Below are 106,004 nucleotides of genomic sequence, written 5' to 3'. Positions count from 1 at the left end.
CACTTAGTGATAATTCTCAACATATCTAATTTTGTATAACGTTTTTCATATATTCCTGGTTATCTTTCCTCCAAAACATTTCCATAATTTGCCCATTTAATTTGGCATGCTCTAATTAAGCGATGTATGTATTAAGGTTTTCGTGGTTGCAAGGGCATCAAGGCACCTCCGTCCAATTTTGAATCATTCTAGATTTTTGCGGCGAATCCATTTTTTCCCTATCCAACCACATACTCAACACTTGAGACTAAAGGGGCGGGAGCTCTAAGGAGCAGCACTTAGCTGCGTATTTTACAGTTCATTGCATTGTTATATAATTTAACAGGCAAACACCTTGCTTGAGTGCACACACTCAAAGGCATTCGCACACACTCGCATTCCATTTCCTCCCTGTTAAGAGGGGACTTCTGTTCGAGGGAAGGAGAGGATGGCCAAAGCCGGGCAACAATGTTGCCAAGTTTATTTGTGCTAAAAAGAGTTTCTCCGACTTAAACCCTCCGTCCTTCAAAAATACACCCACCCACACACCCACACCCACATGGGGGTGCTTATGAAATGGCTTTGGCTGGGGATGGGATTGGGCTGCACCAGGGGAGTGTGCAAAAAATTGCTACAAAAGATGCCATTAAAAAATCTTTGTGCTGCCACAAATAAATCCGGCACAAATACATTTTTACTCATACACATACAAAGCACTTTTACACTCAGAAGAAACAAAAGTTGTATAAGAATGTACTCTTTTAAAACTATTTTACTTATTGGGTTCACTTCACTTGAAAGTGAATTTATTTATTGGTTATTAACTTTAGATGAAAACGCAATATTTGTATTTGGTCAGTTTTGTTAAAAATATAATTAAAGGAAATTCCATTGTTCATTTTCTCAGTGCTCGCCCACAACAACGAGCTTCACATCCATCTAGAAACTAAGTCGCAGTTGGGGCATCATCAAAAGTTGCTAAGCCAGGGATCCGTGGTGGTGCGGCAAGGAGGTCGAGCATTTCTCATTTCAGTTGGCTTAACGCATTTTACACTCTTGCAATTGTTTAGCCGCGTTCTAGCCACCGACAAGCCACTCAGTGTCCTCATCCCACCCGCCGTTCCTCGTCCACTCTGAAGTCCCCACTCTGAAGTCCCCACTCCCAGTCCACATGTCACTGCATACTCTAGGGCGGTCCCATTTAAATGTCACTTTAGTCACTTTGTGGGCTCAGTGTGCATGGCGAACTTCAGGCCCAGTCCCAATCCCAATCCCAATCCCATCCCAATCCTAATCCGAATCGGAATCTCGCACATTAACACATTTTCGTGTGGCGCCACTGTCTGCGTGGGCCTCATAAAACGCACTCTCTAAAACTATTTTAGCAGGGCGTGTCGGGCAGTAAATTTAGCTACTGGCAACCCCATCCGCCACTTAGTAGAACCCCGAAATAGTCCTAAGCCCTGCTCTCAGATCGTAAAAAACTGCGGAAAATCCGCTTTAAAAACGTCGAAACGTGTGCGGGGAAATCGCGAGAATTTACATAAAAAGTGTGTGTGTGGAAAACAAAGCCCTAAACTTATGTTGCCATTCTCACGCCTTTAGGCCGGGTCCATACGCCAATGAATTGGCTGAAAGTACTTACTGTGCAAAACTCCACAAAAACTGACAGACAGTTCAATTTTGCGCACGCTATTGTTGCAACTGCTGCTGTTGCAACATCTTTTGCTGTTGCTGCTGGACTGCGATGCTTTTTTGCTGCCAGTTATGCTGGTTTTTAACGCAGGATCTTATTGGATACAGGTTTTTATGTAGCTGAAAGAATTTTTATATACTCTGACAGACTTTGAAAGTTTAAGAAATGACCTCCATATTTTCTACAACCTTCTAGTTGAAAAATTCTTTAATAATTTGTACTTAATAGCAAAACTACACTTTAAATTCTGGGAATAAACCTACATACTTTTCAGTGTACTGCAGCTTTTATCGCATGCGATATTTTCTACACCATTCTCGCTAATAATTGGCTGTCATCATGAGAACAATGCCGTTGCATATCTTTAGGCTCCCGCTCGATGTCGAAATAAGCGAGCCAGCGGATTTGTGAAACTTTCGTTGCCCCTCACACAGAAATGGATGTGTCATTTTGACAACCAAATTAGCATACTCGGAAACGCTTGAAAAACAAAAGGAGCGGGAGGAGAATTCGCTGAGCTTCTGGAGGAGACAGGCCCATTTTCCTGCAGGCGATCGCAGCAGTTCGCCGGTTGCAAATGGGATAGTAGCATCATCATCATTATCGGCATCGTGATGATTCCCGCTGGGAGTGTGCTTGGACCAAACATTTTCATTCCGAATGCATCTCCGCCGGGAATTTGCATTGCAAAGTTGCAACATTTGTTGCTGCCGCTGCCCGAACGGCGATCGTAACATAAAGTACGCCATCGAAATAGGAGGCGAATAGAATAGGAAAGGAGGTCCGGCGTGGATCGGGAGCCTAGACCGCATCCGAGCCCAAATCTCAGGCCCAATCTGCAATGGCATCTTGATCATGTCATTTGTTCCGCGCTGTGGCAGTTGCCGCAATCTCCTGTTGGCTATAAATTGAAATAATTGATGAGCACATGCGCTGATTTCAATCAGCTAATTGACGTTTTATGATGGACACGTTTCTGTTCGATAGACAAATAAATGTCGAAGGTTGCCAAAATAGCGCTAAGCGGCTGCACTTGAAGGAATTGGGTAGTAGGTATTAAATTGTATTTAAAGTCAAGTATTGGAAGTTTTGTATTGAAGAAACATTATCGTTGAACTGAACTCAGGTTTTAACTTATTGAAGTTAAGTTTGGCTTAAGTTAAGCTTCCATTAAGTTTACAAATAGTGTTGGTCGATTTCTAAATTCGTATTCCAGTGTACTGGGTGAAGACCAGGGTGCACCACCACCCCAAATTGATATGTTGTTTATCATATCGAAGGCGTTCTTCGTCATATTCTGTATCATCTTCAATTGGATTTCATTCGGATCGAGTTGGATCGGTGGATGGCCGGTGCCCTTCTATAAAGCTGGATGCCACATATCGGATGTTGGTTGTGCCCACTTTGGGCATATCAATTGACTGCTTAGGCGGCTGTCAGATGCCTTAACGGACAGTCTACAACGTAGTGTGGCATGTTGCCGCTGATAGATGTTCGTGATTTCGTAGAAAACGAAAGGCTGGGGTGCGACCGCTCGCCCCGGGTACGTTTATTTTAGAGCTAATTAATGGGAAATACAAGGAGTCGTTCTGGTCGTTGCAGCTTAATTTGTCGCGGCTGAGACTTCTCGAATGGCAAATCCAGTTCCATGTTGCATGCACATGCTCCTAGTGGGCAGCTCGAGATTGACGTGTCATCCACGTTGCAGCAGTGGTTGTTGCTGTTCTGGTTGTTGCATTGCGTTTGTCTGTTGCCTGGTCAAGTGGACAACGCTGCCGCCGCTGCTAGGGTGCCGGACTTTGAAGTTGGTCTCGAAAAGTCCACTGAAACATTGGTGGCAGTGCATTCCTTCAATCTTTTAAAGAAAGATGTCTCTAGACTTTGAGAGCACTGACTAATATTGTGTAGTAAATTTCCTAAAGATGGTGCAAAACAAATGATTGGGGTATTTAGGGTGCTGCTCCTTCTTCCTTTTCTTCATAGCTATGCAACTTACATGTAGCCTTCTTCTTGGAATTCTGAATGTTGCATCTTAAATACCATTTACACAGAGTTCTCTAGCCGAAAAAAAGGTATGAATTGTATTTATTCTATTAATGAATTTGAAAAGTTATGTATGTATGTATATGTACGTAGAAAATATTTAACCTATATTTCGGTTTATTCATATTATGGAAATCGAATTTAGGAAACTTTGGGTTTCAGTGTTCTTCAGAGTGTGGCAAGTTGAGAAGTCCATTTGCATATGCGCCTTGCTTGATTTGCTGCGCAAGCTGCTGCCGCAATCGAATGAAAGTTTTCCGATGGCGGCAGACTAAATCGCACCGGCCAACGCCTCTTAGTTTTCACTAAAGTGCCTCGCTGGAGCTGTCGATTAGATTGGGCAGCGGCATTTAGCTAATTACCGCACTTGTGGAAAAGTTGTCCCCAGGCCAGGTGATGCGGGTCAGGCGGGTGAGTGGAGGCGAAACCGCTTCGGAGATGACAGGTGGTCAGCTTGGACCTTCATTTGCGGATGACTTTCGTTTGCTTAATATTTATTAGAATTGGTGACCATTAGGTATATTTATTTTTATTGTTATGACCGCACTTGCAAGTGTTTTCACCAGGGTGTTTCCGTGCAGACTGGTCTAGCCGTGAAAAGCTGTTATGAAATTTGCTGCTTGTGGGTAATTTAATAAAGTAGAATATTTTACAATGCCACCACAAATTACAGATAGGCTAGCATGTGAAAAAGATATATTTTCCCTAAAGGAAAATACAAGCAAATACAACAGTCTTGTTTAATTTAAAACGCCTAAAGTAAATAATAGTAATAGTATATATAAGAATAGCTCAATTTATTAATGCCAAATCCATTCTATATGTATGTGAAGGGGAGACTTAAAGAGAGTGAAGAGAGACTTACTGAACTTGATAAAAGGCCTAACTGACTTCGCTTACTTGAAATAAATATTCAGGAGCAAACAAATTCTGTAAATATATTTCCCGATCTTAAATTGGATGATGGAGGCAAGGATTGAATTGAACACTAGTAGGTTGCATAATTGTTTGTCTTTCCTATTCCATTCCCTTTTAGAAAATCAAACACGATGACAGCAAGGAACATGAAACCAGGATAGAAAAGAGCTTCCACTCATTTGACTCCCGCACCATCTCGATCGAAGTCCTAAACCAAACCCCGTTCCGAATACAGCGTACTGCCCCCGGAAATCCATCAATTGTTTGCCTCATGGGAGGACACGCACAGGCTAAACGAATCCCCTGGGGATACATCTTCGATACTATGCAAATGCCGAGGGTTCTGTTTTAGTTATGTGCAAATTTATTGTTTATAAAAAGCACAGCAGTGGGAACAAAGGCAGGAGAAGAGCGATTGCTGCCATTGTTTTTGCTTCTTGTGTATTTATTTATTTATTTTTTGGTGGTGCTTGGGGAGGTTTTGCTGGTCGGGCGCTCTGCGATCTGCTCTATCGCCAACTGGTTTTGGTTACTCGCACGCACACAGCCAGCAGGAAAGCCCAAGCCCAAGCCCAAGCCCAAGTCCAAGCCAAAGCCCAAGCTCAAGAAAGCCAAGATGCAGCAGCGATCACATAATTCGTGTTGCTGCCTCATCATTCTTATGGTTTTCCAAGCCGCGTCGAGGATGGAGCTCCAAGAAACGGGGCTGCCCGCTCCTCCGCCGGAGCAAGACGTTCTGCCAAGTTTATTTTTATCAGCGGCGGCAGCAGCAGCATTTTGCTGCTGTTGCATGATGGGTCCACAGAGAGAAATTTCAAAATCCACTATTTACATTTCAAGGGTTGTGCTTTGGCAGCGAGTCTTTCATTCCAAGCCTCTTTAATTGCTTGTGGTTCACTGGAACAGTAATAGTTTCCCGTAGATACCTGTGCATTTTGTAGAATAGGTATAGGTTACTAAAATAAAGAAGTACCGACATTTCGAGACTTTACTCATTGTATTCAATATTTATACCCATTACTTATAGATTCCTTGAAAGGTATATAACAGGAAAAAGGAAGCGTTTCTCGTTCACACTCCCAATAGCTGAGTAACAAGTATCTGATAGTCGGGGAACTCGACTTTAGCGTAAGGATCAATACCTGGATAGATAAGGATCGATCTGGCCCTGTCCCTTTGTCCGTCCGTCTGTCTGTCTGTCCGTAAGAACGTCGGGAACTCGGTAGCTATAAAAGCTAGAAGATTGAGACTAAGCATAGAGATTCCAGAGACATAGCGCAAGTTTGTTAACCCATGTTGCCACGCCCGCTCTAAGCCCAGAATCCGCCCAAAGCTGCCACGCCCACAATTTAGAAAAATGATTTGGTATTTTTTCATTTAATTCTTTTTTTCCCCCCATTTCTATCAATATGCCAGAAAGTGTGAACATTTCTTGTTCGCACTTTTACAAGCTGAGTAACGGCTATCTGATATTCGGGGAACTCGACTATAGCGTTTTCTCTTGTTTTATATTGTAATGCTATGAAAATTACTTCTTTTACTAACGTTATATATGGAATATTATATTTATTATGTTATACACATTTAAGTTTAAGATGTAAGTGGCGGAAAGCCATCTCTCTAGGCACTGAAATCCGTTCTAACAGTAATCGGTATCCAGTAGCTGTTATGATATATAATATAATATAACATATAATAACATAATATATATAATATATTTTGTAGATTTCGTCCTTAGTTTCTTATTATTTCTAAAGTAGGTAATATTCAGTAACGTAAAACACAAGTGCCATTAAATGGGGTTCGCCAACTATCACTGATGAGGTTAGAAGTGCAGGTGAGTTGTGCGCTTCTGTCCCGGCCCATTTTCGCTCAGTGTACCTCCCGCTCAAGCCCTTTTCCGATCCCCGGCAGTCGTGTGTATCTGCAGAGGCAAGAGCCGCTGCCACTGAGCCTTACGGCCCGGCATCTCACGATCTTTAACATGTTTTGTCTCGATCAGTGAAATCATTCAATCAGAACGGTCAGCACCGCTCCTCTGTCGTTGCCAGGAGACAGGACACACTCACACGCAGCTCACTTCTGCACTAGTGGTTGTGACTTATATAAGGTTAAGCCGAATCTGGTTTTGTGCATTTAAGGCAGCCCGTTCCCCCAGCCGCCGATTGAAAGTGTTATGAGCGAAGCGTTTTTGTGCTTTGTAATGCTGCCATCGGCTGCTCGATTCCTGGCCTTATATCTATATCGTATTTATGCAAGATCAGCGGACCATCGGGCCAAAGGAGCCCATCAGTCAAAACAGCAGCGGCCACAATAACCCACGGAAGCTGCCAATTTATGACACCCGAGGAGGAGTCTTCTCCGGGCCGACTTCTCTGGCTTGTTTTCGGGAGGAGTCCGCCAACTCGGGTCCATAAAGCATGTTTTTAAAATTCCATTAAAATTTATTAGCATTTCACACAAAACGTGCATAAATAACCGCGGCGAATTTCGGGACTTTGCTAAATCAGCAGGAGAACCGGGAAAGGTCCCCGTTACAGGTCTTCGATGGTACAAAAAATTGGCTATCGTTTTGGGGTCTTTGAGCCCGCTTCTGAGCGCGCTGAGAATTCGATTGGATGTTGGCCTTCCGAGTTATCTGAATTTCGTAAGTTTGTGTGTATGTGATGCCGTTAATTGGAATATGGGATGAGGGGTGGGGGTGGGTGGTGGTAACTCCAAGCCCGATAAACAATTCATGCGCAATGCTGTTTGTTTTCCCCGCTGATTTTTGTTTATGGACGCATTATCTAAACAAATACGAAAATAACTCATTAAATGCAAAGGCCATAAAACCTGAACATTTTGGTTCGTGTTCGTAAACGAGAAATTAGAGTTAATGCAATCCTGATCTCAGGGCGGCCCCATCCCCAGCCCCATCGCCAACTCCCCCCGCCCCCTTGGCATACAGCATTGGGTCCAAGCATGCATGTAAATAATTTGACAGCAGCGTAAACCCCAAGGCGGCCACTCGAGGCGAGAGGTGGACCGAGCAACAACAAGTGCACAGGGCGAGAGCAACAAAGCCCCAAGTGCACCGGAGAGTCGGAGAACCAGAGAGAGGGAGCGCGCTGGAGAACGATATCTGGCGGGAACGGGACTGAATGGGGAATAATACAGTGTTCCCATAGGGGGAGATCTTCTGAAGCTGTTCCCAGTATTACCAGGTGCTCGGGTTAAGAACCTAATCCACCTAAAGGTTCATTTCTTTCTTCCTTTATTCACCATCCACTTACAGTGGGCACTTACACTATGATCTGCGGCTTGATCCGTGCTAAAATTTGCCAAAACCTATAGTCATCGAATAAATAAACAACGGTAAGTTGATTAATAAGGAGTAGATTCATTTATTTATTCTCTGTCTATGAATCAATTGTAATTTAATGGTTGTCGACACTTTTATACACTAATATTAAAAAAAATATTAACCTAATCTAACAGACTAACATAAATGGAATGAATTTGTATACGGTAAACGCACCCTATAGCGTTGCATTAGAGTTCGATCAAACACCTTCAATGAGGTTGGCAAGGGTATTCAAAGGCTCGATCTGCCGAGGGACCCTTTCGTTTTTAATGCTTTTCTTTGCCGCTGCTTGTAATGCAAAGCGCATCAGGCGCTGTCGCAGTCGACGTCGTTCTTGGCGTGGCTTTGTCTCGATTCCTGACCAACTCGCGGCTATAAATGACAAGTGGCTGGGCCATTTCACTTTTAGTCTCGAGGTGTCGACGAAGGCGCGATGAACCATTGGCTAAGCAGTGAGCACCCGAACTGAAGATCCCTAAAGCCCAACAGAAAACTAATCCCATTCAATTCTCTTAGTCATATTTCTTGGGGTGTGGATCTCCGCACCTGGAGGCCTGGGAAACACGATCAAGGAGCGGAATCTCTTCGCCACCGAACTCTTCCAAACCCTGGCCACAGATCGCCAGAATGAAAACGTGATCATCTCGCCGGTTTCCATTCAGCTGGCCCTCGGGTTGGCTTACTACGGAGCTGAAGGCAGGACCGCCGCGGAACTGCAGAAGACCCTCCACGCCTCCGCCAAGGAGAGCAAGGATGGTCTGGCCGAGAGCTACCACAACCTGCTGCACTCCTATATCAAATCCAAGACCGTGTTGGAAATCGCCAACAAGGTGTACACCCGGGAAAATCTCACAGTATCGAGTCACTTTCGTGAGGTGGCCCAGAAGTACTTCGACTCCGAGGTGGAACCCCTGGACTTCAGTCGCGAAACAGAGGCCGTGGAGCGGATCAACCGCTGGGTTAAGCAGCAGACGCAGAACAAGATCGAACGGGTGGTGGACAGCCTGGAGCCGGATACCAATGTGGCCCTGGTCAACGCCATCTACTTCAAGGCTCGCTGGGCACGACCCTTCAACGACGAGGACACCCGGAATCGAGAGTTCTGGCTGAGCGATAGCCAGTCCATCCAGGTGCCCACCATGTTCGCCGACAACTGGTACTACTACGCCGACTACCCGGAACTCGACGCCAAGGCCATCGAGCTGTTCTTCGAGAACATCAACCTGACCATGTGGTTCATCCTGCCCAACCAACGATCCGGACTGCAGGCTCTAGAGCAGAAGCTCAAGGGCGTCGACTTCAACCTGCTCGAAGATCTCTGGCAGTGGCAGAGTGTCTCCGTCTACCTGCCCAAGTTCAAATTCGAGTTCGACACGGACCTCCGACCCACGCTGCATAAGGTGAGGAGGGGTCCACATAATGATATTCCAGGGAGAGATAAGATCTAAGCGGTAGGGAGATAGGGTTATAAACTATTCGCTGGTCTGTCGGGTATTCTTTTGGGCTTGAAACCATTTATATGAGCGTAGTTTTCAGACCGTTTACTATTGGTATCTAATTAAGGGGGATTTTTTCGAAACTTCTCTTTTCAGATGGGAATCAGTGCCATGTTCTCGGATGCAGCCGACTTCAGTAACATATTCCAGGACTCCCCCATCGGCACTCGGATCACAAAGGTGCAGCACAAGACCTTCATCGATGTAAACGAGATCGGTTGTGAGGCGGCAGGAGCTAGCTGTAAGTCTTATTGTTTTCCGAAATTTCGAGTAGACGCCACTTATTTTTCGGGTCTTCTAGATGCTGCCGGGGTGCCCATGTCCCTGCCCCTGGACCCCAAGACTTTCGTGGCCGATCATCCATTTGCGTTCATCATTCGCGACAAGCACGCTGTCTATTTCACCGGACACATTGTCAAGTTTTAATCAGCATATTGTCACACATTTCAGTTAGATTAACCTCTTCAAATGTAATCATTGCATCAATAAATAAATGTGTAGAGCCTCCGTCAAATTTAAAAGTCCATGGACTCGCATTTGAATCCCCGAACTGGCTGGCACTTGCCCTCGTTTACCACCAGGAACACTGAAAAAAACTCGAGTTAAAGGGTGTCTTTTAACCATTCGGTTATAGTTCTCACGGTGTTTGTGGTGCTGTTGGCGTCCACAATTGAAGACCAGCATGGAGCAGTACTCTATGTCCAAGTAGCACCCATTAATGAAAGCGCAGACCAACTTGCCTCGGAATTCGTCCTGACAGGCGACACAATGGGACATAAGTTCCACTGCTGGGGCTGTAACTCCTGGCAATTCGGGTAGAGAAGCTAATGCCACGACCAAGAACGCTGCCAAAAGGTTCTTCATTTTGCTATCGACCGATTTGAAACGCTATGGAAGTGGGAATGAGTACACACTTTTGAAATATCTCTCCTATTTACAGGCGAACCGAATGCATTATTCGGTGTAAAAATCCAATTATGGGTGTATTCTCCTGAATCAGATATGCAAGTCACAGAAAACCTGTTAAGTACAGGGAGATATCTTATAATATAAACTGCAGCTTGGTGGTCTGTCAGCGATCAAGCCAAAAATAAACACTGCAGTAAGGTACACATAAAACCGAAAGTCGTCGAAGACAATTGCAATATTTAACTCGAAAACGACAAACAGAACGTGCGACCCCAAAATTAGCCAGCAAGAGCCGGAGAAAATACCCGAATATAATTAACGACAACTGGATGCACTGCAGCCCCTTACCTTTTATTTTGGTTTCTAGCTTATAATGGGGGCTTGACACTTAAAACATATTCAGATTCAAATTCTCTTTTAAACAAATCCCTATTTAAGCAATCTCTAAAAGACTCTGTAAATGCTCTAAATGATAACTCTAAAGTATATATAATCTTGATGAAAACAGGATACATATAACAACATATTTGAAAGGAGCCTGCACGAGCTGGCATGATTACTGCTGGGAATGCCGGGATCTAGGATTAGCTAAATGAACTGTCAGTTTCGGGCGGCGAAACTAGTTTCCACTGCTCTCGAGTTGGATTTGGAAGGGGCAGCACTTGTGGCATTTGCCTAAAGGCGCATGCACCGTGCACAATCCACCATGCACATGCACATGCACCTGCTGCAATTTTTCCCTCCTGGGATGGGGGATGGGCTCTTTAGAATTCCGCTCACAATGCGCAGAAACAAAGAAACTTGTCGGGGCACCCGAGCATTCTAACAAAGGGAAGAGCAGTCGCGAAGTTTTGGGAGGGAGCGCTGCCGCCGCCACTACAATTGCAGAATGATATCGGCCCCATCTGTGCCCACTATTTCTGAGATAACCGGTATTCAACAAGAGAGAGCCCCCAAAGAGCGAGAGAGCGGGAATGCGGTAGAAACGAGAGCGCAGGCTGGAGTTCGGCGTTTTTGGAGTTCGTCTTTGGGGCCGATCGACAATGCCTTTAGTCTGCTGCGCGCCTCGCACGAACAGCGAACTCGCGGATGTGCGCGTGCGCGAACGGAACGAAACGGTCGAAGCCAACCGAAACGGAAAGCAACGAGCAACGTCAGGGAACCTACGAAAACGGAACGGATCAACGACGGCCCCCGCGTTTTTGCGCTTATCTAGTGCCGGGAATCGGTGAACGGGAGTCGGGAGTCCAGAAATCGGGCAGCTGTCGCGTGCAGTGGCCACGAATAAAAGGAGTTTGCGGAAAATAATGAAATGGCCGCCGTCGGTGGCTGCAGTGCGGCTGTGTTTTTCTTGAGCGGCCGGGAAATGTGCATCAATTATTTTAAATGGCCAGCCGCCACCCCCTCACCCACACCCTGCGCAGTCTTCCCCACCCCGAGCACATGCATAAATACAATTAGGCCGCAAGATCGGGCCTGAGCCATTTGGTGGAGCCAAAGTTAATTCGGTGCGCGAACCAGTTTATCGACAGGCACTCCGCGATTTTTTTCACGAACGCGCCAACAAATTTATATTAAATACGCCTAAGCTCGAATTGTTGTCAGCTGGCTCAGCTTTTGTTGATTTATGTGCGCGATTAAAGGAAACAACGCACAGCAGTCGGGCGAGAATAAGATAATAAATATAAGCAATGCCGAAAGGCAACTCCCCCGCCCCCCAGTGTCTCCAGTGTCTCCAGTGAACTACCTCTGCATGCCAATCAAGCGACAGAGAAACAGAAAAGACATCAGTCCATAGACCGCCAGTCATAAGAGCTCCGGATACACCCTCCGCTCGGCAAACATGGATACCCCAAATCAAATGCCCGTTGAGCTAGAAAGGTGAGTGCCAATGCTCAATCCAGTTTCATACAAGATGTTAACTCTTGCGAGTGAGACAAATCTTTTGTTCAGAATGTATTTGCGTGTAGTTATTTGGAATTTATAACAAAATGATCAGCAGAGTAATCTAATCAGAGACTGGATATGCACTTTTGTTTAGACAAAGGCATAGTTCGCAATGTGCCCGATAATGGCGATTGAGTCCTTGTACTTGATGGCAAACACGAACGGATGATCTGCCTCGAACTTCTTTGAGCGCGAGAAGAGTCCCTTTAGCACTGCATTTCGGGGGAAAGGTAGTCGCTTTACTGGGATCTGCATAGTGCATTTAGGTGTCTACTTACATCCAGTTTCCAGGGGTTGCTCCAGGCCAGCTTCCGAGACCTCCACATTGGCCTTGTGCTCCGCAGCGTTGATGAAATGGCTAACAAACATGCGGTACATGTTGCCAAAGTCTCCATCCCTCGAGAACATTGTGTGGACACCCAGCTAGTTGACGAAAGTTGTTAAAGTGTTAGTTTAAGACGGTGTTGCAGAGGCTGTGCAGAAATGCAATCACTATTTTATTATCTTAAGCTAAACTATTCAAATTTTGTAATCACCTGCTCAAATTCAATCAAATCGATTCCTACTCACCTTCTTGAATGGGCCCTCCAAACCCAAGCCATAAGTGACGCTAAACTTGGGCAGCAAGACCTCAACTTTTTGCTGGCTCATCGCTCCGATCTCGGCCAGCAGATTCTTACCGGACAGCGACTGCTGCAGGGATCTCAGCCCATCCTTGCGATTGGGCAGGAGCAGCAGCATCGAGAAGTCTGGGTTCTGGTAGGGCAGCTCCACCACCTTAGCGTCCAGGGAGTTAGCCTCGGCGTAGTTGAAGTTCTGCAGCGTCCACATGGTGTCCACCTTCACGGACTGCCCGCTTCCAGTGCGAAAGGACCGTTTCTCGGTCTTGTCCAGCCGGAAGGCCTTTTGCCACGCGGCGGCGTAGGAAACCCCGTTCACGATCACTCCCTCGGTGCGATCATTCAGCAGCTCGGGGCGGAGGATGTCAGTGATCTTGCCGTTGGTCTTGGTGGCCACCGCCCGGTTGATGCCGTCCGCCGTGCGCTTGTTGTATGGCGGGTGGAAGTCCAGCTTGTCGATGTTCGAGTCGAACTGGCGCCGGGCCACGTCCCGGAAGGAGCCCTTGAATTCCAGGTTCTCGTTGATGTAGATGTTATTGGCCAGCCGGAAATTGTTGTCGCGGGTCAGGGCCTGCTGGTAACTACCACTGCGCTGGCTCACCGCATCCGCATCCCCTGGACCTAAGCGCAGTCCCTGCTGCAATTCCGATGCCGTCTGACCCTTCGCCCCCACGAAGACCAGCGCCATGGAGCTCTGTATGGTCGCCGGCGAGATGACCACATTTTCGTTCAGGTGATCGGCGCCCACGGCGTTGTAGAGATCGGCAGCCAGCAAATTGCGATCGGCAGCCACATCGTAACCTACGGTCTTGGACTGCGACACTGTCGCGAGGAGAACTAAAAGAATCGATGCGAAACATGGCATTAGTCGCAATTTGCTCGATGGCTCCGCCCCGCCAGCTGGGACACACTTAGAGAAAACAAATTTAACTAGACAATTTATGACATTCTTCTTCACTTATTTTTCGCGTGAAATGATTCACTTTTGATTGGATTTGCACGAAGTCTTTAAAAACTAACAGGATATTTGTTTAGAAATATATATCGCTTTTGCACTAGCTGTAGAAAATCGTGATAAAGTCAAGCTCCCAATTTGACTTTATCTCCAAAATAAAAACTGTGGCTAACAAGTATTGCTTCATATCAAAGTCGAATATCAATTGAATATAAAAGTAAATTATTGTTTAAGCTTACACCAAAATTACTGTGCACAAACCAAATCGCTTAATTGGGGCTTACGTAATAGGCAGCTGATGATGACAGCCATGGTCGTCACATAAATTGTAAATGGGCGTCTCCAGCTCCGCTTGATTCGCACTTGAGCTCGTCGCAATGTGAACTGAAATCTCGGCGATCGCCGAGCGCCTTTAGAGGTTGATCCAAGTCGGAGTAAAGCGCGAAACTCAACTCTCGGGTCCCAAAAACAAATACCGATCAAGTCTGTTTACAAATCATTTTTCACCTTTGGCTGGCCCCGGGTGATTCTGTTTATTTCGCGGAGATTTTAGTGCGGCTGATAAGGCGATAACCTGGCTTGGGCTAGCATTGGAATTAAGAATTATATATGTCTAGAGAGACTCAGATGTCGACGATGTGGCCGGACAGCAGCAGGGCTTTGTCATTGCCGATGGCGTAAAAGAATGGGTGATTGATGACCAGGGGCAGGGCTCGTCGGAACAGATCCCCGAAGGCTAGAAGAACAGCTGGTTACGAAGCTTCTTGGGCAGAGATTGGCGTGATCACTTACAGAAAAAGTCTTCGGCGTTGCCGCCTTCCTCCTGCAGCTCCAGGAGGCCACTCTGCACCACGGCTCCCAAGGGTGGAGCCGAACTGGCCAGGATGGAGCTAAAAACCTCGCTCAGCTGGACCTCCGATGTGAATAGTTTCCCCAGTCCCAACTGCAAGAGAGCAAGCAAAGAGAAATCATAACAGTTGTTAACCCACCTCCTCGAGCACCCGCTTCAGGTCGGACTGGACAAGCACTCTGAGCTTGGGCAGGGTGAGGGCCACCTTGCGCTCCTCAAGCTGGGACCTTAGCTGGTGGAGATCGGACTGCGCAAGCTTCCGCTCCAGTTGCGCCAAGCCATCCACCCGATTCGGGAACACAATGAGCATTCTCAGGTCTGCAGTGGCGAAGGGCACCTCTATGAGCTGGGCGTCCAGAGCGGGCACTTCAGCGTACCTGTAGCGGTGCTGTGCAAACATGGCATCCACTAGCCGCGCGTGTTTTCCGCCGGAAAAGAAGTTTATGCTCTGCGTCTCGGTAGGATCGAAGGCCCAAGACCAAGGTGCTCGGAAGGTAACTCCCGAGACGTGTAAAAAGGGCGTGTTGTGCTCGGCCAACGACTCGAGTTGGGGGGCACTGACGAGCTCTCCCAGGCTGAAGTTGCTGCGGCTAAGGAAGGCGTAGTTGAATCCGCGTAGACTTCCAGACATCTGGCCGATCGGGGAGGGTCGCGGAGTGGGGCGGGTAGAGGTATAGCCGGCGGGGGGGGGGGGGGGGGGGGGGGGGGGGGGGGGGGGGGGGGGGGGGGGGGGGGGGGGGGGGGGGGGGAGACACTAACTTGCGATCTGGCCGAGGGCTCTCCGTCGACTGGGAACGGTAAAGCTATAGCCAGGCCCAGTAGCAGGGCGGAAAGTAGTCGCCAGTGGATCATGTTTTGGGAAATGCCGAGCTTCGACTAATGCTAATGTTAATGATCCAGTGGCTTACACACAACTAGGCTACGCGCTCATTCATGAAAATTCTAATTATATTGAGACATTGAGGTCATTGATTGGAGAGGTCCAGCCAAAGTCAGAACTCGGCATTGAAGGTCTTTAGAGATACGGTACGATTCGAGAGGCGGAGAGCTCCAAAATTCTCAGAGAGATTCACTGGGAGAGGCAACAAAAGATTCTTTCCAGTTTTCGTTTCGCGCTTGAGCAAATTTCATGTTCGGATGCTAACTCACTCTCAATTCCACACTGCAACACAAAAGATGCAAACCGTTTACTCCTTATATGTTCTTTAATAATAATGACAATAACAAAATATATTTATTCAAGGAAAATATGTATAGTTTACTTTGCCAAATTGCATGTGTTTATTGTTGCAATTTAGCAAGTTTGAATAGAAGAGATGGCCTTGAAATATATGATGTACTTTACACAGAGATGTTACTCAGCGTGAACAGATAGTGTATCTTACAGAAATATACATTCGTTTTGATATGGGCTAACACAGTAAAGGCTATCTGGAGTTTGTTTCTTTTTGCGATATGAAACTATTACACCTACCAATTTTTCACAGAACTGCAAATATAAAGTGTAGTTTGGTTGAGTGTACACAACCTTGAGTGAGAGACATTAATTATGAACAGCTTTCAGCGGGTATTTCAATTACTCATCCCGCAGTCTTAAAATTCTCAGCCTCGTTGCTCCCCGAAATGGTTTCCCCTGCACTCTTTCCTTGGCGATCTGAAGTCAGATCTAGTGCGCATGAGGAAGTCTCCCTCATTTTGAAAAATGATTGAGAAATCCGCCTTTGATTTACGGCCGTGGATGCGAGCAAAGGAGGAAAGGAGGACGGCTGCGGCTCCCAAACGGGTTTGCCAACTTACAGAAGCGGGCAAAAACCATTCGCTGGAAATCCAGAATAGCGAGCAGCCCCGGCAAACAACTGGGAAAATGCACAAGCTGCTGCTACTGCTGCTCCGGATCGCCGTGTGAGTGGGAATGGCATTGGTCTTATCAGCGCGACGAGGTTATCGAAGTTCAGTTTTCATAAATACAGCGTTATACTTTATTATACTTTTTCACAAATGCAGCGGGCAAGGCTCAACTCGGAAATGGAATTCTAATTCCTGTACATGTCCGAATATGGTTCATTTTTGACGCTCATGGGTGTGGGATGCTCCACGTGACCTATGAACAGCACTGAGGTGGGTGTGCGGATGGCGAATACGAATGGCCGGTTGGCGACGAATTCCGTGGGCTTTGGAGGCAGCGAAAGTGGTACAAACTTGGCATCTGGGAAAGAGATTGGGACATAATTAATCACAAGATTTAGAGGTTCATGGTTTTCATATCTTACATGAAGCTGCCGAGGCCTCTGTGCCCGCCTCGCCCACATTGATATAGGCCTTCTGCAAGATCTTGCTCACGCGCACCGGCTGATCCAGCAACTTGGTCACCTGCGAGTTGGGCGTGAACATCTGGTGGACTCCCAGATCCTTTAGGGGCTGGGTCATGTCCTGCTCGAACTCGAACTGGAACTTGGGCAGGCGCACAGCGACCGACTGGCGGCGCAGGCGGTGGGCGACTCGGTTGAGATCGAATTCCGGCCGGGACAGCTGCTGCACCATTTGGGCCAGTCCGTTGGTCTGATTGGGCAGCAGGATCAGCATGCTGGTAGCGCTGTCCTTGTAGGCCAGCTCCAAGGCGGTGGCGCCCAGCTCGGGCAGCTCGGCCAGGCCGTACACATCGTCGTTGTACATCATGGCCACCTTGGAAGTTCTGCCGTTGGAGTGGTGGAAGTCGTAGGGTAAAGTGTCCATGGTGGCAAATTCGTGCTCCCAGCGACCCTGGAAGTATACTGCGTTCACGAGAAGCGCCTGCGTCTGTGGGTCAGTGTCGCCTGGCGTAACCAGTTCACGGATCTTATTCCGCGTCTTGTCCATCACCCAGGCGTTGATCTTGGCCGCCGTATCCTTGCCGTTCTGCATGTCGACGGCCTCCGTGTCAGCGCTGAAATAGAACTTTGCGTAGGAATCGTAGCTGTGGTTGACGCCACCCAGCTCCTGGTTGTAGTAGACCTTCGTTGCCATGGTCAGATCGGTGCCCTCCAAGTGCATCTTGTACTTAATCACGCGCTCGAAGTCCTGGGCAACGGACATGGCATTCTTGCTAAACTCCCCTGCCTTCTGCAGTTCCCGGAACGTTTTTCCGGCCGAGGCCCCGTAGATCAGGGCCAGCAGGGCGTGGACGGAGAACGGCGAATACACTACGTTTTGCTGGCTCTGCGACTTGATGATCTGCTGAAAGAGCTCGGCGCTGAAGCGGTCCATGTAACTGTAGACGGGCGGCGGACGAGCGGGCGCCGCATTGGCTGGCTCAGGTTTGGTGAGGTCCACCGACACCACATCGCTTATGGGATGCTGATTGTTCTGTGTCCTCAGGTTGGTGGCCTCCGGTCTGGAGCTACGTTGCTGTTGCTGCTGTTGTTGTTGCCGTGGCCAGGTATTATACTCCTGGGCAAAGGTCTGAGCAGCCAGAAGGTGGCCGGTCAGCAGGAGAAGGATCGCTGTTGAAATATCAAAAAATTATAGCCTCTTATGGGAGATTCTTGGGTGGCTATTCCACGACTCACTGGCTTTGCTCGCCATATTTCTTATCTGTAATCTCTTGCGGAATGAATTTCCCTTCTGAATGAATTTATTTTATTTATTCTTCCGATCCGTCGATCAGCTCGATTTCAGCTGTGCTACAAAACTGATCGTTGCGAAACCGATCTCCAGCAGCAGAGCAGATCCGAACTATATGGCGATTGGAAGAGAGAACCGGTCTAGAACCATATCTGCTATGCTACGGAGAAGCGTTCGATTATCAAATCGAATCGAGTTCTGTGCAACTGACTCTCCTGCGCAGGGAAGCCTCTCTTTTCAAATGGGAAAAGCCCGGTCACGATTACAATTACAATTACAATTACACAAAGGAAAACACAAAACATGCAATATGAACGTAGTATATGGCGAAGCCTCTTTTCTTTCCGATTCGCGAGGGTTGCCGTTCTAGCTGCCATTCCATAGCTAAGGATGTGACTCACCGCTGGGGGTTCGGTGAAAGAAACCAGTTTAGTTTTCAGTTTATTTATAAATGCACTATCTCGGGCGGTGCATCTACTCATAACCCCTGAATTTCCTGCTGACTTTTCTATGATGCCGTCCATTAAGTAACTTTTCCATTTTACATAAGCAACCCATAAAGACGGCGAGAACTAATTAAGTATTCCCCGGTGGCCGGAGAGAGCCTCCGATCCCCCGGATAAGACCCCACAGCCTCGGATTCCCTGCATGCCTAATTATGTAAAGCCGCACACGAAATGCATTTCATATCAGCACTTTTCCCCATCCCCACGCGATTCTTCCAATCTGGTTTACGGTGACCCAATTGCAGGCGGCCGAATGTGTAAACATAATTTACTCCAATTAGAGTGCGGTGCCACGCCCCTCCTCCACCGCCGCCCGTCCACCCGTCCGCCCGCTGGAAACTGGGGCACGACGGAGTGCATCGCTGATATGAATGCGAGTACGAGTACCGGGCAAGAATGCAATCGATAAGTGGAGGAGTGTTTGGGGAGCAGTTCGGTTAATTGCGCTGCACCAGGTGGGCTCAGCTCGACTCATTCCGCTTCCATTCAGCTCTCCCGCCTGTGTTTGTTCCGGCTGATATGACATCTAGTGTTTTGCCCGATTAAACCAAGCCTGGCCTCCGACTTATCGCGGGGGTTACGGAGGTGTCTGCACCCTCCACTCCAAATAGATCTAGCCGTGTAAATGACAGTAGTTTCCGAGCACCGGTGCACCCAGCTGCATTTAGGGGAATTTCCTAGAACCACTTAAGGTTGTCATCGGGAAAGCTTTATCAACTTAAACAATAACAAAAACCACACTGGAATCAGAGACGATGCCTGAATAAATTATATTAAGTAATAAATGTATGTGCTATTCACAATTTAGAACTAAACTTTTTACTAATTATATAAAAATATATTGGATGTGTTTTTGCATTGGATTTGATACTATGATTACTTATACGCCCCAGATTAAGCAAAGTTCTATAGATTAGGCATTCACATTATATATTTTAAACTTTTTATTTGCACTGGTTTTAAACTAAAGGGTATGTTTAACTTATGCTTTCGAAATCCACATATGTGCTTATTATGGCTTATCCATATTCCTAATATAACTAACCAATTCTTAGACTTGATCAAGAATATATATACTTTATATGTTCGGAAACGCTGCCTTCTGCATCTTACATACTTTTCAACGAATCTAGTTTACTCTTTTAATCTACGAGTAACGGGTATAAAAACGAATTATTTTATCTGAATGTATGATGTGATGTGATGTGATCTTCATAAAAGCAACTTATTGCTCGTGTTTCCAAAACTATTCCACCCAATTTGCTTCAATTACCTGACCAATTACCCAGACACCTCCGCACCGTAGCTGGTGACAGAAACCGCATGGAAATATTGCAAGTTGTCACCGGGGCGATGCCTCAATTAGAGGCAACATGTTGCTGGTGCAACACGACCGCAGGAACAGCTCGCCGCCGACTTTTGCAGCGAGTCGTTAATTGGAAAGCAACCGGAGAGTCAGGTGGCCATCCGCGGGAGTTGGGATGCCAGGGAATGCAGTGCAGTGCGGAGGTGGTAAATAAGGAGCGATTGCTGTCCGTGGGCGGCTTACACCAAAATCGCATTAAGTTGCGCGTTGGCAGCACGATTTGTCTGATTTGCATATAATGCATATACTGCATATAATATTATAGCGAATAAATCATAATCCGCCGCTTGGCTATCAAAACATTTACACATGCAATTTGCATCCGAGTTGCTCTGCATCTGACAGCATGTGGCTAACGAGCTGAGCGAAAGGCTAAGAATCGGCATCCGGGGCAGCATCAATTAAAGCGACATTAAGGAAACTTGTAGTTTCCATGTGGCCTAATCATAGTCGGCATTCTTTTTTCTGGCATCGTCTTTCCCTTCCTTTTCCAGCACAGCTCATGCATTTAGCAGCGTTTATAGAAATTGCCAGCCCACAAACTCCCCCTTTCCTTGTTTATAGCTGCGATGCACTCAAAGAAACTCTGGCGGTCCCGCATAGGACTTATTAACCCATCTGCATTTTTAAAAGATGTTTGTATGTAAATTACTTCTCCGAAAAATGTCTTAAAATGTATCTTGTTTTTTGAGCCAACTGGTTTCAGACTTACTCGTCCCAAAAAATGTAGTACATCTAAAGAACTCTGTCCTTCCATAAAGCCATATCTCTAATTTTCTCTGTACCTCTGAAGAATGGACATCCGTGGCTGAAGTTTAGGGGCGGGGTAATCGCAGTTTAAATTTGTACTTCGTGATACAATCATTCTGAATGTCAGAGAGCCCAGTGCCGGTTCTCCTGCCTGCCTCTCCACTCTCCACTCGTATGTTAGGCGCCATAATGGGCTAACACACACACACACACCGCAGGACTAGGCAGCCCACACACCAACGCACACTTACACCCACACTATGGCAGAAAGTTGAGGTCAGCAGCCGGCAGTTGGTTGCGGCCATTGTTCGATCTCCTTCTGTGGGTTGGGCCTGCACTCTGTGTGTTCTCTATTGATCTGAATTTGCTGCTTGCGAATTTGTGGCTCTTTTTCGGTGGATTTTGTGACCGCTTATCGCTGGCATTCCGCTGGCTCTGGAATTGGCATTAGCATTCGATTCCGCCTATTTGCAGGCCAATTGCTGTAATTTCCTAGTATATTTATGCCCGACTAATGAGACGAAATCTTTGGCTCCCCGATCTTAGCTGGCGGCGCATGGTCCGCTGTTAAAGTTGTAATCAGTTAATGCTTAATTGGGGTCGCACCACGCCCCTTCTTGTTGGCCTTGCAATGGGAATAGAATGGGGATTGGGGAACCAGAAACACAGATCTGCCATAAGAACCGCTAAGCTAACTGCTAGTACCAGCCAACCACTATGGCATTTTGTTTAATTCGATGTTTTTACTACTTGACTTGCCAATACATCAGAGGCAGCGGGTAAGTCCCAGAAGCGGGCTGAGGAAAACGAGCGGAACCCTTTCATTAGAGGAAAACTAAAGCGAACATCGCCAACGAGACAATAATGATGAATTGCGGTATTATCGCACTGTTATACGCCGAGGAGAGGGCCCAGAACCACATAGGAAACGGGAAACTGGAGCACTTGCGCACGAAGAAGGCCAGGCCAATAAAGCCAGAAAGCCAGAATGTCAGGGAATCGGAGAATCCGACCGAGCCTGGCCCATACCCAAAGCAAATATGTAATTGGCCGGGCCGCCAGACACGAAGGTGCGCTGGTATCACGTACTCCTCGGCATCGCAGAGTCAAGCTCAAAATGCATCGACACGATGATTTATTTGCATTGCAAAGCCCAAGAACATAACACGGCGCGAAAAAGGGCACAGCTTGGGCTTGAATAGCCCTAGATTCCGCATATAATTATACAAAACAAGAGAGAACGCTATAGTTCCCCGACTATCTGATACCCGTTACTCAGCTAGTGGAAGTGCTAAGGTGAAATTTCCAACAATGACTGTGTTTGTGCGGTTTGTGGGCGTTAGAGTGGGTGTGGCAACATGGGTCAACAAACTTGCGCTGCGTCTATGTCTCTGGAGTCTACATGTTGAATCTCAACTTTCTAGCTTTTATAGTTCCTGAGATCTCGACGTTCATACGGACGGACAGACGGACTTGGTATGATCGAATCGGCTATTGATCCTGATCGTAAACTCTTCCTTCTGCCTGTTACATACTTTTCAACGAATCTAAATTACTCTACGAGTAACGGGTCTAATCACAATTTGTTTAGGGAAGGAACATAGCAGACATATGGAACAATTTATTAAAATAGTATAGATAAACTAATGGCCTACTAAAAATCAGATGGAATTTTTGTTGAAATAAGACCTAGGCATATCGGCAAATTGTTTAAAAACTACTATTCGCTCGTTTCAAAATATTCTAGGAAATTGTTTTTGAATTGAATCTGCCTAAATGCCAAACTTCTATAACTTTTTCTCAGTGTTGGCGGAGAGTAGGAAATCCAACACGTAGGCCCGGCCAATTTTCCGAACAACTTAATTGAATTGGGCTTTGGGGTGGTGCCGGCTTCCAACGCTTCGAATACACAATTCCAGCTCGTTCCTCGCCGTTCGGCGTTCTCATTTGCATTTCGCATTCTGCACGCACAGCCAGCCGTCCAATAGATCGACCTTAGATGAATAAAGAACTCCTACTTAACTCTTGGAATATTCAGACACACCCAGGAGGAGGCTTCACCTTTAGCATTTCGCCAGGGACCCCAGATATTCATTCCCGACTCGCAATTAAAGTTAAACTTGTGGAGTCCACCGAGTGCACCGAATGCAACGCCCAGTGCCAAAGCCTCGCTGGCGGATCCACCCAAGACAATTGCATTTGACATTTAAGCAGCTGGCAAGCCAGCGGAAAAACCAATTTCAAAGCGTCGGGAACCTGAGCCTTGAGACTTGAGACTTGAGTCTCAGCCGATTCGTTTTTGTTTCGGTTCGCTTGCTGCCATAATCCAGCCAAGACTCGATCGCTCTCCACCACTGGAGCCGCACCTTTGTCGGCCTGTCAAACTGGAAAACTGGCCAAGAGCAATCGCCCAGCCGTTTTGACAATTTACCACCAGCTCAGTCTTGGAATAAAACTCGCCTTCGAAGTTGAAGCCCAAGCCTAAGTCGGATTCCGATTCTGATTCGTATTCGTATTCGTATTCGCATTCGGACGTCTGACCATTTGTATAATTGGCATCTCTAATTTTTTGCTGGAATCTCCTGCCAGTGACTTATTATGGAGCTGCTAGATAGCCGCAAGTTGGTAGCTGCTGGCTGGAAAATTCGCGATCGGCGAGCGGTTCTTGCGGCGTGAGTAATCGGAAAGCGGAGCGCGTTGCATAAGTATCGAAAGGCGCAAGCGGGGCATGGGAAATGGGAAAAATAGGAAAAACTGTACGCAATAATGAAACTGGTTTGTGGTTTTGGGCCGCTCTAAGAATTACACGCACACAGACGTCCAGTCGTAATACCTACTATAGCGATCAGCGTGAGCCAGTGTTGCCATAATGCCTGTCATAAATTCTCCAAATTACCCAACATGTTGCACTTCGTGGCCGCAGCCAATGTCGAGGGGATCTTGGCCAAGAGCTGGCTGGACTGATTGCAAATTGTGTGACAGCGGGGTCCGCTCCACGCAAATTGAATTTATGTACTTGCCCTCCGTCCGCAGTTGGCCACATTGTTTGGCTAATTATTTGAATAAGCTGGGCTTTTGTCTCAGTGCATTCGTCAGTGTAAGCAACGCTCCCTTCTGTGCTCCGACGTCAACGTGACAATCGAAATTGATTTCATAACATGATCTTCAATTGACGGCAATTCGAGGCCCAGACTTGTTGCGGTCAGTGCACTCAGCTCAAATCATCTGGAATCTGTATAGGAATGAGCATCGGTATCCGGATGGGGGAATCTTCACGGAAGAATCTCAAATCGAGCTAGTTCCGCATTTCGCCGCTTGTGGCAATCAAAACTTTGATTTCTGGCGGGTTTTCATGTTATGCTTATGTGATATGGTTCATTAATATCACATAATTAATTCCTTATGGCCATTCCTCATTGTCGTTAATCGAAATACGAGTTTATGCTTCAAACTCAGAAGTAGAAGAAAAAATATGAGAGAACGTTACAGTCGATTTACTCGACTATCAGATACCTGTTACTCAACTAGAGGGAGTACCAGGCAGAAATTTTAACATGGCATATCGAAGTTGGTTGAAAAAATATACTTAGGCCGTTATAGTGCCAACGTTTTCTAGATCTTGACGTTTATACGGATGGGCTAGTGATCACTCACATTATAAATCACACATACACACATACATTAAATCTAGTATATCCTTTTACTCTACGAGTAACCGGTATTACAAATTATATTCTATGATGTGCTCAACGGGAACGAATATTCTCCATAAGATAAGACAGATAAATATATTAAATATATTATATTAATAAAAAGCCGTAAGTAGAAAAAATCATTAAAAGACTATACATATATTTATGAAGAACAATTTGAAAAAACTTTTTTTGAAGTTTTTTCATCCCATAATGCCAATGAAAATGGGTCTAGGATCCAGTTATTTAAAATTTCAATCTGTTCTCAGAACGGTAACTGTATAAGTTCTCGGGTTACTCAGTTGGTTTCACACCAAATTTCCAAGAGCTTTATCAACATATATTAATAATGTCATAGTAATTCCCGATAAACACAGCATAAGTATAAGAGATTCCCTTGATTTAAGACACTGATTTTGCGGGAAACTTGTGATAATTGATCAGAGTATATTTTCAAGGAAAATCATTCCAATGCTTCCCGCTTTTCACTGTTCTAAAGAATGCTATCGGACTTCAGACTGTGGCAAGAGAACAAGGCTAATTGTCGAATGTCAAAGTTCATGGTCTGTTGATCTATTACCTATGGTGAGTGCATGTGCGAGTTCCAGAGTTCCTACGTTTTTATTGGGTGTGCTTTACTTGCGCAGAGCGAGACGAACACGTTGTAAATGGTTTCTAAACTCAACTTTATGGCCAACATTTTGTAAACTTTATTTCCCTTTGACCACTCGGAAGACATTTGAAGTTTTCGACAAAGTTTTCGGTGGCGTTCAGGTTGTTGCTAATGTTGTTTGGGTTTTTGTTGCTGGTAGGTAGCTCAAGTTCCTCACTTTGAGTTGTTGTCAAGGCCCACGCGCCTTCAAAATCGGCTGAAGGTCTCTTTGCACTCTGTTACCGTTTCTCGGTCTTTAGCCATCACTCGATTAAAAGTATGTGTATGTAGAGATAAAAGTATATCCCCTGGATTTATCCATCTGAATTCGTGCTTATTACGCACATTTGCGTAACAGATTCAGTTGCGCGATATGGAGAGTCTCGAGTGCGGGGCGAACTCATCGAGAGATAGCAAAATTAAACAACGAGGCGATGGCGATGGAGATGAAGACTGTTTTCGATGAAGACTGTTTTCGACTGTTTTCGACTGTTTTCCTTACCCAAGCCGTTTGGTTGTACTTGGCAGCATTACACAGCAATACAAGTTTTCAAGTGCCCACAGAAAAAGAAACACGAACTCCATAACTCTGAAAGCGAGATGTTTTCTGTTTCGTATTTGATTGGATGTTGGCGCGTGATGAGTTAGCAGAAGTTTTGGGCAGGGCCTGGAAACCAGTTTCTCTTCCTCCAGCGGTGAATAATTTTTTCCAATTTGAAAATTAACTGTGTTTGGATTAATACTCGATTATTCCAGCACTGCATGTGTCCGTCTACGAGTATTGTAGAAGTTCGTCCGTCGGTTGCTCTCCTCCAATGTGTCAAATGGGGTCGAAAGTGGTGATGCAGGGTCCAGAATGGCTGCAGCACATTGCAGGAGATTTTGTGTAATTTATGAGCACTTTTATCAACTAATTGGCCTAATTACGCCGCAGTTTGCTCTGGGGACGGCATTAATAGCAGCCGGGTCGTCCGCAGAAGCTGGCAATTCACACTTCCGCGATTGGCTCACAGTTTGCTGATGATGCTGTGCCGGGCCAACTTGCACCAGCAGCCACATCAACGGCAAACAACAAAGGCAGGCGGCTTCGACAGTCGACAGTTTGAGATTCAAGAGTCTCCATCGCAAGCTGCAAGTCGCTGGTTGCAAGTTGGCAGTTGCAAGTCGCCTGGCTCAAGAATCGAGTGCAGCGAATGGCACCCAAAGTCAGCTTGGCCTGCAGTGTGTCTGCTGCCAACATCGTGACTAATTACATGCGACATAAAATAAAAGAAACGGCCCAAAGTTCGCTGGGCGCTGGCGGGGGCTTGGGGATCTAAGCATCCAGGTCGTATACGTAATTGAAGAAAAAGTATCTGGAAATTGGCAAACAACAGCGGCTGCAACCGCAGTAGAAGGAGCAGTAATTGGCTGGAAAGGCAGCAGTTGAAGTTGCCGTGGCATCCACATCGGTGGCACTGTACGGAGTACAGTAACTTGACAATTCAATAAAGCCTGGCCTCTGCTGACAAGTCTAATAATCAGCTTTGTGCCGCCATCGTTGTATAATTTGAGCAATGTCAAAACACAAGGCCGCTAATTGAAAGTCGCCTTCCGTTCTTTTTTTGGAGGTTCGTTAAATCTGCATCTGCTATGTGGTTGGAAAACGATTTATATACGAGTATTATAAGAGCTGGCCACGGAATATAGCAACTGCTCCTCGGGTTCTGGTTTCTAGTTTCTGGTTTCTGGACTAGATTCTGGACGTTGTGCTCCGACTCGAACGCCCACAGCATGCCATCGCCATCTGCTGAAGTTGCATTTTCAGTTGCCACACGAAAATAGCGCAAAGTAGTGCATCAATAAACAATAACAATGCTTCGCTGATGCTGCTGCTGCGGCTGCGGCTGCTGCTGTGTTGCAAGGAAAACAGGAAAGCCGAGCAGAAGTAGATCTGGTGGCTGGCCACATGTGCGGATGTTGCAACTTCAGCCGCTGGCGAGCAGCAGCCTGTCAATAAAAACAGAAAACAGATAGGCCGTGAGGAAAATGGATGAAAACCGAAAAGCATGCTGAAAGCAAAGTGCGGCGGTGGAAGAAGCATGTGCAAGCTGCAAGTTGCATTGGCCCGCGGTTAAGTGAAAGAAATCGCTGCTATAGCGGAAATATTAGCGTTTACCGCCCGATCATCAAAGGGGTGGGTGCGGGCTGGAAATCTCAAAGAAAAGCCCCTTGGCCCGAAAAAGACAATGTGTTTATTATGGAAGTTGGCCGCGAGCATATCTGGCCATGGATACGGCACGGATAGATTGGCAGGGGTGCGGAATAATGGCGTTGATATCATGCAGAATATGGAAAGTACTTTCAAATAGAGCGAAGTTGACGTAGATGGATAATTTATTTATTAAACTTGATTTTCTCGTTTCCCGCTCTCGAATCTTTAACAAGATCACCAATGCATTGGTATTTCGTGGGTCGCTCAGTCCCTACTCCTTCTGCTTAAGTTCCAAACCTCATTCTGTGCCTCGGGGCGATCCGGAACTCCAGTGCCTCAAGTGTTCTCGATTACATGTCACCCCAAACAGGGCAAATCAATGCTGTCCTGGGTCTAATCCAATTGTCGCTGAAAGGGCCGAAAGCAAACGATATTTGGAACACAGGGAAGCAACTTCAAATGCCTTGACATCGCATCAACGCAACAGCAACAAGAAAGCAGAGTCAAACCGATTGTGTTAAATCAAATGAAGCATAATTTCGACTCAATTTGTGTGTGTGTGTGTGTGTGTGTGTAGGACTGCAGGCGGTTTCCCCAGTTAACTCATCCAGTCCCAGTGGATCACTTAGCCTGTCATTCCATCACCGGGTCCATCAACATCCGCAATTTCAGAGGGTAGCTCTAGTCCGCCGACTTTGATGGGGCGGACAGGATGGATAGGACGGGCGATTGCCTCGGGTTCATCATATTTCTATTAATGACTTGCATATTTATGAACCCAAATCCGGAACTTGTACTCTCCATCCCTTTCTCCCTTTCTCCCATTCCCTAGCCAGGAACCAAACCCATTCCGAATGGCCTGTGGGCTGTGTTCCGAAGTCGAAATAAGTGCAAATAAGCTGATTTTAATAATAAACAAACACGAGCACAAACACAAATAGGCATCAAATGTACTCCTAATCTATTTGAGTTTTGGTCTTGGCCGCCGGCGATGACTGAGTCTATATGGATACTCGCCGAAGCATATATATGTATTCTTAGTACACCGCCTCAAGAATAGAACGTTTAACTGGAACTTACACATGGCTTCCCATTTCGAAATGCTCGCTTTCATTTGTGTTCGCAGCTACTTTGATGTGGTTCCCTGGCCACGGATTTCGTCAACATGTGGCTCCGGCCAACCGGCCGTGGAAGTCTTTAAATAAACAACAACATGACTAGGTCTAGGAAGTTGCCAAACAATATGCTCCACATTTGCATATGCTCGTCCGCACTTTCAAGTGCTGCCTTTTTTTGGCAACGGGAGTAACGACCCAAGATCAGCTTACTCTGCCCCACTTGGGTGGGGGACCACAGACCAAAAAAGTGGAGTAGTTACCGCCAACTGCTTGGAGCTTGAAGCTCTGTCTCTGTTCGGTTTTAATACCGCTTCTGTGTGGGCCCATCAACTCCACAGGTTCCCACCACTTCAGACTGGGCCCAATGTGAGGAAGACACAACAATGGCCATATCAAAGTCACTGTGACAACTAATAGCGCTCCGTAATGAAGTGTTAAGAAATATCAGACAACCCACTAATGAAAAAAACCCAACTAAACAGTTTCGCCCAGACTAGAAACCATAAAGCGACTGACTACATGTAACATAGAAGTCGAAATTGTAATTGAGCTGGTTCCTATGGCCCTGATTTCGGGCCTAGCTCGGTTGGCCTTTTTGATAAAGATGGGAAACAAGAGCGGTATTGTCGTTTCAGATATTGAACTTCAAGATGGGTTGGCTCTGTGCACTTTTAGGAATTGTTTACGAACCGTTGTCAAAATGTGTCAAAGTGTTTAATACTTTATTTCCAAAAACCATACTTGCTCGAAAAAATATTTACATTAATGTAATTAACAGAGATAATTCACAATTTCGTTGCTGTCCACCAGTGGATAGGGACATATATGAAGGAAAATACATGTTTAAAATTAATTTATTTTTCCCCCACATCCGATCGATTACTAGTGCAGCGATCGAAAAATCTAAATTGCAATGCCGCAAAGCCCGGCCAAACTTGGTTAGCCACCCCGAAAATAGTCACAGACCGCAGTCGGTAGAACGTAGACGTAGACCTGTCTAGCAAATGGAATTAGGAAATCTTTTCGCCAAATCCAACAAATCATGTTAAAGCCGACCCAGAGGACCGTGGGTGAGTGTGTCTAGTTGGGGAGAACGCCGGCGGGCAGAATGTTTACACCGCTCTCGGTTTGGCTGTTTTTAAAACTGTGCGGTCTGTCTGAAGTGGAGGTGGGTGGAATAGGGCGGTGGTGCAGCAAGGGTTGCGTGGGCGTATTGCGACATTATCGAGGGTGGAAAGACCCAGCGAAGACCGCCAGGCGGACAGGGCATAAAGTTTATATAATTATTTTTATGCCGACTCTCATAACTGAAGTGGAACGTGTGTAGGTACACGGAGAAAAATTCCTAAGTCACTCTCCGTTTTTCCGAGTACTTACTTAAACTTGAAATCTTATAATGTGTCACGGTTGCAACATTCCTAGTTCTATTATAAAAACCAAATGGGAATATGGTGGTAGTTGAAAATGATGGTCTACGAAATGTAATGCTTTGTTGAGCAGATTATCAGAAAACCATATGTTGTATATATGGTAGAGATGATTTATGGCTTACGTCATAAAGCAGATAATTTTCCCGGTGTGTCCTTGTCTCCAGGGGATGTGTCAGCCCATTTCTCTTGACTAAACTTTTCGACTTGCTAACTATGTGAGTTATGCAATGAATAAAATTAAATTACGCAAATGTGATTGGCTGTGATGTTGCTGATGCGAGAGCTGCTCCCAGCAACATGTTGCTAATGACAGCCAGGACTCACGTCTCGCCACCCCGGCAGATGCATTTTAATTAAAATCATGAAGGAGGGCTCGCTTTAATCTAAAGTCCTGTATCCAGAACGGAAATTGTGTGCGGCTGTTGAAGTGTCGGTTGTTATTGCCACCGCCATCCACGATCCACCCACTCCGTAGGCGGGTGTCCTTGTATGTTTGTTGTCCTGTCTGCAGGGTTGATTTGGCAAACGACGCAATTTGTTGTTGTTTGCGACATGGCAGCATGGTGGGTCAGTCTGTGGGTGTTGGGATGTTTGCACATTAAATACCGTAGCGCAGCCCAGCGAGCTTTCACTTTTCCTGCGCTGGCAGGGAAAGAAATGTTTAAACAAATATAATGTCGTTGGCAATGAAAGGTACGCAAAGAACCCCATGCTCTTGCACAGTTATACTGTTATACTTAGCGGGTGAATAATCTTGGGTGAATAATCTATATTATTCTAAGAAAAAAAAGTGGATAAATGGTGTCTTAAGGAACAATAGGGATTACCATATTTAAAAGAATACAAATTTACACAATAAAGCGATTAAAGCACTCCTACATTTCTTCGTATATTATCTTGATTGTGTTATTAATTGGCTAATAAATCCAATCGGGTTATTTTTCATTTTATTCAAAACCAAACACTCATACAGTCTCCGCTACATATGAGCAAGGAAAACAGCATCTACGCCTTCCGGTTACTTGTGACATTATAATTTTTCCCAGTGCATATTTGTGCATTTGTTCCCTGGGGCCTCGTAGGCGTTGCCAAGTTGATTGTTTTGGCCTGCATTTTGCGTGGGAGACAGCCTAGAAAGTACAGTTGCTTCCGGTCAACTCTTTCGAATGGTTAATGGTGGCGAAACCTCTTCTTCTCCAACTGAACGGGAAGGATGTCTGTTTGTCCTGTTTGGAGAATGGGCGGCATATGAAATCATAAAATTTAACGATCGCCAAAGTGTCTGGCTGGTTCTGCCAACGGGGGTGGCTTTAGGGTGACCTAATACCACCCAACCACCACCCCTACCACCCAAATCGCTCAGCTGTTCGGCACGTGTTCAAATTACCGTAAAGACGCTTAGGGGTGAATACGCCAGTGCAGCTACAAGTCCAGCAACAACAGCCGACAGCCAAACGACATTCAAATTGAGTGAGTGAATTAAAAAACCTGGCAATCAGCAGAGGTCCTGGCAAGAGCGAGAGAGTCTGAGAATTCAACTTGGGAGAGCCGCTGTTCCTCTCAGCGAAGTGCGTTTGCAGCAAAATATGAGCATAAGTTCGAGCGCTCGCTTCCTTCCGTCCTTTGTTCCTTTTGCCGATGTTTGTGGGGTTTGTTCCCCTCGCTTCGATTCGGCTCGAGTTTCCTTTCCCTGTGCCTGTGTGTGTGAGCGGCAAGAGCACTGTGCGGGAGCGTGCGTGAGAGGTCACGGGGATCGTGGCTGCCAGACATTTACGGTTATAGGTTGTAACTGAGCACAGTGGTTCGAGTCCAGTAGCAAGTAGAAGGATATTAAATAAGGATATTAAAAATAAATAAAAAACAAATGTTGCAATTATAAAAATGTAAATATTTATTTGGATGTTATACGGAGAATCCATGCTAGTATAAAGATCCTTTAATGATCACTGATTAAATTCAGACGCATAAGTCCCACCTTTCAAAAAAGCATTAAACAGATAATTTCCGCAGGAGTTATTAGTCAACGCAGCATCTAATAATTATTTAATGCACATATGTACCTACCAGCTCCTTTTGCCAATCCATCGGTGCATTATTTGTTCTCCTCTCTCGCGATGGCTGGCCCCACAGTTCGAAAACGTTTTTTGAACTTTAAGCTCTCTCTAGAGCACTTTTTCCCGGCCTCACACGGCCTCAACCCCCTTTTACACACCTCGCTACATAATTTCAACAATATGCGAGCATTGAACGTGCACAACCCCCCCCCACCACTTGCACCACCACAATCTAGGAAAACGAAATCAGACATAAAAACATTACATTGCAAACCCTTATTTTGCTCACACACTAAAAAGAGGAGGAAAGCGGGCGATTTGAAGGCGAAACAGCCGAAACTGAAACTGAAACTGAAGCGGAGAAATCGCAGGATACAAGACGCGGGGTGCACGCGGGGCGAGTTCTCTGGCATCGACAAGGGATGCAAAAGCGAGTGCCAGATATTAACCCTCTGGTGGATGTATGTGTGCGAGTGTGCGGCAGAGGTGTGTGTGTCAGTGGCGCAGTATTGGTGAGCCTTTGTGCGCTGTGTTTGGGTTTTCGCCGTGCTTGTCAATCCCGTCGTGCCAAAACAAACGCAACGAACATTTTCGCCGATTAGAAGCAAGAACCATCCGTGAGTGCAACGCGAGCGGACGGATCCGCCGACTCCTCGTGTATTCCGACTTATCCCGCTGCTGATAAGTCGCCGCGATTGCAACAATTAGCTATAATTATTCATTAACTGGAATCGAAGTCCAGTAGATATCGCGAATTCGCGGAATCTGTGTCAGCGAGATAGAATACCACTCGAGTTTTCCTCAATATCTTTCGCCGGTTGTCTTTGTTATTGTTCGCCGGCGCTTCTTCCTTTTTTTTGTTTGGGGGGAATAGTTATTGTGTTTGTACTCGTGTGTGAGAGTCTGCCATTGTGTGAGTGCGTATCTGTGTCTGTGAGTCAGCGCAAATGGCAATGCGCATCTTTGTTTACCCACAAAATCCAAGGCTCTCATAGCGGAGAAGTGTCAGTGAAAGCGCCGCCAAAATCTAAGTCTAGTGCTTTTCTTCTGCCTTTCCGGCCGAAACAATGAACGACTCGCCCGATAATTTGCATGCCGATTGCGATAGTCGAGTCAGCAACAACAATGGCAGCAGCAACACCAACGATGGTCCCAATAACGACGGCGACTCCGACGAGGAGGTCATCGAGGGCATGGCGCTGCTGGAGGGCAACTACCAAGTGCTGCGCCAGTGGGTGCCGCCCGCCCCCCACTATTGGGATGCGCCCCCTAAGGCCATTATCAAGTCCGCCGAAGTCAGGTAAACATGCGAATGAGTCCAAGCAGGGACATGCTGCATGCTGCTTGCTGCTTGCTGCAGGCCACATGCATCACTGCGGCAGCAACATCGCGACACCAGCAACATGCTTATGCAATTAGGAGTGCAATTGCCAACGCTACATTTGGCGACTGCCTTCAATAAGTTTAATTAAGTGCTTCTGGTTTGATTTGACAGCGCATTCCATTTGCTGGTCACAAATTGCACGGCAATTAACTCGAATCAACTCTTTGCGAGTCTCAGACTTCGAGTTTGAGTCTGCACTGAGAAAACAACTGCGATGAACTTGGTCTTGAATCCAATACATGAGGGGTGGTCATACTTTGCATTTAGTTCTATTTTCTGCTCAAGGAACAAAAAGACTTCGTTAAATATTTACTTCAGAGATGTAATATAAAAGGTCATCTTTTCGTTTTCTCCAGCAGAGCGAATATATCGATTCATCCTTGGACACTAAAATATGTCCAATCAATATATATGCATATTTATTTTATTGTGATATTCTATTTGGAACTCAATAGACTTTTTCGCACTGGCATCAATCCTAAAACTTCGATTGCACCAGCGGACCTCTCTAGCGGTCCAAGGCAGCGGCAGCTGCAGCACTTGCCGCCACAGCACTATCCAATAAAAGTGCAGTTATTTGTAACGCACTTTTTATGGCCACACATGCGATGCGAACCCTCACGATTGGAACAATTTGGACCGGGCGGGGCGGTTCGAACCGCCCGAACAAGTCCCGTGCCCGGCCTATGGAAATCTCAATGGATTTGGCCTCGGCGCTTGACACATAATTTTTGCGTCTTAGACACTGCAATTCATTCAATAAAAATTTGATTTTTATGGGCGTCATCAAGTGTGGCGGCGAGCAGTATTTGCATGTTGAGCAAAAACTAACCGAATGCATATAAATGTGATTTAGTACTTTGAATACCCTACTTGTTTATATGTCAGCGAGAGTATTAGCTTCTTGAATCAAATCTATTTTTTGCTCTTAACGGAGTCTTTAGGCGATGAAAATATCATTTAACAGATTAAAAATCGAAACTAAATATGTATTTTGTTAAACATTTCATGTACGCGCAAATTTTAATTCCTTCATGTGGAAAGCCAAAATGTCTGTTCGTAGTCAAGATCCACTTTACATTTTAGAGTAATCTGTAAGCACCACGATAAGTTGCTTCAAGATTGGTCTAAACTTCTTTTTTTTTATATTATTGGAGGATCTATGTCTGATTAAGCTAAAACAATAATACTGCGAAATATCTATAATAGAGATATAACCCGCTGGATTTTAATGTTGGATAGTGGCAATTTCTATTCGAATACAATAAGCTTTTAAAAAGTTTATGTTAGGCTAGGTCATTTTTTCTTTAAACCAAAGTATGGCAGCCACCTTGCCGACTTAAAAATAATTTATGTATATACTCTTAATAATAAATTATAATAGATGGGTGTCCAAAAAATCTATTTATTTGATTTCCAACGGATTCCTTGAACTTGCTTGCATGAAACTTTTTGTCTGGACTTCTTTGTGTGCCGCTTGATCTCTGTCCGTCCGTATGTCTGACTGTTCGTCTGTCTGTCTGTCCGTATGTCCGTCTGTCCGTCTGTCTTCACTCAACGAGCGCCACAGTTGGCGTCTGGGTCTTGAGTTGCTGCTGTTGTCTCACTGTCAACACCAAGAGGTATGCAACATGCGGCAGCGCGGAAGGAGGAGCAGTGGGATCGTGGGGGCAAGAGTGCCTCCGTCGCAGTCGTTGACAACTGCAGCATGAGTCTGCGGAATTAAGTTGCTGTTGCAGCACGCTGTTTACTGTTGGCTGCCTGTTGCTGGCTGGTAAATAATAAATGCGTTACTCGGGAGAATGCGAGATGGGAAATCAAAATGCAAACGCTGCGAGATTTTTTGCTGGATATACTTGAAGCGGCAATAACAATGTCCCCCGTTTCGGCATGGCTTCGTTTTGTTTTTCTCTGCCGGGCCGTTAAGTGCAAATGCTGCAGTAGAAGCAGCAGCACGGCATTGTTGCAAGTACGAGTATCTTTTGCACGTTCTCAATATGCATTTCTGAATTACAATATGTTGATTGCATTTCACCGGCACGTAGACAGAACACATGCACTCCACGGCTTCCAGCCGCCATAATAATGATGAGTATCGAAATTGCCAACAATGCAGTACATTTCCGTAGCTCCGGCCCCCACCGACTCCCTCTTCGACTATCAGTCCCTACTTGGCTTCCTTTTCTGCGGTCTGGTCGCTTTTGTTCTTGCCAGGATCCCTCCCTTAACGGTTCGGGCCAAATTACTTTATACTTCTGAACGGTTCGTTGCCAGGGTAATTGATATAGCTTTGCTTCGCACTGCTGTTTCGCCCCTTTGTTAAGCGGAAAGTTTGTTCTTGGTATGAAAAGCCACCAGTCGAGAAACTTCATTTCACTTCTTCTTCCCGAAGTCGGGGTAAATCGGGTAAATCCCTGAATACAACAAGCCACCCCCGACCCCAAAGAGCCGCTTCCGACCTACTGCCAAACCGCAGATGACATAATTAATGAGCCTTTGAACCGTCCATAAATGCGGAATAGTTCACATTCAGTTATTGTTAACGATGCTCATGACCTGTGTATAAATCAATTTAATATTTCTCGTCTTCCCGTTTCAGGTAAGTTTATATACGACAGCCAGGCGACTCCTTTCTCTTCGTTGGCCGTGCCAGTCACAATGGCAACATCAACATCAACAACAACTTCCAGAAACTTTTTGAATTGTGTGAAGGCGGCACGTCAATGTCATTGGGACTTAGGGTAAAAGGCGAAGGAAATTCAAATTGGAGCCCCAGGGAGCCGAGCCAACAGCTTGAACGAAAATTACGACGACTTGTCACACGAGCTAGGTTTTTGTATTAGCTTTTTGGAATTTTTTGATGGGGATTGTTAGCAAATTAACACAACAGGCAGGCTCATAAATTGCAATTTACTTGGAAAAAACTATAACTTAAACTTCAACTGTTTCAAATCAGGATGAACTAAGCGTGTTCTGCCAAAAAAGGAGTTTTATTTACATATATGTCACCTTTACACAGCTATATCATACATTAAGCCAAGCATTAAGCATCGAGTTCAAACATATCCAAAAATGAGGCCCACGCAGCACTCCGTCATAAACTCAGTGGGCAAGAAGATTGGGAGCCTATCGATCAACGGTTCGCACTCCAACAAACAGAACTTCATGGACATGGATCTAGAGGAACAGCAGCCTGAGGAAATGTACTTGGCCACACAGACCGTGGAGGACATTCTTAATGAGGTCCTGTGCATGCAAAACTTCCAGCAAAAACAGTCAGACAGCATCCTAGATCAGTTCTGCCAGTCGGAGAAGTCCAGGGACCTGAAGCTGGACGACGATTTGGACATGGACCCGAGACTGCGCAACTGGAACCGCGTGCTGGAAGAGCGAAGGCGACTGCAGGATCGGATCGCGCGGCAGACAGGAAAGCGGGCCGAGGACGTGCTCTTTAACCGCTCGGCAACCATCGACGAGGCCAACAAGCGGATGATCCTGCGCGTCCTTGACACCGCAGACCGGTCGCGACCTCTTGCTCGCCTCAAGGATAACGTTACCTTGAGCTCGCTGAAGCCGCGCTGTGATCCCCATCTCTGCCGCGAGATTAAGGCGCTGTACGCCGTGAAGCCGCAGTTGCAGGAGGTGGAGTTCGTTGGCCTACCGCAGGTCACCCAAAAGGAGCTGGCTGCCACCCGCCTGCCACCTAACGAGATCGAGAGCCAGTGGCAGCGCTCCCAGGTCTTGAGCGGACGACTTGAGGACAAGAAGCACTCCATTCGACAGGTGCTTGACTTTGCACCCGACCTAAAGGGACTGCAGGTCACGCCGGCATTGGTGGGCTCGTCCACCAAGACTCTGCAAATCATCAAAGTCGACGAAACTTCCTTGTCTATTATCTCCGGGAACTCCACTCCGGAAGAGGAGGAGGATTCGGAGTCTGATCTGCTGTCCATAGAAGGGGAGGAGAGCGATAGCTATCGGGAGCCGGCACTCGAGGAAATAACAAAGGGAATTGTCGAGAGTCTGGACATGGATGACGCCAAGGACATACACGGTCTGATGATCAACGGCGTGCTCATTAGTTACCGCAATCCTGTCGGCGCCATAAGCAAAAGCATCAGTATGCTTCTCCAATGTGAACCATATGAGCGCGTGGTGAAGATGCTTTTGGACATTCAGGTAAACTGGGGTCAAACTGAGGTCCGTTCTTCGAGACCGCTAGCTTCATTAGCTGGTCATCTTGTACCCTTCTGCGGGGGCTTTGGTAAATAATAGTGCAAGGACATACTCGCTAACATAATGACTTCCTGCAGAATCTGAGTCCGAAGCTGGTGCATGTCTTTTGGCTTAGCAAGAACCGCTTGCGCTCTGACCGGCTGCCCTTGAACTCCGAGCTGGTATTCGACCGCAGCGAGTTCATCCTGGAGCCGCAGGGTCGCCGCCTCATCCGGGTGATGTTTCAGCCGAAAAAGGTGGGCCTGTACACGCAGCGATGGCACGTGAACTTCCAAAAGTCGCCCTTCTGTGGTACCCGTCGGTTAGACGTCGTTCTCCAGGGTCAGTGCACCATGCCCGCTCCGTTCCAGAGACGCCTCGAGGGTCACAGACAGGTGCCCTTAGATAAGCAGCAACAATTGCAGGCCCAGGGCCTTCTCCAAATGCAGGCCAGCTTGGCTCCCATTATCGAGAACCCGCGACCATTGTGTCCCTACCAAAGACCCCTTGACGAACGCGAGGTCTTCAATGCCCAGAACTTCTCTTATCGATGCCAGCGATACGAGGATCTGGAGGCGCTTAAGGACTTATATCAACTGGCCAAGAAGCCACGCGATAGACCTTGGGATTGGAGTATCGAGACCCTGCGTCACTATATTGGCAAGCAGGAGAGTCGTCTTCTGCGCGAGAATCTCCACAACCAACTGATTGCTTTGCTCCAGCCGATGAAGTGCAACAGGTGTTCATCTTATCCCTTCCTGGAGCACAACACAGAGCGGGATAGATCTCGCTTCATCTATGTGCGCGGCACTATCAGCAGCACCATCGACGAATGGGAAGCAATGGTTTTTGGCCTGGATGAACAGTTCTTCAAGCTGGAGCTCCTTCGCTATCTAGGCGAGAATTCTTCTATTCCGATCGCCGCAGAACTAACCCAGAAGAACCGCCAGCAGGGTCCAGATGAAAACGATGAAATTCAGATCGTAGAGAAAGTTTCGAAGAGAGTCAAGGCCAGCAAGTACCTCAAGGACTCCCTCTACATGCACACTTACAGTCTGCTATGTGATGCTGTCGAGGTCATAGTCTCCGTAATCGAGAGCACCGCTGATTAGCAATCATACCACTGATAATACCGATATACCCTTTCCAAGTTTTGGTCATCTATTTTTTTAAGTGGCAACACCCAATTAAAATTAAAAAAAAAAACATTTATTTCATTTTTTTTGCAATAATATACCTCGAACAAAGATATCATATTCATTGGTTTCATTGCTGGTTATCTTAGCTAGGTACCACCAGAAAAAATTGACTTACATATTATTTCGATTTAACGATTTTTAAAATGTTAATCTACTCCCCAACGCACTTGATTTTGATTAAAGCGAGTAGGAATATGATTATATAGCTAGCTTGGAATTAAGTCTTTTACATTCGATTCAGGGCACTATATATCGTATGTCAATATATATTTTATTACTGTTCAAGTTAACTCGAACCCAAACTCTAACCCGCTCACAAAATGGAGAATATAGTAGAGAAAAAGCGGCAGACGGTAAAATCTCCTCTGGCCCTTGAGTGCCAAACGTTCAACTTGACGGATTCCACGCTTACCCCCAAAACCAACGAGTCTGAAAACTTTTCGAAATTTACACTGGCCAACATGGTGTCGCTACCGTCCTCCTTGACCGAACCCACGACCCGTTCGAATGCGCAGGCGCAGCTGAATGCCGCCTCGCCCATGGGCAACTACACGGAGCGAATGGTGGAGGACATTCTGACCGAGATTTTCAAGGAGCGACGGGGGGACTATCCAGAGACCTCATCCTCCTGCCACGCGGCTGATATGGCGTGGTCATTTCATGAGCGGGAACCGCACGTGGACAAACGCCTGCGCTACTGGAAGGAGGTGCTTCACCAGCGCAAGAAGGTGCAACAGCGCGTCCAGCGGGAAACGGGCAAGCTAGCCAGTGAGGTGCTCTTCAACCGCCGCTCCACGCTGGACAACCGGGACGGGCAGACGGTAAAGCAAGTGCTCGACTACGCGGACCGCATGAAGTGCGAGCGTCTGATGAGCGCGCCAATTTCCAAGCTGGGAGACCAAGTGGATCCCTGCACATGCCAAGTGATTCCCGGCCTGGAGGCCACGACACCGAAAGCAGAAAGGGTGGGCTACAAGGATGTAGAGGTCATTGGCTTGCCTGAGGTCTGCAAAAGGGAGCTCTTGGGCAATGAGGCCTTGGATCAGATCCCACCACCTGGCTGGCTGCAATCGGAGTTCCTGGACAAACGGCTGGAGCAACGCTTTTCAGACATCCAAAACGTTGTGGAGTTCTTTCCCGATGTGGACGCCCTGCAGGTGGAGGGCACTGCTATCAGCAAGCTCAAGCGATCACCAAAGCCGCTCCTAGTGGATGTGGATTCCATGCACACGGTGACCAAAAGTGACAGCTCGCCAATCTGCTCCGAGGAGTGCATCTGCGAGTCGTGTGGCGAAACGGAGGAGAAATCGTCAGGAGCCCAACCTCCCATTCCGGATGTGGGATTACGGGTTAATGGTGTGAATTACATTCCGTGCGAGGAAGATGGTGGCGGATTTAAGGACTGCTATGAAATCGTTGCCCGGTTCACATGCGATCCGTTTCGGCGTCGCTTTAAGCGCGTTCTACAGCTGACCAACATTGGCAAACAGTCGCTCTCCTTCTCCTGGAAACAGAGCACTTACTACTACAACAGGGGATCCCTGTTGCTGGCCCAGGACAACGAGTTTCACTTCGATCTAGAGGGCTTCAGGCTTTCGCACGGGGAGACTCGAAGTGTAGCGGTGCTCTACCAGCCACGAAAAGTGGCGATGGCGGTGGAGTTGTGGCTGCTTCAGGTGGAGCCGCGCATCTTTTGCGGTCGCCAGGAGTCCTTACTGCTCCGCCTTTACGGACGTTGTACTCCGCCAGCGGACTACATGGCCAAACTACTCGAGTGCCAGTGCGTCTGCATCTGCAAGTCGGATGCAGTGGCAATTGATAAACTGACCACCCATTTGGGGGCCCTAGCTCCCATGGTGGTGCCTCCTCCGACTTGCTGCCCTTATGAGCGCCCTCTGGACGATCGGGAGGCGTTTAACGCCCTAAATCCAGGCTATAGTTGTGCCCGCTTTGATGACCTGGAGATGCTTCGTGCGTTCCATCAGCGGTTAAAGAAGCCGCGGGAACCGCTCTGGGACCTGCGCCTATCAACGATCAAGGACTACATAATGCGGATTAGGACATTGGTGGAGCGAGAGTCGATATTTTCCGAATTTAACAAACTTCTCGCTCCTTTGCTGGGCGGCGTATCCTCATTGAATGCCAAGACTACCAAGCAGGATGAGCAAAAACAGCGGTCGAGGTTCATATATGTGCGCGGTGTAATCTGCAATGGAATCGCAGAGTGGGAGGACCTCATGTTCAACGTAGAAGACTCATTTTTCAAGCCAGAGCTACAGCGGTACTACCAAAGCTTGTTGGGAGAGTCCGAAGAAGGCGATGAGGAAAAATACGAAGAAGAACCAGAGCAGCCGAAGCCAATGACGCCCATCGACATGGAGAAACTAATGGAAATTTTGGGCGAAACGGAGTTGGACGAGAATAAGATCCGGACGGCGGTGATCCGCAAATTGTATCGGTCAAAATATTTCCGGGACGCGCTTTACATCCAAACTTACTCACATCTGTGCAACATGTCAGAGGACATTGTGTCCGTCATAGAGAGTACAGAAATAGTACCTACCTAGGGACTACTATAAGCCTCACGCTGTTTTAAGATAATAATTTGCACAAATCATTAGTTATCACATTACATGATGTATGTAGGAAAGGTCTATTCACTTTTAGAGAAAATCAAGAATAGCAGATGCGTGTGCGAGTAGTAGGATTTAGACCAAAGTATATTCTTGATTAGATTCACTTGACAAGTCGATCGTGTCCGCGTCGACCTAATCCAATTCTGATTCCGACAGATTTTTATTATAAGCCTACTTGCCATTTATTTTTCTTCCAACATTATTTGCAAAACCGTACGCTACAATTTAACTGATTTTGTTTTGCTTATCGATATCCAACTACATGACAAACTTTTAAATAAGTATCGCGTATCGATTAGTCGAGACCTACCATTTTTCTTTTTCGGCAAAAAGTATGTCCTGACTTCCAGCCAGTAAAGCCTTTTACAATTAGGGTTTTAGGAATGACATCTGTACGATACGTGTTCCCAACATCTCGATAATCATACGGCTATGGGTCCTTTCGATTATTGATTCCGATCGATAACTGATATGCTTCATGGGGACGCTTCCTTCTGAGTGTTCTTAAACTGTTCTAGTGAGCAGGCTCTAGAACTTTAAGTCAAAACATCCACGTAAATGTTTACAATTTACACCTTAAAATCGAATTAAATTATAAATGCGTTCAAGCCAGAAAAATGTGCTGACCGAGGTGGACACATCCGAGGGTATGATTCACCCAGATGGCTTAGCCAATGACCTTATAAAAGGGATTTTCAAAAATTATTCTGAACGAGGTCTTCATGATGAGTCATCCTTCAGTGTGTCTTCCGGTTCTTTACCGAATTGCAAGAGTAAAATTGATAGTCGTCTAGATTACTGGAAGAACATGCTCATTCAACGACGGACCTTACAAAAGAGACTACGCAGCCAATTGGGCAGGACTCCGGAGCATATGATCCTAAATCACCAGGGAAAAATAGTGAGACGTTCGATAGGGGGCTGCTTGGAGACCGTAGGACTACCCAGCTATTCAGCTGCTGAAATGTTGGGGTGTGAAGAGCTAATAAAGGAGGATGTGGATATTATGCCAGAGTCACCACCACAAATCCGTAGTTTGGAGGTGGTGGGCAAGAAATGCAAGGAGTGTCAGAAGGTTCAGGGTCATTGCCTAAAAGTGTCCAATCGGGAGGGCTGTGCAGAGGCTTCTTTAGGCGCAAGTGGCGCAGGCGAGGTGACCCAATCTACAGTGACGATCCAGCAAGCGGTTAGCGGACCAGGCGTTCGCATTAATGGAATCAACTTCTGGCCACATAATCCAGAGTTCTCGCCCACTATTGACCGAACCTTTGCTAGCCAACCTTTTCAACGATACCTGCGCCCCATTATACGCATCGAAAACATTGGACACCGAGAGCTGAGCATACATTGGAAGAAGGTTAATTTCTTCTCGAACAACAATACTCTTATGGAAGCCGAACTTGATGACTTCGTTTTTGATGTGGCCCCATTTGTGCTTCTTCCGGGCGAGGTTCGAGATGTTACGGTTCTCTATCAGCCGCGCCACGTGGCCATTGTAAAACAGCGCTGGCTGCTACTGACGAGTCCACGCATCTTCTTCTGTCGTCCTTCTGGTTTCACATTAAACTTGAACGGTCGCTGTACTCCGCCCAAAGAATACTTGGATCGCCTGAAAATGGAGAAGCTTCAGGTGATGTCCTATGAGGCGCGGGTGCATCTCCAGCAGCGGACATTGACCCTCTGTCCATATGAACGGGACCTGGAGGAGCGCGAGGTATTCAACTGCCGCAACAGAAGTTTCCAGTGCCTAACTCACGAAGATTTTGGGCGCCTCATGGCGTTCTACAAACGGGTGAGGCCTAGAAATTTATGTCTTTCTTCCTGGGACTACAGTGTGCACTCGCTAATCCACCTGGTATGTAATGGTCGCGATATACGGCAGCGCATTGCACACTTTTCGGAACTGACCAACTTGCTAGACGGCTTGCGAAGAACATCTACAATGCCACTGAATAGAGCGGACGCAGTTAATAGGCTGTGGGAACGCAATCACTCAAAACTGATTTATGTACGTGGAATACTAGGTAGTGTATTGGAAGAATGGGAACAAAAGGTGCATCTCCTTAGTGTGAGGGTCGCCAACCAAGATACTAGTACCAGCTTGCAGGTGGCCAATAACATTCCACGTTCCAAGTTATTTATGGACTCAATCTGTATCCAGTTGTACGGATTGATTTGCAGCGCGGTCGAGGATATCGCGTCGGTGATCGAAAGCACAGCTCAGATTTAGTGGTTTCCGAGCAGACTAACACATCAAAGCACCCAAACATATCACACTTGAAAACACAAAATAAAAAATAATAAAAATGAATAAGGGAAACGAAATTGGGCTAGTGCCTGGCTCTAGGCACGTCTCGTGGTTGCAGTCCTTCATCAGGGAGGAACCCGATTCCCAGAGGAACGAGGTGGAAATAAAGTCTGACTCCACATCACTTAAATTCCGTAAGCACAACCAGCTAAAAGAGGTTTCCGAACGGGATGGCAAGCAAGTAGTGGAGGAGATTATCCAGGACATCTTCGACAAGAAGCGGGGTACCATCACACAATCTGAATCGGACTTTTCGCTGCAAGAGGATATGCGAGAATCCCTGAGCATGGACCCTCGCCTGAAGCTGTGGTATCACACGCTCGAGAACCGTGCAGCCGTGCAGGCGAAGATCCAGAGGAAGCTCGGCCGCCGTCCCGACGAAATGCTGATCAACGTCGGCAGCACTGTAGCTCCCAGGGATCGAGGTAACGTGGAGCGGCTTCTCGACCTTGCCGGCCGCATGAATCCCACCAGCTTGTTCCAAAAGAAACCTGCCATTCTTCCCGCCTTGATTACCAGCCAATGCCAACTTCTACCCGAACTGCAGGAGACGCTTTCGCGTGCCGAGCAGTCCGGTCGGGCGGAGCTGGAGATCATCGGCTTAACCCGTGCTACCAAGCAGGAGATTCTGGGCAGGGCGTACCAACGTCCCGAGATGCCCACACCGTGGCAGAAGTCGCGCATGCTGGAGAATCGAATCGAGAGCAAGAGCAGCGACATCAAGCGCGTCATCTCGTTCTTCCCGAATCTGGACAGACTGGAGGTGGTGGGTGGCTCCGTGCAGCAGGAGTTTACCAACGGAGAAATTAGTCGGGTCGAACGGGTGTCTTGCGACTCTATTTTTAGCGTGAGCAGCACTTCTCAGATAATGGCCGACGAGGAGCAAAAAGATGAGGGACCTCACAGGGCAGAACCCGACCAAGCAAAAAATCAGGAATCTGTGGTTTCTCGTGCAGCCGTTAAGATCAACGGTATGCTCTTCGTCAACTCAGGAAAGCGCATCTTTTTACCGGAGATCGCGAACGTTTTTTTCGAGTGCCACCCGTACCAGAACGTGGTCAAGGAGGTGGCTCGCGTGGAGAACGTCGGTGGTCAGGTGCTCACCTGCCAGTGGGCCACTGTTGACTGCAAGCGTGCCCCCAAAATCACTGCCCAGTGCCAGACCTTCCTAATGTCGCAGGCCAGCTTCACCGTTTTGCCAGGAGAGGTGCACGTATGCCGAGCGCTTTTCCGACCACGTGGATGCTACCTGCTGAAGCAGCGATATGAGCTCCGCATTTTTCCCAACGTAATCGGTTCTGTGCGCGGTATTTTCTTGGTTCGGTTGACGGGACGCTGTATCCCAGCTCCGGAGTACACAGTCAAGCTTCGGCGGCACCAGGAACTGCTTACGGAAAAGTCCAAGAAGAAAATGGCAAATGACCTAAGCAAGTACCAGGCGTCAATAGTGCCCCTCTTGCATCCGCCCGAAGTAATGTGTCCTTATGAGCGAGTGTTGGATGAAAGGGAGGTGTTTAATGTAGAAAATCCTGGATACAAGTGCGAGCGGTTTGATGACCTTGAGACATTGAGATCCCTATACGAAGCTCTTAAGAAACCGAGGGAGCCCGCTTGGGATCTGCGACTGGAGACGGTTCGTAAGGTAATCCTGCGGTTCCCGGACTCCAATAAACGTAAGTTGTATTTCGAAAAACTAGTCAAAGTTCAAGAGGAACTAAAGCTGTGTAGAGGCAGTGATTTACATACGCACTTCAGTCAGCATAACGAGAGGATTCGTTCCAATTACATCTATGTGAAGGGGTGTATAGGCAATGGCATCCAGGAGTGGGAGGAGATGATGGCATCGATGGAACTGAGTGCCTTCAGGTTGGAGATTAGTCACTTTCGGTTAAAAGAAGAAAAAGGGAAGACACTTTTAGATGGGGACGGTTATAACGGCAAAGGATCGGATGAAAAGCCATGGATGCAGCAGCTGCGTAAGGGAAACCCCTATCAGTATCTCCTGAAAAAATTGCGATCGCGGAAATCATACAGGGATAGCCTATACGTTCAGACATACTCGCACCTTTGTGACATGGCCGAAAACGTGGTTTCCGTCATCGAGAGCACTAAGAACGCTTAAAGTAGCTCTACAAAACTGCTTTTTGCAGTTTGGTTACAATTTTAACGTCCAAATTGAATATGGTTCAGAAATAGTAGGAAGTTGCCAAAAGTCTCGCAAAGAAATAAAGAAAAACACCCAAGGGATGGTCTATTGGTTTGGAAATCTATTAGCAGTGCCGGGTTGGAAACTATTTCCCTGCCTGGGGACACACCTGTGCCCCCAATGTGGCGCCAACTTTTCCCATTACGATGGCCCTTTATGGGCCAACAAAATTGTCCATTTCACGGAAGGAATGTGGGGCCCACACCCCGCAACCTCCATAATGCTTAATGGCGCGCAAATGTTGGCCGGAAAAGTTTTGGGAGCTAGCTTCGATTTCAGCTAGTTTGCATTGATTTGATGACACTTTGGGGCTCATTCGATTCCACTAATAAACGAGCCACGTCCAGCCCCTATACTCTCGCCCTTCCTTAACAGAGTTGGCGTGTCAAAAAGTTGTCTGCGCCTTGGGGGCTGCTCTTTTGACGTTGCCTTTCGAAACGGTGTCTGATGAAATGTGGCAACGAACGAGGCCGTTATGCTTGCAATTATCCAAATTGATTTTTTGATAGCGTCAATGCTATCCCAACTATAATCCCCATTCTTACACCCAGCTTGTAGAACATATTTATTTGGGTCCTCATTAGACTTAGCGATTGCCTGCGATTTCCATTATCGTTTCAGGTAAGTCAAGCGCTGAAACCTATATAAGTATACGCATTGCTGTGTCTTTGATGCTCGGCCCCTCGGGAGCTTCACACGCCGTCGATCCACAATTCAAATTGCCATTAATCATGCATCATTGGGGCATCCCAGGCTGTGCAGCAAAAAGCGGCAGGCAGAAACGCATTGTTTCCGTTCACACTCAACTTATAATTTGCCTGCGCTGAGATGCCACTAATGTGCGGCCTAATGATCTCCAGTCGGCAAGCAATGATGGTGACCAACTAACATGGTCAGCTGACAATCAACCTTGAACTCGTCAGATGGCCAACACGGTTGACACCGCACTTATTGTCACTTAAAGTCCAGATTGCAAGATGGCTGGGAAATATTTTTGCTTTTATAAAAACCTACTTCTACTTACATGTTGCTTTCTAATTGTAAGGACCCTTTTAGTATTTTTTCGTATATAACAAAAGTATATAACAGGTAGAAGGAAGATTGATAGACTGAGCATGCAGATTCTAGAGATATAGTCGCAGCGCAAAGTTTATTGGCCGTGGCGTGGCAACGCCCACTCCAACGCTGACAAGCCGCCCAAATCTGCCATGCCTACAGTTTGAAAAAATGAAGTGCAGTTTTTGCATTTTCTTATGTGTCTTTTAAATATCTATCGGTATGCCGATTCGCACTCCCACTAGCTGAGTAACGGGTATCTCGTAGTCGAGAAACACGACTAAACCGTTCATTCTTGTTATTTTTAAATTTTGGAATTCAGTTGAATATATATTTCTTCGAGTAGTATATAGTAGTCAGCAGCATTGCACACTCTCCAGGTGCAGTTCATCACTACGTGGATTGCAGTGACCACAGTGATAAGTATGGGCAGTCTTTTTTAACCTAAATAAAATTTTATTATGATTTGTAGTTATTAATACCATTACTTAAAAAGATATTTATCGATGAATCAACTTATTTTTGTTTTGAACAGCGCCACCATAATATTACGGTTTTATTTATAACTTTTACATTTTTACACCTAAAGAAGTATATTACGCAATTCTCTTTCTATGAACAAGTGGCATTCTATGTAAAAACATTATTAGAAAGTTGTTTAATTTGTTAGCTAGGATTCTACAGAGATTCCTCCACGCAAATCTACATACATGTAAATGATTCTGGAAATGCTTAGGAACGAAGCATACTTTTGGGATGGTAGCATGAGCAATGGTGCTTCAAACATGTTTGGTGTTGCAGATACGGGTAGAGTTGCAGCTTTCACATACATTCTTTATATAAATTTCGACTATTTAAGAGACGAAATCTGCAACCAATTACTACTAGTTATTGTACTTTACTTAACTACACGTGGTAGGCATCGTATTTTGGCAGTTCGTTAAAAGAACAATTTAGCAATTTGTGTACACCCTATCGAACACGATCCACAGCCAGGGATCAAACCACACAGAAATCCACAGGTTCCGCAGGTTCGATCAGTCTGAAAGCGTCGTCAGTTGCGAGCGGTTTACACTTGGCGACAGGTGCGGCTATTCGTCGAGTAATCCGCCTGATCGATCGATCGCGCGGTCTTCTGCGATGTCGATTTCGGTCCACGTTATCTTGCGCCAGATCTGTCATTTACCGTTTTTAGCCCGATCGGTGCAAAGTGCACAAAAACCAACATCGAATAGCTCCTAATTGAATTTGCAACAATCGATAATTTTGACGTGAAGTGCAATCCATAATTCAGTGTGATCCCTATCAGGGCAGGCTATATCCATCGGGCAGAGTGGTCCTTTGTCGGGCCAAGTGAGTTTGTGCAACCAACTATTCGCAAAACGCTCAATTCCGCTAAAAGCACGGGATAACCCAAACGGGCAAGTGAGGTGTGATTTAAGCCATGTTTTCGGCTTCGTACAAAACGGATACCAGCGGATACTCCTTCCCCTGATACAAACTCTTTCGTATTCAGATACAGATACAGCCAACAATAAAATTACATTAAAAATCAAATAAAAATTCGATACCGATTGAAATGCGAGGCACAGACTTCGAGCCGACTGCCCTAGCTCAATATTTTTATGGGATTATCGAAGGTCGAGAACCTATTAGCCAAGGTGTGTTGCTGGTACTTAGCAAACGAAAGACTTGAGCAACGAACTTTGGACATACCCAGCTCACCGGAATAATAGCTTTCATAAGCGTATGCACATTACACGTCAACTAAAGTACTCAGCGTGATTTATTTAGATGCGTTAAGTTTAAATCGCCATTCGCAGCGCACTTTCACCAACTTGATGCAGCCCCGCGGAATGAAGTCATAACCAAATAGGCTTACGACCTGCTCCAGTACATAAAACACGACTTGTCTAGCCATAAAAACACTTGCCAAAGCCCGAAAATAATTTGATTACCGCGCACTGCTCTTGGCTTTCTCCGCCCCGTGATCCAATTAGTTTTCGGTGGGCCATAGTGCAGGTATAGCTGAGGACCTGGGGATCCGAAGCAGCTGCCACCCACAGAAGTGTAATGAAACAGGCTTACATGGCGGCAATGTGTCAACAATGGCTTGTTAGCAATTGCTTTTTTGCCAAGTGTGTGTGTGGGCTTCGAACAGGGGCTTGCAGCTGAAAACACCTTATTGACAAGAGACATTTGACTCGAACTGCACGTGTGTGTGGGCCGGGGTTGAAATTTATCTCCGATTTCTAATTGCCTGACATGCCAATTTAAATTTAATGCTCACCGATAGTGGTTCTGCGGCGCATTCCTGCGCGGTTTATAGCCCGGCCAGGGTGGCCATAAAACACCACCCGAACATTGCAATTCGCTCTGTTTTTGTATGGCCCGGCCAACTTAATCAATTTTCGCACTACGGCTGGCTTCGATTCCGGGCTTTATTGAGAAATTCTTCATAATTATGTAGCGTCGGCCGGCGGCGGTTCGAAATAAAACTGTGGTTTATGGCCGAGTTGCGGCAACTAGTTGGCTCAATTATGGCTCTGCTGCATCAACTTTCTCCCTCACTTTGGGCCAACTGCCACGGCTGCTTAACCCCAATCGACGCCTCTAACTGACTAACTAACTGGCGTGTTAATTTGCTGGTTAGTTTACTCCGCACGCAGCCATCTAGCCACAATTGCCGGAGCATGAATTCAAGATGCCCTGGCTATCGGAATCTTAGATACAAAGCAGCAAAAGAATCCCGCCTCGGAATAGATTGGCCACTTTACAGTTATCGTCTTGGTTTTGTTAGCATAACAAAGGGCCGAGTGGGTCAACAACCTAACCTTCGTTATGTCAATCTCGTCTGTGTTCCACTGTTTGCATATTACACATGTCTCACGTCCATTTAAAGACGCAATTTACGAACCATTTCCCAGCTATTCATCATTGGCAAGCGAATTTCGGTCCGTAAATTAATTAGGCCGCGTTATGAGCTTTTAAGGCGGGAAGTCATTAATAAATATTAATTCCGTCGATGGACGTATGCAAACGCCAATTCGAACTGTCATCCTGTCAGTTCGCGTTAGTTTCCCAACCATCATCCAGGCAGATAAGAACGGGTTCCCCAGAAAATGGAGCAACGTTAGCTGGTCCGCTCGTTTCCTCTCACCCAAAGCTATTTGATTGTATTTGACATTTAACACGAGTGTGCTGCAGATTAGACTTGCCACTGCCTACCGCCCACAAGGTTTTCGTTTTGGAGGCGTGTCGGCTCGATTTTCATTTCACTTTGTTGTCCGCGACTGGAGCCTCGTAGAGTCGAACGATTTTCAGGCTGGCAGCGATCGAGTTTTATGCGAGCGCAATAAAAATTCGAGAAGGAATTCCATTTCTGCTCAGAGCAATCAATTTCGTTGGGGACAAAGGCCTTTAGCACCCGACTCCACCGATAAGCCAGGCGTGAGATTATTATCCGAACCTCTGAAATATGAGGCCCAGACAATGGCTCATTAGATCGCTTGGCTTTCGCCCAAACTAGTTTGGCTGGCAGGCCTAAACGTTGTAATTATTACGGCATGGCCCAGCCGTAACTTTTAGAGGCTGAAATTATAGTTCGGCCGTAAATTGACAAACAAGTTAATCCATTAGCGAGTAAGACATCTCGCCTGACTGCCAAACAGAACCGGAAAGAACCCAACTCCGCAGACCGCTATTAGGTGCATATATCTTATTGTTTATATTGTCTGCCTGGCGGGATTCGTATGGTAATTTCGGAAAATGTGCCAGCTGCATAGGCCCAACAGACTGCATAATAAATTATGAAATTTAACAGTTGCAGCCGCGCTGAATGAGTTGTCACGTCTGCGGCTTTCTAAACCACTTAGGTAAGCAGTTATAAGTCCATAGATATGTCAGATTCTGTGGTGCTGAATGGGGTTCTTGATAACTTGATAACACTATTTCAACCCGTTCAATAAAGACTTCTCGGGAAAATGCGGCACAAGTGGGCGCAACACAAAACACAAAAGGTTGAGTGCTGCGGTGAACGGCTTTGCTTCGAGTTGGGAAAGTAAACCAAGACAAAGCAATTGACTTTTTAACCTGCATTTCTGTATATTACACTCCGAGAAAAATCTACATAAATAGTCATAAAATTAATTGCGCCTGTCTGCCATTTTCCACGCAGTTTCCCAGCCGCCGGCTATGAAAACCTGAACCCCGGCAAATGTCCGGCAATAAAAGGCACCATAAAGCTACCATACTTGAGTTTATGCCGTATGCAAGGGGAAACCGTCCTGGTCAACTGGGTAATTCCTAGTGGGGATTGATGACAGAGCCGCCAGCCACTCAAACTAAAGCAGAGTCGAATGGAGAATTGCAGATTACAGCAATGCATTGCCAACTTCTGTATTTGCCTCGGCTGAGGTGTGTGCAAACGCGCATACGCCCCGTTGGCCTAGTGCGATTTCAAGCAGCCGCTGCCAATAGGTCAGGCATTATCAGATATTAACGCCGGCAATTTGGCATCGGATAAATTACGCGACAAGCATCGATGGCGTCACTTACACATGTCGAACAACCGCCATCAATAAATACTAACGGTGCCTCGCGGCATCAACTCCACATCGACATCCAAAGTGCGCCACTTTATCTGGCATATGGCATCTTGGATCTGGGATCTACAGCTTTCCATCTTCTGCCTTGGACCAACCGCCGGAAGTCTTTGTTTGGGCATTCGGTGGCCGCCCGGCTCCAGTTTTTCTTATGATTATTGTGTGATCGCGTTTTAATCGCATCGGGGAAGAGCTCTTTGTGGCACATGTGAATCATGCTCAAGTGCCGCTTTTCCCATTTCCCATTCGAAGACCGGTTTTCCCCACTTACCCACTCATTGGGCTCTAATCACACCCGCTGTCTAACTGCAAATCTGGCCGGGATCGCGTGCTGCGGCCCCGACTTTGTTGCGGTTGGAAATCATCTTCAATTTCTGTGCTAGCCGGAAGCCTGTTGCTCCATTCGGGCGGTATGATTGCGATTCTTTTTGTTTATAATTCAATTATAGTTCTCCTTCGTTCAGAGCCTCGAATTCTTCCGCGCAAATGTCGGGTCTTCTGGGTGGAATGTGTGCCTACGCTGCTTGTGATGCATGCAGAGAAAACGCTATAATTTCTCTATTTGGATATAATAAATTAAAAAACTGATCTATGTATTTATGGCACTTTAACATTAACTCTCGGAACCCTGGCCACTTAATAATTTAGAAAAAGTTAGAACATTCATCCTTTTTACATTTTTTCGTTTGGGTAAAGACGAATCAAAGAACATTCTGCAAATAAACAAGGAGAACATTTAAAAGTCCTATAATAAAATAAAATCGAATATCATAATATGAATGCTTATAAATTAAAGTGTTGATTAAAGCATTATATGTTTCGAAATATAGTCAAAATATTAAATTGAGCTTCACTCGAATTCATCTTGAAAATGAGCACACAATAGCAGTTTTCATTTGTCGGTAGTTTAGCATTGAAAATGGTTCCGTTGTCCGTTTAACATTAAAGTTGAGTTGTCAATAGCGAACTGCCGTCGTTCCGTTTTTAAGCTGTGGGCTTGTACTGTGCTCTTTGACCTCAAACTCTTTGGTAATCTGATAAATATTGCCTCCGCTCTTGATTGGCAGCTTTTCCTTGGCATTGATCTCATAAATATGAGCCGAGGCCCCGCTTTTTGTCGACTCCATTAAGGGGTCTGCGAGCACTAAGCTAAAAACAGCTTAATGCACTGTGGGATGCCTAGATACTCGCAGCTAGAGATAGAGATGCACAGATACAGATGGAAAAACACACTCAGGATACATGTGGTACGAGGATGACGGTAAGCTGCAATTGCCGCCAAGGCATTTGGCTACCACTCAAGCAGCTGCGGCAGTCACTGCTGATGGTGATGATGATGAAGATGAAGTTATTATTATCTGACAAGGGCATCGCCGCCTTGGAAACTGCAGTGGCTCGCACTTAGCGGAGCTGTTTTCCACGTTTTCCACCGATACCTGCCGCCTCTACGTGTCTGCTGTCTTTATTAGAGGCGTAACCAATCGTCTCGATGCCTGATGGCCGATGCCTTATGGCTTATTCCTGATGGTCCGTCCAATGGTCCAACGGCCATCACCGTCTTCGCTTTTAGCCATTAGCAGTGGTAAGCGCGTTCGCTTCGCTATTTGCCTTACATCCAATCACTATTAAGGGCTCAGGCTGCCAATTCGCAGTGTCTACACAAATTTGATTAAGTTTCCTTCTGGGCAGGCGGCTTCCGTGTGCGGTTTGGGGAAAGTGTTATGTTAGTGCCAAAGCGGTTTTCGTCTTGTTCAAAAGTAAATTATAGGCAATCGATCGAGACTGTGGGCTAGGTAATTGCCTAGCCTCCAATTTCCAGTCGAGAAAGTTGAGTTTTCCTCGGGCAAGTTATCTGTATCTGAATTAAATAAAGTGTTATTAAACGGAAATATACAACTTTTTAGGACAATGCGCCTATAAATGATTTTTTTATAAAGCGATATAGATTAACTAATTCCTAATCAATGCAGTGACAGCACAAAATATTTTAAAGAATTTTTGGCCGCACAACCATTACAAAAGCGAATGCCACATAAATACTTCTAGAGATCACATTTAACGAAAGAGTACAAAATTCTGAAAATTCGCCGCACAAACACCAAATTTAAACAAAAACAGTGTACAGAAAACTACAATCATGTAATTAAAATTCCACTTGAAACTAAATTTACGACTAAGCTTTAAAACAAAAGCAACCAAAAAAGCTGCTACAAGAAAAGAATGACATTGCCGACAAGAAAAGACAACGAGAACTGAAAAATAATTACGGCTCAGAACAATAATAATAAGCAACATGAGCAGCCTGTCAACCAGAGGAGGAGCAGGAGGCTCCAGCGGAGGATCGGGGGAAGCAGATGATGCCGCAGCTCCTGCTGTTGGACAGGCAACAGTAACGGCCACTGGCAACATGGAGCCGGCGATGGTGCCACGTACCGCCAATTTGCTGGCATGCAAACAATGGTGGCGCGTCTGCTTCTTGTACGGGGACCAGCAGAAATATTATCGACAGCTCTATAGCAAGGCGGCGGCCCAGCGGCTGGCGGACGCTAATCAGGAGCCCGACAATGCCCGCGATCGGGAGTACGACACCGTGGACTGCGATCTTATCGCCGGGCAATTAGATGCCGGCGAGGAAGCGGACGATGGCATCGATCTAGGCGATCACTTGGCGACCCCGAAGGGAGGAGCGCTACCCGCGGGCCGTCCACTCTTCCCGCTCTCCTCCTCGCCGCGGCGCAGCAAGAAGCTCCTGAGATCCTTGCGAGCCCATGTGCGCGAGAAGAAGATGCCGAAGAACGACACTACGACGGCTAACGAGTCCAGCGAGGTGACCCAGCGGAATGCCAGGGTGACCGTACTCGACGACCCCTTTCTATTTGGCATCGACGCCGATCACCTGGGCGATCTCGTGGTGCGGGGCAAGCGGTACAGTCAACTGGACCTCACGGCGGACATGGCCAAGTCCTATGCGGAGCAGGAGGCCACGGCCCAGGTCCTGGAGATCATCGAGCAGGAGGAGGAGTCTTCGGAGCAGGAAGCTCCCAAGCCCGCCTTACCGCCCAAGCAAAAGCAGCAGCGTCCTGTGCCTCCATTGCCACCACCACCAGTGAACCGGGTCACCCAGGACCAAGGACCGCAACCTGCAGCACCACAAGTGCCCCTGCAACCCCTGACCGCCGGAGATCTTCAGTTTCTTAACTTGAGCCTGCGGCAGAGGAGTTTACCGCGCAGCATGAAGCCGTTTAAGGATGCCCACGATATCAGTTTCACTTTCAACGAACTGGACACGAGCGCCGCACCGGAAGTGGCCACAGGAGCCGCCCAGCAGGATTCAAATGAGTGAGTAGCTATTTCCAGCCAGTCCATTTGTCAGATGCAATTTGGCCGCCCTTGGCAGCCGCCTTTTCTCCATGCTGCTGACAATTTAAATGCATAAGTTTTGTTGCCGTGATTGATTACCAGAAGCCCCAAGTTCAGGACGAGCTGCGACAGCAACTTGTTGTGCAAGACGTTGCCGACGCAGGAGTCAATGAACACAGATTGCGTGTTCTGCGACCAAGACAAACCGCAAAATGCACGCAACAAGCTATAGGCAGCGAAATCAGCTACTCCGGCAACTTGTTTTTGTCTTGACAGCCTGCAACCAAAACTGCGGGACAGTGGGGACATGCCTTAAAAAAATCAATTGAGAGAAAGAACTCTAAAAAGATTTCGCGAAGATACGTTAATTTTAGAAATGAGATCATCCTTGGCATTTATTATAATATCAATTTCAAAACCTTATTGGTGTTCGCAAAGTATTTTCTCATATAACTATAATAACCTTATTGAACATATTGCGTTTCACCAGAAAATCTCAATCAGACCTTAAAATTCTGTTCGTTCACACTGCCTTGGGAAATGAAAACATGAATTATGAATCCTCAGTCTTCGAGTTTTATGCCACCTTAAGTCTGTTTCTGCAAAATAAGACATGCTGGTATTGCTCTTTTATTATTACAAAATTCTTCAAAATAATTCTTCCCGCTGAAAATGTATTTTCCTTTTTGAAATTACTCACAAACTACCGATGTTTTATAGCTTATCTCGCCAATAGATATATGGATATATAATGGCTAGTAGTCAGAACAAGTTTTTAAGCCACTTTGCCCCAGTGTGTCTTGATCGCAAGTCTGCTTTCGTTGCGCTGAGTTGCACTCTGCTGCGGAGGACCGCTTGCTCGTACGCATCACTCACTGCGGCGAAGGGGCTCTGGGTCTCTACTTACGCGGGCATACTCGGGTTACGCATACGACGCAGTGCCTCTGGGCCGGCGGCACAAACGACAACTGCCAAAGTGTGATTTACCAGGGGCCTTTGTGCGCCCCTCGCGGGTCCAGATCTTTCGGCAGATCGGTTGCAGCGGCTTGTATAGTGTGCATAGAGAAATACGCTGGAAGCGGTGGAATAAGCGAGGAGCTAGCGCAATTTCAGAGCTCTGCTCTGGCGAGCTCCGCTTTCATGTCATGACTTTGCATAATGCCATGCAAATATCGGGCCCTAAGCCTAAGTTATTGTGTTTTGCAGATGGCAGGCACGCAGCTTATGAAATATGGTCGCGATTGTTTTACCTCAGCCGCATGACATTTCCTCCTTTTCATTCTGCCAGGGAATGGGTATCTTACCGGTGGTGGGTTGGAAAAACAATATTGGCATATATTTCCATGGACATTTAGGGCTCTGATTTAGTATGCAGCCTTTCGTAGCAAACAAAAGACTTAGGCAACGAACTTGTCCGACTTGGGAAACTGAGTTGGGGAAGAGGCACAACTCAATTAGTTGCTGGCCAAGCTCATCATGGCACTGCTGATGGCGATGACGACGATCAACTTTGGCAACCACAAATTATAGAGCAAAGCCGTGCTAGGGAGCTGCATTGCCAAACGGCCTGCTAACAGGAACCGCCAGCTATTCCAAGCGATTCAAAGCGATTCCAGCAAGAAGGCAATCAAAGCATAATTAATAATAATAACAGACGCCGTTTTGATGTGCCTCTGACACGGCTTCAACTCGATCTGTCTGCAATCCGGTAGCCACACGCGATTCTTCATTCTCGGTCCTCGGTTCTTGAATCTTGAATCTCGATTCTCGCCCAGAAGCTCAGAAGCCCAGCGGCTGCTATCGATGAGAGTCCCACCGCATTCGCATTAATTCCCAGATCTATGCAAAACTGCGGATTTCGAATCTGGTTTCGCCTGGCCTTTTAACTGCTTGGGCCACAGAGCGCTTAATGAAGATATTAAAAAATTGCACTGCAATAATTTCCACGAATGTCTTCTGGTTTGTTCACATTCTTCGCTGGCAATTAACTTGTGTTCAGCTCGTGTCTAAGCATTCAATTCAATCTTGGCTGCCATCGAGTGCCGCATAAATCTCGAGAGCTTAACCGGGATCGGGATCTTCGTCACGGCCCGCGTCTTCCATTCGCGGGATAGAGGCGGAATAGAGCGGGAACACATTACGACTTGTTTGGCAGTCGAAATAAGGAAAACGATCGGATGCGTTCGAAGAAATTCTCAAAATATGGTTTTACAGCCATCATTTCTTGAGCATACGTGGCCATACTTATTACTTAGACCGCAAGCACAGGAAGCAGAAGATTTAATGGATCTAGGGATGCCAAAATGTGTTGCATCGGAGTTGAGTTTTGTTTTAGTTGTCTATATAGACTGAATTTTCATTCGGCATTACATTTGACATGATGTTACGGAATAACTTTTAAATATAAGAGCTTCCTACTAAACATTTTCTGAGAATTCTCGATAAATTTTTATTGTCTAATTTATTTACCAATCCATATGCTTGTGCATTTAGCTTCGCATCTGCGGCTTTGCCACACGGGCACCTCCACAATAGCAAGCCTCGTAGCCCATCCATATTGATTTTGGTTTTAATTAACAAAGCCATTAGGGGCACTCGCCCGCGAGTTGCAAATGCCTCCGCCCCTGACAAATGCCGATGCATTTGGGGGCGTGTCCGGGGAGCTGGCTGTGCAGATGCAACTTAATTGCAACAGCAAAGTGCAGCCAGAGCGACGCTGATGGCGGCGGCGGCTTGCATGACTTGGCCCAGACAATTGGCCAACTGGCTCTGTGGCTCTGTGGCTCTGACGCTGTGAGCCGCTTAGCTCCGCTTTCAGCCGGCGCCACGAAGTGCGAGACTACAGCGACAACAGCGCGAAACAGCCTTTGTGATTTATTCATGCACGGCGATAAAATATGATTTTGTTTTCGTTTTCGTCATTTTTGCTCGAAGTCTTTTCACTCGACTTGCTGGTAATGTGAAAATAAACCAAGGCCATTAAGCGTCTCCGCTCATGTTGGCCATGCTAATTGCCCAAAGTGGCGGGCGGTCGATGGGCGGGGGTCGTTGCTCAGGCCATGTTTATACGCATTTATGGCCAGCAGAACTGCGTCGCATATTAATTGTGTCTGAGGAATGGCACTCCCCGTTCCCCTGTTCCGTGCCTTTGGCCAGGCGGTTCTTAAACCTCTTAAGCCGCTGTCACAATGACAGAAATTGAATTCGGTTTTCGTTGGCCCATGATTTGTCTGCGCCCACATCAAAGCGATTTAGATCAGTACGTTGTTATACATATTGTTTGGTATTGTAAGTTTGCTATTGGCTTGAGGTACGTCAAAGCAAGTGTGTTGGGTTGAAGGGATTTTCTGGATTTGTTTAGCCGAAAGTAGACACTTGACTGACAGATCAAGACAAACACGGGCGAATTCCTCGGCCACAGAGTCGCTGGAATTCCCCTCCCACTGGCGACTAATTAATAAAACATTTAACTCACACAGATACGCAATGCATAAAAGGCGGCAGCGAAAGCGGCAGTCGCATCGCAATAGAGTGCAGTGGAGAGGCAATCGCGTAATTTTTATTGACAGATTTACTTTTTGCATTTAAATTGCCTGCATGCCACAGTACATGCAACAGTGCAGCCACTTGCAATCAACTACCTGCAACCTGCAACTTGCAACTGGAAACTTTCAGCAGAGTGGCAAGATTCCGCCTGCATTAACACTCTTTGCATTCCTGCCTCGTTAGCTCTTGAACTTGCCTCCGAGCAGGTTTCTAGCGATCCAGAAACCGCGATAAGGGGGCGAATTATCATTGTTCGGGAGAAGGGGCTCTGAAGGCGGAAACATAACAATTTAGCCGCACTTATATGCTAATCTGCCCCTGCATCGCCCCAAGTCGAAAGGCAGATGACAAATCGACGGAGTTGCCAGTCAAAGGCCTTTTTGCGGCTATTATGGCCACAGATTGCAGCTAGCAACTCGCTATGTGCTGCATCATTTCACTGTCAGGGCATCTCATAAAACGCAATTAGCAGCTAATTATTTTTGCCATGTTGCTGTTGCCAGGTTGTCAACGAGCCTCTGAGAACAGTTAGTGCAAAAGTGCATTTACCGTTCTAGGTTTTTGTCAAACAACGATCCAAATCAAGAGATAAATCTGCGACCTCAAGTCGGTGCACATAATACCCTACGTATAATACTTTTCATAACATACTATAAACGCTTCTATTTATATAGTTCTTTAAAGAAGTATTAAAAATGCCATTAAAAACTCAAATTACGCGATTAAAGATATATAAATGGTTAGAAGGGTGTAGTATTTTAATGAATCTTCCAAAATCCCACCATAAAACACACGGTCCGATTAGATCACTATGCCTATACATAACTCATTCTAATAAAGCAATTACAGCTTCCAAAGCCGCAGATACCAGGATTGATTTACTCCTGCCGAAAGCAATCTTTGACTTGCCTGCCTTTTAGAGTCAGAACCAATTCTCCATGGGATTGGTTGGTTCTGGCCGAAACGCAGGCACTCCGCAAACTTGGTTTCGGCCTGGCCAACTTACACTCTGCGTAGGCAGACGAACACAATTTCTTTGCTGCTGGTTTTGTTAATGGCCAAGAAATTAGATTCCAATTTTAGTTGGCCATAAATCAAAATAAGCCAACATGTACAGCGGGAGCGGCAGGAGCAACTTCTGCGGCAACTATGCAGTTTGCTTTATTACGGTTAATTTGTGAACAGTTTTGTTGCGAGGCAAGCCACATAAATCAAATCAGATTTGGCTGGAGCGGCTCTATGTCGACATGTTTTAGCATCCGAATGTGTCATTAATAATTATGCTTTAAATGCAGTTTGGCTTTAAATGCATGGTCCGTGGATAAGCACTTATCCACACTCTGCACGGATCACACGTTTTCCGTCCATCTATCGAGTGGAAGTCTCACTTAGCTGACCTTCAGGCTATTCGGCAAGTTCCGCTAGATAAAAAACCTCTAGTAGATGTGCCAACACTCGATGCGTGATTTCCTTCACTCGCCGTGTATGCATAGCGCAGAATAAAAATCAATCAATGCCAATTTGTTTACCAAATCATCATAAAAAGCCAGTCCAAGTCCCAGATGAAACTACTCAGCCTAACGGACGCATCGTCCGGAGAAGAACGAAATGTAATTATGGTCAAAAACAAAATTGAGCATAATCACTCCAGCAATAAAGGCAGCATTAATGTATAAAAATCGAAGCATCAAAAAAGTCATAGAAAAAACCCAGAGACGAGACGACAAGGAACAAAAAGCATGGGGCAAGAAGAAAGAAGAAACACAGCCAAAGACACGGCTTCAATTAAAAAGGCAGATGGAGAAGGGGATCCAATGGGGCAGGGGCACAGGCAGGGACAGGAAAACAAGTTCATAGACCAAAGACAACGACCGCAGAAGCAGCCGAGTCTCCGGATGAATGCCGTGGGCCCCGACTTGGAACACACACAGCCACGAATATACATATGGTTATATGGTGGGTTTTCGGATGGGGGAAAGGGATCGGGAGCAGGGTATCTGGAGTAGGGGATTTGAAGGCACTACCTGGTGGGCGCATGAGAACAACACGCGCGTTTTCCACCAGCGTATGCCTTGATGTATTAGCCACAAAGTTCGCAATTAATTGGCGGTTGCTCGAATAAAAATAATACCTTGAATCAATTACCGTGAAAACAAATTGGAGCTTCTCCCATCACCGCCTTTAGCTCACCGAATTTGCATTGATGATGCAATTTCTCTAACATCCATTATGAAGGCGAGGTTCTGGCACGAAAACCTGATCGTGGCGTTGCTGGTGCTAGCATGTTCCAGCGAAAAGAGGCTTCGCGGTGTCTATGGCTCCCAGAGAAGATAGTCGAGATGGTCGGGATGGTCGGAGTGGTCGCAATGGAATGGGGTACCTCAATGCTGGGCGCTTGGCACACAAATTGCTGGCATAGCTGATGCCATGGCTGTTTGCAGCTGTGAAAATTTGCACGCTCTGGAAACCATTTTCCTGCCCGTTAGCAGGGGAACAGAAAGTCGAGCGGCTAAAATGTAGCAGCAGCATACTTGCCGCCTGCGATGATGAGTCGCCCGATCTTTAATTGGTTTAGTACGGCCGGGAGATAAGCAATCGCAGTTCACGCCATTATGCAACTTTCTAAATGCTCAAATTGAAACAGCGAGTTAGCAGGCATGCGCCAAGGTACAGTCCCAGTTCGCAGAGCCTCTAATTAGTCACCGTACCACTTGGCGTATGCGTAATAAACGCACCTGGGAGTGGACCACACACGGGTGGGAAGAGGGAAGGGGGATGCGGTAAGTGGGATGCGGTAAGTGGGATGCGCATCGCCAGACCGGCATTCTTAATCAACTTCCAGGCGGGGCGAGAACAAAACCGCTTGCCGGCTGCCAAAGTCAATAAAAATGTCAACACGGCAAATGTCATGTTGACAAGGCAGACAGAACAAAACGTGCTGATTCTGCGGCTGGAGCAGTGCAAAAATGCCAAGTGGTTCTGCGTTCCCGGTTCTGGGTTCTGGGTTCTGTATTCTGCGGAATATGGACATTCTCACCCGTATAACCTTTACGAGCTTTTCCACCGCTCCTTTCTCTTGCCCACCCATTTTTATGGACAGTTCAAAAATCGTTTATGACAATCGCTGCGAACACGGAACGGCGAAGCTTTTTAATAAAGTTTCGTCGCTGTTGTTGCTGCTCTGTCAGGGATAGTAAAACAATAAAAGGATACAGGGGATAACAGGTCGATGGCGAGTAGGGGGGGCATTCCTGCCACACAATTGCTGTCCATCTGAGAGACGTCGTAAAACTAAAAGCAAACAAGTCTTAATGGAGCGACACCTGTCCCCGACCTCACTAGAGGCCATACATGGCGACCTTACACGGGAATATAATATTTCAGGGTGCCGTATATAAGAGAAATAGGTAGGAATACAAGGAACTATACAGTTTTATTCGAAGGAGTTTATAACCGAGTATTTAACCTAGAACAACGAACTAAAACCCTCCCACTCAACTTAAGGTTCACATATTGCTATGAGAGCTTTTTTCTCCGTGTAAAAATAAGCTGAACCAAAAGTTTCGCATCGGACTCCATGGTGTAACTTTCGCTGCAGATACATAAATACTAGCAGGTATACAGTGTATATCTGAACGATTATTCTTCCACCGCTCTTCCGACATTAACCCAAATCACACAAATGACTTCAGAAAACCGCACACAAAGTGCCAAAGTGATTTGGGGCCAACCTTTTGGGCATTGTGCTCGTAGATTGGGGGTCGCAGATCCCAGCTCTTGGCCATCTGCTAAACTGTCTTTAGCTGCGCATTGAGTCGTCGCTCATCGCTCAAGTTCCGCGGCAATTTGTCAACACGACCGCCGCGTAATGATCATTCATTTGGATGCCAGATAAGCGCGGACTGGCTAAATATAGGCACTTGCCGCAGATCTCTGCGGCTGGGCAGAATCAGCGAAATCAGCAGAATCGAGGGAGCAGCTGCAGCAGGCCCCGCAAACCCTCAATGGGCCAACTCCGGCTGTGAACTAGTTTTCCAGAGTGCCTAGACGGGGCAAACCAGTTCTCTGGGTCAACGACTGCCAAAGTAATTGAGTCGAAGCCCGGATCCCGAGCCCGAGCCCGAGCCCGAGCCCTCCATTGTCGATCAATGCAAATAGCGGCAACAGCTGCTTACAGCGGCTAACCTGAAAGTGGCGGGCTTATTTCTGCAGCGCTCCCTGCTCTTGCTGCAACATAGGCTGCTCCTGTTGCTCCTGTTGGCCGGCTACAATGTTGCGCAACATTCGCTGCACGCAAGTGCACTTTCCATTTTGTTCTCCCGCCTTAATGACTTTATGGACCGTGTGCCCAATTGAAACTTGCCACAATCGCTTGCCAATTTCGCGCAATTCGCTGCAGTCAACAGGGAATTTGTATTTGTGCTGCTGCAGCGGGACATAAAAAAGAGGGTCTAGAAGAAATGCAGGGCGCACAATAAATTCGCCAGACCCACAGGCTCCCAGGCGAATTTATAGAGTTTGGACACAGTTTCACCTGGCTGGTTGGTGTGTTGGTGGGTCGGCGGTCTTACTGGGTGGTTGATTGTTGGAACCCCAAGGCGGGAACTAGTAATTTGCTTTGAAAGCGGCTGATTTGACGGCGGGCAAAACTATGCAAACGGGGTTTCCAGCTGCGACACGTTGCACGTGCATGCCAGGGGATTTGGATACGGTTTTAGTTTTGGTCACCCGACTCACTCCCATCCAAATAAAACATCCAATACAGTTCCACAACGCATTCTCGCGTTTGCATCTTTAAAATTCGAATGGCAAACTGTTTTTTCGGACTATATTCCCCATTGAGTCGCAATCTGCGCAATTAATTTGCCTGCAAACCGCAGAAACCGCTTGGCACACAGCTCTCGCCCATCCATTGACACGTCTGTGGGTCCCAGTCGAAGTGCCAGCTCAAATCCCACTCCTTTACCGCTGGTGAACTAGAAATGGAATTGGAAATGTTAAATCGGGATGTGGCTGGCGAAAAGAAAGAATTCACTGGCTAAAACAACAAAAGGGCGGACAGCATTGTTTTGATAAAACGCCCGCATGAACTCGCATTTCCAGTTCGCTTCAGTTCAGTTCAGCCCGGGCCACGCCCCTTCTACGCCCACGCCCACGCCTCACTCAGATATATCTATTCGCATATGTGGATGAGGGTTCGTGTGTGCAGTTACAATGCACAGTTATCCTTTGATATGGCACACAGCAAACTGCCATGAAATGGTGCGTGTTCATTTCCCGATGTCAAAGGACCGATGCCAGTGCACTACGGAAAATAGAGGGCTTTAATTGAATTAAAGGTTTAAGAGAATTCCATTTAACCCCCGTGGAAAATATTTTGTAAAGTTATAGACTTTATCTCGAATCTGGGCAAAAGCAGATTATATATTTATGTGTGTTTTCCAAAGAAACAAGCGTATCTTTAGAGAGTAACGTAAGGAATAGCTTTCACCGTCGACAATATGATGCAAATATGTATATATAATATATATATACACTGATATATAACATTGAATGAATGAATTGGTTAAAGTTTAACGTATAAAACTTACTCTACATGTAATATAAACATTTAAAGGAGTATCGTTAAAACCGGATCCAAAAAAATTGCATCATTGATCAGCATTTGCAGTCCAATTTACTCACTATTAAAGCATGTGGTCTTTAAATGATATCCTTATATGTGTCATATATTTTAATGTAATATTATATAGCAAAAATATTTGTATTTTATTTTTTATATTGGTTTTCAACCACCCACATAATACAGAAATCTTTGGCTGCAGAAGTCACGATCGTCTGGTTTTCAGCAACATCGCTGAGATCGCAGAGGCCGCAGCAAACGGGTTGCAGGGCATTAAAGCCGGTCTAGGATAACAATGTCTGAAAATGGGAAAATGACAACGACGACAGGGCTGCGGGCCCAACAACAACAACGACAACAAAAACAAGATAACAGAAATAACAACAAAATAGCAACAAAAGCATCGCAGAGCTGTCGATTTGTTTGTGCAAATGCTGTGATGCGAATATTTTCCATTCTGACGTTTGGAAAAACAGCTCCAAACTTCCTCCCCCACTACCACTTTTGACGCCGTCGAAATAAAAAACGCATGAAAAACTAACTAAAATTGACAGCTTGTTCGACGGAAAATAGGAAGTGAAAAACCGCATAAATCCAACGAATTACAAAAGGAATACAATGAATACGATTTCCATGCGGTTTTATATTACATTAACAATATGATTCGGCTTTGCGGCGAGGGATTACCACATTCTATTTTTTCCACCTATTTTAGCTTTTCAGCTGGCGGCCTTTAACCCTGCACCATCCGGCCAGCGGGAAAGATTTTAATTAAATGTTTAAACTTTAATTAAATCCTGATTAGTCAAGCCTGGTCGCTAAGTCACGTCCTCCACTTTTCCTTTTGCAGGCCCATCAGCCGCACTCCGCTTACGCAGATCTCCTATCTGCAGAAGATCCCCACGCTGCCGCGCCACTTCTCGCCCAGTGGGCAGGGCCTGGCCACGTCCACCGCCCTCGGCAGCGGCGGCATGGGTCTCCCCAGCAGCTCCTCCGCCAGCGCCCTCTACGCAGCCCAAACGGCAGCCGGAATCCTGCCCACCTCCCCGCTCCCCTTGCAGCGCCACCAGCAGTTCTTGCCGCCGCATCACCAACAGCACCCGGGAGTGGGAATGGGATTGGGCATGGGACCGGGACCGGGACCAGGGTCGGGGGCTTCAGCAGGACCGCCCCTTGGCCCCCAGTACTCGGCAGCCTGCTCCACCAATCCCAAGTATTCAAATGCCCAGCTGCCGCCACCGGCGCACCACCACCACCAGCTCTCGCCGGCTCTATCCACACCCTCGCCACCCTCGCTGCTCCACCATCCCGCCGGAGGCACTTCATCCGCCTTGGCCCAGGTTCCCTTCCTGGGCGGACCGCACATGGACATGCAGCGGCAGTCGCACTCGGACGACGACAGTGGCTGCGCTCTGGAGGAGTACACCTGGGTGCCACCTGGACTGCGGCCTGATCAGGTGAGAGCCTTAAACAATCCCAGTCTCAATATTTGGCTCCTAGATATGTAAAAGCCAATTAAACTACAAATCCTCCTATTTTTGTTTACCATGTGGTCAGATCTTATAGTGTCAAGTTTGCCAAATTATTATACATTTGTATGCGTGTTACTCGTAGAATCAAAGGGTATACTAGAGTCGATGAAAAGTGTGTAACTGGTAAAAAAAAGCTTTTCCATCGCTAGATGGTATTCATCCAATTCGAACAGCCATGTCCGTCTGGCTATCTGTCAGTCCGTCTGTCTGTATAACTTTAAAATTGACTATTTACGTAGTTAGACTAATGGAATTATTTGAATTGCTTTGAACCTAACTTAAATTCCATTCAAGTGTGTATATAATTGGAAGACATTTCTCTGGTGCCCCTGATTAAGTTTCTCAAATGTAGAGGTCAGATCTTAGTGGTGCCCCACTTTTAAGCAGGCTGTGAACATGCCCAGCAACTGGTCGTACCTAAAACTACATATCTTCGCCTCCAAGACATGCTCTGATATCGACTTCGAGCCTTGGACGTCTGCATGGTGCAGATTGCAGTGGGGAGGCGAAGTACCAAGGGCAGACCCAGGATGGCAGCGAGATTTGTGGGCTGGCGATAAGCGGGATACTTGAGTTATTGTGCGTTATTTTGTCACTCAGAGCGAGCTGTAAATAAATGCACGCGACGGAGCCATAAATCAGCGACTGGTGGCAAGGACGGTCTCGCCAGTTGAAAGATGAAGCAGCGGAGTGGCCAGTGGAGCGGCCAAAGGCGATTGGGACCGGCTCTGCTGGAGCGCGTCAATTAGGCGAGATTCTAGTTTCCCGGCTGTTCGTTTGTCCATCCGGCTGTGGACTTAGATAGCGCTAATGAGTGCCCGCTCCGAAGAGGATGAGGACTCCCCCGCCGGCCAGCAGCCATTCCTCAATTCAAATTTGACTTTAATGGCCAATTCAATTGTGGCTGGAAGCGGCAGGGCCGTGCTTTTTTCAATTATTTGCCAGGCGCCGCAAAACGAAACGAACTCGTAAATTATTCGCGTAAAATATGCGACAATGCCAAATAAATCTTTCACAATCTGCCCGGCAGAAGCGCCCAGTTTCCAACTCCGACCTCTGAATCGAAATTTTTTCGGGGCCTCTTCGTATTGCGTTCAACTCTTTGACTTCCGTTAAAGCCATTTCATAGCCATTCCATGCCATCCGATCCCATCCCGACGGGCCTATCAGATGTCTAGCAATGCATTTCTTCGTTTTGCTTCGCTTTTCGCTGGGTGACTTTACAAACAGAATTGAAAATTTATTTACAGCCATGTGGCAGCAATTTACGTTGATGCGGCATAAGCCATGTGTCAGTCAGCCGCCGCTCTAGCTGGCATTTTCCATTTCCATGTCCCGCTTCTCGCTGTCCGCATGCAGCTTCCCGCTTCTCGCTTCCCGCCGATGAAAGAACGCTTGGCGAGCGTGGCCAATAAAGTAAGCTTAGCACGTTGTGCACCTTTCAACCTGGCTCTCAAGGAGGCTCAGATGGAGGAGCAGGAACCGAGAAATCAGCGTAATAAAATCAAAAATCCCAGCCCGCAGTGGCGGCTCTTAACCCTTTGTGCCCGCGCCTCCTTAACTGTAATCTCGGCCATTCCGCAAGGTACTTACCACTCGCTTCCATCTCCTCTGTTCTCCCGCAGGTTCGCTTGTACTTCTCGCAGATACCCGACGACAAAGTGCCATACGTCAACAGTCCGGGGGAACAGTATCGTGTGCGACAATTGCTCCATCAACTTCCGCCGCATGATAACGAGGTGAGTACGGGGAGGGGTCGCTCCCGTCAAAATCCCAATCCCATTCCCATTCTCATTCTCATTCCCAATCCTGAACCTGACCCCAAGCCCAAACCAAAGCGCAAGCCCCTCGGGATCGTGGGCCCGTCAATTTTGCGGGATTTATCCCAACTGGAGGAGCTGGCATCGCATGGCAGCACCGCTTATCGAGATTGAAACCAACTCGAATTACGGGCTATGACATTTCAAAGTCAAATTGCGCTACGATTTTCCCACACACCTCCTTTCCAATCTACAGATGTATGCATGTGTATGTCCCTTCCGACCATTTCCCGTTTTGTAACCTTTAATTAATCGGGGAAACAAGTGCAGACTCAGTCTGAGTTTGGTATTTAGAGCAGGCGCTGACCACAAGGCATTGCTGAGCAAACTGGCGGATATCAGTTACTTGCGTTGGGAATAGTGTTGGTAGAGGTACAAATTGCCGTACCTAACAATATACAAGACCTGCATGTGAGAGTTTAAAGTTCATATATGAAGTTCGATTTTGCATATATATATTTGGATCAGCTTCAAAGATGTTTCCAGTTGATACTCCGCTAAAATAGTAGGTACGATATGTACAACTACCGCGGTACACCACTGTTTCGAGGATTGGGGTCTGATATCTGGAGGATGGCTAACGATGACCAGAACACTCATTGAAGGCCGACTCGAAATAAGAAAAAAGAGGACCAAACCGAAAAATAAGTGGGGGCAGCCGAAAAAATTTGCATACAACACACAAACGAGACGCTGACCGTAGACCACAGACCGTTCTGGGGAGTTGGGCATAGCTATGGCCAGAGCCACAGCCAGATCCAAATGGAGATGGAGATGCCGATGGAGTGGCAGCAGGAGGCTGACGGTGAAGCGTTGATGGGCAGCCTGGGCTACTGACTACCGTTTGCCTTTTGCGGTTTGCTCCGCGTTTCTCCGGGCATCGGTCATCTGGCGGGCTTTGGGATTTGTGGGATGCGGGATGTGGGATGAGGAATGTGGGCCTGTCTGCCGCCGAGACAAACAATCTCGCCAGCTCCCTGTCCGCGCTTCTTGGAAAGATCACTTCAGGCTGGGGTTCAGCTTGGTTCAGCCCACCGTTCCTCGGTTCTCTGCTGTCGAGTCCCACTTGAACATATGATTTCCCTGTCTTTTCCCAGCAGTCGGAGGTGGAGTAGGCCCGGGTGAAAAGCGGGCGATGGAAAGCCACAGTTTTCAGTTACTCGCTGTCATTTCAGGTTCGTTACTGTCACTCACTGACGGATGAGGAGCGCAAGGAGCTGCGGCTCTTCTCCACGCAGCGCAAACGCGATGCCCTGGGCCGCGGCAACGTGCGGCAGCTGATGAGCGCCCGACCCTGCGACGGCGTAAGTACTCCGATACTCCTCTGCGGAAACCCACTGTTGTCGAGGAGCATTCCCCGCATATCTAACTCACCGATCCTTGCAGTGCGATGACCTAATCTCCACGGGTGACATCGCCGTGTTCGCCACGAGACTGGGTCCCAATGCCAGCTGGCATCCGGCGTGCTTCGCCTGCTCCGTTTGCCGCGAGCTCCTCGTGGACCTCATCTACTTCCACCGGGATGGTCGCATGTACTGCGGACGCCACCACGCCGAGACCCTGAAGCCCCGCTGCTCGGCCTGCGATGAGGTGAGTGCTCCCTGCTAGGGATTAGCATTGCTTAAAACTATACTTTTGTCCCTAAGAATAATATTTTGGCTATTTAAGTTAAGCCCTCCGTAGCTAAAAAGGTGTTTATCTCTAATCCGCAGATTATCCTGGCAGACGAGTGCACGGAGGCGGAGGGCAGGGCGTGGCACATGAACCACTTTGCCTGCCACGAGTGCGACAAGCAGCTGGGCGGGCAGCGATACATCATGCGGGAGGGCAAGCCGTACTGTCTGCACTGCTTCGACGCCATGTTCGCCGAGTACTGCGACTACTGCGGGGAGGCCATTGGGGTGGACCAGGGCCAGATGAGCCACGACGGGCAGCACTGGCACGCAACAGACGAGTGCTTCTCCTGCAACACGTGCCGCTGCTCGCTGCTGGGTCGCGCCTTTCTGCCGCGACGAGGGGCTATCTACTGCTCCATTGCCTGCAGCAAGGGGGAACCGCCCACGCCGTCGGACAGCTCTGGCACCGGCATGTACACTACGCCCACTCCACCCACACAGCGAGTGCGCCCCCATCCGCAAGCGCCTCTGCCAGCGCGCATCCCTAGCAGCCACGCCTCCAGCTCGCCGCCCATGTCGCCGCAACAGCAGCAGCAGCACCAGGCGACCTTCAATCAAGCGATGTACCAGATGCAGAGCCAGCAGCTGGAGGCGGCGGGGGGACTGGTGGACCAGAGCAAGAGCTACGCCGCATCGGACTCGGATGCGGGGGTGGTGAAGGACTTGGAACATGGCGGACACATGGGCGGAGGAGATCTGACGGATTTTTCGGGGGGTCGCGCCTCCAGCACCTCGCAGAATCTATCGCCTCTGAACTCACCCGGCGACTTCCAAACCCACTTTCTGCCAAAGCCCATGGAACTGCAGCGCGACGGAGTGTACAACTTCAACGAGATGTCCTCGAACCTGGACGCAGCCTGGCCGGCGAAGCCCACAAACAGCTACCATATGCAGAGACAGCTTCTGGAGAACCCACACACTGCCAGCATGCCGGAACTGGCGGGAAAACTGGTGGCGCCTCCTGCGCACATGCAGCAGATGTCCCAGCTACACGCCGTGTCCTCTCAGCAGTTCCAGCAGTTTCAGCATCACGAGTACGCGGACATCCTGCATCCGCCGCCTCCACCGCCGGGCGAGGTTCCCGATCTGCCCACTCCCAACTTAAGCGTGGCCTCCACCGCCCTGCCACCCGAACTGATGGGCTCACCCACCCACTCGGCTGGCGACAGGTCGCTGAACACTCCCCTGTCCACGCAGTCGGCCTCCCACGCGCCCCCACATCCGGTATCCATACTAAGCGGTGCCTCCTCCTCCTCGCCGATGAGCGGGGAGCCGGCCAAGAAAAAGGGCGTGCGCTTTGAGGGAATTCCGGACACCCTGCCCCGATCGCGCAGCTACTCGGGTAACGGAGCGGCAACGAGTGGCGGCGGCGAGAGGGAGCGGGATCGGGATCGGGACAAGGACAAGGAGGGAGGAGGTCGCCATGGTCACGGCCACTCCTCCCGAAGGCGAAGACGTCGCAAGTCCTCCACCAGCTCATCGCACCATCGCAGCGGCAGCGGCCATCGGTCACACTCGACCACTCGAGCGGACACCTATGCGCCTGCGGAGCCCCTCTCCTCGTCCTACCAAAGTCCACCATCGGTGCTGCAAGCTGCCAACTTGGTCCACGAGTTGCCCAAGGGACAGCAGAGGGAACGGGAACGGGAGCGGGAGCGGGAACGCGAGGAGTCCGAGGAGTCGGACGTGTGCTCCACCTGCTCCTCGAGCTCCTCCAGCTCGGAGGACTACATGATGATGTACCAGCTGCCGCAGAGGCGCCATTACGGCGGCGTGCGCGTGAGCTATGTGCCAAACGATGCACTGGCCTACGATCGGAAGAGGAAGCCCAGTGAACTAGGCGGCGACAAGGACAAGAACTGCATCATCTCGTGATGCCGCCCGCCGGTAGGGTTCCAATCAGAGCCCAGGTTCGAGTACAGATGCAGATGCAAATCGAGATCTTATTAATGTGGCGCCACGGGCAACTCTATCTCGTGGCTAACGAAGTGGCCCAGAACGCTCGCGGGGATCATAAATTCCTCGGAAGGGAGGCAATTGCCTCTCCACAAAGCAAAATAAAGTTCAACTTGACATTAAGGCGCCTAGTTAAGATACACTCACAAACTTACATATGCAACTCCGGAGGAGGAGACCCTAGAATAAGAGCCAACACTGTTCCAAATACACATCCCTAGTTAAGCTAATTGAAGATTGAACTATATATATTTTTATGATTACCGGTAGCGTAGCGAAGATACATTGCAGATAACCCTATTTATACATTTTATTTATATTTATCTATATACATATATCGCATTCTAGGCTTCCCATATACACTGAGTATATGGGTATAGATATATAAGTGTAACGCGGCGGGTCCCTCAAAACCCTGATGTTGACGATTGGGCTAATGAAACTCCACAATAACTTAGACTAAGCGGAATCACTCACTGTATGACATTCACGAGAATAAAGTTCAAAAGGAGTAACTGTTAAGGTGTTTTGGAGAATAAAGAAGCAGCTCCATCAGTTAAACGTTTTGTAGTTATAGGATGAATTCAATTCCAAATTCATTTTGGCAGACTATTTTTGAGTAATTCAATTAATATGAATTCATTAAACGTGCATCTCGATATACATGGCTCCCTTAAATCGGCTACTGAAATATATTTGGAAATATATAGTTGCAACTTTGTGCCATTTCCTGCATTAGCTGGGCTATTTGCGGGTGCAATAGCTTCTCTGGCGTATGTGCGGCATAATTATGCATCAGATAATGAATACAAATTACGCGCATGTCGAGCATTTGCATGCTGGCCATCCACCAGCGGCAGCAACATGGAAATTTAAATCGAAAATAAGGCAGGCAGGCCGAACTGCGCCGCCTGCTAATAAGTTGATAGCAAGTTATGGCGCATCGCTCCTCGGGATCGAATCGGGTCGGATCGTTTCAGATGGGACTGGGCGCAGGGCCAGGTACTCCAGTTGGCAACCCGTCGAATAAGAGCAATCACATGCATGCAACGCTTGCCACAGGGCGTAATTAGCAAATAATGCCGGCCACTCCGATGGGGCACATTACATGAGGTGGACAAGGAGCCGCGAAGGCGAGTGTAACCCATGTTCCTGCTTACATTGTTAGAGTCAACAACTTGCGGCCCAGCCTTCTGTTTGCATACATTCCGCTGGCTGCCATGCACTGAGAACAATATGTAGAGCTCGGTAGCTGGATGAGAAAGATTATTCTTCTACGGAATAAAATTGTGTTGTAGTTTTATACACCTATTAAGCTAAACGGATTAGTAGAGTTGCTGATATACCGAGGTGCCAATTTAATAAACATCGGAAATTAAAAAAAAAATTAAAACGAGAGAGAACGCTACGGACAGACGGACGGACGGACAGAAGGACATGTCCAGATCGACTCGGCTACTGATCCTGATCAAGAATATATATACTTTATATGGTCGGAAACGCTTCCTTCTGCCTGTTACAAACTTTTCAACTAATCTAGTATACCCTTTTACTCTACAGGCAAAAAGTTTTTTAGCAGATCGATAGAAATTTACAATACTAATAAGAAAATGAAAAAATATCAAAACCTTTTTCAAAAGTGTGGGCGTGGCAGCTTTAGGCGGTTTGTGGGCGTTAGAGTGGGCGTGGCAACATGAATCGACAAACTTGCGCTGCGTCTATGTCTCTGGAGTCTGTATGCTTATTCTCAACTTTCTAGCTTTTATAGTTCCTGAGATCTCGACGTTCATACGGACGGACAGACAGACGGACAGACAGACGGACGGACAGACGGACATGGCAAGATCGACTCGGCTATTGATCCTGATCAAGAATATATATCTTTATATGGTCGGAAACGCTTCCTTTTGCCTTTTACATACTTTTCAACGAATCTAGTATACCCTTTTACTCTACGAGTAACGGGTATAATTACAATATATGCAGTGCACAGTCTTTTTACTAATACTATTTGGTTTATATCTGAAGTCTCATATTTTTGGAATGAATAACCTTTTCCTTTATTTTCGCTGCAATGAATAATATTTTCGGCCAAAGAAGGAAAATAAACTGAGCACCGAAATCAGTCAAAGGGCCCTAAGTCGCATAAATAAAGTTATATTTTCACTGTGTGCGACTGCTAGTCGGCCAAATCATTGACAGCTGTGTAATTTGTGGCAATGCCCCTTCCATGTCCAGTTTGTCACCAGGCCCGCCTAATGGCCACTTAATAACGCCCACTCCAGGGCAGTTTGCATCCTCCTCCGTCCTCCATCCGCCCCTTGAATGCCACCTGCATGCTGCTGCGATGGAAAAGGCCGATAAGCCACCGAAATAGTCTGCGTCTGGCATTGATAAGCCAAATGACTTTGGCGTTAACGCACAGACGTACGGAAAATACCTCACTCCGAGTGGAGATCTCCAGCGACACTGGACAGCAGCCAAACGGCAAGGACTCTCTGGGCACGCAACTTTTGCAATTGTAATTCCGCAAAGTTTCTCCTGCTCCAGAGAAGAGGTGGAGCAAGTGCATTTGCCAGATAGATTTTTGTTGTTAGATGCCATTTTTCGTTATAATCCAGCGACGGGCAGCAGACAAAGGACGAACTCTCACTGTTCTCCCAGCTTTCACTCGATGCGTGCGCCTTTGTGTTTTATTGCATGTCATTTCCGCTGCCGTTTCCTCCGGCCTGGCATACTTCTGATGATTGGTCTGCTCCTGTCTGGCGGGCATCCTGCCACCGCCACTGCCCCCGGCAAATGCAGTGCAGCCATTATGTTTATCCTGCCACACATACTGCCATCTACCAGGCACACTACACAATCCCATTCCCATTCCCAACCCCCCGGTCAGATGTACACTTGTACATCAGATATGGCTGAATTTATATTCGCATTTCCGACGCTCATTTTTATCATGAACGAAAACTGGGGTCCACACACTCCGCCAGCAAATTGTAAATGTGCAGCTGCCGCACTTATGCCCCTGCCCAGGATTCGTTGGAGTGGAGCATCCGGGTGGACAAATAACCGAGAGTTGAGTGGGGCGACTTTTATTGGGGCCGTGACTACATGGGACAATCTGCTCGTGGCATTTTGTTGCGCTTTTCAGACGAGGTTTCCCGAATTTTCAACTGCGGTTTTCATTGCCAGCTTTAATGGCATTCAATGGGAGCAAGAATCTGAGAAGCCCACGAGCTAAACCGAATTTCGAAAGAGTTCGAGATATAAAGGTTTTTGAGATTGGTCATTTAAGAAAGTTTTGTTTATGCGAATTAACAGTTCAAACTAGAGAAGTGCGTAACATAATAGTTATGATTGTAAGTTCCACGTATCGTAGAAGGAGACATTTGTTGATTTCTCAGCTCTTCCTACTACTGTAATGTAGAGTACACATATTATTTCTTTATTACCAATATATCACTACTCACTTAGCTTTTACGTTTTAAACAGACAAACGTTCTCAAAGCTTAACAAGATAGAACGCTATAGTCGGGTTACCCGACTTTCTGATACCCGTTACTCAGCTGGTGAAGGTGCGAAGAGAAATTACAACACTGACCGTTTTTGGCGGTTTGTGGGCGTTAGAGTGGGCGTGGCAAAAAGATTTTTGGTATATAGGGTTAAATTTACAAGACTAACAAAAATGTGAAAAAATGTCACATTTTTCAAAAGTATGGGCGTGGCAGGTTTGGGCGGCTTGTGGGCGTTAGAGGGGGTGTGGCAACATGAATCGACAAACTTGCGCTGCGTCTATGTCTCTGGAGTCTGTATGCTTATTCTCAACATTCTAGCTTTTATAGTTCCTGAGATCTCGACGTTCATACGGACGGACAGACAGACGGACGGACAGACGGGTATGGTCAGATCGACTCGGCTATTGATCCTGATCAAGAATATATATACTTTATATACTCGGAATCGCTTCCTTCTGCCTGTTACATACTTTTCAATGAATCTAGTATACCCTTTTACTCTACGAGTAACAGGTATAAAAACACCCTAATAAACATTTTGAAATAAATTCGATTAGTTTAAAACGTAGTTTCCAGTTAAATTTATGGTGTCTGACACCATACAGAAATACTTTACTTGTAACCAACGTCAGTTTCGCACAATTCGATTATGAAAATGTTATTAACTTCTGCAGAACGTATTGAAAAAAAAAAGTAATTTATGTGCCCAGAGTCGGAGCTTATTATTGCAGCAGAACTCCAATCCCCCAACGGACCACCACTCACTATCGACTGGAACGGACTAATGGCGCAGCTTTCAGCAATTGTTTACTGGCCCATTAATTAATACAAATATAAATTGGCAATATGAGTGCGTGCTGCTCACACTCGGACCAAACAGCACTGGCAGCAAAAACAATGAATCAAGTGTAGACCCGGATCCGGTCCGCTGAAGTGCGTCCGGAGAGCGGGGGTTTGGTCGGGCCTGGCGCATAAATAACCACGAAATGGCCGGCAAAAACAGAAACAAAAAAATATGTATCACACATATATACATATATTACTATGCCCTTCGCCTAGAACGTTTAATTAATTTTTAGCGTGTTTCGCAGCCCCCAAAACCAGGCAGCAAAAAAGAAACAATTATTAATATTCGCCAGGCCCAAAGTCCCCGCCCCTCCAGCCACTGCCCGCTCCCAATCCTCCGGTCACGTCCACACTCCCCATTCGGCAGCAATAAAGGGATACATCATCATAACTAATAATAATCATGTGCGGACACAGTGGCTCCCTGGACTTAAAGAGATAGCGGAAGTCGTCCTGCGAAAGTGGGACTAACTGCGCTCGGCTCGAATTAAATTAAGCGTTATTGATGGTGGGACACATGTCCTGGTCGAGCTCTCCGAGCAACTGTATCCGTCTGGTATATATCGCACCGCAGTTCCTGCAGCTAGCGAGTCCAACAAGTCAGCCATAAAGAGACAGCCGAGTCTGCACAGTGGGGCAAATTCATTAATTGTTGAAAAAATGTAAAAAAATGTGACTGATCCTCAAACCTCAAACCATTATAGAGGTTTGTGTGTAAAATGCAATTCATTTAACCAGATGCAAATGCAATTCCGATAAGTCAGAAGAGACAAATATATAAGAATACTATGTTACTTACATACCTCCTTACTTACCACTGTAAAAGCACTGCCGTGTGTGGAATGTCAATCTGACTTGCCCCGACTGACTATCATTAGCCGAACTGACTTGGTCTTTGTCTAATGTGCAAATCTAATTAATGCTGCACTGGGCGGAAAATTTGAACCCCATGTGTGACTCGATGGCCGTGAATCGGGCGGAGGTGGTTGGTAACTAGCCAGTGTCTCCGCAATATATGCCACAAATAATCATAAAACTAATGTTGCAGACGTTCCAGCTCTCCTCCCTCCGCTTCCCGGGAACTGGCCGAAAACCAGACCGGGGTCTGTTTGTTACTTTGTAACGCATTTATTGTGGTTATATTTTCCTTCTCCGACTGGCAGGAGTTTATTTGGTCTTGGTCTGGCCACAGAATTTGTATCTGTTTCGCTTTCGGTCGTGGCTTTTGCTTGGCTTCGCCTGGGTTAGCCCCATAATTCATAATGAATTTATGATCGGCGGGGCTGCAATGTGTTTATTGGCCAAGCATGAGGTGATTTGTAAAATGATGATCAACTTTAAATTAAACAGTTGGGGCATTTCTACAAAGGAAGTGATCAAATTGAGCTCCTTACACACAACAGTTAGGCTTAAAGCTTTCGTAGTCATGATACGAATTTCCTTACATCACTGACATATGCTCTCACTATTCATATCGAAAGTTTCGAAGGCCTTGCCATAGAAAAAAGACAAGGGGAGTTTGCGGAGTGGAACTTTTAATTAAGCCGGGACTTTCGCTTCCGTTTCGCTGCCTCTGCGCCTAAGTAGCTCGGCACAACAATCTAAATAATTAAAATATGCAAATGCCGCCTAATCCTGACCAGTGACACGTACGCAGACACAACAGTCCGGAACGAAACGACGGAGGCGAACGACCAAAATGGCATAGTACCCGTTCCTCTGAAGCGGAGCGATTTGGGGAATGGACACGAGGACATTCAGACAACCAGCGATTTACTTAAATTATTCATGGCAATGCAGTTCGACTCGGGGGATACGGATGGTCTCAGCCCCACTGTAGCAGGTAGTAAATTAAGTAAATGACTCCGCCGAATTGTCGGCGTAAAGTTTGAACAACACTTTGCAGCAATAAAAGGCCCTCCACGCTCAGATGTATGCTACAATTTTTTCCAAGCTAGGAAACCCCCAAGCCATCCAGGTTTCCATTCGGCGTTTGGTCTGGCGGCAGCTGATCCGCTCGCTAAAATATTCAATTATCGAAGTGGTGCATAGGCCGCCATCGTTTTGCCTAATTGTAAAAGTTTTATGAGCAGCACTTTTAAAGCCGGGAATTTTATTCGTGTTTTACAACTTTTTGGGCGGTGCTGTTGCCCGCGCGGAATGTTTGTTTCCGTTTGTTGTTGGAAGAGGGAAAACATAATTTTTAATTTCGTTGCCCGCAGCGTTTTTATTGGTTTTTAATTTCGCTGCTGCAGACATGGTCCGCTGCTTGTCCTTTTCCAGTGAATGTAAACAGCGTCCTTAGAAGTTGCCACCGAAAGGGACGCCAGGAAACGGGCTCCTCTGCTCCGATCCCGCCGATTCCCCGGATCCTGATGCTCCTGCGGCCCATCGGGCGGCTGTCATAAAGCGTTAGCGTTGCTTTGTGTGCAGCGTCGTCAACGATATCATCATCATTTTCATCATCGGCTGGATGGTGGGATGGTGGGATGGCAGGATGCAGGCTGGAGGCTGGAAACCTTCCCGCTGCGTGCAAATATGCTTTGTCTATAGCATTCGTTTACATTTTTTTGCTCCTTTTTCTCCGTTTTCCTTTGACTGTTGTTGTTACTTTTTCATTACTTTGGCTTAAAATTGATATGAAACTTTTTGCCCACTTTCGACGGGGAGAAGGAGTCCTGGCCATCAATACGCTTCGTTTCGTGTTTATTTTGCCACACACATGCAAACCCCAGGGTCCTTCTGTCTGTCTGTTTTTGCTTGTGCGATTGCGGACAGTTGTTGGGTCTTCGTCCTTGCTTTCATGGGTTTTTAATTACGACAAGAATAACAATATCATGTGGTCCATGCTAGCCGAATCGACCAGGTTCTAAAGTTTCTCGACGTCTCATTCTTCCGCTTTAACACACCGAAATTAATCCGGGTTGAGACTGGATGAATATATTCCAAATTTAAAGTGGAAATATACATATATCTTCGACATAAATAAAATCAAATCTCCTGGGCTGGGGAGCATAATTCGATTGCTAGGCCGCTTATCTGTAAACTTTATTATCGCATTCAGCACAGCCGGTAGTCCCCAGACATTCCTTCCGCTTTGACTCATTGTCGGCATAGCTAAAATATCGCTTAAATATTTGATGTATCATGCATATGCCATGAGGCCCCTGCCCATCCGACGAGTAATGCAAAGCCCCTGAAAAAACAACCACTGAGCTCTACAAAACGAAGAAAAATGCAAAGTAAACATTGCGCATACGCCGTGATGGCCCCCAGGCAGCGCAGCAACACTTCTGCCAGTTTCAGGTGGCGTGGCAAAGCGCTAAACGCTGTTTGCCATTCGGATATCGAAAGTTATAAAGCATGAAATCAGTGCCAGCCACCGCCATGCGATGATGATAACGAGGGTCTGGGATTTGGGGCTTTCCAGGGGGCGTCGGAGCGAAGGTAGAACTTGGCGGCATATTTAAATGTGGCTGCAGGGCAGACAAAAGGGCAGGGGTGATGGGGTTGCTGGGGTAGCTGGAGTAGCTGGAGTAGCTGGGGCTGAGCTCCGTGTTTGCATTTCGCTTACAGGCACTGGCAGACAGTCAAAAATGTGGAAAATGTCTCCGCAGTTTCCCCGCTGCTCGGTCGGGTGGAATTTTCGGCAACAGGAATTTCCCATTTGCAGTGATAATCAAAGGGCCGATCAAGTTCCAGGCCTACGGCAGCCACTCGAAGATGAACTTAAAGTTTGCGACGAGTTGGGCCGCAAACAAATGGAGTTTTCTCCCCAGTCGTCTGCCATTCTGGACCGCAGGCTCTGGCTCTTAATTTTCCGCTTGTGGTTTTTTATTTTTTGTAATTTTCTACTTTGTGGCCGCGGGAAAAGGGAAGCGCACGAGATGCACGGAGATAGTTGCTCGCCTGTGTAATTATCCGCTTATGCTTCCCTTTTACCGTCATTACTGTTGCCTTTGTGGCCATATAAAGTTGTCGCTGTTTTGACGTTTTCCAGAAAAGCTGCTTAGGCAACTCCAACTTCCAACCTGGGCAAGCGGAAGTTGCCCAGCAGCGGAAGTAATTGGCAGTGGCAATTTGGTCGTGTAATTAGCAAAACTGTAATGACCTCTTTCTGGGCCAGCCTCGGAAGTGCAATCGAAATGTGGTCGACGTGCGGCGAGAGCATCTCCAGGCCAAGCGAAGTTGGCAATCTGTTTGGCTTGCACTTCAATTACTTGTTCCAATGCCGCAATTACCATTCGTTTGGCCAAACATAATGTGTCCTTGTCATCGCTGGCTGCTCCTGTGGCGTCTGTGGCTCCTCCTCGTCCTGCTCCTCCAGCTGCAGCTGCAGTGCTGGCCGGGAGTCCTGGAAGATACTTGCCGTAGACCTTGTTGTTTGCACCTTTGCTTTGGCAATTTACACATGGCAATGGCAATAATAAATCAAAAGTGAAAATGCAAATATTTTCCAGGCACCAGGCGGCAGACGGTCACCAGCAGCCAGACAAACATCCTGCAGGAAGCTAGACAATGTGGTTGTCCATTGACTTGCAGGAGGAGGAGTGGGTAGGATAAGGACTAAGGACGTGGGACGGGGCTCTAGAGATTTATAGCAGGTGCCGTTGTAGTTGTTGCAGTTGTTGTAGTTGCTGCAGTGGGGGAGTTCGACACAGTGGCATCAATAAATAATTGGAAAATGAATGCTTTGCTTATAAGAGATTTCGCAAATGACCCGACAGACAATGGATGGAATATTTGATGGGACAGCCAGGGGGTTGGCTGCGCATAAGTGATGGTTAGACCAACAACACTCGACGGATGTGCATCCAATTCACTTTAACTGGCCCAACGCCCAACTTCCGGCACTTAAAGTTAGCTCCCGCCTATCTCTCAGGAGGTATTCCGAATTCAGTTCCCTTAATCGACCGCAAAACACCCAACAAAGTCCCACCATCAACTGTCACCGAATGCCACAATTAAAATGGAAATTAACAGGGAAAGCACACTGTCAATACGACTGTCACCTCTGACAGCCAGTTGACAATTGCAAATGAGCACGAGCCACACAGCCCGTAGAGTTCCATGGTATCCGGATTGGCATACACATGTACATCGAGACACGCCAACGAAGCCACTTGTAGGGTTCCGAAATAAACTCATTATAGCAATTTATGCAAAACGCTGCCACCGCAATTGAAAATCCATTTAAAATTGAAAATGCCGCCGAAAAATTCGGCCACCCAACCCGGTAAAACCGCTCCACCCCCAATTCCGGCCGTTTGACATGTTGCGGTTGCCACCAGCTCACTTCTCCCACCGAGTCTCGTGTTGTGTTTGTTGAGCTGCCTTCATTGATGCATATGAATTCAATTATAAAACAGCGTAACCTTTGAATGGGGGGCGCATGAGCGTCGAAGGGGGCGTGGCAGGCGACCGCGAACGCGAACTGTTGTCCAATGAAACAGTTTTTTGCCAAAGCAAGAGCGAAACTTGTTAATTTTATGCGGCAGACAATGAGGACTCGGAGGATACGATACGCCAGGGTATCTCTCCTTCATTCGTAGTGGCGCATTTACATTTCCGGCGGCATTTGCATATTGCCTGAATAAAAATCAAAAGACCTGCTGGCAGCGTCAGCCAAGGAACTATAGGTGCTGTACACAGAAAGAAAAAGCCACCTGGAAGAATGGAAGTATTTTACTGTATACAGCTTGATTAAGTATTAACCTAGAGACCTTTTTATGTAATTTGGTTAAGAGATGTATATATTATGTACGTGTTCCACGCCTATCAAATCTTTTTATATTAATTATTTAATTGAAGGTCTTTGTTGGCTTTAATGTAATGTAATGTAATCAGTGCTCTGACGAAATACATAAGTACACAACATCACTAAAATATACTAACTGTCCGTATAAGTTTATGCGATGAATTAAAGCCATTAAAACTTGTCTGCATATGGGGAAATAGAAAGATTTTCGTTATACTTTTTCCAGTGTAGGAAGAAAAAGTGGAAGCCCAGAGGAAGTTCACATTTTTGATGTCCAGTGGGCGGGGCGCGTAGGCGTTCACCTGCCACCAAATGGCGGGCAGCAGGCAACACAAATAACGGGGCAGAACACAAAGTACAACACAAAAGGCGTTCGGCTGGGCAAGTCAACTGGTCCGCACTTGACACCTCATAATAAAATTAAGTATACGCCACTCGAGCCGTGCGATAGGAGCAGCCCAGGAGCTTCTCTTCCCGTGCTCCGTGCTCCAGTGTGATTTATGCGCTCGGCAGGACATCCAGCGGAAAACACAGCGTGCAGTCGTCCTTCTTTGAAGTTTATTTGCGCATTTCAAGAGCGCCTGCCACCGCTCATTTCAATTTTCCAGGCGCGCCTTCGTCCTTCGTCCTTGTTGTACTCCTGCTTAGTTGTCCCATGATATTGTTGTTTATGCTGCTGTTCCTCCTGCCGCTGGCAATTGTTTAACTAGTTGGTGTCAGTTATAATGAATTTTAAATTAAGTTGTTATTGCTGTCGGGCCTGTATTAAACGATCCTGCTCGCAGGAGCAGTAGCAGCAGTTTATTTGCATAATAAAGGACATGACTAATGTTAATTAAATTGCAGCAGACAACGACTAGTTTTTGGGCATTTTAATTAAAAGCGCAGGGGACGACCCCTAGATATTCAAATTCGATGGGCCAGCCTGAAAGTATGCAGGGAAAATTGAGCAATGAAAAATGCATAGGGCTAAAGCACGAACTAATCTCACTCAATCAATTTCAACGCTAATTGCCTGGAAGACAAAATATTTACTTATTCATATCGCTGTGGAACTCGTTCTTGCCCAAATTCGAAGCCACCATCGCCACACAGTGGAATGCTTTGATATTTGTGAACCATACTTTTGGGCATCCCGAGCAAACAGAATGAGTAGAGCCTTGGACCTACTCCACATTTATTTGACTTGATTCTAAGCTCAACATTTTGCTGCAATCTACAATCTGTTTTGTGTAACAATCTAAGAAGCCAACTATTTGCATGCCAGGATCCAGGAGCCAGGCGCCATGAGCCATGAGCCAGGACTCCAGAACTCCGTGCCAGCAGTCCGATTAAATCCTTTCAAACGACAAGCATATGCAAATGCCAAGCAAGCAGCCAGGACCACAGCCAGCAACAACTTTTTGCATTAACCGGATTGCTGGGAGAGTGAAAAGGGAAAAGCAGAAGGAGTATGGTAGGGGATTCCCCACTTTTTTCGGTCTTTCAGCTCATTTCCCGGTGACGCCACGCAGCATGGTGAAGTAGGAGTAGGACGCATTCAACAGACTCTGGAACATGGCCAAAGTCATGGGGTAAACGTTGCCGACTCTTATCTGCAAGATGAAATGGAGCGCACCGCACCCGGAATGGAAATGGCTTATAGTCTCGCAATGACTCCGCAAATGAAAAGCACCCGCCCACCTCCAACGGGTGTTGTGTTTGCATCAAGAAGATCAGGAGGGTTTTGCGAAAGCGAGTTCCGGCTTCATACCACGGCACATTGTAAACGGCCTCCGCCACCCGGTTGTTCTGCATAGATATAAGGAAGTCATGAAAAGCCTAAAAATTGAATGGAATTGGAATTGGAATTGGATCACCTCGAGGCATATTTCATTGGCGCGATTGTAGTAGGTGTAGAGAACGTAAAGCATGGTCAGGATGTACATCACTATCGAGGTCACCTGAGTGGGTGAGGTTATCTGGAAGTAGAGGTATTTTCAGAAAGATTCAAGTCTTAGACCTAGGAGTGCCAGAGAAGATCACCATCACAAAGTTTTGGTTTTGTATTTTTTGGGACTTCTGTGACACCCGAACTCAAAATCGGTATTCTACAATATTCAGGCAGAAGAGCAGTGAGCAGATTATCGAGCCAAAAATAATTGCTTCCACCGCCACAATGTTGGCTACCAGTTTGTTGAGCTGCCACACATAGCTGAAATGGAAATGAGCAGCTTAGAGATCCCCTCGACCACCGACCACTCCTCTTGAAGCTCACCTCATCACCTGAGTGTGGTACGCAATGCAGGAGGCTAGCCTTTGGAGGCGCTCCTCCTCCGGCTGCTCCCCTCCGCCAATCTGGGCCAGCCTGTGTACCAGGATATGCAGCATGGCCTTTCCGAAGATGGCCAGGCCGGCGAAGAGGCTGACGAAAGGCATGTACATCATGGACAGTAGCAGGGGCGTGGGCAGCTGGGCCAAGTAGATGACCTCGTATACGGGCGAGCTGGTCATGCTAACTCCTGGTAGTGCAACGCCGAAGGGATGAGCTTGAAAGGGAAAAACAGAAAATGCATATTTGTTGATAAGAGCTTAATAGATGTAATAAAGCGTTTTTATACCCGTTACTCGTAGAGTAAAAGGGTATACTAGATTCGTTGAAAAGTATGTAACAGGCAGAAGAAGCGTTTCCGACCATATAAAGTATATATATCTTGATGGCCATGTCCGTCTGTCCGTCCGTCTGTCTGTCCGTCTGTCCGTATGAACGTCGAGATCTCAGGAACTACAAAAGCTAGAAAGTTTAGATTAAGCATACAGACTCCAGGGACATAGACGCAGCGCAAGTTGGTCGATTCATGTTGCCACGCCCACTCTAACGCCCACAAACCGCCAAAAACTGTCACGCCCACACTTTTGAAAAAGGTTTTGATATTTTTTCATTTTTGTATTAGTCTTGTAAATTTATATCGATTTGCCAAAAAAACTTTTTGCCACGCCCACTCTAACGCCCACAAACCGCCAAAAACTGTCACGCCCACACTTTTGAAAAAGGTTTTGATATTTTTTCATTTTTGTATCAGTCTTGTAAGTTTCTATCGATTTGCCAAACAACTTTTTGCCACGCCCACTATAACGCCTACAAGCCTCCAGAAACTGTCAGTGTTAAAGACTCTCCTTCGCACTTCCACTAGCTGAGTAACGGGTATCAGATAGTCGGGGAACTCGACTATAGCGTTCTCTCTTGTTGAACCTAGGAAGTATAAGAATGCAGTCACTTTCATATTGTGCAGTAACTTTTCGGTATTTTGAAGCTTGGAAATGTATAAATATTGTAAATATCACTTATTTGTTTAGCAGCCCTAGCCTTTTTTACCCATTTGCCTTATTCATTAGGTAGACGGTTGATTCAAACCCGTTTTACGAGTGTACTAACCTCGCTCCTCCCTGAAAAGCGGCGAGACCAGAGCCCCGACAATGTCCAGGAAGGAGGCACTCAAATTAAGGATGGCCAGATTTCGAGCCTCTCGTTCCGCCCCTCGGAGGATGCCACGCCCCCACTCGTCGGTGGAGTCGAGAATCGAGTGGAACAGTGTGGACAATTGGCCGAGGAAATCCTCGAACTGACCACGCTTGATTATGACCAGCCATGTGCGCATCAGGGCGTTGAAGATAGCCGAGAAGAAGAACATGTTCAGAATAAAGGCGGGCAGGTCGCCCCACATCCGCAGCAGGTAGACGAACTGCATCAGATTCATCGCAGTCACCGGCAGCACGAAGGCGAACTTGCGCCAGCTGGAGCCCGGAGTGGGGTACAGCACGGCCAAGTGCCGCCACATCCGCACGTTGATGCCCACCAGCCCAATATCCTCGATTGACATTGCTGCGCACTTTCTATAAACTGCTACCCGGCAGATCCACTCCCCAACTGTGCCGCAAAGTGCTGAGCAAATGTCTTTTATCCTGCGCCAATTGTCGCCATGGAGGAGGGCAATCAGCGGGCTAGCAATTCACACTACAAACGGAAATGGGAGTGCGAATTAAAATGAAAGTGGAAGTGGAAAATAGGCATTGGGATTGAGATTGGGAACTGAGGCCATTTGGCATTTGTCATCGCGCGGCCTATAATTTAGCTAATTGGCTAATGATGAGTGTAATGTAATTGAAGTGCGATTGCGATTGCGATTGCCAATCCCATAGGGCACAAAGCTGGGCTGATGGAAATTCAGTCGAAGAGATTTGCATTTATAATTTCATTAATGTCTTCAATCGGGTTATCTAATATTCGAAGGCAAATTAAATCGTTTTTATTGGAAATTATATTACGCCACAATACATGTGCTTAACTGTCAATAATGTTGGATTTACAATTTGACAACATATAGGAAGAAGCGTTATATTTAACACTTCTTAACACCACAGTTTATAGATCATTAAAGAAATCATAACAAAAACAAGAGAGAACGCTATAGTCGAGTTCCCCGACTATCTGATACCCGTTACTCAGATGGTGAAAGTGCACAGGACACACAACACTCACAGTTTTTGCGGTTTGTGGACGTTAAAGTGGCAAAAAGTTTTTTGGCAAATCGATAGAATTTTACAAGACTAATACAAAAATGAAAAAATATTAAAACATTTTTCAAAAGTGTGGGCGTGGCAGCTTCTGGCGGTTTGTGGGCGTTAGGGTGGGCGTGGCAAAAAATTTTTTTGGCAAATCGATATAAATTTACAAGACTAATACAAAAATGAAAAAATATCAAAACCTTTTTCAAAAGTGTGGGCGTGGCAGTTTTAGGCGGTTTGTGGGCGTTAGAGTGGGCGTGGCAACATGAATCGACAAACTTGCGCTGCTTCTATGTCTCTGCAGGAGTCTGCATGCTGAATCTCAACTTTGTAGCTTTTGTAGTTCCTGAGATCTCGACGTTCATACGGACGGACAGACGGACAGACGGACAGACGGACGGACAGACGGACATGGCCAGATCGACTCGGCTATTGATCCTGATCAAGAATATATATACTTTATATGGTCGGAAACGCTTCCTTCTGCCTGTTACATACTTTTCAACGAATCTAGTATACCCTTTTACTCTACGAGTAACGGGTATAATAAGGAATCTCTTTGAAAAATAGGTTTCATATTTTACGACTTAAAAGTCTCTGTAGATGGTACACTAAACTAATATAATCTTAATTTAGAATAAATAGATTTAAAAAATCTAAAAAAGAAACCTGAGGAATACTATGTATACATGAACCAATTAGTATATACAAATGGGTCTGAAAGCAACTGTTATTTAGATTGTATTACCTACACTTTCAAAAGGGCTTAAGTGAAAACTTTAATTTCATTCTAAATATAGCATGTTTACAACATTAGATCATCATAGACCAGTCTGTGCTCCGGTGGCACTTAATGCTACTAAGTGCACCTGTTGCAAGTTGGTTTTCTTCACTCCGATCTTGTGGTATGAGAAAACAATATGTTAAGCATTTAAATATTGCTGGTATTGAATTGCATTTAAATTTATATTAAAGTTATAAAAGTGATTTTTGGCTTGCTTATAGAGTAAGCAACTTAGAGTAATGAAATCTGGAATGTAATAGATTTGAATATGCATTGTATGCTGTACATATATGAGTTCTAATTTCTCTGGCGAATACTTAATACGTGATTTTACAAGTAAAGGTATACCTAAATAACGACGGCATGCGTTTGTTTAACTAATGAACTCAACTATACAATGATGCACAAGCATATTTACTCTAGTATATCTACGAAACTGATGATCATGGTTGTGTTCTTGGTTTAACGTATATAATTATGGTGGCGTCATAGATATTCTTTAAAGAAGTTGGGAAAAGTTCTCAGCGAATAAAAAAATATTGCTCCCAAAAACCAATGAGTCATCCGAGAGTTCCCTTTAAACTAAAGCAGTCACTGAGCGAATGTGTAAATCCCCATTGAATTTGACCATCGATTTCGCAACGCTCCTCTGAGCCCCGTTCCAGAAATCCCCGTCCAAAAACGGGGACTCCACGCTCCGCAGCACAGACAGTCAAAAAGCCAACGAGCCGCTAACGTTTTCGGTCAGACACTCTGTGAAAATCGGGAGGGGCTGGACAGGCTGGGGAGTCTGGAGCGATGGCCAGCATGACTTATTAAACAATAAAACCGGATTATCCGCAAACAACTGAGCAAACACGCCGAAGCCAAATATTTTGGCCGGTCGCTTATCAAGCGAACGAGGACAACAGAAAGTCCGGGACACAGGAACAGGATCTGAACAGGAACCAGTCCAGTTCAGACACAAAAAAAAACAATATAAAAATCAACAAGCGACCGACTGGCATAACATAATTCAGCAACAATGCTGGCTCAGCAAATAATGCAAAGGAATTAAAATGGGGCAAGGGCCGACAAGCCACCAAGCCACGATGCCACCAAGCCAAAAAGGAGTCCGATGCCAATGCCAATGCCAAGCCCATAAAGGCACACATTATGGCCACTTAACCGCGCGTTATGCCGCAAAAGGCAAAAGGACAAAGCCGAGCGGCAAAGAAGGTTGGCCACTGGCGGCGTATGCGCAATATTTTGTGCAAACATGCTCCACAGAGAATCTACGGAGCGGAGGATGCGAGAGGCAAGGCAGTCGGAGGACAAATATGCAATGTCAGTTACAGCTGCCCCATTCGGTTGCTCATACGCAGCGTTGCACATAAATCAAATGGTTCGCAAAAGCCTTTTGTGCACTTCCCGCACTGAAAGAAACCGGTCTTTTTCACTTAGTTCAGCTGAACCAAGCCTATTTCAAAGGAAAATAAGCACATTATAACATAAACTATAATGAGTTTAGATAGTTGCTTTGACATCGATCTCATAGTATCATCGAACATTCAAGAATATATAATTCGTTTATCGAATTTCCTGTTGCTGGAATACATATAACTATTTCAGATAACTCCTTTCTTAGTGCACTGCTTTGGTGATTAGCTAGAAAGCAGCCGTTTCCGAAGCACAATTTATTGTAAATTAAAATGCTAAACAGGGCAAAAGAGGACATTTAATTATCACATACTGGTGAGGATCTCAGTCGAGCCTTGGCATAGTCCGAAATCGGCCATTACCCACACGCAGAGTAAGGCAATGTAAGGGAGCCAGAGTGGCTGCTAACCCCGTAAACCACACGATGACATTAATTACGGACCCGACAAAGGACTGGCGACGGCAAACCCAGTGGCCACAGCATAGAAGGCGATCGAGGTGGAAGGGTGGTGGAAGGGTGCTTCGGATGCCTGACTGGCGGTATAAAATTAATATCGAGTAATTAACAGGGGCGAGGGCTGGGACTTATGTATTTGGGAGTCCGAAACCCCGATACACTCGATTGGGTGAGTGTGTCAATATTGACTTTGCCACATTCCCAGCCCCAGTGCCATTGCCACTTGGCCCGCTTAAGTGTCTCCTTGCAATTAGCCAGCTCACTACGCTGATTCGGGATTTGGCCTTTAAAGTGGGGAATTGCTTTCGGCCTAAGAAGTCCGCTTCTTTATTGTTTCGAGGGCTTCTCTTTCACAACTTCTCCTCGGGCAGCAGCTGGTTTAGGCCCAGACCTTGGCCTGCTTACACAATCATGCCAAATGCGGCTTAGTTTTTGTTAACGATTCGCAAACATGTGGCCCCAACCCCAAGCCAAACCCCAACCCACCCCTACGGCCAGCACAAAGGCGGAATTCACTTTGATGGCATCTGGGCATGCGAGTTCTCTTTGGGCAAAGTCGTCACTTATTGACTGACTTGTGTGGGATGTACGCGGTCCATATAAAATGGATGAGTAAGCCGGCGTAGGAAACGATATTCGTTTCTTTGCGGATAATAAAGCATCCCAAGGAATGTGCATAAAGATGTGTACTTGGGGATCTCTGGGGGAATTTAGTGCGTGATAACGGATTCGGATGACGATTCACACAACGCCACAGGCCAGTGAGAACTGCTGCGATCGGGTGAATTACACAGTCGTTTTAATAAAGCTATTGAGGTCAAACAATCACCAGCTGTACATATATGAGCTCTAATTTCTCTGGCGAATACTTAATACGTGATTTTACAAGTAAAGGTATACCTAAATAACGACGGCATGTGTTTGTTTAACTAATGAACTCAACTATACAATGATGCACAAGCATATTTACTCTAGTATATCTACGAAACCATTACAGCGGATTAATAATTAGAAATCATTCAGCCCACTGTGCACCACACAGTTCTCTCGAGTCTATATTTAATCATTAAAAAAAGTCTTCCGGTGATTTCATACCATGGCTTGATTAGACGTGAGCACATTTTTCACTATTTCACTTTTTATCTTTGCGCTCTTCTGAAGGTCAACGCAAATGTTTAATGGCAATGGGCTACAAATAAATGTATATGTTACATTTTTAGATAAATCTGTTTTGGCTTTTAAATAAGAAACAACTGCTTACATAGCAGAATTATATAATTGGAACTATCGAAGGAAATTTTAATGTTCAAAAAACAATATAAAATTCCTATCAATTTGAATATATGTATGTATTATAAAATTTCATTGCAGGACTTCTGAAAAGAGTATATACTAGGTGTTGGAATTAATACGTAGCGTTTTTACGAAAGATGGCGCTAGTCAACTATTCAGAGTCACACAGACAAAAGTAAAAACTCTCCTGGAAGCTACTGCCATAGCCCATCTTCACCAGTATATGACATTGCATTCGTGTTCAAAACAATTGTTGTGCAGTATCAAAAATGGCGAAGTTTGTGCCTGAAAAATCGTTTTTGCGGGGAGTTATAATTACTCGTAGAGAATGAGGGTATATTGGATTCGTTGAAAAATATGTAACAGGCAGAAGGAAGCGTTTCTGATCATTTAAAGTATATATAATATATGTATGTATACTTACTCAGGATCAATAGCGGAGTCTTTCTGGCCATGTCCGTCCGTATGAACGTCGAGTTCTCACGATCTGTTAAAGCTAGAAAGTTAAGATTAAGCATGCAGATTCCAGAGACATAGACGCAGCGCAATTTTTTTTCGGTTTTGTATTTGTTTTGTAAATTTCTATCGGTATGCCCAAAATTTGTTTGCAACGCCCACAAACCGCCAAAAACTGTCAGTGTTGAAGAGCCTCCTTCGCACTTCCACTAGCTGAGTAACGTGTATTAGATAGTCGTTAAACTCGACTCTCTTGTTTATTTTTTTTTCATTTAATTCTTGTTTTTCCCCACTTTTATCAATGTGCCAGAAAGCTGTGCCAATTTCTTGTTCGCGCTTCCACTTGTAACGGGTACCTGATAGTCAGGGAACTTCACTGTAACGTTCTCTCTTGTTTTTATTTAGTCACATTAGGACTAAGTTCATTGCTTGTGTGAAGTAGTAGATAAATGTTTGACTAAGCCTAAAGTGTGGGAGATTACCGAAATAATTAACAGCTAAAAGTCTACTTTGGTGCTTTGTTGTGCGCTATCTGAGATGACGATGCATGGCGTCGGTCTAGGGCAAATTGCAGCCCACCTGGGTGACGACCTTGGCGGCCACACTGGAGGCCATTCGGATGCACTCGCCCAGCGAGCGCTTCTCCAGCCAGGCGTGCAGAAATCCGGCCACAAAGGCATCGCCGGCACCTGTGGCATCCACCAGCTGATCTACGCGCTGCGCCCTGTAGTCCTCGAAGCTAACGGGTCCCGGAGGAGCCAGCTCTTCTACGTAGTTGGTGATTACCTGAACGCCGGCACTGCCGTTGGTGACGAATATGACCTTGGTGCCACCGGAATGCAGGAGATGATCCGCCAGTTCATCGACGTTTCGGAACCCTCCCGCAGCCTCGGCCAGCGCCTCGAACTCCTGGCGGTTTCCGAAGAGGAAGAATGCGGCACGGGCCAGTTTTATCATAGCCTGGTGATTTTTCCTCACGATGTATGGAGCACTGAGATTAAGGGCCAGTCGTCTCCGCTCCCTCACCAGGTGCTGCACTATGTAGTCGCACACATCACTCCTCTGGGGCACAAAGAAACCCTCCACGTACAGGATTTGTTTCCGCTCCACGGGTCGCAGGAAGCTCTGACCTTCGTGACTGACAGCGTGGCTCAGTGTCTGCACCTCGAACTGAGCCGAAGCGCCGATGTTGGCGTAGAGCGTGGGGTTATCCTGATACATAAGGCACACGCACTGCCCCGTGTGCGCATCCTCAACGGTCTGCAACCTGGCCTCGATGCCGCGATCCCGAATGATCTGGCGCAGTTCCTCAGCGTGCTTGTCGGCTCCTACGGCGCCAAAGAAGAGGGCGTCTGTGCCCAGCTGCTTCAGGATGCGGGCAGTGTTGAGGGCAGAGCCACCAGGATTTGTAAGGCACTGAGAGCTGAATTTGAATTAACTTGGATTAGAACATATAGCTTTGTAAAGGCCTTTTTTTATATACATACATATGTAGGTACTAACTAATCCCTGGTCTTTGTAGAATTACCGTGTCCTGTTGTCATTTTCTATTTGCTACTTTTTTAAACGATAAAATAATAAATAAAGTATTCAATGTATATACATACATACATATGTATGTCTACTGAAACTTGAGAACTTCCTCAACATACATCTCTAATGAGAAAATCAGTTTTTCTGCTATTACAAATTAGAAAAAAGGTCAATTTTTTTAAAGAATTTTACACTGAAAGAAAGTAAGTATATAGTAAAGTATGTATATACCGTATGCACTTTATCTTTTCACAATTCGAAGACTTTTAATGAAGTAGCTATTACAATAGAAAGACATAACTATTATTACTTATACAAATCTCGGGGTTAAAACTTGAGACTTCCTGTACAATGAGTAACCATTCATTACAGATAGAAGAAGAAACCGTACCTCAAAAAAGGGCAAGATAGAAAAGATGCTCACCTCTCGGAAGCCTCCGCTGCCAGCTGGTTGAGTTTCTCCATGTCCAGTTCGCCCTTGGAGCCCAGTTCCAGGCCAAACCGCTCCAAGAGTTGGGGGTCCTCTAACTGAACCAGTCGGTCAAGCAGGACGTTGCCGAAGCAGATGACCTTGCGGGGCCTGAAAGAAAAGCACGAAGTGTGAAAAAGTTTTCTGCCGGGGTTTTCCGTGCATGCTGCTACGACTCACGTGTGGAAAGCCCCTTGCGTGTCGTCCGTGGGAGGATTGCCTCCAAAGATTTTCTCGTACATGTAGCTCAGGTACTCCATTGTATGCAAAAATTAACGCTTGCTCGGGACTTTCGCGTTCTATTTACAAGTGCTCCGCATGAAATCCAACAGCGATCCGCAGCTTTTGTCGTCCGGCGCCGAACTGAACGCTTAGGCCGGTTTGTCCCGGTGTTTTTATCTCGCTCTCGCCAGCGAACTCAGTTTGTTTTTTCCCATTTTGGACAATTAGTGAGGGCCAACTTCTTTCTTCTATCTGTTTCACGAGCGGCCTACAAACAACAGATCTTTGTTGTTTTCCTGCCAATTATTTCCATTTCGCTGGTCTTTTTTGCCCTCTTTGACTTTGCCGCGGTTATCAATAACACAGAGCTTTTGGCACTGCGCTGACGCTGAGATTGTGGCTATCGTTTTAATGTTACTCGTTACTTTAAGTCGAAATGCCATCGAGTTATACCCAATAACTATATTTTAAAATTCATGCGACTTCATTGATTAGCGTATTACATAAATTGCGTGTAATATTCACGCGTTTACCAGCACTTAAGTGCGGAAGGAACAGCTGTGCGCTTGTTTTGTTTACAGGGAAGAGGAAGCAGAAATGAGTGTGAGAGCGCGAGAAAAGCTCCGCCTGCTAAGAAGCACACGTCGGAAAAAAGCTTAAACAGATTGGAGAGATTGGTAACCCACAGAGTTGCCATCCAGCGCAAATTAAAAACTTATCTTTGAAAATACATATGTAAGAAGGCGAGCAATTTAATAATTTAATTATCTGTAAGAAACGTCAATACTTGTGCAGCCTAGAACCAGCTTTTACATTTAGAAGACTTGAACTATAGTTACAAATCTATGAACATTCAACACGAATACGAAGTACAGAAAAGCAAAATTGGAAAATATTACGATCTACATATAAATTGTATGGCTTTGTTATGGCTTTCTTTTCAATTTAAGATTTGCTTGAACTTCTTTTTTTAATTTCACCAGGTTCTTTAAACAGGTTTACCAACGCGCAACCCTTTAAATTTTGTGTATTTACAACTGCCCAAAAACAGCAACTGAATCATTTCGCCATTATTTGAAATGCACTGACAAATGTTTCGCAATATTATTTAATTCGAGACAAGACCTATTTATTCCGGAAGGACCTCGCTCGGATAACCGAAATTCCCTTGCCAAGAGCCCAACGATAAATAAAAGAATACATTATATAATCTGATATGGAGTGGGAAAAACCACGGGTCGACAAAAACTTCACAGTATCGTGTTTTTTTCGCAGAGAACTCTGTTAAAAACTGGGTTTTCCCAGCAGCCAGCCACAACTGGGAAATCCCCCAGCATAGCTGCACTGCATGCATGTGTACATAATTGCACCTTGTAGACCTCCAAGACCACGCCGGCTCGATAGATCTCGTTATCCAACGTGATGCTGGTGCACGTGAGGATCCGGGCGGCATTCATCGGTCAGATTGGTGGCTTGGTGACCGGTTGCAGGTACTCAGACAGGTGGAGACTTTGGACCGGCCTGAAATCGAATGCCGAATGCCGAATTTGGGGGAACTCTTGAAAACCAGTTCGCACTCTTTTTTTTTGGCTTTGACTCACTTGGCTCTTCGCTCGGCATTTGGGTCTGGGCCCAGTTTAGTGCTGCGCCGGCGTGACTCAGCAGTGGGGCATCCGCCAACGAAGTGCCTCCGATCCATGCCCAATCACTCGGTGGCCTCCATGATTCCCCCGAATCAGCCAGCAATCAAAACCATTGAATGTGGTGGAATCACATGTGGTAAGCGCATGTTGCACACACTACACGGTGGCATGGCACACACGCAGCGGCCAGAGGTGCCCTTTGAGTTGCACGCAAAAGGCTAAAAATATCTGAATTCCTTGCCAGGGGCATGGGTTCGATTGTGACGTGCGGATCAAGCTGGATTGAGAACCAAAACTCCTAGTTTGCACGTTCGTCGCAGTGATAGAAATAAAATGCTGTAGAGCCCTTCACTCACTTGTGACGACTCGAATTTCTTGCTAGAATGACATGGCAATAGTTTTATTTCAGCCAATGCAAATGCGTACTTACTTAGTAAATACCAATGTTTATTAAATGCACTATTAATATGTATTATTAAACAAACTAAAAGTGTAATTACTGGTATAATTATCTTTAAAGATATCGTATAGGTTTAGAAACTAAAAAATGGGCAAAAGACTACAAGTTTTTGATGCTTTTAATTTTTAAAAAGTAGTCTATGTCTTGAGCAGCAGTTCAATTTTTCAATATAAACAATTTTGTCTGAAGCAATGGGCATAAAATATGCAGATTATAATGGCGCCTATTAATAGTTTTATATTTTCAAGTAACATATTGGGCGAATCTAGCTTGAAAACCCCCATATTGCCACTGGATTTCCGACTCGAGCTCACCGCGGTTCATTGGCCACTTTCGAGGCGAATTTGGCGCGCAAATTCGGAGCTGAGTCGGCGTATTCTAGCTCGGGAGCACCTTTCAGCACTTCCGCGGCTGATCCACTTACTACAGGTAAGCCCCTCGTAAGCACAACAGTTGTTTATGTTTTCGGGTCTAAATACATGCATAGGTCAGTAATTTGAATCACTCCACTCTTATGTATGCTGTTTAGTATAGTATAGTAGAACCAGGAGCTTCTTCAAACTTGGAAACCTGTGCGTGTAAGTATGTACATACATACATACTTTATTATGATCATGACCTAGCTTTTACCTAGAATGGGTTCAGTTGAATACTAACTAGTTCTACCAATTGGTTAAGGGACCGCAATATTTTCTTATATGTCATATAACTCAGATATGCACCCTTTACATTTGCCTTCAGGTTTTATACTCTTCGCAGCAGACTGTTGTTTTCGCCGTGAGTCTTGCTTGCCCACAGTTGCCCAGGAATTGTTTTCAATTCTACGCTGCACTCTCAGCAGTTTGTTCAACTCCAGAACACTAAAACATATGTAGGCATCGATTTGCAGGTGCTATTTATAGCTATAACAACAAATTGTGCAAGCCATGCGAACTATGCTGATTCGGCGATTACAGTAATAATTAATCATTAAAGTGCACGGCGTGGGGTAGTTGAACCCTTCGCGAGAATTGAGCTGGAAATACCGCCGAATGGCGTAGTTTGCAGGTTCAATTGATAAAACTCAGTGCCGATCTCGACTGGCGATTCCGACACGTTCCCACGTGCCGATTGTGCAGCGTGAAAGGGGGAATTTAAAATTGGAATGCCGCGATAAATTGATTAGCAGCCTCCATTGTGCTAGGCTATTCGATTCTGTTTGTCCTATCGTCTGGCAAAATCCAAAAAGAATAATGTACTTTTTTGCTGGGCCACATGCCCGCGAACTGACACTAGTGCGAAATTCGGTCAGAAATAAAATTCGGGTTAACTTAGGTAAGTAAGGTCATCCGTTAATCTTACGCCTAGTATACGTGAGTTGCGTATTCGCCGCGTTGGTCGTCGAGATGCGACACACTTGCCCCTGTTGCTGTTGCTCGCCATCAGCCATCATTAAGTGGTCCATTCACGAGGTTCTGGCGAAATGTATGCACCAACATTAAGAAAACCATTCAAGTGAAATTTATTTACGGATTTTTGTTTGAATTTTGATGAGCAAATGCGATTCCCTCAAAACATGTTCACACATGACTTTTTTTCGTGAAAGATAATAAAAGCGAAGCTCTTACTTAAGGGAGGCACTTTCTCTTCCTTCGAGAGTGGGAAAGCCGAGTTTCCTGGGAAGCCCAGTTTCCTGACCCCGTTTGGAGAGCACAAAACTGCAGACTGCAGTTTGCTTGTGATGGAAGGAAACCCCCAATCCGCTAATTGCCGCGAAATCAACGGAAATCTTTCGGATCCCCAAAAAGTAGTGAAAAAACCCGATTTGGCTAAGAGAGCGGGAGAGCAAGTCCCCCAAAAAGCTCCCGCTCTCGCATTTCTGATGAAATTCAGTGGAATTCTTATGCGGCGGAGAGCGCAGCTATAAAAGCGCTCGCTCGCCAACCAAAAGCATTCATTGTGAAATCGCCACTCAAAATTGAAACAACGCGGACAAACGGTTGAAGAAACGCAGACCTAGTGCGAAAAGAATTTCATAAGCAAAAGTTAATCGGGTGCTAAACAAAAACACTCGAAAGCAAAGCCAAAGCAACAACAAACAGTGCCAGCTGAAAGTGCCCAAAAAGTGGAAGCCAACGGCTCGAAAATTACCCAAAACCCAAAGCAAAGTCGCAACCAAACGGATTATACCCACAACATGGTCGTCGAGGAGAACTGCAGCATGCACCACCTGGAGCGTGAACTGGACATGGAGCTGGACATCAATCTAGAGATGGAGTGTGCTCCCATCGGACGCACCATAAAGTCTGCTCTCCTGAGGGCACAGAGCGAGGCCCGGGTGATCGTGGGCCTGTCCGCCGCCATAAACGTGCTCTCAAAATCGCCGGAGGGATCCCTTTTTTGCCTGATGGCCCAGCCCAAGGACGGCGACTCAGCCACCCACATGCACGAGGTGTTGCTGGAGGCCTTCTGCTACGAGAACGACATCTACGTAATCAAGGTGGACGACGCCACCAAGCTCAGCCGCATCCTTGGCCAGGACTCCGTTGAGTCGTGCTGCCTGGTCCAGAAGGTCTGGGCCGACGCCCCCGAGGAGCAGCTGACCAAGGCCGAGAACCAGCTAGTCGACTACTGCGAGGCCCACTGGGACGCCCCCCAGCAGCCCATTGTCCAGCTGCCGGCTGTGTAGGCACGTGTGAGCGGGACAGCCAGATGTCACAGAATTGAACGGTCCGCACAGTGGGCCACACACGGTTCAAATCGCAAACAAACTCTAATGGAAACCAGTTGCTGGGGGTTGATGTCCCCGAACGTTTTGGAGAGTTCCCGAGGGAATCCGACGTTTCGTGGTGCTGTCAGAAGCCCACCGGCACTTGTACACCTACATAGGATATATAAAATACGACATATATACCCTAACCTACTGTATCCGGGAAGAAGGAGATGGAGGAGGCTAGCACAGATCGATAAGCCATCGCCTTGGCGGATAATTGAAACTGAAAGGCGACCTTCGGGGCGGTAGAAACTGCAGCTGAGATACCCGCGGAAGTCGCACAGAGAGACTCACGCACACACCCAAGGAGCAGCATCACACTGAAGCGCGTGACCAGCTGCCGAGCCACACATACACGTACACAGAATCATTTATACTCGTACATATAGCCAATTTGTTTCTGTATAATTTTTCGCTTTAAGCGTCGAGCAAATTTACTGATAATGACAATTATTCTGTACGCCGCAAATTGTGAATTACACTTAAAAGGAGATCAGCCAATTGCATGTATAAATTAAATTTTTGTTATGTTAGCTTTTCCCTTAAGAAATGATGAAAACACAAAAAATAAATGTTATGTAACTTAAGCACAAAAAGAAAATTGAAAACGGTTTTAAAAAATCGCAACAAAATAAAAACCCCTTTAAAAACCAACTTTCTCTGACTTCTTATTTGCCAAACGACGTCAATGGGTGCAAGTCGGTCGGATTTGGAACGGGAGGCCGACTCATCAATCTTTGCATAACTGGCCGGGGTTTCCCCGTCGAGCGTGCCTTGCATATACAGCCCCATTGGCCCCTTATCAATGGAATTCTCGGAACTCCGTGGAACGGAAACCACGAGTTAACACCGAAATCGGGGCCATCCATCTGGCAGACTGTGAGAAGCCCTCAGAAGAGTCTGAACGATCGAAGTATGCAGTTTTATGAACTCAGATATCTGATGTGAGAATAGTCAGTCTGCAAAGCTCCGAAGGAAGTCAATTAGAAGTATGGGTCATGCTTATAGGGGGGAAAAAGGTAAGAACCGTAAAACACTTGAGCTAATCAGTCAATGGGTGTTAACAAAATCGGGCTGTGATCATAAATATTCTTTGTACGACACAATTTTATAATTTCATACAAGACCCACTTTGTTTCATTTGAGGCTCATAATCGCAACACGTTCGCGATCATGGCAATTGACTTAGCCAACCAGACGGATGTTGAGGCCCCGAGACACGTTAATGTAATCAATGCCAGACATCGCGCAATGTTGGCCTAATGGATGAACTGGCCAGCAGAGACAATAGATAGCCCATCGCTCGGGAAGAGCTGCCATGCGAGCAGCTCGTGCCGTGGGAAAATCACTGGGAAGAGTTTTCCACTGATTAGGACCATTAGCATTGATTCATGTGGCCAAGACATAGGTCAGTTCGGCGGAACGTCTGGACATGATGTGATCGGGGAGAGATCATTTAGAACAGTTTAGCGTCTGTTCAAGTCAAATTTTCCGTTATTCCAAAACAAGATGTCAAATAAGGGCTTTGAAATTTGGTTAAGACCTTAATGTGAAACTACTAATATAATATTAATCATCTTAGTTTGTAGTAGGACCAAACGGGGTATCTTACTATTATTTATTTTCCAGTCAACTTCGTTGAACCAAAGACATTAGAATATTATTGAATGAACCATTGCGCTATAAACTTATAAACTTAATTGCATACTTGGAATAAAAAACTACTATATGTTTATTGTTCCACTTAAACGAATATTGTTTAATAAACTTGTGCATTGCACAATTGGTGAATTTCATCGGTTTCAGGCGGTTTCAGATCAATAATGCCGTTCTAATTATCAGTTTACCTATTGTCTCAGTGCATTAGAACCGTCTGGTGCGAAATTCAATTGGGCTAATTGCCGGGTGTTCGGCAAAATCCAGGTGATCTGTTAGCGCTACTTACACAAGCTATCCCCACTTAATCATCGCTGCGTGTACTTTACCCCGATCCAGCGGATCGAGCGTGAATTCCAAAGAACGGGCCGAGTGCTGAATGCCAGTTTCGATTTGACCAAGTCATTTTGCGTCGGGTAACGAGCCAGGCGGCCATTGAATTGCCAATAAACAGCCAACTAAAGTCGGCTTTGAACCAAGCTTTCCCCGTGAGCTGGGGAAGTTTGGACCCGCGACATGCAAGCATGATCATCTGCGTAATCAAGCGGCGAGCGTGACTTGGCTGGATTTCGAGGGCGGGGAGTGCAAGCTTCAGAGATTCACCTCGACCGGCGATGTCGTCGAAGGTAAATATGATTCATATCGGTTTATATCGGTGCTAGCCCCGCCGCGAGAAATTATCACAATTCTCAATGCGAATCGATTCGGAATGCCCCTAGATACTCGCACTCAACTTACAACCTGTTGGCAAACTAGTTTCGGATTCCCGAGACAGGCCAAAGTTTCTCGGCAGCTCTGTACTGCGGCTCTGCACATGTGATTGTCATGAGCGCGTGCTAAACGCCCTGCGTGAAAACGCCGCCCCCTTTTCTTTTTGGTAAAGCGATTAAATGGGAGTATCTGCCCTGGATTAGAAGCAAACATGTTGTCTTCGGGCGAATCGAAAACAAAGTGTTATTATTATTATTTGGATTTACGCGTTGGCTGGCATTTAAGCGCGCTGTGAGCGACGCGGATTTCCCCCTAAGCACCGTGGTTATACGGAATCCCAGCCGCTTATCACTCTGTTTTGAGTTTCAGTTCCTCGGATTACGCGGCGTAGAATTATCAGCCCGGCCATACGCAGAATCAACTGCGCATGGGAGTCCGACGGCCTAGGTGGGTGGGTACCTTTAGTACGTGGCATTTCGCATTTGGTCGCCGAACTCGGGTAGTGGAAATCTCCGGCACTCGAATGATAAGTAGATAGAATTTCCACATTTTCGGGAGCCATTAAACCCATCGGACCACATTTGTTTACTGCGCTTCACTTAGCAGCAAAAGCATTGAACTTTTCCACCGTCAAACGATTACATTGATTGCGGTGCGCGGAGAAAACCCAGGTCTTGTCTGCTCATGAATGAGTTTCGCAGTGGAAAAACGGGTTTTCCGGCGGGGTTTTTCAATTCTCAAATAACCCCACTGGGTGAGTGCTCGGGATATACCGGGCCTGCAATCAAGCATAAACTTTAACCGCTTTACACACTTGATTGTGATTATTGCACAATATTTGCCATACAGTCTCGGTAAGAATATTAAGCATGATGTCGCGAAATCTGGCAGAGCTCGGTGGGCTGGGCTGATAAGAAGGTATAGATTGTGGGGCCCGCTTTCTAACAGTTTTGAGTAATTGAATCTACTCGGATTTAAATGTTTAATTGTTCCCGGAATGACGTGCACCACTCCAGATTATTATGGTTGCGTTCCAGGGAAAGATATTCAGCGAATGAGAGTAAAAGTCAAGCTGGGATTATATGATTGAGTTCCGGAGAAGCAAATTGCTATCAGACATTGTCGTCAAACATTAAAATTTCCGAATAATTATGTTTGTTAAACTGAAAACAAATAAAACGTGAAATGAAAAATACTAGTTGCTCTTTAATTATAAGTAAATAAATAAGTAGATAACGAAGTAGTAAATATATATACGTATAGTAAATATATATTTTTATATATACATACATATATAGAAAACATAATGACTTCCTATTCGATCTACTTCTAACCTCGACCTCCAAGTATGTGGCCCACTTAAGTAATCGACTGTTTACACTCATCCGGTTCGGTCTGGTTCCTCACATGATCTGCGATTTTCAGTAGGAGCAGCTCGCACATCTCGGAGGGAAACTAATGGGATAGCCAAACATAGTTCGATACGACAGTTAAGTAAGCTGGGTAAAACGCAATTGCACTTTCCGATGCTCCACACCCGCATCAGCAATCATCCCCCTTTCCGAAATGGGTTAAGTATTTACACAAACAAGTTGGCGCGAAATTAGCGCCACAATTATAATTGAGCGGCATAGACAGGTACGGTTGAACCAATAAACTGCCCAATATATCTTATCACGCATCTACTGTTGATGCTCTCCCTCCCATCTGTATGGAACAAGAAGCGAATTTGATACCGTCTCCTATGAATCGAAGAGCCAGCACACCGTCCTAGACGGAAAGGCAATCATAAATAGAACTAATACAAAAAAAAAATAAAACATTTTCAGGTGGCAGCTGGCGTTTGGGCTAGATCTGCTTTTTGCAATCGATAGAAATATAAGAAAAAAAATGAAAAATATCAAACATTTTCAAAGTGTGGCGTGCATTTGCCGTTTGGCTAAGTGGCGTGCAACATGAATCGACAATTGCGCTGCGTCTATGTTCAGATCAGTATGTTAATCTCATTTCTTTTGTATTCTGAATTCGACGTTCAACAAGACAACACAGACAACGACAAAAAAAAACAAACAAACAAACAAAAAAACGACATGCAATCGACTCGTATTGATCTGATATATTATTTTATTTTTTTTTTTATTTTTTTTTTTTTTTAATATATTAGCGGACTTGTGAATTTCACAAGAACCCACCGTGAATTCTTTCGTTTGCTGGGGACTCTCTTTATGTATGGCGCCAAAAAAGGTTTCTTTTAAAACTAACCAAATAACATAACAAATTATTATTATCACTTACTCAAAAAGAATCATATTTATTAACTCAAGATATCATGTGTGTTCTAAAAAACGCATACTATACATCCTCTTATTAAGTGATTTCTTCTAGTGCACCATCCCCCCCAACGCGTGGCGAACGAAACTGATTAGATAAGCTGCGGGGGATCTCCGAACAAGGTTCTGATAAAAGGGCCAAGTGCACCTGGCGATTCGTCCGTCGACGTGTTCGAGCACGTTTCGGATTGATAAGAGCTCTGTTTGCGGTTGCGCCACATACCTGGCGAACTTTGGGTTTCCATGTCCACCTGCTTACGTATAAGTATACGGCAATCCGCCGCTCAGCGTGTCTCCAGTACCGTTATGGTGCCAGAGCATCGATTCGATAACCAACCACCCTTTGGAACACTACACACCTACTACCTACCACCTCCCACCGCCCATCGGGCAGCTGCTCGAGTTGCGTCAAAGTCGTAAAACTTTCTCACGTAAATCAAACCTCAGAGTCCCGCTATCTTGTCAGCCGAATCTGGGCTTATCCTTTGTTGCAACTGCAGCTCAGATCCGAAACAGCGATATGTGCACATATACAGAGTCGCAGATTATAAATACAAGTTTATGGCGGCGTAAAAAATGATTCTTAACGATCCCCAGCGGGCGTAATGAAGTTATCGCATGATCGCCGCTCGGAAACATCCAAACATTCGCGCCAAGATCAAGAAGGCGTTGCCGCCCACCCAACTCGCCCACACAACGAACGGTGCCCGGCGGATTGGATTGGATTGAATTGGGTTTTATAATTATGCTCGTGTTTGTCGGTGCAGCCGCAATAGTGACGAAGGCGCACGTCTTTGTGACGTCAATCTCGGGAAATCACACGGTTGCTGCGAATTCGGCGACTCTTTACAAGAAACTCTTCTGCCGCGTGGCGATAGCGGTGCAAAAGTGGCGGACCGACCCACTGAGCAAATGGGAACGTGTGGCATATTGTTGTTGATTCCCAGGCGTGGATGCTGCGATAAAGTTCTGCTTTCGAGGGAGTCAGTCCAAAAACATCTGATTAGGAACGCACTCTCCTATATGATTCAAATGGTTGGACTTCTCAATCCGAGCAAAAATGATTGAAGACAACTAGAAGTGAGTTAGCTAAGCGTATAACACTTTGCAATGGTATTGCCATGTGTAGCAAAATGTATCTTTGGAAAAGACGCTTTAATATAGAACATGTAGTCTATATTTTTAATCATTTTAATGGACTAGGTGCACTTGAAGTGCGACATGTTTGAAATCCATGCCAGCAGCATGAATAGGCAGAAAAAGCAAGCCAAACGACTCCAGTTGTTTGATATGGGATCCGAAAACTTTATCGCAAAACGTGATAATCGTACGCATGTGACAATCATGTCACGTTTTTGCTTTCATAAGCCCATACTAAGTGGCTCCCCAAAATTTGGGGGCTAGCAACAAACTTTAGTGTCAGGAAATAATAAAAAACTTGAACATATGGAGCATCGGGAACAACAATGTCAATCGGTACTCCCTCTCGAATGCATTGCCCACGGTTTCAGGAAGGGAAAGTGCCTAAAAATAAGTGATCATTAAATATGGCGATTTACTACTCCCCACTATCTTATCGGTTACGTATTGAAAACAACCTGTGGTGTCGGGGTGAAAATAAACCAAGGTCCGCCGAGGAGAACTCTTCTGCTGAGCAACTCTGCTGATGAGCAAGACACACTTTCCCGGCCGCAAGAGCGCCTTATCTTCACATTTGACTTATCGCTAATTGGATGTTCTAGCAGGGTATTTGCAGGCTTATTGCCAGCGGCTGACAGGGCGTCGCTTTGGAACACGAGTGTTTCTTTACCATTGTCGTTTGCGACGCACTAACCGCAGACCAAAAATAACCCGGAATGTTAAAAATAACCCGTCGCCCTGCTGAAATTGCCAGCGACTATAAGAATAACACATATTCTGCATAAATATCAAGGCAAATAGCTGTTGCAAAGTTTGTATCAGCAGTTCTGTTTGTTTATCTGGGTTTTCATATTGTCGTTATCAGTACTTCCAAAGAAAACACAGTTTAGGCGACAGAGACTGCGACTTCCAGTCGTTGTTTGCTTGCCACTTGATGACTTGATGGGGGAACTACCGGACTGACATTTCCTTTTATGGCCAAGGAGACGGCTGAAATGGGGGTGCTGATACTTTATTTATGGTAAGGTCGTTGAGTGAGATTTGAAAGGCATTCTGGCGAAATTAAGCACTGGCAGAGCCGATTGAATGGGGAACCTATTCACGGCGTGATTAAGCGGAATTGGAAGTGGTTATATATATTAATACATTTTTAGGTATTAAATCAATTAAATCAATTATTCTATAATATCTTAGAAACGTAATAATAAAGTCAAGGGCTGAAGCATAAAGCATTTGATATATATGTAATACATATTATGTATGTATATATGGGAATATGTGTGACTGCTCTTAATACCAATAGTTACATAGTAATGAATAATATTGCAATGTAATTTACCAACTAACAAATTTAATATTAGCAGCTAATTATACCCGTTACTCGTAGAGTACCACTACGTACTTCCACTACAGTACTTCCACTACCTGAGTATCGGGTATCTGATAGTCGAGGAACTCGACTACAGCATTCTCTCTTGTTATTCTTATAAATATGCTTCATTATCCAAATTCAAAAAGTTATCCTAAAAGAAAGAATGGTAAAAAATCTCGTTCTCAGATTTGGTAACAGTATTGTCCGAGGGCAAAGCAGATGAATCTAATCCATGATTCCCCGAACTGCACATCAGTTCCAAATAATGCATATATACCGGCGGGAATCCCAGGAGTTTTTTATTTATTGGATTCTTTTGTATTCGCTCAAACATTATTATTTGAAATATTTCCCGCTTCGGGGATTTCGATTCGAAAGGTGTTGCGGCCAATCACTTCCCCGTACATTGTTCCATTGTAAACATACGCCCCAATTTGCTTAGCGGTTTCTATAAGTACGCAGACATAATTTGCACACATAGCCGGTCCAGAAACTGCGCACTTGACCAATTTTGATTTCGTTAGCCATGGAACTGGAATGGCCCAAGTCCGCCGAACAAGGCCGAATGGGACATATCAACATATCAACGCTTTGGCCGTAACTCCATCGTTTACACTGTCTAGTCGGGACAAAGCCAAAAGTTGCATCAGCCATATCAGCTCTGTATGGTTCTATCAGTCCAATTGATTCGATTGACATTAGATAAGCCCCAAAAAAAGGGGTGGATGGTACACCCAAAACTCCCGCTCAGACTTTGAACCGCGCCAGCAAATAATCATGTGACCGATTCAGTAGCAGAATCAGCCACGTTCCCCCCAAGTGTGATTCACATTGGGTGATGCGATCTTTGGACTCTGCTGAAACCGCATCTTCGAACTGAGCTATTCTTCTGTAAGTGTCTTATCAAGTGTCTCCGCATATGCCGCCAGCGAGATGCCAGATATCAGATGCCATATATGGCCCTGGGTAGAACATCTTCGATTCCACATTAGTCACTTTCGCTGCGCCACGCTCCCATTACTCATACGCCACGTAATCGCTGGAGAAATCTAATCAGGTGGGCTGGAAAGGGGTGCTGGGTCTGCGAGCGGTAATTTCATCAATTTCAGCCGCGATTAACGGTCGACTGGGTTCGCTTTGCGATAGGTCAGTAAGGACGCTAAGTGGATGGCGTTCTGAATTCATTGGAGGAGCATTTTCATAAGCCGCTACGCGAGCCGCAAGGCTATGTCGGATTTATGGAGATTTGTGTAACGGGCCTAAAGAGGCGGTGCATACATATGGATCGCTGATCAGGGTCAATAGCGGAGTTTGTATAAACAGCTAGAAGTGTGACACCATTCGCGGGCTGCAGTTACCAAATTTGTTATGCAGATCGGGAAACTGTCGGCCTTATTTTAA

General features: G+C 46.2%; 13 protein-coding genes across 18 annotated transcripts; 7 read left to right on the top strand and 6 right to left on the bottom strand.

Annotated features, from left to right (window-relative positions):
- The first annotated feature begins 8,191 nt into the window (after positions 1 to 8,191).
- Positions 8,192 to 9,999, top strand: LOC122619867 (serine protease inhibitor 42Dd). The gene is made up of 4 exons (XM_043797068.1): positions 8,192 to 8,434; positions 8,499 to 9,382; positions 9,575 to 9,719; positions 9,780 to 9,999. The coding sequence occupies exons 1-4, from the start codon at positions 8,416 to 8,418 to the stop codon at positions 9,902 to 9,904; spliced, it is 1,173 nt and encodes a 390-aa protein (XP_043653003.1). The 5' UTR covers positions 8,192 to 8,415; the 3' UTR covers positions 9,905 to 9,999.
- LOC122619875 lies at positions 9,873 to 10,388 on the bottom strand. The gene is made up of 2 exons (XM_043797081.1): positions 10,120 to 10,388; positions 9,873 to 10,064 (listed from the first exon to the last, which is right to left on the bottom strand). The coding sequence occupies exons 1-2, from the start codon at positions 10,340 to 10,342 to the stop codon at positions 9,994 to 9,996; spliced, it is 294 nt and encodes a 97-aa protein (XP_043653016.1). The 5' UTR covers positions 10,343 to 10,388; the 3' UTR covers positions 9,873 to 9,993.
- A 1,392-nt stretch (positions 10,389 to 11,780) lies between these two features.
- LOC122626320 (protein prickle) lies at positions 11,781 to 71,700 on the top strand. 2 transcript variants are annotated; one of them, XM_043806521.1, is made up of 7 exons: positions 48,201 to 48,550; positions 53,700 to 55,068; positions 65,109 to 65,715; positions 67,416 to 67,529; positions 68,786 to 68,914; positions 68,997 to 69,200; positions 69,323 to 71,700. In XM_043806521.1, exons 2-7 carry the CDS (start codon positions 54,023 to 54,025, stop codon positions 71,159 to 71,161), a joined length of 3,939 nt encoding a protein of 1,312 aa, XP_043662456.1. In that variant the 5' UTR covers positions 48,201 to 48,550; positions 53,700 to 54,022; the 3' UTR covers positions 71,162 to 71,700. The 2 variants fall into 2 exon arrangements, with proteins under 2 accessions (XP_043662457.1, XP_043662456.1); XM_043806522.1 differs by lacking the exons at positions 48,201 to 48,550; positions 53,700 to 55,068 and adding an exon at positions 11,781 to 12,268.
- On the bottom strand, positions 12,333 to 14,350 carry LOC122626326 (serine protease inhibitor 42Dd). Its single transcript, XM_043806533.1, has 4 exons — positions 14,194 to 14,350; positions 12,905 to 13,791; positions 12,613 to 12,757; positions 12,333 to 12,546 (listed from the first exon to the last, which is right to left on the bottom strand). The coding sequence occupies exons 1-4, from the start codon at positions 14,219 to 14,221 to the stop codon at positions 12,425 to 12,427; spliced, it is 1,182 nt and encodes a 393-aa protein (XP_043662468.1). The 5' UTR covers positions 14,222 to 14,350; the 3' UTR covers positions 12,333 to 12,424.
- On the bottom strand, positions 14,394 to 15,390 carry LOC122611758 (antichymotrypsin-2). Its single transcript, XM_043785055.1, has 3 exons — positions 14,899 to 15,390; positions 14,702 to 14,852; positions 14,394 to 14,645 (listed from the first exon to the last, which is right to left on the bottom strand). The coding sequence occupies exons 1-3, from the start codon at positions 15,388 to 15,390 to the stop codon at positions 14,533 to 14,535; spliced, it is 756 nt and encodes a 251-aa protein (XP_043640990.1). The 3' UTR covers positions 14,394 to 14,532.
- On the bottom strand, positions 16,710 to 18,463 carry LOC122626325 (alaserpin). Its single transcript, XM_043806532.1, has 3 exons — positions 18,305 to 18,463; positions 17,030 to 18,238; positions 16,710 to 16,965 (listed from the first exon to the last, which is right to left on the bottom strand). The coding sequence occupies exons 1-3, from the start codon at positions 18,318 to 18,320 to the stop codon at positions 16,793 to 16,795; spliced, it is 1,398 nt and encodes a 465-aa protein (XP_043662467.1). The 5' UTR covers positions 18,321 to 18,463; the 3' UTR covers positions 16,710 to 16,792.
- LOC122626323 lies at positions 36,452 to 38,948 on the top strand. Its single transcript, XM_043806529.1, has 2 exons — positions 36,452 to 37,684; positions 37,819 to 38,948. The coding sequence occupies exons 1-2, from the start codon at positions 36,578 to 36,580 to the stop codon at positions 38,830 to 38,832; spliced, it is 2,121 nt and encodes a 706-aa protein (XP_043662464.1). The 5' UTR covers positions 36,452 to 36,577; the 3' UTR covers positions 38,833 to 38,948.
- LOC122626321 lies at positions 39,181 to 41,498 on the top strand. The gene has a single exon (XM_043806524.1). The coding sequence runs from the start codon at positions 39,240 to 39,242 to the stop codon at positions 41,484 to 41,486; it is 2,247 nt and encodes a 748-aa protein (XP_043662459.1). The 5' UTR covers positions 39,181 to 39,239; the 3' UTR covers positions 41,487 to 41,498.
- On the top strand, positions 42,093 to 43,785 carry LOC122626324. The gene has a single exon (XM_043806530.1). It carries the CDS (start codon positions 42,154 to 42,156, stop codon positions 43,783 to 43,785), a length of 1,632 nt encoding a protein of 543 aa, XP_043662465.1. The 5' UTR covers positions 42,093 to 42,153.
- LOC122626322 lies at positions 43,862 to 46,103 on the top strand. Of its 4 annotated transcripts, none has more exons than XM_043806528.1 (2): positions 43,862 to 45,536; positions 45,619 to 45,795. In XM_043806528.1, exons 1-2 carry the CDS (start codon positions 43,862 to 43,864, stop codon positions 45,657 to 45,659), a joined length of 1,716 nt encoding a protein of 571 aa, XP_043662463.1. In that variant the 3' UTR covers positions 45,660 to 45,795. The 4 variants fall into 4 exon arrangements, with proteins under 4 accessions (XP_043662463.1, XP_043662462.1, XP_043662461.1 ...); XM_043806527.1 differs by having other exon boundaries at positions 45,598 to 45,795; XM_043806526.1 differs by having other exon boundaries at positions 45,592 to 45,795.
- A 10,916-nt stretch (positions 71,701 to 82,616) lies between the features above and the next one.
- Positions 82,617 to 85,221, bottom strand: LOC122619988 (odorant receptor 43a). Its single transcript, XM_043797240.1, has 6 exons — positions 84,777 to 85,221; positions 83,619 to 83,889; positions 83,456 to 83,555; positions 83,221 to 83,322; positions 83,045 to 83,152; positions 82,617 to 82,956 (listed from the first exon to the last, which is right to left on the bottom strand). The coding sequence occupies exons 1-6, from the start codon at positions 85,219 to 85,221 to the stop codon at positions 82,852 to 82,854; spliced, it is 1,131 nt and encodes a 376-aa protein (XP_043653175.1). The 3' UTR covers positions 82,617 to 82,851.
- A 5,236-nt stretch (positions 85,222 to 90,457) lies between these two features.
- LOC122622889 (adenosine kinase) lies at positions 90,458 to 93,054 on the bottom strand. 2 transcript variants are annotated; one of them, XM_043801538.1, is made up of 3 exons: positions 92,498 to 93,054; positions 92,273 to 92,428; positions 90,459 to 91,738 (listed from the first exon to the last, which is right to left on the bottom strand). In XM_043801538.1, the coding sequence occupies exons 1-3, from the start codon at positions 92,575 to 92,577 to the stop codon at positions 90,874 to 90,876; spliced, it is 1,101 nt and encodes a 366-aa protein (XP_043657473.1). In that variant the 5' UTR covers positions 92,578 to 93,054; the 3' UTR covers positions 90,459 to 90,873. The 2 variants fall into 2 exon arrangements, with proteins under 2 accessions (XP_043657483.1, XP_043657473.1); XM_043801548.1 differs by lacking the exons at positions 92,273 to 92,428; positions 92,498 to 93,054 and adding an exon at positions 91,803 to 91,842 and having other exon boundaries at positions 90,458 to 91,738.
- Positions 93,055 to 96,590: 3,536 nt separating this feature from the next.
- Positions 96,591 to 98,026, top strand: LOC122625874 (growth arrest and DNA damage-inducible protein GADD45 alpha). The gene has a single exon (XM_043805920.1). It carries the CDS (start codon positions 96,819 to 96,821, stop codon positions 97,308 to 97,310), a length of 492 nt encoding a protein of 163 aa, XP_043661855.1. The 5' UTR covers positions 96,591 to 96,818; the 3' UTR covers positions 97,311 to 98,026.
- Positions 98,027 to 106,004: the final 7,978 nt, after the last annotated feature.

This window comes from Drosophila teissieri, chromosome 2L (genome assembly GCF_016746235.2).
Source record: "Drosophila teissieri strain GT53w chromosome 2L, Prin_Dtei_1.1, whole genome shotgun sequence".
Taxonomy (NCBI): domain Eukaryota; kingdom Metazoa; phylum Arthropoda; class Insecta; order Diptera; family Drosophilidae; genus Drosophila; species Drosophila teissieri.
This window is presented reverse-complemented; position numbering and strand designations above follow the sequence as displayed.

Coding starts and splice junctions, on each gene's coding strand:
- LOC122626321 (XM_043806524.1), top strand. CDS start 39,240: ATGGAGAATATAGTAGAGAAAAAGCGGCAGACGGTAAAATCTCCTCTG.
- LOC122622889 (XM_043801538.1), bottom strand. CDS start 92,577: ATGGAGTACCTGAGCTACATGTACGAGAAAATCTTTGGAGGCAATCCT. Junction 92,429..92,497: donor ACGCAAGGGGCTTTCCACAC/GTGAGTCGTAGC, acceptor CTTTTCTTTCAG/GCCCCGCAAGGTCATCTGCT. Junction 91,739..92,272: donor GCAGCGGAGGCTTCCGAGAG/GTGAGCATCTTT, acceptor ATTCAAATTCAG/CTCTCAGTGCCTTACAAATC.
- LOC122619988 (XM_043797240.1), bottom strand. CDS start 85,221: ATGTCAATCGAGGATATTGGGCTGGTGGGCATCAACGTGCGGATGTGG. Junction 83,556..83,618: donor TACCACACTCAGGTGATGAG/GTGAGCTTCAAG, acceptor TTTCCATTTCAG/CTATGTGTGGCAGCTCAACA. Junction 82,957..83,044: donor AAACACAACACCCGTTGGAG/GTGGGCGGGTGC, acceptor TTCATCTTGCAG/ATAAGAGTCGGCAACGTTTA.
- LOC122619867 (XM_043797068.1), top strand. Junction 9,383..9,574: donor TCCGACCCACGCTGCATAAG/GTGAGGAGGGGT, acceptor TTCTCTTTTCAG/ATGGGAATCAGTGCCATGTT. Junction 9,720..9,779: donor TGAGGCGGCAGGAGCTAGCT/GTAAGTCTTATT, acceptor CGGGTCTTCTAG/ATGCTGCCGGGGTGCCCATG.
- LOC122626323 (XM_043806529.1), top strand. CDS start 36,578: ATGAGGCCCACGCAGCACTCCGTCATAAACTCAGTGGGCAAGAAGATT. Junction 37,685..37,818: donor AGATGCTTTTGGACATTCAG/GTAAACTGGGGT, acceptor GACTTCCTGCAG/AATCTGAGTCCGAAGCTGGT.
- LOC122611758 (XM_043785055.1), bottom strand. CDS start 15,390: ATGTCTGGAAGTCTACGCGGATTCAACTACGCCTTCCTTAGCCGCAGC. Junction 14,853..14,898: donor TGAAGCGGGTGCTCGAGGAG/GTGGGTTAACAA, acceptor GCTCTCTTGCAG/TTGGGACTGGGGAAACTATT. Junction 14,646..14,701: donor CAACGCCGAAGACTTTTTCT/GTAAGTGATCAC, acceptor CTGTTCTTCTAG/CCTTCGGGGATCTGTTCCGA.
- LOC122626322 (XM_043806525.1), top strand. CDS start 43,862: ATGAATAAGGGAAACGAAATTGGGCTAGTGCCTGGCTCTAGGCACGTC.
- LOC122626320 (XM_043806521.1), top strand. CDS start 54,023: ATGAGCAGCCTGTCAACCAGAGGAGGAGCAGGAGGCTCCAGCGGAGGA. Junction 65,716..67,415: donor CTGGACTGCGGCCTGATCAG/GTGAGAGCCTTA, acceptor GTTCTCCCGCAG/GTTCGCTTGTACTTCTCGCA. Junction 69,201..69,322: donor GCTGCTCGGCCTGCGATGAG/GTGAGTGCTCCC, acceptor TCTAATCCGCAG/ATTATCCTGGCAGACGAGTG.
- LOC122625874 (XM_043805920.1), top strand. CDS start 96,819: ATGGTCGTCGAGGAGAACTGCAGCATGCACCACCTGGAGCGTGAACTG.
- LOC122626326 (XM_043806533.1), bottom strand. CDS start 14,221: ATGGCTGTCATCATCAGCTGCCTATTAC. Junction 13,792..14,193: donor CATCATCAGCTGCCTATTAC/GTAAGCCCCAAT, acceptor CGATTCTTTTAG/TTCTCCTCGCGACAGTGTCG. Junction 12,547..12,612: donor GCAACCCCTGGAAACTGGAT/GTAAGTAGACAC, acceptor CCCGAAATGCAG/TGCTAAAGGGACTCTTCTCG.
- LOC122619875 (XM_043797081.1), bottom strand. CDS start 10,342: ATGAAGAACCTTTTGGCAGCGTTCTTGGTCGTGGCATTAGCTTCTCTA. Junction 10,065..10,119: donor CCAACAGCACCACAAACACC/GTGAGAACTATA, acceptor AGTTTTTTTCAG/TGTTCCTGGTGGTAAACGAG.
- LOC122626324 (XM_043806530.1), top strand. CDS start 42,154: ATGCGTTCAAGCCAGAAAAATGTGCTGACCGAGGTGGACACATCCGAG.
- LOC122626325 (XM_043806532.1), bottom strand. Junction 16,966..17,029: donor AGAGGCCTCGGCAGCTTCAT/GTAAGATATGAA, acceptor TCTCTTTCCCAG/ATGCCAAGTTTGTACCACTT.